Below are 144179 nucleotides of genomic sequence, written 5' to 3'. Positions count from 1 at the left end.
AGCTATTTCCACAGGTCAGTGGGGGAAAGGAAGCATTTAAGTAGTTGTCAGGGAAAACGTGGGAGGGAAATAATGCTAGCAAACACTAGATAGTTTCAGTTTAGGAACATTTAAACTTTTATTCTTACTTTTTTATTGAGGTTTTGGTAAATTACTTATACCAACACCCCAAGATAATTATTTGAATTACCTTCTCGAATTCAAAGTTTTCAAAATCTTGAGTATTTTCCAAATTCATATGCAGATAATCAATTTGCATCTACCTTTTCTAAACACCCGCCCTGTGGATTGTTAGCAACTTTCCTATCCCTTCTGTTTCAATATCAAGATTAGTACATGATACCTACACTGCTAACCCCTAAATGTCCATTCTGAGACTGAGAATGATGAGGCTTCCCTATCAATGCATAAACATTTAGGATGACAGAACTTTGTGTTGTATTGTCCATTATAATATATTCTTAGAAATTAAAAGGTACTCTATAAATTGTACTGATTTTAGTACATAGGTCAAAGTAGAGAAAAACTCAGGAAAAACTAATATTTGAACAATAGCCCTTTTTTTTGAATCAGTTCCTGGGGTTCTGGTAAGTTTCTGAGGCTATATTTAAAATACAAACTTAATGGCATAATTGTTGCCACCAGAGGGTGCAAGGGCCCTGCTCCTCCCTGCCATCAATTATCCCCTCTAGTTAGAATGACTTACCCAATAGACATCAATAACTTTGGCCAGGATCCTAATTCTTATCTCCAACTAAGTGCCTTTATTTCTAAATAAAACTTGTCTTTCCTACTCCAAAAGGCTTCATTTCTGGCCAGTGAATAAACATGTGCCTTTCATTTCTTTGGTATTATCTTTAATCTTTTATCTCTTTCCTTCCAAACCTTGCTTAATTAAATGTTTTCTGTGGTTGAGGTGCCCGGGGTGGCCCAGTCGGTTGAGTGTCTGACTTGAGCTCAGGTCATGATCTCATAGTCCGTGGGTCCAAGCCCCGTGTTGGCCTCTGCGATGACAGCTCAGAGCCTGGAGCCTGCCTCACATTCTGTGTCTCTCTGTCTGCCCCTCTCCCCCTTACGCATGCATGCTCTCTTTCTCTCAAAAATAAATAAACATTTTTAAAAATGTTTTATGTGGTCTATTTAATGCCTCATATTCATTTAACATTCCTGTTACTGCTAAGTCCAAACTTCCAGTAACTTCCACTTAGACTTTTGCAAGAGTTTTCTCATAGATTCCTGCCTCCGTTCTGGCATCAACACCCCCAGGTGTTTCCAAACCATTCTTTACAGAGACCCCAGATGGTCTTAAAATGTTACAACGTTGGAATTCGTAGAAGAGACCATAGCAGTAAGCACCCAGAATCTGCTTTCCCACATAGACAACAACTGCACTGGCAGAATATGTCTGATGTAACTATTTCACAACTTTCAGGGGAAGGCTTGGACAGTAAATTGCTAATTAGTTTTGGTCAATTTCAGCTTCTCCCATAGTAGCAGCTACAATCGCCCACTCTAGTCTGTAGCAGGCAGCTGTGCACTTGATCGTGGAGCAAACTCTATGAAGTTTGTGGGAGCCAAGGTGGGCAAAATGACCCTATCCTCCAAATATCCAGGATCTGTGCTCTGGTGTTTATTGCTACTTCTGATAGCAAAGTTGTTGCACCTGACCCACTTATTACAAATCCCTTACTATCTGGCTGAGAGACATACAAGTGATTTAAAGGGCCAGCACCCCCTTTTTTACTCCTTTTATTTTTCCCTTTTGGGAACCAGACTTCAAAGACGAGGAGATTAAAAAACAAAGAACAACAACAACAACAACAACAACAACAACAACAAAAACCTGCATATACTGGGGAAGTAAGAGTGACAACAGATACCCAGGGGAAGGCTTAGAAAAGACTGTAAGTTTATACCTTAGGCAGATTGTAGGGACAGAGATAGCCTACAACAATCAATCAAAAACAATAAACATAAACAGTAAAAAAAAAAACCAGCAAGCCCTGGGAAAAGAGTAGAATTTGATATCTAGTCCTTCCCTAGTGATGGTTACCAGTGGGGGATGTGCGTGAGACCCAAGAATCTCTTCCTATCAGGCTTATTTTATCCTCGAAAGCCAGTAAAGTAATCTTATCAACCCCACAAGCCCCAGAGGTTCCCAGGAGCTGGCCCTGGCTGGAGAGGTTAGATGCTCTAAACACAAGCAGTCATGTATTTGTAGACCATATATTTAAGAGAACCACAAGAGATGTAAAAAGAAACTTTTTCCTTCTTAGAGTAACTCTTTCAAAGAAACTAAAACATGGGGCACCTGGATGGCTCAGTTGGTTAAGTGTCTGACTTCAGCTCAGGTCATGGTCATGATCTCAAGGCTGGTGAGTTCAAGCCTCCCATCAGGCTCTGTGCTGACAGCTCAGAGCCTGGAGCCTGCTTTGGATTCTGTGTCTCCCTCTCTGTCTCTCTCTGCCCCTCCCCTGCTTGCTCGCTCTCTTTCTCGCTCTCTCTCTCTCTCTCTCTCTCTCTCACAAAAATAAACAAACATTAGAGAAACTAAAACTTAATAAAACAGGCCCAGAAGCACCTAACTCAGTAACTACAATTAATGGGTAGTTTTCTTACCCAAAACATTAGTAGGTTGAACTGGAATAGTTCTTTAGTTTGTGGCGATCAAGGATATCTTTAAGCATCTACGGAAAAGTAGGAGTCCTTTTACCCAGGAAATGATATGTTTCACATATTCATTTAATTTCATACCATTTAAATTCAGGGGGTTTACCAGAATTGGCTTAAAGTTGTCTTTCTTCTCTGACATAAAAAAAAAAAAAAAGAAAATTCTATCCCATTATTAGTGGTGATATTCCAAGGTTTTCCATGATGGCAGGAGTTCTACCCCTGACAATGTAAATTAATTAGGATTTAGAGTTGCTCAGATTGTAAGATGTATCTATAAAAAGCAATGAGGCTCTAGAAAATTGACCAATATGATTCACTCCTCTCCTCAGTGATTCACCAACCATTTCAATGGTAAGTAGAAACAGCAGTTCAAAGTACATGAGGAACTGTGAAGACAATGCCAAAAGAGAAAAACAGAATATAATCTGACTACAAGCTAAGGACGTTAAGGCCATGTTTTCCCAGCAAAATAAATGAGATTTAATGTACACTTATTTAGACAATACACCACCACCAAACAGACCCAAACCCACCAGGCAGTATGAAAGCAAACGTCACTAATGAAGGTCACGAAAAAAAAAAAAAAAAAAAAAGATGAAATTATTCATTTTTTTAAAGTAAATAACAGCTGTTCTTGATGTTATGGAAGATAAAATAAATATACAGGAAGATAGATCCATCACTAATTCTGACAATAAAAGAATGTAAAAAGGACATAAAAATGCAAATGCAATCTACCAACGGAAGATAGCTTATCATAGAGACAAAATCCTAATGCCGGTGGGTGAGATTTTATAGACAATGCCTGCAAACTCAATTAAGGATTCTTGTTACAAAGTAGCTTTAAAGGAATATTGGGCAAAAAAGATATGCTGTTGTTTAAAACAAAAACAAAATGGTAAATGAGTCAGGATATAATATAAGAAGCTCTGAAGAAAGGCAGTGATTGAAAATGATGCTAAGCCCTTGACCACACATTATAAAAGTGTTCTTGGTAATGAGTAAAGATCAGGAAGTCTATTTATAAAGAGCCAAACAGGGGTGCCTGGGTAGTTCAGTCGGTGAAGCATCCAACCTTGGCTCAAGTCATGATCTCACAGTCCATGAGTTGGAGGCACCTATTGGGCTCTGTGCTGACAGCTTGGAGCCTGGAACCTGTTTTGGATTCTGTGACTCCCTCTCTCTCTGCCCTTTCCCCACTTGTGCTCTCTCACTCTCTTTAGCTCAAAAATAAGTAAACACTAAAACACAAAAAAATCCAAAACAACCAATGCAGAACTACGTTTAAATATGACTTCGAAAGGTAAAGGTAAGATATGATAAGGGAAATTTTCAACTTTTCAAAAATGTTTATTTATTTATTTTAAGAGAGAGAGCATGCATGGGGAGAGAGAGAGAGAGAGAGAGAATCCAAAGCTGTCAGCACAGAGCCCAATGGGGGGCTCAAACTCACAAACTGTGAAGATCATGACCTGAACCAAAGTCAAGCGTCCGAAATCGAGTCAGACACTTAACCAACTGAACTATCCCGATGCCCCAGAAATTTTCAACTTTTATGGGCCATGCTCCTGACTCCTAGAGAAGCTATGCTTAAACTTTTACCAAGGTCAGAATGACTTTACCAAACGTCAAAGCATGGCCTCTATTTCTGCCCCGAGCACACATTGTACATCTGCTTCATTAGCAAATAACTGAAAAAAAATATTTCAAAGTAAAGTTGAGGAGTAAAAACCTCCTTAAGTTCCATTCCCATACCTCCAAAGCCTGCAACCTTGCACACACTAAAAGCATAAGATAAAGCTTATAATTTTCTGGAATACCCTTCCTCATGATCATTTGTAACTCTTGATGTAACTGAAAACATATAACCCTATATTAAGCCTTCCCTCTCTAGGACACTCCTTCTTTGTGAAGATTGTGTATCTGGGGCAGCTGTCCTCACCTGGGCTCAAATAAAACTCTCTTCCTTTTTTTTTTTTTAAAGACATTCCTAAAAGATTTGTTCATTTTGCATCAACAGATACACAGTTACTGCTAATGAAACATCATCCATCAATAAATGAATGTTGTAGAATGAATGTAGAATGAAGAAACATCATCAATAAATAAATGAATGTTTGTAGAATGAAGGAACACAAAGAAAGAATTGTTTAGTAAAAAGTAGGAAAATTTTCCTGGTTGTCAACACCATACTACGCAGAGGTATCACGTTAACCTTCTCAGCACAATATCTATGCTTAGTGTACTATTGGGCTTTAATGTGTCCGCAATAATTCAGTGAGTTAATGGTTGACTGAAGGAGCCATACAAGTGGCTATGGGCTGTGCTTTCACAGAGCTCACCTTCTTGGCATTGGAGCATTTAATCCAAAACGTTGATGGATTCATTTGCACAAAGTCATTCCCATTGCTTATCTCTTCCAATACTGTGCTTATTTGGGAATCACAACTCTGAGCAGTTCAGTGGGGCTTTTTACTTTTAAGCTGACAGTGTTTCTATCCAAATATCTCAGAATACTTAGAGCCATACATATTGTATAAGCCTTAGTGAAGAAACATCCATTGTTAAACAGTCTTGCTTCGTGTGTACAATGTGGTCTTAGATGCGGTCTACCCTTGCATCTGGGGATGTGCCCACATTCCAGGCAGAATTAGCACCAATATCAGAGAAACAGTTATCTGAAATATTTTAATTATTAGTTTCCTGAAAACTTTTTTGGTGTGTGATCAACCAATTTACTTGAACAGGGATGCCCTGTTTGTCCATTGTCTTTTGTCCAGAAATAGGACCATCTGTATGATTCTGACACCCATCTTCCCACACTGAAAATCACTGACTTACATAATGGCTAGAATCCCCTTCCATGAAATTTGGGTTAAGAAGGCAGCTATCCTGAAAATCAATTTAACATTGCTTTTCTTAATAACAAAGTTATAAAGGTTCATGAAGTGAATATTAATAAAATTTCAGGGAGGAAAAAGTAACGTTTATATCTAAATGTATTCAAATAATATCTAAATGTTTACATCTAAAACACCTCCGAGAGCATTTAAAAAATATTCTTTTCCAGAAAAAAAAAAGTCCAGTCTTATTCATGGCTGATCATGAATAGCCTTAGAGCCAATAAGATGATGCCAACATTTTTAAAGGTATTGCTAAGATCATCAGATCAGGGAGAACAAAAATAGGAATCAAAGCTCTATCTCCTTATAATGACGTGTAGCACATGAAACTATGTTGTAACCTCTCATTTTCAATGCTTCTCTGGGTTTTGACTTTATTATTATTGTCGTCATCATAATTATTTCCTCTTGCTGACGCAAGTCTCCAATTGTAAAGGGGCATAAGAAGTAGTGGTAGCGTTATAGTCAACAAAAATTTTACTTGTGGTCTTGAGTGATACCATTTTTATAGGTTCTAAATCCTATTCTTTCAGGTAAAAGAAAAAGAAATACATGAGTAACTCATGGTTTTCATCTGGAACCAGTTTGCTGATATGGAAGTGTCATAGTAACAAGGATAAAATGAGATTCTGCTGTTTCAGGAGCCAGCTTTGAGAACTTTTACAGAGCTGGCATTCCTCTGGAATGTTCAGGAAGCCTCCACAGGCTGTCCCCAGGTGATCACCAGCCTCCTGGTTGGCCCATAGTATCTACCATTTTACTTGTTCTGATCCAGATGTTAGCTTTGTGGAAACCTGCCCAACAAGTTGGCACACCTACATTATTCTCACAATCCTTTTCTCTCTGTGGTTCAAAACAAGTCCTGCCAGTCCTCCCTTCTGCATCTTAATTTATTTACTTTTTTGAGGAAGAGCAAATATCATCAACCTCTATTTATAAAAGTAGCTGAGAGAGCCATGTTGGATAGATGACTCCAATCTTATAAAAGTACTAATAATGTGGCTCTTTTAGTCATTTCTGAAGAATCCTCTCCTGAGGACTCCAAATGATTCAGAGAGAGCTTGGTTGGCCAAGTAATCTCATTCACACACAATACTCAATATTCAATATTGGTCCTTCTCTAGGCCAAACCTTGGCCTAAACCATAAGGCAGATAGCATCAACAGAGCTTACAGTTCCCATGCTGGCTCGGAAAAATTTCTTTCCAGAATTCCCTCAAAAAATAAATGATTAGGGGAACAACACTGAAAGCTTGACTGTGGGTATCCCTACACTTACAGTGAGTATGGAATGATCCTTTACTTCAGTGTACTTCGATATATTTGTTTCAACACATTTACCCCTTTTGTCTGCAGTCAAAATGGAAATAACACTTAAATGAGTACATCATCTAGCACTCCTCTAGGTCTTTAGATTATATTCACAGTATAATTCTAGCTACATCAAACCAAATGAATGTATAAAGAGGAAAAACAGAACCCTGGTCCCTTTCTGAATACTGAGCTTCCAAACATAAAAGAATTATAAACAACAAGCCCAATTTCTGAGAAAAATATACCTTTTCATTTCCGACAAACATTAATATGAATAGAATTCAGACGCCTGCAAACCTTTGGATAACTAAGCCATAAATTTGCTAAATAATCCCTGACTTGTATAAAATGGCGTGAGGACAGATACTCCTCTGGAAAGGCCAGGAAACATCCTTTACTTCCAGACAACTTAAGTATCAGAAAACACTGATATCATTTAGCAGTGTGTGATAGGAAGCCTCTAACTGTTTTATCTCTGTAGTGGACTTGACACTTGAGATGTCAGATCTATCATTGGACATCTCCAAATAAAACACACAGTTCTTTAAGTAACAACCTGACAAGAAAAAAAGACAAAACACAGTTTTAAGCTTATGACCCAATTCTTCTCTGCCCTTAAGTGTCCATTATTGTACGAGAACTTCCCTTCACCTGTCATATAAACAGGATCATGTTTCTCGAGACCAAACATTTTAGAAAAGCTGTAGGAGAGCCCTCCTTCCTTCCTATTCTTAACTTTACCCTCCCTCCGGTCCTCTTCCCTTTCCTCCTTTCCATTTTGTCTGTCTTGTATCAGAATGAACACATAAACAAATTATGCCAGGGGCGCCTGGGTGGCTCAGTTGGTTAAGCGCCTGACTCTTGGTTTCTGCTCAGATCAAGCTCCCATGATTCCTGAGTTCAAGCCCCACGCTGGGCTCTTAGCTGACAGCACAGAGCCTCCTGGGGATCTTCTCTTTCCCTCTCTCTGCCCCTCCCCTGCTCATGTGTGCTCTTTCTCTCTCAAAATAAATAAGCAAACCTTAAAAAATTATTTAAAAAATTATGCCAAAGATGACCAGATTGCATAATTGAAATTGCCCAGAAAGAGAAAGAAGGAAAAAATAGATCGGGGCCTGGTTCTGAGTGAGGAGGAAACACACGTTGCTCCTGCCTCTCCAGCTGAATGCTGCTCTGAAACCTGGAGAGAAAGTCGGGAACAGCTATGTGAAGACTGAACAGTGTAAATTCTGGCAGGTGGGTCAGTGAAGAAGAGCAAATTTCTAAGTACAGAACCCCGGGACCAGTGGCATGCTTGCCATTTTTATTTATCTTTCCTCCAGAATCCTGAGGCTTCCACTCCACACAGGCTAAAACCTAACGTGGGCATCAGGATCGAAGGAGAGCCTCAAGAGCAGCACTGCAGTTCTGGCTTAAGGAGCATGAAAGGGATCCCCTGACCCTCAGAGAGCGAGGAGGACTCTTTCATTTGTTCTTTCCCCCACGCTCTGGTGCCCCGGCGCCCAAGCAGCTTTGGCAGCAGAGGCATCAGTGACAGCGGCAGCAACCAGGGCCCCGCAGAAAGAGGAGAGCTCCTGGCTCACGGCAACTGTGGTCCCAGCAGGGTGGGGTAAAACCACATAACTTTCTCTTTTCTGATAAACGCTTACCCCCTCTCCCCCATCATCCATTTTTCCTACCTCTGGAGGAAAAGGCATTTCACACGAGTGAGTTCTGAGTCCAAACACAGCATTGCAAACGGGGTCTTCCAGGGACCCAACGGGGAGGTCAAATAATGATAACTCTGAGAATGAGGCATTGAGCAAGCTGCCTTGCTTTGGTTCTGCTCCTTCCAGTGGCTTCCAGGCTGCTAGTTGTCACCACAGATGTTGGCTATTTGTTTTTGAGGCTACTGAAAACACTGGAACTAAGGATGGAACTAAGCTACTGAAACCACCACCGTGCTCCCTCTTTCAATCCTGATTCAATCATTATTCTTCAATAAATGCTCCCTGGACTGCAGTAAGCCTTTGGCAGACTTCTGAAGTCCCGATAAAGTCGAATCTATGATCATTTTTGCAAGATGTTTTTGTGCTTCTATGGAGAGGAGAATTTCTAGATGTCCGTATTCAACCGTGTTTACTAACATCACATAAAGATTTAGCTCTTCTATGTAACTTAATTTTATTTACTATCATTTAGTCTTTTTCTCCCCTTCCTCCTTCTGCACTTTCCTAACTTCCATTTCATGGATTCAAATCCGTTCTAATAGCTTAACAGTTACACGTGATTTTTTTTTCTTCTAGAGGTTACCCCTAACTTAAGAATCCACCACGAGCTGTATTTTCTGCCCGTTTTCTGAAAGTTTCAAATGTTTCTCACAAAAATGCTACTAACACACATATATTCAGCTATTCTTGACATCTTGCCAGCTGACTGTAGAGTATAACCTTCCCAAGTTGCTCCCTCATACAACAGTTTCCCCCACCCCCAAATTTATCTGTGCGGGATACCTTCCTAGACCCCCCCAGTGGGTGCTTAAAAACATGGAGACTACTGAACACTATATATATTATGTTTTTTCCTATACTTACATACTTAGGATAAAATTTAATTCGTACATTAGGCACAGTAAGAGATTAACAACAATAATTAATAAAATAGAATAATTATAACGATAGGCCGTACTAAAAGTTATGTGAATGGGGTCTTTTCTTTCTTTCTCTCTCTCTCTCTCTCTCTCTCTCTCTCTCTCCTCCTGTCAAAATCTTATTGGACTATACTCACCTTTCTTGTGATGCTGTGAGAAGATAAAATGCCCACGTGATGAGGTGAATGAGGTGGGCACTGTGATGGAGTGTAGGGCTGCTATTGGCCCTCTGACCATGCAACAGAAGGAGGATCCTGTACTTCTAGAGAGCTGTTGACCCTGGGAAACCATGGAAAGAGAAACGGAAGCTGGGGATAAAGGGAGATTACGGTAATAGTGCTCACCTGGTGAGGCTCTACCACTGACCTTTAATCAGGACTGGGTCTGTGTCTACACCTGGGTCTCAAAAGGTTCTGGCCTCTGCAGCCCACCTCTTTATCATTATTTCGCACCACTTTCTTGTTTCACTCATGGCACTGAACCACATTAGTCTTCCAATTTGATGGCCAAGAACACTTAGTTTTTTACTCCCACATGGCCTATGCACTTTTGGTTCCCCTGCTTCAATACCTTCTCCAGTCCCACTGTTACCTCTTTTAAAAAGTTGTTACCTGATTCAGTACTGAGCTCTGACAGTACTCTGCAGATGGAAGGAATTTCCCTACTCATTACACTTAGAAAATAGCACCATTTAAACCATAGATGTTCCTGCAGATGACACTGCTCTCTAGTTTACTCAACTATATCCTGTATGAAATAGCCTATTTCATGGTTACTTGGCTTTGGGGATTATTGTTATCAACTTCAGATTTTCAATAAGATTTTGTTTAAAATTAAAATAATCTCTTTCATTTGTTCTGAGTTACCAAGTTGAATGTCCAGTCATAGACTACATCTGATATTAGCTTCCTGTAATTGAAATGAACATTTTCTCCCTTAGAATTTTGACAAATTGAAGCATGTATCCTATTAGGATACTACTTGCTTTAGAAGTTCAAAGATTATAGCTTCCTTTCTTCTATTCATTTTCTGAATTTGTTTCTGAAGTTAGGGAGGGCGAAAAACACAGCTCCCTGGTATATTTTTTCTCTTGGTCAATGCACACAAACAATAATTAACCTGGACAGGAGATATATAGCCCCATCCAGAGAATATAACTCTTTCTATATATCAGGGGAAATATAAATCCTTCATTATTTAGAGTTGTCTATTTTCCTAACAGCCTGAAAACATTAATTTTAAATGCTAATGGGAATTACTAGAATGCTCCTAGATACAGAACACATTCCAAATTCAATCTTAACAGCTGTAGGCAATCATCACACTGAATTACCTGAAGGGATATGGAAAGAGGGCAGATGCTGGTCAATTATCATAACCTAATTGCAGCAGGGTGCTTGGTATAGATAGGATAGCAAAGTTTTTATTAGGCTGGAAAAGAACTAACATTTAGGGGACTTCAAAGAGTTCTTTCCTACCAAGGGAGAAAACTGAAATTTGCCTTTGGGAAAGACACTTCTGTTCTGAGAGGGCCCTTTTAGTAACAAGTACTTCCTCATTATTTTGAGGAAATCTTCATATACGGTGGAGAAACCCAAATATAGATGCTCCAAAATGAACTTAATACTATGAATTGAAGAGCTTTGACAGAATCAATGCATTACAGATTTGTTTTGATACTTTCCAATTGCCTACAATTTTTTCTTGTTCTTGATAGGTTCTATGAATCTTATCCAAAATAATTACTCACTGGAGATGGGGACTACAGATACTGAAAGAAGTATGTAAAAAGGCATTTTCTTGGCTTGACTCTGAAGATTCTGACTGCAATGCTGTCATCTAAGGCTGAGGAGCCTAGATTTGTAAACGGCATCACAGTGATTATTCTGTCTGGATCATTGGGAACTCACAGGGATGGATGACCAGCTTTGGATTTCTCAGAGAAAGTAAAAGTATTTTTGCTGTCAGTCATTCTCAGAAAAGTTTAATTATGAGGCAGAAAATAAAGTAAACATTGAACAAAGGAAGAAAATAATTCCCTTTTCCCATTGCTGGTTCTCTTAGGTATAGAGACGTGAGAGGCACTCTTGATTGTTAGAATGTGCTTCAGCTGAAGGCAAATCAAGAACAGAAAGGGAGGTGAACTCTTAAAGAACTCCAAGGTCAGGTTTGACCAAGAGGGACTTAACATTCTTCTTAACCTGATTAAACTTCAGACTTCTCCCAGATTCTAGGTCTCTCTCTCTTTTTTTTAGAACATTTACTTTAGAAAACTCATAATTTTATATTCTTTCTCTGCCCCCTTGAGATGTTTCAAAAGCCTCTTAGTTATTTTATGTCCCAGGACTGTCTTTCTCAAGGACCTGAGAACCATCCCTTTGAAATATTGCCAATCAAGAAAAATAGCCCCCTTTTACTCCAGTGTGGTATGTGGGCGGGTAAGGACCTAACCTCTTTGGATGCCTTGCTCCAAGTTTTAAAACTACTTTCTGTCAGAGGCACCTGGCTGTCTCAGTTGGTGAAGCATGCAACTCTTGATCTTGGGGTTGTGAGTTCGAGCCCCATGTTGGGTGTAGAGATTACTTAAAAAAAATAAATATAATCTTTAAAAAAAAAACCCTACCTCTGTCATGAAGATAAGAGAAAGTTTACTTTCCCTTTCAGTAAGGCCAATCAGCAAATGCAGATGTCCTGTGGCACCCCCTCCTCCAGCTCTGAAACTCTCCAACCTTGCTATTTGTTTCTGTAGCGTTGAGCTCAAACTGAGTAAAGTCTTCCTTAACTGCTGAACTATGTCCAGAGCAATTTTGTTTTGACACGTTTGATCCTTTGGAATGCAAGGATGATACTACCTCATAGTGTGTACAATTTACTGTAACGTTTAGTATTTGCTTTTACAGGGACTGGATCTTATTTTAAACCAACAGAGTGGTGACACTGTTGACATTCATTTAGTCTATATGTGTCTCTAAAGTGCTGCTGACACTACAGACTCAGATCCACCTTGCACTCGGTTTTGCTAAAATATTTAGGAATTTTGTATAAAAAGTACCTTGGGCTCTGAAAAGCACTTTCGTGAAACCACTTCTTCAAATGTTTGCTTACCTAGCAAATATAAAATCATAATCTTCTCTCAAAAGTCTTGACCCCAGAATGGAAACTTTTAGGTTGATGGAAATGTTGGGTGTCTTGATAGTATGGTTTCATGGCTGTTTACATTCCTCAAACTCACTGAACTGGACAACTAAGACAGGTGAGTTTTATTGTATGTAAATTAAACTTTGAAGACGTAGAAAACAGAATTTTAAAATAATAAAAAGCTATAAACACAACAACAAAACAATTGGGTCCTATTGTGTTTCTTCAGTTCTCTTTCCTAAGCTATTTTATAGACGCAATCAGAACAAAACCAGTTGTCACTGCTCTCCAAAAATACTTTAGCCAGTTGATAAACAACTAATTTATAAGAATTTCCATTTTTTTATCTATCGCAATTCTGCTTGTGAAATATAAAATAGCCATCAGAGAAGATGATATTTAATTGGAAAATATACATTTCTCATTTTTATTTGGCCCTCTATGATAAGAAACCATGATGATATATAATAATGCTGTTTCATTGGTTTCTCTAGCAAAGCAGTGGTAAATCTGCATCACTTTTTCAGTGTCTTCCTGATTTCATATTTGGTAAATTACACAAATGTTTGAAAAGGCAGGGGATAAAAAAGGTGCTTACTCAGTGCCCAAACCACCTTCTATTCAAAATTAACAAAATGGATATTCCCATTTTTCAGTGTTGTTCTTTCTCTGTCTCAGTTTTAGCAAACACTTTTTCTGTCACTATTTTTACCTCCATTTCTTTGTATCCTTTAATTTATAACTGAGGGAAGTATCTTATTAAAGTCCCTATTTAAGAGCCTTAGTAGAAAAAAGAGAGGGCGGCAAAAAAAAAAAAAAAAAAAATAGGGAAGTCCCTATTTAAGAGCCTTAGTGGAAAAAAGAGAGGGAGTTCTCTTACCTATAGAGAACAAACTGAGGGTTGCTACAAGGGAGGTGGATGGGTTGGGCTAAATTGGTGATAGGTGTTAAAAAGGGTACTTGTTATGATGAGCACTGGGTATTTTATGTAAGTGATGAATCACTAAATTCTACACCTGAACCGATGTTACACTATATGGTGAGTAGAATTTAAATAATTTTTTTAAGAGCCTTAGTGGAGTTTCTGCTTTTTGCTAATTTATATGGCACATGTCTAGGTAAATCATGCCTAAAATTTTCTTAGTTATGTCCTTTACTTTGACCACAATTGTCAATAAAAACCCCAAAACCCAAGCGAAGAAAAGACTCATCCTCCATTTTCTTTCTGCATCTCCCGGATGCTCCATCTGTACCTGCTTTCACTATATCTTCAGTAAACCCTGCTCTCGCTTTCTGCTGTCTCATTTTGATTTCTACTCTGCATGAAGCCAAGGACCTTCTTGACTGGTCCTGCGGGACCCCATCTGGGTCATCGGACCTAGCCTTCTGGCATCAGTAATACCCATGTTTTCCGACATTCACTGGGGGGTCTTGGAGTGTATCCTCTGCAGATAAGGGGTAGAGAGCTAGTCAGTACCCATAGCTTAGCAATGTTTATATTTTTAAGTAGCATAAGTAGATATCAATTCCTATATTAGCTGCTAATTGCACTTGGTGCCCCTAGGGATGACTATTGGTCATATAGAAGCCCAGTAGATTTCAATGTCAGGGTCACTCAAACAAATACTTAAAAATGACCCAGGCTTCCTGCCTCTTCCTCACTCATCTTTCTCGACTCCACTTTCTTCCTTCCCTCCTGTCATTCCATTCTTCCCTTTTCTCTTTTACAATTTCTCTTTAAACAAACATTTCATCCAGAGCATTTCATCTCCAGTTTATTTTCTTCTTCTTTTCCATTCATGGTATCTTTTTTACATTTCCTTATATAATTTTTTTATGCTGGATCTTATTTCCTTCATGCCTTCTTTGAACACTTACTAATACTTTTCAGGTACTTACGGCTACAAAGAAAAATAAAACATGGCTTTTTCTCTTAACAAGGTCACAGTACACTTTCCTTTCTCTATGCTCTTATGGAAAGGAGAATTTATCAAGTTTAGAGTGGGGGAGAAAGGCAAGCCCATGGGCAGCAAGTGTGAGCTGACCTTTTAGTGCATAAAGCAGTAATTAGTCCCAGGAATACCTTATAATGATCACTCTTTTTCAAGAGGTTAAGCATTGTGTATTTCTTCAAAGAAATAAGTTCCATGTTGGAAATACAAGTAAATCAGTGTAGAGTATAACAGATAACTTACTGCCTGCTCTGTTCTTAACTTTTACAAGAGTAGAATAAGATCTCCTTAAGATGACCTGTTTTTCATTAAAATCACTAAGCAAATAAATTGAACTATTTCTACCCTGCACGGAAGAAATAATTAAGTTACTAGATGTAGCCTTGAGCAAAAGGACAAGTGTTAAATTGCCCTGGTTCTCTGGCTATTTTCAGCACAACAGAGGGTACCAGGGTAAATAAAAACCCAGTAGGTGGTTAAAGCTCATCAAGGAGAAATCTTCACTCACAGTAACTTGACTAATTTATCATTTTTCTAGTAATAAAACACTTTGTTAGCCTCTCACATTCAACACTCACTAAGCTCCAATGTATCTTCCTCTCCAATTTCTTATGTTTCTATTCCCTTTCCTTCATTCTTATTAATGTTCTCTCTAAATTCTTTATCTTCATGACCTCAACCCTCTGTACAATCTTTTGCATTACCGTCAAAGCTATAGTCCTAAATATGTTGAAATATTTCATTCTAAACACCAAAACTTAAATGACTAGTTGGTGTATGAAGGTCAAACTCCTTATAATATCTACATACTACTTCCTCAATTCCCCAAATGTTTATTGATTATTTTAATAACTATCACCCATTGTTCCAGGCCAAAGCAATACAATAGCAAGCAAAAATAAACACAATGGCACTTTCAGGCTAATGTAGGAAACACATATGAATCAAATAGTTGAAAAAATTAGGTTCATCTAAGATAAAGTGCTATGGGAGTTTTTAATAGGGAAATCAGGCCTAATCAGGAAGATTGTCCTAAAGCTGTGGTGCTTGATCTGAGAGCTTAAAGAGTATGAGTTACTCAAGGGCAGAAATGAAGAAAGAAATTTCCTGGCTGGAAGAGCCATCAGACTGTAATGCACACTAGACAAAGTCCCCCTTCAGCCCAGCCAGAGCTCTGAAGCAAAGATAGCTTGTTAGAGAAGTCCTGCATTGAGAGTAATGGCCCTCTCACCACCTTCTTGCTCATCATTAGCCAGAGGCTGCCCCAAGAAGAGTGTAACCATGGCCTGGAAGCTAAAGCAGACCAGATGTTAACAGCTGAGGCTCTCATGTTCCTAATCGCTGGGCAGGGAGGTCTTCCCTGAAGAGGGATCTGAGCAATGCTTCCCCCTATCTACTACAATCCCCAATAACATACAATGCCAGAGAGCAGGAACAACATCTTAATAGCGTAATAGGTGCCTGTATAAACAGAAACAAAGGTTTAAACCACTTAAAAAAAAATCCACTGTGTTGGTAACTGACAAGAATTCAAGTCTGAACCTGGATCTACATGATGCCAAAGTCCACCATCTTTTCACTGTTTAAATTCCCATATCATCTGAGCACCTACTTGGTGCCAAGCTCTGTCCTAGACGCCAGCCAGGGGGTGGGAGGTGGTGGATAGAGAATAAAACAGACAAAAATCTTGAGACATGAAGCTAAACATCCAGTCCCTCAAGATACTAAAATAACTTGCAGATACCAACCAACCATTGGCAGACATTCAGAGTCTCTGAAGAATAACAAATAGTGTAAGTAGAAGTTTAAGGTATTAAATATTCCAGTTTTCATGGAGGGGGGGGAATAAATGTAGTTAGGCAGATAAGCGTGACTTCTTTTCATGAAATATTCTAGAATGCATTTTAAAACAGACAGCTAAAAATGCAAAAGATAATAATCATTAAGTAATAATAAGATTTCACCAAGAGTAAATTAGTTCTAGCTTATCTGCTTCCTATTGGTACAGGAAAAAAATAGGCAGTAGGGTCTTCTCTTTAAAAAATGTTAGAAAAGGACAGGTTTCTTAACTTTTGAAGAGTAGAAGTTGAGTATCAGCTGAAAAATAATATAGTGAATTAGGTTTACAGCTGGTGGTACCACTGTTCCCCAAGATATATATATTTAAGAAAAAGTGTCTCTACCTAGCAGAAGACTTCATGTAACAGGCTAAAAAATGTTGTTTCTGATCTTGTTCAATATCCTTATCCAAGTATAGTGAGTATAGAGGCGCCTGTGTAGCTCAGTCGGTTAAGTGTCCAAATCTTGATTTTGGCTCAGGTCATGATCTCATGGTTGTGAGATCGAGCCCCGAGTGAGGTTCCACACTGGGAATGGAGCCTGCTTAAGATTCTCTTTTTCTCCTCTCCTTATCCCCCTCCGTTGCTCACATTCTCTCTCTCTCTCTCTCTCTCTCTCTCTCTCTCTCTCTCAGACACACACAAAAAATTACATATATGTGTGTGTGTGTGTGTGTGTACACACACACACACACACACACACACATATATAATGAGTATAAGTTATGCTCACTACATAAACACCGAGTGGCACAGAGGCGGGAGGAATGACCAACCCATTAGGGAATAAAATAAAACCTCAAAACACTCAATATACTGGAATAATAAGCCCAATTGCAGGGAGTTAAATAAGTTTTCACATGGCTGCAAAAAGGAAATCAGTTTTCTTAATTCAGAATGGATAATGTCTGGTTTGGCAAAATTCTTGTGGAAAAAAAATTGCTTAAAAAATTTAGTTGACCACAAGTATAAGCTGAGGTGAGTCTATATAAGTACTAAGACACCGTGTCCAAAGCTACGTTATTAAAAATACCATTGGCTCTGGGTCAGTGAGACAGGAATATTGAGTGCAAAGGGAAGAGCAAGATGCCTGAAAAGTTAGAATCCTACCCTTTCACAGACAAGGGAGAGAGTGCTCTCCCTAGATGCCTATATTTTAAAGAGATGACACTCAGCTCCCTGAACAACACATTCCTGAGTTGTAAAACTTGCAACATTTTAAAAACAAAGATGTACAATGGGGCGCCTGGGTGGCTCAGTTGGGTAAGCATCCAACTTTGGCTCAGGTCATGATCTCATGGTTCATGGGTTCAAGCTCCACGTTGGGCTCAGTGCTGGCAGCTCAGAGCCTGGAACCTGCTTCAGATTCTGTGTCTCCCTCTTTCTCTGCTCCTACCCCATTTGCACTCTGTCTCTCTCTGTCTCAAAAATAAAGAAACACTAAAAATTTTTTTTTCAAAAAAAAAAGATGTACATATAACTCAAAGAGACAGAGACAAATTTTACAATTACAAATTTACAAAAGAAAATATTCTAAGAAAAGAGAGAAGGAACATCTCTTCCTTTATTCTTAGCAGGAAGAATTAAGCCTCATTTTTTATCTTTATTTATCCTTAAAGTTGGTTGGGAATTTATATATACACTTTCATGTAATTCCTCCCCTTTCATATTGTTCTCCTCTTTTTTTTTTTAATTTCTGTAGGAAAAGTGGTTTATCACTAACTCACCTCTTAAATTCTTTCAAATTTTTTTTCCAATTTTTGTTTGTTTAATGAGGCTAGAGGAAGGCAAGGGCCTTTTTCCATAATATCCTGCTTTGAGGTAAGTAGGGGAACCTCACCTCTCACTCCGCTCACCCATTCCTCTGGGACCTAGAGCATTGCCTCCACAAAGAGTTGTTCTCCTTTGCCTGGGTGGCTACAGGCAGTGCAAAGGTGTGGTGTTCATAAGACTATTTGGTGATGGAGGTGGCAACAATACACTGTTGCAGACCTGGCTCCACGGGTGACATGCTAGCTTGATGCCATTGTTTCCTTCCCCATGACATTCAGTGGGACAGAAGCAGCAACCCAGTGGTGGTGAGTGTGAAAATAGCCATTGCTGGGAGCACCAGACCCTAGGTCTGGGGTAAGTTTGCTGAGAGCTGTGTAGGTTGGATTTCTTTGGGTGGAAAAAAAAAAAAAGCTTCAATGTTGACTCAACATTTACCCTTACTAAATTCAGAGCTTTCTCAGTTGATACAAATAAACTGATTTTTATTTCCTCATCAAGGGAAATTTCAGGGATTTACTTTCCTGCAATGATTAAACAAACAGGGAAGTAACAGAGGTAGGTTGAATATTGGAAAAACAAAAACAAAAACAAAAAACTATGTATTGACATCAACATCTGAATTTTAACAAAAATCTCTTCAAATAACTTCCTTTTTTTGGTTCAAGGAACAGCATAAAAAGACAGTAAAAGTACCGCTTAGAGAATGCTTTCTCTTTATTAAGGATTGTATCTAGGTTTCTTTAAAATATATGATCTCATTAAACCCTTAGAATAACTCTGTGGAAGAAATGTTATTATTTCCCTTTTAAGGGTGAGGAAATTTAACTTTAAAGGACTTGAGCAACATGGCCAAGTACAAACAGTAATTGTGGAGGTCGGAGTCAAACCGAAAATTTTCTGTCTATATTACCTACTATATTAATTACCTTCAGGAAATCTTGCTTTGGATAAAAAACAACCCACAATGGAATGAGTGACAGGTATAAATCATTCAAATGCTTAAAAGGAATTCATACTCCTTTTCTACAATTAAAAAAAAGTGTTCGAATCAACTTTTAATGGTTTATTCTGTTTTCGTGTAGGTCAATTACCTTTTGTGGGCAAAAGCAGCTCCTCTGGAAACCACCCACAGTTAGGTGAAGACTCTGCTTCACTTGTCAGGAGAACAGGTTCCCGCTGTGCTGACATGGGCATGCACATACTGATTACCTCAAATCTCTGTGACTGGCTCTTCGAAAAGTGACGAAAGTAGGCAAGATCTCATTTTTCCGCCCTAGCTGAATCACCTGGAAAGCTTTTACAAAATACTATGCTGGGACCCACTCCAAATCAATAATATCAGAAAATGTGGGTATGGATTGTAGGCATCACTATTTTTAAAAATCTCTTCAGCTTTTGCAGCCAACGTTGAGAATTTTAGATAACATAAATAAATAGCTGCATGATGGATGAGGTCTTTTTTAGTACTCACAATGTGTAATTCCACGAACAGCTCAACTACCTCTTGTACTATTTCATTTGTCAGGATAAATTTACTGAGTGCTTATTATGAACCTGACAGTGTACCAAACAGGGAAGATGTAAAGATCAACTTGCCCTGGTCACCAGGATAACTCACATTCTAGAAGAAATGTATGACTATCTATTAGTATCATAGCAGAGGAAAAAATTTTACTCTACATTTCTGGATTCTTTGGCTATAGTTTAAATTGACCTTAAAAAAAGTCTGTAGTTTAAATTGACCTAAAACAAATTAAAAGAGAAAAACAGGGGCGCCTGGGCGGCTCAGTTGTTAAGCATCTGACTTTGGATCAGGTCACGATCTCACAGTTTATGAGTTCGTGCACTGCATCAGGCTCTGTGCTGACAGCTTGGAGCCTGTAGCCTGCTTCAGATTCTGTGTCTCCCTCTCTCTCTGCCCCTCCCTGCTTGCACTCTCTCTCTCTCTCTTTCTTTCAAAAATAAACATTAAAAAAATCTTTTTAAGAGAAAAACAAATTTAATTACAGACATATGAGGGCCCCATAACACTCTGGGTCCCATAGACAGTCAAGCAATTGAGGCTTATATGCCATCATCCTGAGGTAGAGGTCTGAGACTTCAAAGAGGGGGAAGAAAATTCATAGGATGATGGGAAAAGCAAATGTTTGGTAAACAAATGTTTACCATACCATGGAAAGACAGTGGGACATACAAAAGAATTAGATCTCTTGGCCTTGTGGAGCCCTGGTTTACAACACCTAGCCTATAAACTTTGTAATTATCTCTAGTGATAGTTTCTTCCTGGACCAAGCCCTCTACTTAAATCTTTTTAGGCCTTGAAGGAGGGAGGTAAAAGTTCTTCCTGAGTCTTTTGGGCCTTGGTTGACTTCAGCTCAAAGTAATCCACATGTCAAAGTGGCACATTTTAGGGCCATCTGCCCCGAACCTCATCAGTATGGTTGGCCCTTGAAAAACACGGGAGTTAGTGGTGCCATAACTTTTTGACTCCTCGGACTCAACTACAGGTAGCCTACTGTTGACCAGAAGTCTTACCAATAATATAAACAGTCAGTTAACACATATTTCGTATGTAATGGTGTATTCTTGTAAGAATACCTAATTGTTTTCTTAATTTTTTCACTATTTCTAGGCTATGCAGCTCCTCTGCAAGGTTTTTTTTTCAAGTTGTCACAAATCTCCAAAAAGTTTTCCAGTATATTTATTGGAAAAAAAGTCTGCATATAAGTGGACCCATGTTCAAATATGTGTTGTTCAAGGGTGAACTATATACTGGGTAAATCCTATGATTGCTCATTTTTCACTGGACTGTATCAGATAAGACCCTGGAGGTCCTCACATCTAGATATCCACTTTAAATAATTGTTCTGCTGTCTACAGACAGCATTCTTTCTTCATATCTTTTCACATTGATTTTTTTTAAACTAAATTAAATTTTAAAAAAATTTTTTAATGTTTGTTTATTTTTGACAGAGTGCAAGCAGGGGAGGGGCAGAGAGAGAGGGACACACGGAATCCAAAGCAGGCTCCGGGCTCTGAGCTGTCAACACAGAGCGCAACATGGGGTTTGAACCCCAGAACCAGGAGATCATGACCTAAACCCAAGTTGGATGTTTAACCCACTGAGACACCCAGGTGCCCCTAAACTAAATTAATTTAGCAATTTACTTTTCTGCATTTGGATGAGTGATAAATTAACATTTTTTTAAAAAATAGCGATAATAATGTAAAAAAAATTAACCACAAACTCTGCTTGAATTGGCAGGTATTTAGAGGTCATCTGATCCAGTTTTCCCACCAATGAACACATTAGTAAAGTGATTTGTCCAAGGTCATACTTATGGCTTGTTATTGTTATTGACAGAGCCTAGCTGTTCTGATGTCAGTTCAGTGATCATTCCATTCCATTCATCGTTCAGGACATTCAGGCAGGTAATAGATCTTTTGCTTAACTATCAGAAAATGTGGAATGGTGAGTTATTTTTTTTTATATATATATTTTTTTCAACGTTTTTTATTTATTTTTGGGACAGAGAGAGACAGAGCATGAACGGGGGAGGGGCAGAGAGAGAGGGAGACACAGAATCAGAAACAGGCTCCAGGCTCTGAGCCATCAGCCCAGAGCCTGACGGGGGGCTGGAACTCACCAACCGCGAGATCGTGACCTGGCTGAAGTCGGACGCTTAACCGACTGCGCCACCCAGGCGCCCCTGGAATGGTGAGTTCTATTTGCTTGATGGCAACCATCATACTCTTTGTCTTAATCATAATAAATATAAGACAATTCAGCATTGTTTGAAAAGCCACTTCTTTGCAGACATTCATTTGACCTTGAGTATTCAGTCCCTATAATTTTAAATACAGTAACACTTTAAATAAAGGAGGAAATATTACAGACGATTGTCTTTTCCGATGGGTTTTTTGTTATGCATTTTATCTCACTAAATTGGTAATGAAAATTCTCTTTTTATTCAAAAATATATTGAAGAGTGATTTGTTATTATGAATAAATGTTAAAAATATGAACACTTTTCTTTTGCAAAAATGTCTTTTTTCCAACTTTATTAAGATACAATTGTCATATTACATTGTGTAAGTTTAAAGTGTACAATAGGTTGATTTGATATACTCAATATATTGAGAAATGATTAACATAATAGCATTAATTAACATCTCCATCACCTCATAGAATTACCATTTGTTTTTTGTGGTGGGAACATGTAAGATGTACTCTCTTAGCCACTTTAAAGTGTGCACTACAGTATCGTTAACTATAGCCACCATGTAGGACATTACATCCCCAAGATTTATTTATCTTCTAACTGGAAGCTTATACCTTTTGAGCATCTTCACCCATTAACATTTTTGATATGATAAAATTATAGAAATAGAGAACAGATTAGTTGTTGACAGGGCTAAAGAATGGGGTGGGAGCAAGAGGGAAGTAGATATGTTTATAAAAGGGCAACCTGAGAGATCCTTATGATGGAAATGTTCTGTATCTTAACTGTATCAATGTAATATCCTGGTTGTGATGTTTGAGTATAACTTTGCAAGATATTACCATTGCAGGAAGCTGGGTAAAGTGCCTATCATTTCTTAAAATTCCATGTAAAATTATAATTATTAAATACACACACACACACACACACACACACACACATATATATTTTTGTTTTAAGTGAGAAGTTCCTCTAAGAAAACAAAAATAAAAACTACTTGCACGTTCTCATGTTATCTACACAATTTCTCAAATCACTAATAAAATTCCAGTAAGACATATGCAGCCATAGAAAACTCAGATGAAATACATTGGGACTAAGAGTAGTTAGATGGATAAGCAGGAATGAAGAAGGTGGCAATAGTTCCAAGTTACAAAGCATAGATCAGATAATCCCATCGACATAACCAGTGAACTGTTACGATGACTAGGAGGCCAATACAGCACTCAGTGACCCAGTCCGGATACTGCAACCTTGACTAATGCAAAGCAATGTTCTTTTTTCTTTTGAATCGATTTCTTTTGAAATCACAAATATAAATGATTCTGTTACTCGAAGTTGGCACAAAATAAATTTACACAGTATGAGGAATCAATTGAATTTAGTATTAGCGTTTTGTAAAATTAAGCATATGTAGGAAAACAAATTTTGTGACTATTGTCATGATTTTTGTTTGTTTTATCTGAGTTTATGTTGCTAAAGGCACTTAGGAGAAGTAGGCATGTGGGACTCAATGCTACTCAATTTAGACTAGTGAAGTTTGCAATTAATTTAATTCTAACTAGATAAGTTAGAAGAATTTGACTAGTTAAGTTTGCAATGTTTAAATTCTTAAGAGATTTATCTTTATAAGACATTAGTTTTTTTAACTATATAAGAGTATTAAATATTTAGAGGAATAACTTAATATATACTTTAAGTTAACTACATTAAATATCAAAGCAAACATAAAAATTCAAAAGCCCTTTGGATGGTTAAGATTTCAGAAATATGGCTAAGCCAAGGCCAGCACTCCTACTTGCTAAGGGATCAATTCTAAGATTCTGGGGAACTCCTTTAAGGACTAACGATCTCACACAAAATCAATAATTTGTAATTCTCCAAGTACTAGCAGTTCAGAACCAGCACAGCACCTGGCATGAAGCAACTGCTCAATAAAAGTTGGTAGAGTGACTTAGTTTTTCTGTATTATAGTCATATAATGTAGCTGAACTCCTTATTCTGAACCAGAATTTACAAATGCGATTTCTGGGAAGGGTATCATTGCCATGAATGGCCATGCTAGGACTATTATACATTTGCAATCCCCTAAGTGGTAGTGAGATCAATAGTTACCCTTGTGACAAAAATGTAAAAGAGAAAACAATCAGCTTCATTCCGATATTGCCCAGTTGAACTGCAGTCCTGCAGTATTGTTAATCTAATACGATAATTAACTTTGAGCAGGGCCTCCCATGCTGGTAATTGGGAGTGAGTAAGCTCATCGCACAGCTATGCATGAGTCTAGGCAACTCCTAGAAGCGTTCACTGCACAAACTGCAGAGACAAGAGAGACTGAACCCTCAGCGGGAGGTTGGAGGTAAGAAAAAGGATCCAGAAAAAAAAGTATGAAAATTTTAAAAATGAGTTTAGACCTGAGCCAAATAAAGTAAGTAATGTGAGACTGTAACTGTTTAAGTCCAACGATCAAAAGTTGGATGTGAGATGCCCTCACACTCGTCTAAAACGTAGATGAGCATTGGAAAAGACTCTGAATGTCTGATGGAAAGAGACAAAGATGAAATTATTGTGAATTTGTGCACATCTTCCTCTTAAATTGGAAGTGCTAACTTTTAACATGCTTGGAGTTGTTCTGGGGGCAGAATCCAAGAGTAAAGTCTTCTGAAGCCTTCAACCGCCTCACCCCCTAAATTTATATTTTCTGGCAAAGGACAGCAAAGTTTACATGAAATAAATCTGGAGGAACTGGAAGAGAAGCTTTCTGTCTTCTGGCAGCTAGAAGATAAATTCTAGCTTATTTACCTTGCATTATGAGACAGTTACAGATGTATTACAGCTCTTCTCAATCACTTAGTTACGAGCTTATTAACTTTCCTAACAGCTGTAGTCATATCTCACTATTTGAGAGAGGCGATGTGTTAGTGATTAAATGACTTAATAAACAATCTGTCACTTTTCATGTTTCATAAACCTGAGCACATTTACGAAGGACAAGGAGGTAGATTCCTTAACGCATTTGATATAAAGCTTGTGAGAGTTAGGAAAGGATAATTTCAGGGTATCTCAGATGCCTTTCCTGATTTACATTTAATCTCTGATAAAGCAGAAAAAAATTAGACCCATTTAGAAAATAGGTCCCATATTTGCTATTGAGCAACAAGACAAACAAGAAGTCAGATACATTCATATTCATATCACATATACACACGCATGTGCACATATTATTTAAAGTTCTAGAAGTGCGAAAGCGATCATTTTTAGCCAAGAGGAAACTGGCTAGCCCCAACTGTTCAAATCCCAGCTTTGCCATGTTATTTGCTACCTGTGACCCTGGGCAGGTTACTGTGATTCTGTTTTCTTCTCCACATGATATGGGTGGTAATAGTACTTACCTCTTAGACTTGTTGGGAAGTCATTAAAATTATTTTAAAACACTTGGAAAAGAATACTTAGAACCGGAATTTAGAAAGCACACAAGTAGTAACAAGTTGTTTTCTTTTTTTTTTCTTCTAATCAAAGGTGAGACCAAAATTAACTTTGTTAGGCAAACCAAGCCATAAGTAAATTTACTATTAATTTGTGTCCATTGGGGAGATGATTTATTTGGAGTGTCCTTGGTGCCATTTTGCTATGTCTCTTCAGTGGACGAATTAGGGCAAGAAAGAGAACTGAATCTGCTCTTTCTAATTAGCAGGGAATTAGTAGAGGAGTCTACTTTCCTGCCCCAGAATATCCCGGTGGTATAAAGTTAAGAGGAAAAATGATTTTCTGCTTTCATACTGTTCGTAAATTAAAGTTCCTTACAAATCTGTTGATTTTGCTGCAACATTTTTAACGGTAAAAGGGCGGGGTGGGGAGGGGGAATCTTACTTTGGGAGCAGGAGTTCTCGCTTCCTTCCTTCCACAGCTGAACTTAGTTCATACAGAATAGCTGAAAGAGTAAGTCCTTGAATTATGAGAGCGCCTTGCACTTAAAGGACATTTTCTTTCCTGCAGCATGATAGCAATTTTAAATCTGGCTTCAATGAATACATCATAGAATCTCAAGGGTCTAAATTAAGCTGATTGTTAGTTTGAATATGAAAAAATACAAAAGCATTAATCATACGGACTACTTCCCAAAAACTCTGCAACTGAGTTATGAAAGCTCTACTGGATCTCCTTGTGTTGCTGTCATTTTCCACCCAGTGTGTGGTCAGTACATCACTTGAAGCACAAAATTCTTCACCCTGGTCATTGCAGAGTCTGCGACATGAATGCCAATGTAGGAAAAAGAGAATCTAAATAACACCGCAAAGTGTCACGTTGCACAAAACCTTGAAGAGTGTAAAACTAAATCTTGAGAGTCTGATTATAAGAGAAGATGCCTGTTTTTTAAAGTCAGCTTAAGATCATCATGTTTTTTGCATTCACCTACATTTGGCAGAATTCCTGATAAATCTCTCACTCATTTCTCTATTGCTTACTTGTATGTATGTATGTTTTAGAAAGAGCATGTGAGCAGAGAGAGGCAGAGGGAGGGAGGGAGAGAGAGAGAGAGAGAGACAGAGAGAGAGAGAGAATCTCAAGCAGGCTCCATATCAGTCCCACAACCCTGGGATCATGACCTGAGCGAAAATCAAGTATCAGTCACTCAACCTATTGAGCCATCCAGCGGCCCCACTTAGTTGTTATTTTTAAAGATCCAGGCTATTTTATGAAACACAAATCTTACATACTTCCTCAGACCCCCTCAGTGATGGCAGCCTCCCTGACACTGGCTCACCACTGATGCTGCCATGTTGAATAGAGTATGCTGTGATCCTCTCAGTCCTCCTGGGGCCAACCAGTTCCAAATCAGATGCAACTCCCCATCATAAGAAAGGACTTGATAGTCTGAGTGTCTACAAAAATAGCCAAATGATGTATCACAGAATATACAGGAGTTCCCTGCCACTATGGTTAAACTTTGACTTACAGGAAACAAAAAAGTTAGTGAGGCAACTAAGTTCTTTCTCCTTCCTCCATCCAATAGACACCCAAAGTCATAGTCTTTGTCACTGATAAGATTTCTCCTTGTCATCCTCCAGAGAAGCCCTGTGTCCAGCAATGCTCTTGCTAAGAAGCTGCTATGTCTCTGTGCAGGGGGCCATGAAGTGGTAGCTGGTATGGCCATGCATTCCTGTGGCTTCCCCTCTTTCATTGCCTCACTCATTTTTCCTCACCTATGCTGCACTGGGCTGGGTTTCGCCTTTGACCTTGCTGCATTATTACTTTTATCATTGCCTCAGGCTCTCTTATCTAGGCAATGACAGTTATATTTTTCTTGTATTTCAAGATAGGGAGACTGATCACTTTACTCTTTTTATCTTCCTGCAGAAAATTGTTACTTTGGGGGATTAAGAACCCTAGCATTCTAAATTAAAGTGTGCTGAAATATTGTTATGAGCAATAAGAGCAAATAACTTGATGGCGAAAAAAGGAAAACATAATTAATGTCTACTTTCACCCTATTGGGAGACCAAGATAATTCAGAGCAGAACAATGCACCTGTTTATAAATACTCTTAGCAGGAAAGAAAAATACAATTTCTTTAACAAGGCCCATGACTTTTACTTTTTCCAAGAAACATTAGAAGAGGCTGGCCCCTGGGAGTCAGAAGGATGGTCGTTAAGGCAAGCATAATTAGGCATAGTGCATAGAATCGACTCCGGAAAGGCTGAAATAAAACATGTGGTTCTAAAGGAGAGCAAAGACTTTTTACAAAAGATAATAAACCCAATTTCCTGGTTGAGCTCAGGCTCATAAACCTTCACGAGTTTGTTAGTTTTTTTGTTTATGTGTTTGTTTTTGTTTCTCTCTCGTTTGTTTCTTGGGAAAGGAATGTGATGGGATTTGCAACCCTCCATCTTAGACTCCACTCCTTGGAGCAAGGAGGAGATTCTCTACGTGCTCCTTCACCTCCTACCCCCTCATCTCAACAGAAAGGACCTATCACATGGCAGCCCAACAATTACCTTTTAAAGTATCTCAAATATATTATTTAAAACTTTTTTACTATTTGTTTATTTTTGAGAGAGAGACAGAGAGAGTGAGAGGGGGAAAGGACAGAGAGGAGAGACACAGAATCTGAAGCACGCTCCAGGTTCTGGGCTGTCAGCACAGAGCCTGAACCGTGAGATCATGGCCTGGGCTGAAGTCAGATGCTTAACCGACAGAGCCACTGAGGCGCCTCTAAAATATATTCCTCTAAATAAAATAACTAAGTATACCTTGACCACCAACTCTCATTTTTAACTGCACACAAACTGTAATGAATCCCACAGAAGAGCATGAGGAAAACCCCTCTGATGTTCAGGTCCGCTCTTTTATTTGTATTTATCTAACAGGCAGTGATTCGACTTTAGATAAGAAATGGGCTTGAAGGATGGGAGACTATGCCACCCCAAAATATGCCACTTTGGAATAAGGATTATTTTGAGCTAAAGGCACTTAAAACTCAGCAGATACAAAAAGGCTGTTCTAATTTCCCTCTTCTTCCTAAAAGCAGGAGATTAAAAAGTCCCATGTGAAAGACACCCTCTCCGTACCGAGAGGATAGGAACATTCTTTGATGGTGGGTCAAAGCTGAGAGAATTCTGTACAGATTTTGTTAAAACAATTCATATCTTCCTTTGGCCTCCCCATTTATTTTAGTCTCCTTTTCACAATTGTCTCTCTTTGTTAAACGTAGTATAACAAAGGTGTTCCTACTCCTTTGGGTCCTCATTTCCTTGTGAGGGCACCTGGGTCAGGTAAAATTTACATACATTTGTAAGCTTTTCTCCTGTTAATCTGTCTTATGTCTGTGAATTCCTGGGCTCAGCTGAAACACCCTAAGAAGGGCGGGGTAAAATTGTGCCTCCCCTACAGTCTCCACATCCCTTTACCTTCTCCACAGCATGTTTTGACTCCTCCTCTGCTATTGCTAGGGGCAGAATCAGGGGCAACAGATGCTACTGCGATCAATTGGAGTCCCGGCAGCTGATCTGCATAGAGGAGGAGGTAATCAGCTGACACAGGATGCAGCAATCAACTAAATGTTCTTTTCCAATTCTGCGTGGGCTGTTTAAGACTAAGGATTATTTCATGGTTCCGGACTGACTAGAGAAACAACAGTGATGTAAAAGGAGATAGTTTATGTTTTCACGTAAAAACGAAAAGTGTTTATGACCCCCCTAAATGATAAATACACAGTCTTCATTCTACTGTTGCAGCTGATACTTTTCCTTTTGAAAATTTGTCTTACTGTGGCTTTAGAAAGACTCTTCTCCCCTGTGTGTTTCTCCTTTGTTTGCATTCATTTCACCCAGTAAATACTAATTTTCTCTAGGATTCTAAACTCAACCCTGTTTAAATAATGTAGATGAAGAGCCTGGCATAATGTCTATAGGCCATAAATAAGGTCTTTCCTTCCTTTCTCTTCAGACTCCCCCTCTCACCCTTTGTGGCCTTATTCACCATCAGCAATTCAATGCCCATCTCCAGCAGGAGCCTGCAAATCTGTCTCCAATCCTGAAACCTCTACAAAGGCCCAGGTCCATGTAGATAAATGTTTTCAGTCACTTCCTCAAATTTTTCAGTCATTTCAAAGTCAACTTCCACCGAACTGAAAATTTTTATCACCACTCTCTAAAAATGGTTCCCTCTCCTATGCTTCCTATGGCTGTCTAAATTATCATAATTATTTGCCACTAACACTGAAAATATTTTTATCCTCTTAGAGTTTCTCATTTCATCTTTCTTCTATTTTCCCTGCTCGTAGTCTATTCTACTCCCCATAATTTCTCACTAGGACAATGGCATCTAACACTTGTCCCTGCTTCCTGTGTCCTTCAACACCAGTATATCCATCCCTGTGCATCAGAATTATATTTTTATAATCCTTTCCATATCATTGTACACATCTTCTCTGAAGTCATCTACAGCTCTAGCTCATTGCCAGTTGCACCAGATCTCTATTTACTGTTCTTGATATATCCATGTTGCAGCACCATTGTTGATACAATTCCTTCTGCCTGAAATTCTACCCTTCTGACTTGATAAAATCCATATCACCCTTTAAACCTTAACTCAAATTTCTTCTTTTCACTGAAATTCACTTTGCTCAGACATGTTTCACCCCTGCTTTCTCTATATTCCTGTAGGAATTCATCAAACTTTTTAAAGATTTTAACAAATGTGTATGATTAATGAGTGTACTTCAGTCTTTCTTCAATTCATCAACAGCTTGAGGTTTGCGATTACAACCTTTACTATACCATATCATTGGCCTATTTATGTATACAAATCTCCCTTTCCTGTATATGTCTGCTTCTTGAGAAAAGGGGTGAAATCCTTGACACCTTCTTATACTCTGTGTCTACCACCAGTATCTTGCTTATAGAAAGTCCTAAAAATATTGTTTCTTAATAAGCTTCATTGCACAAGAATTCAAATTAGGTAGTTTGAACTTTTGTGTGAGTATCTCACTTATTTTTTGATAATTCCTCTTTATTGCTTAATTGCATATCCGTCACTACTGACACTTGGGAAAAAGACCCAGCCTTTCCAGTTCACATGAGATACAACTGAAAATGATGAATATTGGGGGAAAAGAGGAGTTAAGATGGCAGAGCAGCATGGAGACCCTCAGCTTGTCTCATCCCTGAAACGCAGCTAGATCAGCACCAAAACATTTTTCACACCTAGGAGATTGCTATGAGGATGAATACAACGATCTGCATAACTTGAGCCACAGAACTCAGCAGGGACACAGTGTGGAGGGGTGAACTGGGGGAGAGAGAAGCTGTGGAGGGTAGGAACCTGTTTTTGTGGAGAGGACAAAGAAAGGGGGAGAGTGCAGTGCATTGGGAGAGTGCAGGAGAAACATTCCCCCAAAAGTAGCTGGAAAGAAAGAGGAAGAAAGAATGAAAACACTGGCAGGGAAATGAACAAGAAATCTGTTTCTCAAAACCACTGACAGGAAGAAAAGTATCCTTCAACACCAGCAGGATTAATACAAACAGTGGATTGCAGAGTCTGAAGTTTTGGAGCTCAAGTGCCTGGTGCTGGTGAGGAAGCAGAGTGAATCCCCAGAAGCAGGCAGCAGGGTCTGAGGGGTCCGTGTGCCACATGGAAGAAGCGGTTCCCTTGTTTGGCAGTGGTTCCCCTGCTTGGAGAACATTTGGTAGAGCCCATATGGCCTCCCAACAGGCAAAAGTCCCAGCAGATCCCAGAGACCAGCCTCGGATGCTGATATTGGGACCAAGACGCCAGAATGTGGTGAAACCTGGCCTTGGCTGTGTGTTGTGATTCACCATGATCTCTGAAGCTCTGCCACTGCATGGTCACATGAACGTTTTCCAGGGCAAGTTCAGCGAGACTCTCCTCCAGAGAGTCAGCATGGGTCTGAGCCATACGGGTCTCTGAAGCTTGAGGTTTTGAAACACAGCTCCATCTGAGGTAAAACTCTGGAGGGAGGTGCTGCCAGGCAGGCCGATGGCTTGGACACCGACAGGGTAGAGGTGGGGAGTGGATGGAGGCCTGAGACAAAGGAGGGGTGCTTGATTGCAAGTTGGTCAGAGCACAAAATACCTGTGCCAGAGATTAGGGAACTGGGTGAAGCCATTACCACTGCTTCCCCACAGGCTCAGGTGTACCACATTGATCCACCCCTGTAACCTAAGCAGTGCCACAAGGTGGACAATGGAGCCATTACATCAAGCCCCACCCAACTGCACCCTCCAAGCACATCCCCTAGAAGACCAACATGAGTCCCTCCACCTGCTTAGTAGACAGACTATAGAGTGCTTCCTAGTTTGAGTTCTAGGTGAAAGTGGTTATAACTTCATCCAGCTTTCTTTCTGTTTGCTGGTTCATCTATTCTTTTTGTTTGTCTTTCTTTTCTTTTTCTTACATAAAGAAAGAGAAAATTTTATTTTTATTTTCTTTTTTTAAATATTTTATTTTTTTCATTATTTTTTACTTTACTTTTAAAATGTTTTTATTCGACTTCATTTTCTTTATTCTATTTTATTGTATATTTTTTAATTTTTTAACCTTTTTTCTTTATTTTCTTTCCCTTTTTTCTCCATTCCATCAAGCTTCTTTCAACAAGAAGACCAAAACACAACTAGGATCCAGCTTCCTTTATTTGATTTTTGCTTTTTTAAAAAATTGAATAGGAAGAAATGACAGCCAGGGCTTAATCAACACAAATATAAGCAAGATGTCTGAACTAAACTTTAGAACCATGATAATAAGAATACTTGCCAGAATTGAAAAAAGCATAAAATCTCTTTGTGCAGAATAAAAAAAAAAGAAGTAAAATCTAGTCAGGATGAGATTAAAAATGTTATAACTGAGATGCAATCTCGAATGGATGCCATGACAGCAAGACAGTGAATCAGCAATGTAGAAGACAAAATTATGGGGAATAATGAAGCAGAAAAAAAGAGGGAAACAAATGCAAAAGAGCATGATACAAGACTTAGAAAACTCAGTGACTTATTAAAAAGGAATAACATCCGAATCATAAAAGTCCCAGGAGATGAAGAGAGAGAAAAAGGGCAGAGGGTCTATATGAGCAAATTATAAGAGAAAACTTTCTGGGGAAGGACACAGACATCAAAATCCAAGAATCATAGATAACTCCAATCAGATCCAACAAAAAGTGGCCATCAGCAAGGCATATCATAGTCAATTCACAAAATACACAGGCAAGAATTATGAAAGTAGCAAAGGAAAAAAGGCCCTTAACCTATAAGGAACACAGAAGAGGTTCTCAGCTGATCTATCCATAGAAACTTGGCAGGCCAGAAAGCAGTGGCAGCATGTATTCAACGTGCTGAATCAGAAAAATATACAGCCAAAAATTCTTTATCCAGCAAGTCTGTCATTGAAAATAGAAGGAGAGGTGAAGAGTTTCCTAGACAAAAACCAAAGGAGTTCATGGCCACTAAACCAGCCCTACAAGAAATTCTAAGGGAGACCCTTTGAGTGGAGAAAAGACAAAATGAAACAAAAAAGACCAAAAGCAACAACAACTAGAAAGGACCAGAGAACATCACCAGAAACACCAGCTCAACAGGCAACACAATGGTGCTAAATTCATATCTTTTAGTATTCACTCTAAATGTCAATGTACTAAACACTCCAATCAAAAGACGCAGGGTATCAGAATGCAAAAGAAAACATACCCATCTATATGCTGCTTACCAGCGACCCATTTTAGACCTAAAGACACACGCAGATTGAAAGTAAAGGGATGGAGAATCATCTATCATGCTAATGGATGGCAAAAGAAAGCTGGAGTTGCTATACTCATATTAGACAAACTAGATTTTAAAATAAAGACTGGAACAAGAGATGAAGAAGGGCATAATATCATAATTAAGAGATCTATCCACCAGGAAGATCTAACAATTGGAAATATTTATGTCCCCAACATGAAACGCCCAAATATATGAATCAATTAATCACAAACATAAAAAAACTCATTGATAATAACATAATAGTAGATGATTTCAACACCCCACTTACAACAATGAACAGATCATCTGAACAGAAGATCAACAAGGAAACAATTACTCTGAATGACACACTGGACTGGATGGACCTAACGGATATATTTAGAACATTTCATCCTAAAGTAGCAGAATACACATTCTTCCCAAGTGCACATGGAACATTCTCCAGAACAGATCATATACTAGGGCATAAATCAGCCTTCAACAAGTACAAAAAGCTCAAGATCATACCATACATATTTTCAGACCACAACACCATGAAACTCAAAATCAACCACAAGAAAAAAAATGGGAAAGACAATGAATACTTGGAGAGAGTAAAGAGCATGCTAGCAAAGAATGAATGGGAGGGCACCTGGGTGGCTCAGTCTGTTAAGCATCTGACTCCAGCTTAGCTCATGATCTCATGGATCATGGATTCAAGTTCCAGATGGGGCTCTGTGCTGACAGCTCAAAGCCTGGAGCCTGCTTCGGATTCTGTGTCTCCCTCTCTTTCTGCCCCTCCCTTGCTCGTGCTCTGTCTATCTCTATCTCTCAACATTAAATAATTGTTATTTTTTTTAAAGAATTAATGCGTTAACCAAGAAATTAAAGAGGAATATTGATGGAAAATACTGATAAAATTAATTAAATAATTATTTTCTCTTAATTAGAAGATAGGGTAAAAATGCTTTCTTGAGATGATTTCCTCTTTTATTTTTTTATTTGATGAACTAGAGTAAAACCTCACAGTTAAAATGTTATCTATTTGCTTACTTACTTGATTTTATTAATTTCTTTTAATATGCCAAATACAACACATAGTGTTTCTTATTGGCGGGTTATAGCATGCAAAGTGAAATAAGACATTGCCTCTACCCCCAAGATATTTATAGGCTAGTGCAGACTAGACATGTAAATAATTAACAACAAAAGCCAAATTAATCAAGTGATAAATAGAGGTATAGACAGTGCTGTGAAAGAACAAAATAGGAAAAATTAGTTTATACTGAGACCAAGAGTGATGTCACCAAGATAGTGGCATAGGTTGTTTCTGACCTAACTCTCCCTCACAAGAACAACTAACAGCTACTCAAGAACAAACCACCCTGAGAGAATCCTAGAATATAGGGGTGAGGCTGAAGTATCCCTGTACCACAGAGAAGAAAACACCATTAGAAGGGTAAGAGAAGTGGCTATAAATTGACCTCATTGCCCCTCTCCCCAGCCAGCAGAGTACCACGTGGAGAGGTCTCCACTGAGCCTTTGGTTCCTCCAGTGGGAAAAGAAAACCCTGAGTGGACAACCAGAATCCCCACCACCACCAGCATTTTGTATTGCTTTGCAAGAACCCATACTCTGATCCCACACCTTTGAAATTTCAGGGGAATCTGTGGGGCTCAGCCACAGGGAATCTGACTGTGATGGAGAAGGGGAAAGGGCTTGAAGACTGACTTCATACCAGCAATACTCAGGTAGTAATACCAACCATCAGCTTTGCTCCTAACAAAGTTAGGAGCACACATTGACCAAGGAACACAGGTGGGTACAGATCTGCCTGATACAAATCCTCAAATAAGTAGTTTTTCTGGCAATAGAGCCTGGGTTTTCATGCCTGAGCAAGGAACTGAATCACAGCCCCACCTGTTCTGTAGAGTATCTTCTGGCCACATCTGACCAGAAGGGTTAGAGACAAATCTTGGAAGCTGTGAGGCCCAGGGGCACTTGAGCCAAGAGGTGGGCAAGAAAGACTGATCACCTGCAGAGCAAAGCCAGAATCAGGTACAGAGTGTTCCCATGCTATGCACAGGCCAGGGATGATGTATAGCCAAGGCTGAGGGTAGCTTCCAACTCCTCCTAACTGGAGACACTGCTTGGGAATATGAGAGTAGCCAGAAGTGACTTTCCTCCCCCTGCACAGGCAAAAGAGCTAAGATAATAGCCTCAACCACTGTGGAGAGTGTGTTCTGGCCCCATCTGACTAGAAGAGCTGGTAAAAACACCTGGAAGCTGAGCTGCTGATACGTGAGCTAAGAGGGGATAGAGCTAACCACTTCCAGAGCAAAGCCCGTGGCCCTGTTTGGTGAGGGAACTTGGAGGGCAAGTCAGCTTGAGTTAAGACAACAAAGAGCTTTACCAGCTCTAAAGCTGCTTCTGCCGAACCAAAGTAGGGAATTTAATTCATAGTCCCACTCATTGTTGAATACAGCCTTCAGCCTGATCAACCAGGAAACCTAACCAGAGCATGTGAGAAGCTGCATAGCCCTTTCAACAACCCTAAGTAAAGTAGCACATGAACAGAGAGCACAGCCCATTGCTTCCTCCTTCTATGGAGCAAAACTAGTGGCCTCACCTGACCAGGTAATTTACCATTCTGATTTGGGTCCTCAAACAACAAACAGTATAGGTTCTGGGTCCCATCCAGCTGCCCTGCCAGGGCAGGGATACTAAGTCACAGCCCCATCTACTACTGAATATAGTACCTAATCCCAACCACGTAGCAAACCTGACCAGAGAATCCAGGCAACTGTGAAGCCCATCCTTCAGCCTCCTTGAGTAGGGAACCAAGCTAGCAGTCCCATCCAACTTTTTCAGCCAGTGCCACACTCTCTCATCCCCTACCCTCAGAGCTTGAACAGTTGCCTCACCCCAAATCGGACCATAATGGCAGGCCCCACCTACCCAAGGACATTATCAGTAGACACATCCAGAAACTAATAGATGACTGGTGAAAAGCTATCTCTGCCAAAGGAAATCTGTAAAGTCTGGAACAGGAGCCCAATTATTCAAATATGCAGGTACAAATGTAAGGATTATGAAAATCAGGTAAATATGACACCAAAAGTATAATAATATGTTATTAGGTACACAATATTTTTTTAAGTTTTTTAATTTATTTATTTTAGAAAGAGAGAGAAAGTGTGTGCAAGCAGGGGAGTGGCAAAGACAGAGGGCAACAGAGGAGGATCTGAAGCAACTCTGTGAGGAGAGCTGAGAACCCAATGTGGGCCTCAAACTCATGAATCATGAGATCATGACCTGAGCCAAAGGCAGATGCTTAACTAAGTGAGCCACCCAGGTGCCCCCACAATCTTTTTTAAGTCATGTAAATTTTAATAGTAATAACATAGAATATGAGTGAGAAGAAATACAAGTGCAAATTTTATGAATTCTATTGAACTTAAGTTGTTATCAGTTTAAATAAGATATTATAAATTTAAGACATTTTGTGTAAGCCTCATGGTAAACACAAGGGGAAAATCCTGTAGTTATTACACAAAAGAACATGATAAAGAAGTCAAAGCATGCTAATGCGAAAAAACATCAACACACAAAAAAAGACAGCAGGGTAAGAAACAATGAACAATGGATCTACAAAACAGCCAGAAAACAATTAATAATATAGCAATAATAAGTCCTTAACCTATCAGTAAGTACTTTAAAAATAAAAGTATTAAATTATTCAGTTGAAAGAGAATAGCTGAATGGATTAAAGAAAAAAAACAAAACAAAACGCCAAGATCCAATAATATGCTGACTACAAGAGATTTAGTTAGTCCTTAAAGATACACATAGGCTGAGAGCTAAGGAATGAAAAAAGATATTTTAAGCAAATGGTAACCAAAAGAAGCAGGAGTAGCTATACTTACATCGGACAAAATAGACTTTAAATAAAAAATGGTAAAAGGATACAAAGGTCACCATATAATAATAACTGGGTCAATACATAAAGAAGATATAACAATTGTAAATATTTATGTCCTCAACATTGAGGCACCTAAATATATAAATCAAAACTTAATAGCGCTAAAAGGAGAAATAAACAGTAATAAAATAAAAGTTGAGGTCTTTACTCATTCTCAATAACAGATAGATCATGCAGACAGAGAATCAATAATGAAACAGTGGTTTTGAACAACACTTTAGACCAAAGGGACCTAACAGACATATATAGAACATCCTATCCAACAACAGCAGAATACATATTCTTCTCAAGCATATATGGAACAATTTTTTTTAGGATAAACTATGCCTTAGGCCACAAAACAAGCCTTAGCAAATTCAAGAAGATTTAAATCATATCAAATATCTTTTCTAACCACAATGACATGAAACTATTAAAACAAGAGGAAAGTTGGAAAATTCATGAAATGAAACACATGGAAATGAAACAACACTCTTCTAAACAATTAATGGATCAAAGAAGAAATTAAATTTGGGGGTAAATTTCTGGAAAGTTTTTAATGAAAATGGAAACACAACATACCAGAACTTGTAGGATGCAGCAAAATCAGTTCTAAGATGGGAGTTCATAGTGATAAACACCTACATAAAAATCAAGATCTCAAATAAACAACCTAAGTCTACACCTTAAGGAACTAGGAGGAAAAAAAAAGACACAGAGAGAACAAACTGAGCCCAAAGTTAGCAGGAGAAAGGAAATACAGAAAAACAATAGAAAAGATGAACCAAACTATGATTTGGTTCTTTGAAAAAATAAGTGACAAATCTTCATTAGAAAACTCAAGGAAACAAGATAAAGAACCCAAATCAACAAAATTATAAATGAAAAAGTTGATATTAGAACTAGTAACACAAAAATTCAAAGGATTGTAAGAGACCTATGAACAATTTTATGCCAACAAACTGAACAACCTGGAAAAAAATTTCTTTTTAATCTTAAAAACAAACAATTTACTAAAACTGAATCAGGAAGAAATAGAAAATCTCAATAGACCACTTACTAGTAAAAAGATTGAATCAGTAATAAAAAATCTCCCAGGGGCACCTGGGTGACTCAGTCAGTTAGGCATCTGACTTCAGCTCAGGTCATGATCTTGCAATCTGTTAGTTTGAACCCTGCATCCAGCTCTGTGCTGACAGCTCAGAGCCTGGAGCCTGCTTCGGATTCTGTGTCTCCCTCTCTCTCTGCCCCTCCCCTACTCATGTTCTGTCTTTCTCCCTCAGAAATAAATAAAAACATTTTTTAAAAATCTCCCGAAGAAGGAAAGCTCAGGGCCAGATGGCTTCACAGGTGAATTTTACCAAAAATGTAAAGAAGAATTAACACCAATCTTTCTCAAAGTCTTACCAAAAAATGAAGAGGAAGAAATGCTACCAAACTCATTTTAGGAAGTCAATATTATCCTGATCCCCAAACCAGAAATGGACACTACCAAAAACAAAAATAAAAACAAAAAACAAACAAACAAAAAACTATAGACCAATATCCTGATGAATATAGGTGTAAAAATTCTCAACAAAATACTAACAAATTGAATTCAACAGCACATTAAAAAATTATTCATCATGATCAGGTGGAATTTATCCCTGGGATGCAAGAATGGTTCAACATTTGCAAATCAATCAATGTAATATATTACATTAATAGAATGAGAGAAGAAAATCATTTAATCATCACAATAAATATAGAAAAAAAAACATTTGGCTAAATTCAACATCTGTTCACAGTTTTAAAAAAAAATTTAAGAAATTAGGCATAGAATAAATATACCTCAACATAATAGATGCCATATACGGAAAACCCACAATTAACATCACACTCAATGGTGAAAGGTTGAAAGCTTTTCATATAAGATCAGGAACAAGATAGGGATCTCCATTCTCATTATGTGTGTTCAATATAGTAGTAGTAGTAGAAGAAGTAGTAGTAGTAGAAGTCCCAGCCAAAGCAATCAGGCAAGAAAAATAAATAAAAGATATCAGAATTGTAAAGGAAGAAATAAAATTGTCTCTATTTGCAAATGACATAATTTTATATATAGAAAATCCTGAAGACTCAACCAAAAAACTGTATATCTAATCAATAAAGTCAGCAAAGTTGCAGGATAAAAAATTAACATACAAAATCAGTAGCATTTCTATACACTAACAAGAAATTTTCTAAAAGAAATAATGAAATTGATCCCATTTATAAGAGTATAAAAAACAATAAAATACTTAGAAATAAATCTAAGGAGACATTGATGAAAGAAATCAAAGAAGACACAAGTAAATCAAAGAAGGTATCCTATGTTCCTGGATTAGAAGAATTGCTGTTTTTAAAATAATAATATAACAGCCATCTACAGATTTAATAAAATTCCTATAAGGATTCCAGTTATATTTTTTACAGATTTAAAACACTTCTACAATTTATATGGATCCACAAAAGACCCTGAAAAATCAAACAAATCCTGAGAAAGAAGAACAAAGTAGGAGGCATCACACTTCTTTATTCCAAGGTATACCATAAGGCCATAGTCAGAAAAACAGTATGGTACTGGCATAAAAACAGATAAATATATCAATGAACAGGATTGAGAGCCCAGAAATAAATCCAAGCATATACAGTTAACCAATATCTGACAAGGGAGACACAAATATTTAATGGAGGAAGGTCACTTCAATAAATGGTGCTGGCATAATTGGATCACATGTAGAAGAATGAAACGGACCCATATCCTACTCCACTCAAAAAAATTAATTCCAAATGGATTAAAATGTACTCCAAATGGATTATAAAATTAACTCCAAATGGATTAAAATATAAGACAAGAAACCATAACTAGAAGAAAACATAAGAATAAAGCATGGTAATTGCTTTTTAGATATGACCCCTAAAGTACAAGCAACAAAATAAAAATCAATGAGACCAGGGGTGCCTGGGTGGCTCAGTCGGTTAAGTGTCTGATTTTGGCTCAGGTCATGATCTCACAGTTCGTGGGTTCAAACCCTGTGTCAGGCTCTGTGTTGACAGCTGAGAGCCTGGAGCCTACTGAGATTCTGTGTCTCCCTCTCTCTCTGCCCCTCCCCAGCTCGCTCTCTCTCTCTCTCTCTCTCAAAAATAAACACTAAAAAAAAATTAAATAAACAAATGGGACCATATTGAACTAAAAATCTTCACAGCAAAAGAAACAATCAACAAAGCATAAAGACAACCTATTGAATAGGAAAAAAAATATTTGCAAACCATATATCTGGTAATGGATTAACATCAAAACAATATAAACAATTCACATGACTCAATAACAAAGAAACAAATACTCCAATTTAAAAAATGGGCAAAAAACCTGAAGATATTTCTCCAAAGAAGATATATGAAAGGCAAAGAAGTACATGAAAAGATGCTCAACATCATTTGTCATGAGGGAACTGCAAATTAAAACCACAGTGAGATATAACCTCTCATCTGTAAAATGGCCATCATCAAAAAGACAGGAAATAACAAATAGTGTTATGTGTGAATGTAGAAAAAAGGAAACCTCATACATTGTTGGTAGAACTGTAAATTGGTACAGCCACCATGGGAAACAGTATAGAGGATCCTCAAAAAATTTAAAAAAGATCTACCATATGATCCAACAGTTCCGTTTCTGGGAATATATCCAAAGAAAACGACAACACCAATTCAGGAAGATATCTGTGGCCCCATATGCATAGCACAATTATTTACAATAGCCAAGACATGTAAACAACCCAAGTGTCCATAGATGGATGACTGGATAAAGAAGTGTGGTATATATATACAATGGAATACAATTCAGTCACAAAATAATAGGAAATATTACTGTTTGTGACAACATGGATCAACTTAAAGGCATTATGCTAAGTGAAATGAGTCAGACAAAGACAAACACTGTGTGGTTTCATTTATATGTAGAATCCAAAAAGAAAAAAAGAAAAAAAAAAAAAAGAAGAAGAAGCAAACAAACAAACTCATAGAAAAAGAGATCAGACTTGTGGTTGCCAGAGATGGGGAGGGGCAATTGGAGGCAGGTGGTTCAAAGATACAAACTCCCAGTCATGAGATCTACAAACACTTTAGATGTACTGTACCACATGATGACTACAGCTAACACCGCTGTATGATATACAGGAAAGTTCCTAAGAGAATAAACCTTGGGGCACCTGGATGGTTCAATCAGTTAAGCATCTGACTCTTGATTTCAGCTTAGGTCATGATCTCATGGTTTGTGGGTTTGAGCCCTGAGTTGGGCTCTGTGCTGACAGCACAGAGCCTGTTTGGGATTCTGCCTCTCTCTCTCTCTCTCTCTCTCTCTCTCTCTCTTCCTCTCTCTTTCTCAAAATAAACTTAAAAAAAAGAGAGAGAGTATAAATCCTAAGAGTTCTCATCAAAAGGAGAAAACTTTTTTCCATTTTTTTTTCTTTCTTTTCTTTTTATTGTATCTGTATGAGAAAATAACGAAACTATTGTGGTAATCATTTCACAATATATGTAAATCAAACCATCGTGCTATATACCTTAAACTTATACAGTATTGTATGTCAATTATTTCTCAATAAAACTGGAAGAAAAAAAAAGAATATATTTCATGGAGGAGTTGGCCATTTAAAGGACATTTAGCAAATTCAGCCTTGATTCTTGGCCCATTTGTAACAATGATTAACTCACCTTGGATACCCTTATTGCAATTGCCTCAAACAGTAACTTGTTTATTTCTGTTCCATCTATTCTGTTTTGTCATAGAATAATAGAACCTTGCACATTATGTTTACTTGTTATTTGCTGTTTAACCATTACAGAGTTAGGTACTATAACTGCGACTTAACAGAATGTGTAGAACTTTCAAGTTAATTACCTGTAACAATGCTATTAATCTAGCATTTCTGAACTCAGGATCATTTGCAATAGCTGATTAGATAATTTCAAAAAGTACTACGGACTTCACTGATTATTTTTTTATGAAAAAAATGTCATTTTTCTTAATGAATCTCTTCGAGACTAAAAAGGATAGTTGTTTTAGGGTGCCTGGATGGCTCAGTTGAGCATCCGACTTCAGCTCAGGACATGATCTCCTGGTTCTTGAGTTCAAGCCCCGAATCAGGCTCTGTGTTGACAACTCAGAGTCTGAAGCCTGCTTCAGAATCTGTGACTCCCTCTCTCTCTGTCCCTCTCCTGCTCACGCTCTGTCTCTGTCTCTCAAAAAATAAATAAATGTTAAAAAACAATTTTTAGAAAAGATAGTTGTTTTGAGGTACTTAAATTTACCTTAAGTAAATATTACATTTTATCAATCTATAAGTAAAAATTAGTTTGCATAAACAGCTATTCATTTATTGATTATAATTGGAATATTAATTAATCTACCTCTTTGTAAACTACTAAAAATTGTTATCCTTAAAAAAAAGGCAGTGGAAAAAAAGAACTTCTCTAATACTGACTTCTAAGGCAAAAAAAAAAACTAGCCAAATTACTTTATTTTGTATTTTATGTTATCAGTATAAGCATAATAGAAAGTTTTAAAATGTCTCAAATTATTTGCAACCTTTTTTCTGCATTCCTGACCCTGTTCCAATTTCCACAATATAATTTACAATCCTTTTTCCTACAACAATGGACATAAGGAATCTCATTCCTAGAATAAATTTATTCTTAGGATAAATTAAAATCTAGGAATGTATCAATCCGAAGCAGACTCCTACAAACTGGAAAGAGTAATCATTTTTGTGGAATAGTGGGGAGAATAATAAAAATATGTGCTGCTCTTTAAGTGTGTTCAGTTATAAATTCCTTTCCTAAGCCTTTGAAATTTTACAGACATTCTATGCATCATTAAGGTATTTATGTCAAGGAAAGGTAAATGATTAAAGAAACATCCTAGACAACATCCTCCACAAGGAATATCAAACAGACATAACGATTATTAAAGTATTAACTACTCATTAGTGGCAGTGCTGATTAATGGAACGGTTATTTGAATCTTAATAATTCTGTGTTGTTGAACAAGATATGCTAAGTCTCTGCCTCATGCTTTATGTTTTCTTAAGCATAAGTCACGCACACAATGCCTCCAAGAAAGCTTCAAAGAACATAGCACTTTGTACAGGCTTTCTAGAAGAGAGCTGTGACTAATTAGTGATCATGCCATTGAATAATAACAATTTTTATAATTTTTTTTGCTTCTACATACACTATGTATTATTTAATCCACTTTATAAGCTTTCAACAGCCTGGGATAGAAAAGAAGAAAAGGCACAGCTTATGAATCATTTCCTATACCTTAGATTAGTCCTTTATACTGCTATTCACCCTACTGAGAGCTACTGTTAGCTGAAGGAGAAGACATTAGAACAAAAGTGCTCTCTGTTTTTCCTCTTACTTTTTTTCATGGACAAGCAAGAATCAGGGAATATAGGGAATTTTATACTGCTTTCAAAAGAAGGAAGGTAAAATCTGCAGTTTCGCTGTTAATAAGAAAACTTCTTGGTAACTTCTATTGGACCTGTTTCTACGTCACTGAGACAAGTATGTCTGGGTCTGATGATGATGGCCAACATTTATTCAATGTTAACACTATGTAGACATTGTGCTATATGCTTATACATGCACTCTTATTTGCCCCTCATAAGTTCCACATAAAGTAGACACCATTATTACTCTCATTTTAACCTATTTCACTGAAGGCATAATATCCAAATTATAGCCAAGAAAGAAGGGTAAAAGGACATAGGGAAAACAGGTTTCATGGGAGGTTTTTGTTTGATTTTTGACAGGCTTTGGATTTTACTCAGAAAGGATGCCTTCTCCAGGGACTTTTGCCAATAGTCCAGCCAAAGTCATATGGCCCCCAAACTGTAAAGGAGCCTGAGATATCAAATATTAGCTTCTATCCTTGATAACAGAGAAATGCCAGGAAACAGGATTTGTGGCATTGTTAGAGAATAAGCCAACCCACAGAATCTGACACATTTAAAAAAGAAAGTAAGGGCACCCGGGTGGCTCAGTCAGTTGAGTATCCGACTTCATCTCAGGTCACGATCTCGCAGCCCGTGGGTTTGAGCCCTGCATTCTGTGCTGACAGCTTGGAGCCTGGAGCCTGCTTTGGCTTCTGTGTCTCCTTCTCTCTCTGCCCCTCACCAGCTCACACTCTGTCTCTCTCTCTCAAAAATAAACATTAAAAAAAAAAAGAAAGTAAACTTCAGGTACATTAAATAACTGAATTTAAATTTAAATAAGATAAAATTTGTAAAAAAAGTTAAGAAGAATATACATCTATCAGGACCAGGGGAGACATTCTTATACAAGACTGGAAAATTATACATAACAGAATAAAAAAAAAACTTATTTAATAATATAATTTTAGTTAACAAAAAAACCCCACAAACAGAGTTAATAAACACAACATTCAGAAAATGACCGTGATATAGCGGGCAAACACAGACACATATACAAACACATGCACCCAACACACATACTCAACACAAATAGTCCTTACAAATACACAAGAGAGATATAAAGTGCAAATGAGTAAATGGGCAAAGATATTGTTGGCATAATTCATAGGAGTAAATTGAAAGAGAAAAATAACATAAAAGAATCTTCAACCTCCCCAGTCATAAGTAAAATGCAAATTAGATTAATAAGAAAATATCACTTCTTATTTATTAGAACTGCAAACATTTTCTAAAAAGAGAGAGAGATATGTCCTATGGTGAGAAGCCCAGCAAAAGGATATTCTTTTCCCAGTGGTGGAAATGTCAAGTTTTATATCCTTTTCAGAAACCAATCTGGCCGCATCTTTTAAAATCTGAAATACACACTTGACCTTAGAAATGGCATTCCTAGGAACCTAATAAAAATAAAAGCATTACTATGTAAGGATATAACTAAAGATTATTAATTGCAAGATTATTTATAATGCCAAGAACTGGGGAAAAAGTTTAATATCAATCAATAGGAACAGGGTTGGCTAAATTATGTTATATTTATGTTTTAGAATACTATGTAGCCCACTATAAAAAATTTAAATTTTACCAATTGACTTAAAGCATTTTCATAACTTTCTGAGTGAAAAAAAATGTGCAGAAAAAAACATACATGATCATGCCATTTGGGACAATAATAACATATTTCTGCATAGATAGACTTTTGTATGTGTGCACATATATATGCTTATATACAATTACATAAACGTGAAGAAAATATGTAAGAAGAAATGCTGGTGTAAACATATGTTACAGGGTTGGAGAGTGATTTAGGTGAAGCATGGGAGAAGATAGAGAACTTAACCAAGTAAAAAAGAAAGAGAAAAATACCACTAATAATAACTATATAACAGCAGATATGATCTGCTGCTAAGTGTGCATTCATGTAAAATTATATTTATTTAAATACACATATATATGAATACATTTATGTTAAAAAATTAAAATAGTAACATGATATAGAATAAGGGTTGTGACCATGCCTATAATGTCATATGTGGTTCTAGGCAAATATAGAAGACATTAAGAAAAGAAGAGTTTTGTAAAAAATATTTAATGTAATTAAAATATACACAAACTTAAAATAGAAAAGTCAAAACAATGTGGAAGCAAGAATCTTCTACATACATTACCTCACTAGCAAGATAGTGTTTTGTTTTTTTTTTTAATTTACCATATTACAACAAATGGCCTGTTGCTATTGTATATTCTGTATATGGCATGGTTATGTCTACAAATATGAAACATCTGGAACAAATCTGAGAAATCCAAACATCAAAAGTGTTTTCAAGTGCTTATATAGACATCATCACGTTGATAAGACAGCCAGATGATGACCAAATTTTTCAAACTTTATCAAGGTATTTATTGTTTTATAGATACAACATTTGTTCTATTTATTAAAATTATAAGTCTATGTCAAAGTGTGTGTAAATTAGTAATGGAAACCATTATTTTTTTCTAAAAATCCTAAATCCTAAATCCTTTTCCTAAAAAAAAGAAAGAAAAGAAAAAAAGATAAGAAAAAAGAAAAGAAGAGAATCATGAAACAAAAATGACAACTGAAATCATCAAGGGGTATTTGTTGTTTTATAGATACAATATTTGTTCTATTTATTAAAATTATAAGCCTATGTTAAAGTGTGTGTAAATTAATAATGGAAACCATGATTTTTTTCCTACACCTCAAATAAATAAATTAATTAATTAATTAAAAAAGATAAGAAAAAAGAAAAGAAAAGCAGAGAATCGTGAAACAAAAATGACAACTGAAATCATTAGGGAGTGCAGGACCTTCAATTCTTCTAGGATTTTAGGAAAATGAGGATTAAGATGGACTAGTTTCCTCCTTTTCTGCTCAACAAATTCTACCCTCCTTTTCCCTCATCTTTAACAGGTGGTTTTCCCACCCACGTCAGAGAGAAAATACTAATTCGTGGACTGAAACTCCTCAACTTCCTATTTCTGTGCATATAAACTTAAACCCATTTCCATGCCTTCCCCCTTTCCTCCCTCTACAGCTAAGCCTTCACCCCAAACTCTGGGATTCCACGCACATCCCTCCTTCTCGGGAAATGCCTTCTATGCATCGTCCCTCCTTGTCCTTTGGCATCTTCAACTTACCCCTCTTTAGGCTGTTTGTTGTTTTTTTAAATTAGGCCTTACCTATATATCATTTTTTTTTAATGTTTATTTTTGAGAAAGCACCAGCGGGGTTGGGGAGGCGGGGAGGCGCAGAGGATGTGAAGAGTGTTCTGCGTTGCACTGATAGCAGAGCCGGATGTGGAGCTCAAACCCATGAACCATGAGATCATGACCTGAGTGGAAGTAGGACGCTCAACAGACTGAGTGCCCTAAGTCTTTTTTTTTTTTTAATCAAAGTCTGGGTTAGAAAATGTAGCAAATGAGTCTGCCACATTTTACATATCTGAAGACAAGAAAATTATCAAAAACTACTGAGGACTTGTCAAAATGACTCACCAATTTTAAGAGGTTTGCAGGGTCCAAACGTGGTATACTTTAAGCATCAGTGAGAATAATAGCTACGGTGGGTGGAAACTTGTGAAGCCATTTAAAATTCTTGCATTCATAATAACCGTTTTTGAAAAAAATTAAAAATGCCCAGGTATTCTTTGAAGGATGTCAGATAATTAACTCAGAATTTTGAAACTGGTCAATAAACGAAACTAATCACTGTCCATACAAATTATACCTCAGAGTAACCAAATAGTTAATGAGGAAAAGTCTCATTTACAGACTTATTCCAGCTAATGAATGACAAGGTAATATCACATTTTGCAACTCTTAATAAATTAATAGACCCAGGCAAAGGTTCTCAAAGGCTGCTGATTTCACAATAAAAAACACAACGGGACATTTTGTGCCTCCAGATGAAAGAACAAACTGCAACATGTGAAGCAGTCTTCAAAAAATAATTGAACTACAAGAGGATCAAGACTCCAGTTCTAAGTACCAATTTAAAGAAAATGTGGAGCATAGAAAACATATTATATAGCACAGTTCAGCAACTAGCAACATCCAAACCATGAAACATTCTGCAGGACAAATGGTCCATTTGCTCAAAAAAATCAATAAGAAGAAGGGGTGCGGGAGAAGAAGCCAATAGTTTAAAAGAGATATGGGAGGATTCCTCTCTGTGCTCCAAAGGAGGACACATCCTCTTTCCAATTGGAAGTCTCCTGCCCATTGGTGGTGGGTCTGCAGGGCTGGCCAAAGTATAGACGCTGGCCTGGTTCTGGTCCATGATGGCAATGGAAGGAGACCTCACCTCCTCCACAGACACAACAAATCCACACCTATTTATACAGCAATTCCTCCTGAAGAGGAACTGAGGGCTGACTTAATAGCTTCTGTATAACAAAAGATAAAGAGACCACGTAGAGGGGTGCCTGGGTGATTCAGTGTGTTAAGCGTCTGACTCTTGATTTCCCAGGGTTGTGGGATCAAGCCCCACATCGGGCTCTGCGCTGAGGGTGGAGCCTGCTTAGGAATCTCTCTCCCATTGCCCCTCTCCCCTGCTTGTGCTTGCTCTCTCTCTCTCCAAAATTAAAAAAAAAAAACAATAAAAAATTTTTAAAAAGAGACCACATAGAGAATGACGAGCAAGACAAAGACATGATAATGAAAAGAATCCTCACCTCTGATCCTGTGAACTGCAGTGGGGAGGGATAGTACTAAGGGGCTATGAGCAGATTCATCTGTCCTAAGGCAGAGAAAAAAACCCCTGTGATTTACAAGGGCAACTAGTGGGGTGCCTAGGTGGCTCAGTTGTTTAAGTGTGAGACTTTGGCTCGGGTCATGATCTCTTGTTTTGTGAGTTTGAGTCCTGCATCAGGCTCTGTGCTGACAGCTCAGAGCCTGGAGCCTGCTTTGGATTCTGTGTCTCCCTCTCTCTCTGCCCCTCCCCCACTCACACACTGTCTCCCCCTCAAAAAAAAAAAATAAACATTAAAAAAATTTTAAAAAACAAAGACAATCCTAAATACTCCACCCAAGAACTATTAGAACTGATAAATAAATTCAGTAAGGTTGCAGGATACAAAATTAGTACCCAGAAATCAGTTGCATTTCTATATACTAATAACAAAGTAACAGAAAGAGAAATTAAGAAACCAATTCCATTTATAAGTCACCAAAAAGAATAGAATAACTAGGAATAAAATTAACAAGGAGGTGAAAGACATGTACTCTGAAAACTCTAAAACATTGATAAAATTAATTGAAGACAACACAAACAAATGGAAAGGTATTCTATATTCATGGACTAGAGTCACTGACATTGTTAAAATGTTCATACTACCCAAAGCAATCTACAGATTCAATGCAATCTCTATCAAAATGCCACCAGCATTTTTCTCATAGCTGGAACAAATAATACTAGAATTTGTATGGAACCACAAAAGACCGTGAATAGCCAAAGACATCCTTAGAAAGAAGAACAAAACTGGAGGTATCACAATCCCATATTCAAGATATACTATAAACCTATAGTAATCAAAACAGTATGGCACTGTCACACAAATTAACACAGAAATAAATGAAACAAAATAGAAAGCCCAGGTATAAACCCACATTTGTATGATCACTTAATCTACAACAAAAGAGGCAAGAATATACTATAGGAAAAGGCAGTCTCTTTTGTAAGATGTAAATATTTTTACTTTTTATTTTCTTAATTTTTTATTTAAATTCCAGTTAGTTAACATAAAGGGTAATATTAATTCCAGGTGTGCAATAAGTGATTCATCACTTCCATATACCACCTGGTGCTCATCACAAGTGTACTCCTTTATCCCCATCACCTATTTCACCCCTCCCCCTTGCTCACCTCCCTCCTGGTAAACATCAGTTTCTTCCCTTTAGTTAAGAGTCTGTTTCTTGGTTTGCCTGTCTCTCTTTTTTTTGTTTGCCCTTTGCTCATTTGTTATTTTTTCTTAAATTCCCCCATATGAATGAAATAATATGGTATTTGTTTTTCTCTGACTGACTTGTTTTGCTTAGGATAATACTCTGTAGCTCCATCCATGTCATTGCAAATGGCAAGATCTTATTCCTTTTGATGGCTGAATAAAATTCTATAGTATATATAACCACATCTTTCTTATCTATTCATTAGTCAGCTACTTCCATAATTTGGATATTGTAGATAACACTGCTATAAACATTGGGGTGCATGTATCCTTTTAAATGAGTATTTTTGTATCCTTGGGTAAATACCTGGTAGTACAATTGCTGAATAGTGGGGTACTCTTATTTTTAACTTTTTGAGGAACTTCCATACTGTTTTCCAGAGTGGCTGCAACGGTCTTTTCAAAGTGTCCTCAGAAAACTGGACAGCTACATGCAAAAAAGTGGAACTGGAAAACTTTCCTACACTGTACACACACACACACACACACACACACACACACACACACACACACACTACAAGAAAAGATAGCCAGTGGTTTCTTTGACAATGGGCATAAAGCACCATTTTCCTACATAAGTCTTCTGGGTCAAGGGAAACAAAAACAAAACTAAACTACTGGGACTACACCAAAATAAAAAGCTTTTACAGCGTGAAGGAAACCATCAACAAAACAAAAAGGCAACCTGCTGAATGGGAGAAGATATTTGAAAATGATATATCTGATAAACTCAACACCAAAAATAACTCAACACCAAAAAATAAAATAAAATAAAAATAAACTGATTAAAAAATGGGCAGAGGCACTGAATAGACATCTCTCTAAAGAAGACATTCAGATGGCCAACAGACACATGAAAAGATACTCAACATCACTAATCATCTGGGAAATGCAAATCAAAACCACAATGAGATATCACCTAACACCTGTCAGAATAGCTAGAACAAAAAGACAAATAAAAAGTGTTGGTGAGGGTGTGGAGAAAAAAGAACCCTGTTGGTGGGAATGCAAATTGGTGCAACCACCGTGGAAAACAGTATGGAGCTTCCCCCCAAAATTAAAAATAGAAATACCATATGATCCAGTAATTCCTCTACTGGGTATTTATTCCAAGAAAACAAAAACATTAATTCAAAATGACATATACACCCCTATGTTTATTGCGGCATTATTTACAATAGCCAATATATGGAAGCAGTCTAAGTGCCCATGGATAGACTAAATGGCCAAAGAAGATGTGGCACACACACACACACACACACACACACACACACACACAGTGGAATATTACTCAGCCATAAGAAGGATGAGATCTTGCAATCTGTGACAGACCTAGAGGGTATTATACCAAGTGAAATAGTCAGAAAGAGAAAGACAAATACCATACGATTTCACTTATATGTGAAACCAAAAAAAATAATAATAAACCTATAAACAGAACACACTAATGGTTGCCAGAGGGAGGGCAGGTGGATGAATGGACAAAATTGGTGGAGGAGAGTGGGAGACACAGTCTTCTAGTTATGGAATAAATAAGTCATGGGGATAAAAGTTACAGCATAGGCAAATAGTCAATTGGACTATAATAACACTGCGTGGTAACTACACTTGCAGTGAGCATAGCGTAATGACTTGTCAAGTCACTATGTGGTACACCTGAAACTAATGTAACATTCCTTGTCAATTATGCTTTAATAGTAAATAAATACATAAATACGTAAATAAATACGTCAGACAAAAGACATTATTAAAGGGTGATTCCGGGACTTAGCTCCACTCTGTGTATGGGAAGTTCCTTCACACCAACAATTCTCCACGACACCAGCTGGATGTCCTACAATTTATCTCAATCCTGACACTGTCTGGAGGTGGTGTCAAACTCCACAGGTTAAGGGGTAGTCCCACAAGACTGCCTCCACGCCTCTCCCCGCAGCCACCACTTGAGACACCAGTCGCAAGCCCAGGTTATCCTGTGCTTCTGACCAACTAGCTATACATTGGAGGTTTCAGGGGCTCCCTTCTTGGGTTTCATTAATTTGCGAGAGTGACTCATAGAACTCAGGGAAACACCTAAATTTACCAGTTTATTAAAGAATATGACAGAGGATACAGATGAAAACAGCCAAATGAAGAGATTCACAGGATAAGATATGTGGGAAGGGGTGGAGAGTTTCCATGGCTTCTCTCAGTTCCTTGTTCTCCTGTGTCCCATTATGAAACTACAAATCATCTGTGGTAGAAACCCCTCTGTCACCACATTCTTCAGGCTTTGGTTACTTTCATATGTGCCGATTTAAACCTCAGATTTATAAAAGTTACCAGGTTACCACCCAGATGCACAGTATCAGCATTCATGATGTAAGAATAGCTCTAGGATATATCGTGATCAGATAATCATTCAGTTACTGAATTGTAAATAATTCTTGGGATGGCTTCTTGACTTTAAGTCCACTGAATAAAACTATAAAATTGTACTCTGTGTTACCAGGCACTAGGATAGGGTACTGAAAATTGTGCATGCAGACACATGACACGAGCCCCTTTGCACACAATTCATAGTTACGCAGTCTCCGTAAACACTTATGTTCACATGCACTATGTGTATGGCAATAGATCGTCTGTGTTCAGACAAAAGTAAAAGAACAGTTTTCTCAAGTTGTTTTTTGGAGAAATTTATGAAAATCCGGCTGTATATATTTGACATAAAAAATTTCCATTTAGAGCCAAAATAATAAGAAAAATTAATCTGTATATTCCTCAGTTCCATTGAGTATACCTCTCCTTTATTTGTACCTCTGCATTTCCTTCTGAGCTTCTCTGCTTGTTAAAATGCAGCTTCGTTGTAAAATAAAAGACCATTTTGTGATTCTAAACAACACTCAGTAAATACCACCAGTGTAGCATTGGGAATCTCCATACTTCTACTTGTTCACTAACTAGAAGCTTCCTGAATCCTCTATTATTGGCATTTTATGGAAGCTTCCTCACATAACCATGATCAAGTATTAACTTCATTTTGAGCCCCTTTCCCCTCTCTGGAGGATGGAAGGGTAGGCTGAAAATTCCAAGCTTCTAATCATGGTTTGGTCTTTCTGGTGACAAACCCTCATCCAGGAGCCATTCAGGAGCTCACCCAGTCACCTCAATAGAACAAAAGGTGATTCTAGTATTTCCTTATCACTTAGGAAATTATAAGGGCTTTAGGAGCCCTGTGCTAGGAAACAGAGACAGGACAAACTCATAGTTTGTATTATCTCACAATAATCAATGACAATGTAAAGGCTCTCTTTCAATCCAAAATTAAATAAATAAATGGTAAAATGAATTACAGAATAATTGAAGCAATTTGAACACTGAATGGATATTTAGCAATACTAAGTAATTACTATCAATTTTTAGGTAGTACAATCATATTGTGATTAATTTAAACAGCAGATAACTTTTGAGGGACATAGACTACATTACATGTTAATGAAATTACACAGTGTTTAGATTTGCTTGAAAATACTGCACATGAGGGGTGCCTTGGTGGTGCAGTCGGTTAAATGTCTGACTCCTGATCTAGGCTCAGGTCATGATCTCACAGTGTGTGAGTTTGAGCCCCGCATCAGGATCTGCAATGATGGCGTAGAGCCTGCTTGGGACTCTGTCTCTCCTCTCTGCCCCTCCCCCACTTGTGCTTGCTCTCTCTCTCTCTCTCTCTCTTTCTCTCAAAATAAATAAATAAATAAACTTTTAAAAAAAATTAAAAAGATAATTCAGACAAAGGGCACCTGGGTGGCTCAGTTAGTTCAACTCTTGATTTCAGCCTCTGTGCTGACAGTGTGGAGCCTGCCCCACCCCCATTCACACCCACTCTGTCTCTCAAAATAAATAAGTAAACTTAAAAAAAATAATGCAGATGAAGGAGCAATTGGTTTAAGTATAATTGAAGCAATATCAGAAAATGATATTGTTTAAGCTGAGTGATGATTACATGGGAGTTCGATATTTATGTACTTTTGTATATAATTGAAATTTTCCATATTATCTTTTTAAAAAAATCTTACTTTGATTTTCCCTAACATCTTCCACGAATAGCTTCTATCTCACATTTCTGTCACAACAAAATGACTAAGTTATCCAGACTAATACTACTACTCCCCTAACTTCATTCCGTCTCCTTTCAACTTTTCATCCCCTGGCTTTCACTCTTACTACCACACTTGATCTGTACTTTCTAATCTTAGAAAAGACCTGCATACACTTAATTTCATTGGCTCCCTTTTAGTCCTTATTATGTTTAACTTTTTATCTCATCTACTCCTTTTATTCCTTCCTTTCTTTGCCGACATTTTCCAATCTTGGCTCTGTAACATTTTATTCTCTTGGCTTTTTGCTTATAGTTCAGGCTGTTTTCGCCACATCTATCTGTGGACTCCTGGCCTAGATGGGGCCACCTCTCTGTACTCTGTATGAACAATGGAGAGTTTTTAAGTCATATACTTTACCACTTCCGATCAGTCTTTGAAATCAGAATCTCACCCCCAGGCATTATAATACATCATTCTCTGTTATTAAAACGTTTTCCTAATCCTCCCCACTCATCCCTCTTTTCTTAAGGGCTCCAGCATACTGTACAGGTCTTACTTATTTTTCAAGACTTTCTTTCTGCAGGGACTCTCCCCTTCTCTAAACTAAATGAAGCCTTTATGCTCTCTGCATATAAGAGAATAGAGTTCCTCTAATTATTATTAGACTCATCAGACACTGTTTGCTTGCTTATTAAATTATCTTTTTCTCTAAAAGATTAAGTTCTCTAAAAGCAGAAATCTTCCACCTCTTATTTGTTGTGGTATTCTGAGCTCCTAGCAGTACCTGGCTCAGAATAGAACCCCCAAATATGTGTTAAATAACAGGTTTGATTCACTACTTGTTGGCCTGAAATGACTTTCACTGTGTGTGTATTTCACTCTTTGTTCCAGTACCCATGGAAAATTATTTGTACTTGCACCCAAAACTCCTGGATCAAACACAGTAAGAGCTTCAAAGAAAAATCACAAATTTATTTTAAAAATAAATTCAGTCAGTGTTTCAAATTGCAAGCATCCTTCTATACATTAGTGGATATTGAAGTCAATTTAGAATATTTTTAATGAAATAGAAAAGAAAATATCAAGGTGTGTTGCAGAGTAAGTATTTATTGTTATTTTTTATTTTAAAAAATTTAATGTTTATTTACATTCTGAGAGAGAGAGAGAGAGAGAGAGAGAGAGAGAGAGAGAGAGAGAGAGAGAACGATCCGGGGAGAGGCAGAAAGTGAGGGAGACACAGAATCTGAAGCAGCTTCAGGTTCTGAGCTGTCAGCACAGAGCTCGAACCCACAAACCATGAGATCATGACCTGAGACGAAGTTGGACCCTCAACCCACTGAGCCACCCAGGCACCCCTATTGTTATTTTTAAAAATTAAATATATACATATATGAATATGTGTGTGTTACCTGCATGTGTGTGTACACTGAGTTAAGATGTAAAGTGTATCTTTTGTTTTCTGCAAGTCTCAAAACAGTGTGAAAGCCATCCACTTAGGATACATGCAACAAGAACAATAACGTAAGAATGATTTCTTAGCCAGCAGGCTTACTCCCAATGATTACAAGTAACCTCTGCAGAAGCAGGCAATCCCTTCTGGATATGGAGTTTAATAAGAGCAATAGTGTCAAAAGTAACCTAATGGAAATGGGTGGCACCCGTGGTTAAGACTCACCAAGGAGGATTTAGCACGCAATTTCCTTAAAAGCACTTTGACGCTAAAGAGATGCATCTCTTACTTCAGGCCAAATTAACCATAGAGGAGACCCATTCACTAGACTCTGTCAAAATGCTAGAGAGGATTTCTATCTTGGACACATTTTTCAGAACTTTTCCAGGAAGGAATTTATGTACTGCTAAGATTTCCAAGTGTGTCAAATTTATCTTCCCCATTTATTACCACATCTTAGTCCCATTTTCCTGTAATTCAACCCTCATTTCTTCCCCTCCAAAGCTCTACTTCTATCTACAGACTTATTGATCCATTACCCTTTCTCTTTCCCAGTCCCATAATTCTTTGTTACTATGACTTTCAATTCTGACATCATTCTCTCACTGTTGTATATAATTATTTTAGAGTCCTCTTTCTGGGGTACCAGTCAAACATTAAGTGACACTGAAGGACAGGTGGAGAGAAGAAAGGACACAAAATTAAGTGCCTTGACCATAGTAACTTTTTACTAAGGTTGTCTCTTAATTATTTTTAAGAATGCAAAATGGCGGGGGAGTGGATGAAATGGCTGAAGAGGATTAAGAGGTACAAACTTTCAGTTATAAAATAAATGTCACAGAGATGAGAAGTGCAGAATAGGGAATAAAGTTAATAATATCATAATAACTTTGTAAAATGACAAATGGTAACTACACTTATCATGGTGGCACCAAGTAATGAATATGAATGTCCAATCACTTTGTTGTACACCTGAAACTAATATAACATTGTATGTCAACTATGCTTCGGTGATAATTTTTTTAAAAGAATACAAAAGAATTACAAGTGGTACTTAATTGCAAAGTACTCGTATAGTTACAAAGGTGTGGCAGGGTAGGGGGAGACTGGCTGAGTGGGGAGACGGGTGAGAGAATGTAGGTTCAAGTTTTTCTTTAGGTTGCATTTATTAAGCCTATGTGTCTTCCCTACCTGGTCCATTCAAACAAGCATTTTGTTGAAAAGAGAAAATGATGATTGATAAAGACATACTTTGATGGTAACTGTCCAAGGAAAAAAACGTGTAGCACATCTTGTAACTTGAGAAAGTAGCTGGCAATGACCTGTTTAGAATGCCTCCTTGTTACTTCCTTGAGGCTCCGTTTCAGACCTTTACTTGACATCATTTGAACACCTTCCAATGGCCAGGAGAGGCTGAGCTGAATTCTTTTTTTGAGTTTTTTTTCGGTAAGCTGAATATAGAAAATAATTTAACCTCAGCTTATTCACACATTTAATAATTTAGTACAGAAACCAAATTGTCAATGTTTGGAGAACTTCTAATTCAGAAATCAAAGTCAGAATACCACATTTTATAACCAGAAGTTATAAAACCCGTGATATAGGTAAGAATTGCTTTTAGGTAAACTAATTAAAAAGAAATGAGAGTAGCCCTCATTCTATAGGTTTTCATAGTATGGATTTTCATGACATATACTTGAAATCTATCAGTGAAGTAAACATATTAGAAACACACTTATGATGAAATCACCATTTTGTTTTGCAAAAAGAAGTAATTTCCTTGCCATCACATGCTATTTATAAATAGTTTTTCTTTATGCACCCAGTCATTAAATGCTTTTGCTTTGCTGGCTTCTGACCCTGAAAATGTTTCTGGTATTAAAACAAATTGACAGTTTCGTTTTGTTAGTGAAATGAGTTTTTACTAGAGTGCCCTTTCTCTTTCAAGTTTCTGCTTGTCAAAGTCTCAATTTCCTTGGAGCTTAGCAGACATTCTTCTGATATTATATATTGATTCCTAGCCAAAGAAATTACAAGAGAGTAAAATCACAAAGGATGGATGCCACAAAGAATTAGTTCAGCATTTCAAGAAACAGAAACACATATGACATACTGTGTAATCACTGCCAGTGAGAGTGCTAAATAATCTTTATTTTGTATCCTTAATGACATCCTTGATTTATACTTTTGATTTTGATTAATAATTAATAATTTCTACTGCAGACATTATCATCTTTTAAAATTAATTATATAAAAGTTATCATTAGTATTTTAATTAATATCTAATAAAGAATGCATTTATATATGTAACATGGTATAAGGCTTCCTTGTGGAACTTTTGGTCTCTAAAATTTCCAAGCATTCCAGACACATATATTACAATCAGAAACAAGGGTTATATGTCAATTTATGGGATGAAAAGTATCTTCTTTGCCCTTCATGACACACAGAAGCAATAGTGTTGACTCTTGTGGATGGATGCTCATTGCAAAAGTTCTAACGGAGTGTCTAGAATGAGGATCGAGAAAGCATCACTCTAATCTTAGCTTTGCTGCTAAATGGCTCTGGGCCTTCAGGCAAAACATACCTGGATGTTGATTTACTCATCTGTGAATAGTGAGAATTGGGCTCCTTGACTTATAAGGTTTCTTCCAGCTCTGAAAGCTGTGATTCTGAGTCAAATGTTTTTTTTTTCCCTCATTAGCAGTTTAAAAAAATGTGTATTGCCTTTCTTTTTCACTATAGTCAATGGTAAAACAAAGGTATTTATTTTACAATTGACTGAAGAGGACATAGCATAGAGCCTTACCAAAATAACTGTAGAATTCTTATGAAAATTAGAGAAGAAAAAGACCATTTTTGACATTTTGTACATGATTATTTTTTCTATTCTTTTATCCACATGCAGAATTTACAATGTGGAATTTGACTTGGATATGTTTTGTTGTGCTTTGATGCCCCAGACTATCTACATGAAGCATATGACTTGAATATAAGGCTCAGACATTGTACTGGTCACTCTCTGCACTGAAACAAATAATATACTTCCTGAACAAACATACTCTACTGCCTTATATGTTAAAAGTTCCTAAAGGGGTTCCCAGGTGGCTAAGTTGGTTAAGCGTCCCACTTTGGCTCAGGTCATGATCTCACAGTTCATGGGTTTGAGCCCCCCATTGGGCTCTGTAGTTACAGCTCAGAGCCTAGAGAGGAGCCTCCTTCAGATTCTGTGTCTCCCTCTCTCTCTCTGCCCCTTCCCCACTCATGCTCTCTCTCTCTCTCTCAAAATTAAACATTAAAACTTAAAAAAAAAAAGAAAAATAAAGTTTTTTCTTAGAGTCTTTATAGTAACAATGCAATCAAGAATGACTGGTTTTTTTCAACATATAGAATGATGAGCTCTTTTGATAAGATTGAACTTAAAATTTCCAATTTAAGTTTTATCTGACATGTTAATGAAAATGATGTCTGGATTTTTCTGTATTAATTGGAAAAATGATAGATGATATTTCAACAATATAAAATATTTTCAACTTAAGTAGGTACTTAATAGGTAGGTACTATTAATGTGTAAAGCATTGTCAAATAGTGAAAACTTTACATACTCCTGCTCTATTTCCACGTTTTTCAGGGTACACAACTTTGTGATTTAATAAGAAATCATAGAATGATTTTTTAAAAACATTTTAAATGTCAAACTCAATAACTTGTATACAAAATCCAATTTTTTCACTTCAGTGATGACAACACGAATACAAATTGACTAAATATGTGCATGCACTGACTGATAACCTTGATACAACAGCATTTGGCTGATGGTAACTGTTAGATATATCCTGATCTTAGAAATGTTCGAATATCATCATCATCTTAATTTTTTTTAATTTATTCATTTTTGAGAAACAGAGAAAGACAGCACAGAGCCTGACATGGGACTCAAACTCACGAACCGTGAGATCATGACCTGAGCTGAAATCGGACGCTCAACCCACTGAGCCACCCAGGCTCCCCTCAAATATCACCATCTTAGAATCAATGAATTGTGGTCTATATTTATAAAATATTCCTGCATAATACTAATTTGAATAAAAGAAAAGCCACTAATTCACTATCCATCAATTGTAGCATAGTATTAATGTTGCATATGCACTTTCAAATTTTGTCAAAAGCAAAAATTCTATCCTGCACTCTAGATAAATTTTTTTATATATACAGTTGGATATACCTACTCAGAACTTATTCAAGCACCTCAAATTGAAAGTGGCCCATACTGAACTTCCTTCCTTTCACATCACCTCTCTTCATGTATCTTACAACTTGGTTAGTAATAGTACCATTTGCACAGGTGCTTCTGTTAGAAACTTTGGAAACAACTGTTTACAACCTTTCACCTTTATTCTCAACATTTGAAGACTTGAGTACCAAGATTTAAATATTCTATTACCAAATAAATCTTTGTGGCTCCACCTTTCCGCCTATCCTCAAAGTCATTGCATTAATTCATTTTATGTGAAGGCTTATGGGATTTGTTTTTTTTTTGTTTAATGTTTATTTTATTTTTTAGAGAGAGAGCAAAAGCAGGGGAGGGGCAGAGAGAGAAGGGTACAGAGGATCTGAAGCAGGCTCTATGCTGACAGCTGAGGAGCCCAATGCGGGGCTCAAACTCCCAAACCCCAAGATCATGACCTGAGCCAACCAAAGTCAGGAGCTTAACCAACTGAGCCATCATGGCACCCTTGGGATTATCCAGTTTTAAGACATATTTGTATTTGTATTATCCAGTTTTAAGACATATTTTCCACACATTGATGCGTTTAAAATGTGTGCATGTAATGCAGTTTTCTCCCCTTCATCCAGGAAGCTGTAATTAAAATAGTAATGCATTTTACAATAAGTCTTAGAACCAAATAAACATGATTGTGATGGTTGATCTTATGTGTCAACTTGACTGGGCTAAGTGATGCTCAGAATACTGATAAAACATTATCCCTATAGTGTCTGTGAAGGTGTTTCCAGAGAGATAAGCATTTGCATCAGTGAATGGAATAAAGCAGGTGGCCCTCTCCAGGTTGTGTAGGCTTTGTCCAATCCACTGAGGGTAAGAATAGAAAAACAAGGCAAAGGAAGAGTGAATTTACTCCCTCTTTGTTCGAGCTGAGGCATCCATCTTCTGCTTTCAGAAACATGATAAAAGGCAAAACTGAAGAAAATAAAGGTTTAACTTCAGTAAGTATGTATGTGCTAAATGAAATCACATCTAATGACCTAACATAAACACCACTAATTTTTTTTTCAGTTTTACCTCTTATCCTTGCACAATAATTTTTATCTCATTTAATAGCCTTAAACTTAAATTCTATCATTTATGATTACTTATACCATCATTCCTGATTTTTTATTCTTTATCTGGACTGGGTATCCCCTTATCCATCCTGTTAGTTTTAACATTTAAAACTAAAGGCACTTTGTTTTCAATGTGTGTGTGTGTGTGTGTGTGTGTGCGCGCGCGTGTGCTAAGTTGTTTGAACAGCTTAGATTAGTGCTTTTCTTTTTAACCCAATATAAAAACCCCTTTTTCACATTGGTTGTAATAATACCCATATGTGATGTATTCTTTCCATTTTTATTATTTTCTATTTCACTTATATAACTTTCTAATCAGAAACTGATGGCTTTAATATTTTATAAACAAGATACCTACTGTTTTCCATATTTAGAATCACTGTTTTCTCCACAAAGGTACAGATTATCCCCAGCCTTGTTTTTTTTCCCAATAAGATTATATTTTTAGAATATTTTATTCGACTTTCTCTCTTCCTTTGCCCCAGTCCCAGCTAAGACTTATGGAACACTTTACTTCCCACCCACATCCCTCACATTCCCAAGTCTTTCTGAGACAATTTAGTACTTACTAGAAATTTTCTCATGTATTTAAACAGATCTTAATTGGCATTCATATTACAGACCCCAGGTAAGTTTATTATTATCTGCAAATTACTTATGTCACCAGGCTCATTTCCCAAGATTATTTACTTTTTCTTTATCTCCCCCTACTTCGCTACCTCTATTTATTCACTTATTTATGTAGTCATTTCACAGGTGTTCTCTGTACATGGAAAATGCAAATAATACAGTCTCAGATTCCTTGAACATCTTTAATGTTTGTCTTTCTTCTAGAATGGGTGAATGATATTTTTGCCAAGTTAAGGACTTCTGTCCTTTTGTTTCAGCAATCTGCTGGTTTGTTCCAGTATTTTAGGTTCTGGCAGTGCAAATAAGGTGTGCAGTACCATCAGATATTTTTCTCTACACAAAAGTTTGTAATTTTTTTATCTTGAAATGTATGAATTTTCTCTTCATTATAGGAATTCATGCTCAGATGTACAATTCATGTGTCAGGCTATGTTCAGATTCACATATTATTTTTTATCGTCCAGAATGGAAATTGGTAAAACTTTAATTTTACACTCAGATCTTTTTGCAGTTAGGGAAGTTTCTTTCCCTCTAATTGTTTAATTATTGTCCCTCCTTTATTCTTTTTCCTTTTTTGGCTTTTCAATCTGGATCACTTATTTTACTCATATTGAGTCTCCTAAAGTGATCTCTCAAGTACTTTATCTTTTTATTTATGATTTCTTTCCCTTTCTCTTTCAATGCTCTGTTTGGAGTTCTTTGTTGCACATGAACTTCTCACAAGTGGTTATCTCCTATGATTTGCTGAATGTTATATTTTAAAAATCATGATTTTGGAACCCCAAACTCTCTTATTTTACATTATACTTGGTTCTTCTTGTGTGATCTTATTTTTCTTTTTACTTTCATTCCTCCTTCCTAGGACAGATTTTATTTGACTGTTCTTATATTCCAATCATTTCTCTTTTTGAAAGACGAATCAGTTTTGATGGGTGACTGTTTTCTCTGTGTGCCAGTTGGGTTTATATCTGATAGCTGGGATATCATTAATAAAAAGAATCCTGCAGTGGAGAAAGACAATACACTGTCTAATTTTGTGCACTATTACTCTACCTGCAGCCTGTCTGCTTTTAAGTGTCCCACACTCCTCAGACTTGTCAGGAAAGACTCATCCAACTTGCTCAGTTTCTCACTAGCTATTTGTGCCTCAGGGCAATGGACACTCATGTCTAGGTCATTATCAAACAACTTCCCTTCCTTTTCTCCCCCACTACATAGATTCAAATCACAAGAACTTCCTATGATTAAACTTGCTGGTCTGTGCCTTTAGACTTTGTATCTGTCTCCAATCAATTTTTCAGCACACAGGAGCTGTTCGACAGAGAAAAGGAAACCCATCTAAAAAATAGAAGCCAGACGTTCCCTCTAGCTCCTGGGCTCACGAGAGGCAAGGTGCTTGGCATTGAAGGTAGAAGGAAAGGGTTCCTGTTCAGATTGCTATTCCAGTTATTAATCACTGGAAATTAAAAAACCCAAAGCCCAACGTAATAGGATTCTTTCGAAAACATTGTAGGCCTCTTATGTATCAAATTGTCATTCATACCATTAGGCAAAAATCACATCCCCATTTCTTTCTAAGACATGTTCTTCTATATCTAGGCTGTATGTGTGGCCATTGTGAGGAAATGCCCCTAACATTCTTCAGAAGCACAATAAGGCATGCCCTAAATACAATTAGTGGCTCTATTATTTACCTGGAGGTGCAAACTTACACATTTCTGAGGACCTAGCAAAAAATATTATAGGTATACTTCATATTTTGATCTCTGCCCTGAGGCCATTTCTTTTTGAGAACATTTGCTGTTTGAAAAAAAAAAACTGTTCTGGGACTTCTCTATTTCCTCTAGGTTCTATTTGAAAACTAAATATTTCTTTTTTAATCCATCTGGCTCATCTCATATTCTCTCCTAGACAGTTGGCACTTTTAGCATCCTATCTGGAAAGCTCTTCAGCAAGAGCCTGAGATCATTAAATAATATTTTCTATTTCCCATGGTACTGCAGGCAAGAGTTTCACTGTTTTGCCAGAATGCAAATTTTCTCCAGCCTAAAATAATAGTTTTCTCACTGTCCTTCAAATTTTCACCAACCTTCTCAACTCCCTTCTAGCTTTCTCTAATCATCACCTTGTGGCTTTTCCAGATTTTTCTGTCACTGGTCCCCAAACCAATGCCACGCGTTAGTTTTGGGTTAGAGCAGCATTCCACTTTATGGCAGCATCCCAAATTCTGTTCCAGTTATCTATGCTTTATAACAAATTATTCCAAACTTAGCTGCTTAAATCAGAAGCAAATCTTTTTTTTAATCTCACAAATCTTTGATTTGGCGGAACTCAGTTGAGGAGGATTTGTCTACACTGCCTCTAATATGGCCAGGCTGACTGCAAATGGCGGGGGGCTAGAACAACTTGGTGCTTCCTGGGAATCTCTCTGATCATGTGGTCTCATGGCCTCTCCATGGGGTCTCTCTACATGCTCTTTCTATTCTGCCACTTAGAGTGGTTTAACTCCCTCCATGGCTGCTCAGAGCCCTAAGAACAGCTATTTCAAGGGACCAAGCAGAATGCTACAAGTCCTTTTAGGAAGTACGCTTTGTGACCCATGGCCAGCACTAATTCAATGAGAAAATGGGACTCCACAGGGGCATAAACACCAAGATACAGGATTATTGGGAGAGAGGGTCAACCTACAGGCTAACCACCACAATCAGCTTCCTGCTCTTACACCCCACCCACAAGTCTTTAATTTAACAGTTATTACATAGTATTGTAAACATCCACTACTTTATTTCTTCTTTTATGCCAATAAGCTTTAGAGAGACTGTGCCTTTTTTTTAAGTACCTTTAGGTGATCATAGTCACAGTTTACATTTATTATTCAGGTATAATTATTTAGGGCCATTTTCAAGGGTCTCATTTTGGTGAGGAAATATTTGGTCACCCATCTTGTTGTTATTATATCTCTAGCATCTCAAACAGTATCTGGGACATACTTGGTAAAAAAAAAAAATAGATGTCTGTTGAAATACTTATATACTTGTATCTGACACTTGAAATAATAAGTAGTATGTTATAATTGCAGCTTTAAAGCAAGAGGTATTATGCTTTTTTGTGAAAGAATTACTCTAATGTCCTATTTGAGGATACTAATTGCTCACTCTTAAAAGTCACATCAATCTGCATATCTGATGAGTAGGGTCACAATGTACTAAAATAGTTAGCTTTTCACTTATAGCATTCAAAAAGCGTTGACTTTAAAGTTTCTTAAATGCACATGGACATTTTCTATTTTTCAAGACACTTCCTCAAGTCACTTACTTTTTTTTTCTATTGACCTTTGTTAGCTCATCCTTGCATCTTCCCCTAATTTAGAGAATACAGGATCAAACACGAGAGTCAAGAATTTCTAATGACATATTCTCAATTGCCCTTTAATACACCCATAACAAATGATCTTTTTAGAAATAAGTGCTTCACAAATAGAACAGAAATGGTCTGATCTATTTTTGATGACATTTCCATTTTCTTATGCATTCCTTAAAGAAAAAGGGGAAGGAGGTAAACTTCAAAGAGCAAAAAGAGAAACAAGGTCACCTTTAAGATTCTGTCCCATATATGTCTCCAACGGCAGGAGTTCCTAGTTTGTATCTGGCTTCCAAGTACACACTGGTATACAAATTTTAATGTATTTCCTGGTTATCATCCCTGCCATGGTGTCTTGGATGTAGTCACCAGTCAATGAGTATTTATTAAATAATTGTCTAATCTCATCTGCCATCATATTACCAAGACTCTAAAATAAATGTTGCTTGTAAAGTTCTCACATTCTCACTGTGCCCTAATTATTCATCCACACCAGCAATGGTATTTATTTGTAATAGTTTTGCCCTTCCTGACAGTGCTATGAAGCACAGACAAGAATCCAAACAGCTAGAGTTTATAAGGCAAACAATGCAACAAGGTCTACCTGCTTTATTAATGTTTAATGTGGGTAGACTTAAGGACAATTTAACAAATTAAAACCACTATCTTGCCTAATACAATGCCTCTACAGCAGTATTTTTTTTTCAAATGTTTCCCCGTACGTTGTTCTGCCATGGTTCACTGTTTTTTTTTTTATTTTTTTAATGTTTATTTATTTTTGACAGAGAGAGAAACAGAGCATGAGCAGGGGAGGGGCAGAGAGAGAGGGAGACGCAGAATCTGAAGAAGGCTCCAGGCTCTGAACTGACAGCACAGAGCTGGATCCGGGGCTCGAACTCACAGACCGTGAGATCATGACCTGAGCCAAAGTCGGATGCTCAGCTGACTGAGCCACCCAGGTGCCCCCCCATGGTTCACTGTTAATAAGACTTCACTGCTGACCATACCACTTCCCCAAGTACAGAAGTAATGCAACAAAAGCAGTGATTCAAACTTCAGATTAAAGAAATAAGTGTTTCAATTCCAGTTAGAATACAGAAAGTTGCCAAATAGCATTGCTCTTACCATAAAAACCAGAAACATCATGAAATCTTTTTAAAACGTGATTTTTATTAAAGTCATTGATGAGAATGGTAAGCAGAGAAGAGATGAACTTTTGTTTCTGGAGTTAATTCCTTGTCTGGATATTAGCATTTAAGAAGGTTAGAAGACTTTACTGGAACACAGAAAAATGAGCTGATTTTTTTTTAATGTGATAGAGCTAGAGACTAGTACACTAAGTAAAATAAGCCAGTCAGAGAGAGACAAATACCATATAATTTCACTTATATGTGGAATTTAAGAAACAAATGATCACAGGGGAAAAAAGAAAGAGAAAAGCAAACCAAAAATAGACTCTTAACTCTAGAGAACAAACTGATGGTTACCAGGGAGAAATAGTTGATGGGGATTAAAAAGGGCACTTGTGATGAGCACCAGGTGTCGTATGTAAGTGTTGAAATACTATATTTTGTACCTGAAACTAATATTACACTGTATTAAATAACTGGAATTTAAATAAAAACTTAAAAACAGTGTGGATTGACATAATAATTAAAGTTGAAGAAGCCCTAAACACAAGGCTTATTCTCCTCAATCAACAATCCCTGCCCCCCATAGGATTTTTTTTTTTTTGAGAGGTCAGGATCATGGGAAACAGAACTGGACTCAAAAACAGACAATTTTTTTTTCCCTACAATGCTAAGGATCCAAAGCATTGCTGGGAGAAGGGTCCCAATCTCATCCTAAAGACTTTCAATGTTAGAGGTGAACCAAACTAAGTAAGGGTGTAACCCAAGTCCAACACAGTTCAATCCCAATTTGCTCAAAGAGATCACCCTTTATCCTGGGATATCTGACATTTAAAACAGTGAGTACTTTCTGGAAAAAAGCAATATGCATTTCTATCTCTAATGATACCTTATCTACAATATTTGGCATAAAGTCTAAAAAAATACAAAATATATGAAGCAAAATATGTTCCCTATCTTCAGGACTAAAACCATCAAGGGAAGCAGACAAACAAATGACCCAAGTGTCCAAAACAGCAGATAAGGACTTTAAAATCTTTTGTATGTTAAAAGATTTAGAAAAAGACAAAATGCAGAAGGAGTGGGAGTATTTATAAAAATAAATATAAACTCTAACAAGGAACCAAATGGAAATTGTAGAACTGAGAAATATATAATATTTGAAATTAAGAATTTATTGGATAGACTTTATGGTAGAATGCCCATAGACGAAAAAAGGATCACTGAATCAGACCCCTGTTTGAAATTATCAATATCTAGTAATCAGAATCCAGAGAGAAAGAAGAAATGGCCACAGGAGATAATGGCTGCAAGTTTTTACAAAATTCATGACAGTCATCAACCATGTGTTCCAGAATCAAGCAGGATGAATACAAAGATAATGAGAGCGAGGTATAATCATAGTTAAGCTGCTGAAAATAAAATAAAATTGGAAACCTTAAACGTAACCAGGAAAACCAGGCATATTATATTCATGAGAAAAAAAATTAGATGTCTATTTCTCATCACACATAATTGACATAAGAAGCTAGTTGATTGACAGCTCTGGAAAGTGGGGGATAAACAAAACAAAACCCTGCAACCTATAATTCTATGTCCACTAAAACTGTCTTTCACAAATAACTGTGAAATAGTCACTTTCAAACAAACGAAAGCTCAGACCTGAACTGCAAGAAATTAGCAGCAGACCTGCACTACAAGAAATATTAATATATATTGTAAGTAAATTATATTCCAATAGAATAAAGGTATTTGGGGCAATGATCGGAATTATAGGATTTTAAGATTCTTATATAGTTAATGAAATGATATAATGGTAATTAAGTTAGTCTGTCATAAATTAAGTCTACATATTGTTATCTATAGTTTAACCACTACAAAAAAAAAACACAGAGGCATAGCTAAAAAACCAATAAAAAATAAAAAGAAACACTAATAATATTTTACAAGTTTTTTAAAAGGCAAGAGAGACAAAACAAACAACATTTAAATAGAGAACAAGCAGCAAGAAGGTATACTTTTTTCAAACAAAAAAATTTAATGTTCATACATTTTGGGGGAGAGAGAGAAAGAAAGACAAAGCACAAGTTGGGGAGGAGCAGAGAGAGACACAGAATCTGAGCAGGCTCCAGGCTCTGAGCTGTCAGCACAGAGCCCTGTGTGGGGCTTGAACCCACAAACTGCAAAATCATGACCTGAGGCTAAGTCCAACCCTTAACCAACTGAGCCACCCAGATGCCCCCAAGAAGGTATATTTAATATTGAAACAAAATTAGATGTTGGCCCTTTGATAACTTGGTACTCAGCTAAATATTTCCATCAAACCCTTGCAAAACAGACAATGATACTTTAGAAATATGATTTCAACACAAGTGATTGGAACTGATTGTAGGCAGTGACTAAAGTAACACTGAACATATAGCTATCTGATTCAACTTCTTGTTCAGTACTTATATAATCTGCAGGATGAGAAAGAAACACAGATGCTTTCCACTCCTTAACCTAAGAATAATAAACAAATCACACAATAATATATAATACCTATACAACATATATACAACATGTAATCACTTTAAATACAAGATAGATGATAGATAGATAGATAGATAGATAGATAGATAGATAGATATGTACACACATATCTGTACTTTGGTGGAATATATTTCAGTGTGTCTGATAAGGACTGATGCTATGTGCTGTAAAAATAATTCTTTTGATTTCTATAGGAGGTTATATTTCTTGGATTTTTTAAGTTTATAGAGCTATGTCTTTACTATGAATCTTGAATTTGTCCACATTAACAATGATAATTATTTTACTTCAGTAGGTAATCAATGATCCACTAACTCTGGAAGTAAAAGAAAAAGACTATGAAGAAATTGATATAGGGAAGTAGATATTTTCATTTCAAACCAGTTATAGCCTCTAAAATTGAAGTTTTAGTGCTTATTTGCCTCATGGATGAGGTTATTTATTCATAGAAAGTCATTATATCATTAATTCTAACCCAGCAGAAGCCCACTGACAGTTCACTACTGATAACTTCGTCCTTCTATTTAAAATCCACCTATTTTTTTAGCCCATGTCTAGTAAGTTTCCTATTCCTTGAATTTAAATCAATCCTTTTTCTTCTATATTTAATCATCTCATACCCACAAAAATGATTCTTCATAGAAGTGGTATACTAAAAGAGTTTTCCATTATAATAGAATTTATTTTTTTCCTTTTCATAAACATGTTCCAGAGGGAGTCTTCTAAGCAGTCTGATCTCTTCTATGGAAATGAGAAATAAATTTGAATTATGAAGAGCAATCAATAAAAAAGGTTTTTAAAAAGTATAACATGATATGCTAAAAAAGAGAAATGAAATTGTATATAATGCTCAATTAAAGTCACAAGAGGAAGAAAAAGAGCAGAAGACAAAAACAGGCAAAAAGAACAAGAGCAATAAAAAGAACAAAGGTAACAGAAAACAGTAACAAATATGGTAGATATTAATCCAACCATATCAATAATCTCTTTGAATGTCAATGGTCTAAATGCACTAATTAAAAGACAGATTGTCAGATTGCATCAGAAAACACCACCAGCCATATATGTCTATGAGAAAACCATTCTGAATATAAAGACACATATACATTAAAAGTAAATGGATGAAGAAAATATACCATGCTAACACTAATCAAAATAAAGCAGGAGTAGATATATGAATTTCAGACACAGACGACTTCAAAGTAAAGAAATTATCAGGGATAAGGGAGATATTTAAATAATCAAGGAGCAAATTCTGGAAGAAGACATAACAATTCTTAATATGTATGTATCTAACAATACAGCATCAAATTACATAAGACAAAAACTAATAGAACTAAATTCCATTATGTCAGCAAGATAAAAAAAGAAAAAAATCACGATTGTATCAATAGATGCAGAAAATGTATTTGACAAAATCCAACACTTATTCACAAAGAAACTCTTAGTAAGCTAGGACTAACGGGTACTTTTCTCAACTTGATAAAGACTATGCAGAGAAAATCTACAGCTAACCTTATACTTAACGATGAGAAATTCAAAGCTTTCCTGCTAAGATCAGGTAAAAGGTAAGGCTGTCCCTCTTACCTGCCTTTTTCAACATCAAACTGGAAGTCCTTTCTTAAGCAATAATTCAAGGAAGAAAATAATATATATACAGATTGAGGAAGAATATATAAAATTGTCTTTGTTCACAGATGACGTAATTTTCTATATAGCAAATCTGAAAGAATTGACAAAAGAACTCCTGAAACTAAGAAGCATTACAGCAAAATTGCAGGATACAAGGTTATTGCACAAAAGTATATTGCTTTCCTTGGCACAAAAACAGACACTCAGATCAATGGAACTGAATAGAGGACCCAGAAATGGACCCAATTAATCTTTGACAAAGCAGGAAAAAACATCCAATGGAATAAAGACAGTCTCTTCAGCAAGTGGTGCTGGGAAAACTGGACAGCGACATGCAGAAGAATGAACCTAGACCACTTTCTTACACCACACACAAAAGTAAACTCAAAATGGATAAAAGACCTAAATGTAAGACAGGAAGCCATCAAAGTCTTCGAGGAGAAGCAGGTAAAAACCTCTTTGATCTTGGCCGCAGCAACTTCTTACTCAATATGTCTCCAGAGGCAAGGGAAACAAAAACAAAAATGAACTACTGGGACCTCATCAAAATAAAAAGCTTCTGCACAGCAAAGGAAACAGTCATTAAAACTAAAAGTCAACTGACAGAATGGGAGAAAATATTTGAAAACAACACATCAGATAAAGGGTTAGTATCCAAAATCTATAAAGAACTTCTCAAACTCAACACACACACAAAAAACTAATCCAGTGAAGAAATGGGCAAAAGACATATATAGACACTTCTCCAAAGAAGATATCCAGATGGCCAACCGACACATGAAAAAATGCTCGACATCACTCATCATCAGGGAAATACAAATCAAAACCACAATGAGATACCACCTCACACCTATCAGAATGGCAAACATTAACAACTCAGGCAACAACAGATGTTGGCGAGGATGTGGAGAAAGAAGATATATCTTGCATTGCTGGTGGGAATGCAAGCTAGTGCAGCCACTCTGGAAAACAGTATGGAGGTTTCTCAAAAAATTAAAAATAGAAGTACCCTATGACCCAGCAATTGCGCTACTAGGTATTTATCCAAGGGATATAGGTATACTGTTTCAAAGGGACACATGCACCCCAATGTTTACAGCAGCACTATCAACAATAGCCAAAGTATGGAAAGAGCCCAAATGTCCATCGATGGATGAATGGATAAAGAAGATGTGGTATATATATACAATGAGTATTATTCGGCAATCAAAAAGAATGAAATTTTGCCATTTGCAACTACGTGGGTGGAACTGGAGGGTATTATGCTAAGCGAAGTTAGTCAGTCAGAGAAAGACAAATATCATACAACTTCACTCATATGAGGACTTTAAGATACAGAACAGATGAACACAAGGGAAGGGAAGCAAAAATAATATAAAAACAGTGGGGCAAAACATAAGAGACTCTTAAATATGGAGAACAAACAGAGGTTTTTGTGAGAGGAGGGATGGGCTAAATGGGTAAGGGGCATTAAGGAATCTACTCTGAAATCATTGTTGCACTATATGCTAACTAATTTGGATGTAAATTTAAAAATAAATAAATAAATAATTTTTTTAAAAAAAGAAATAAAAAAGGGCTTATCTGATCCCATGGACATTAAAGAATAAAAAAAAAAAAAAAACTATATTGCTTTCCTATAGACCAATAAGAAACAAGTGGAACCTGCAATTAAAAACACAATGTCATACACATTAGCACCTCAAAAATGAAATACTTAGTTATAAATCTAACAAAATATGTATAAGTCCTATCAGAGGAAAAACTACAAAACTCAATGAATGAAATCAAAGAATAAAATAAACGGAGGTGCGCCTGGGTGGCTCAGTTTGTTGAATGTCCGACTTCGGCTCAGGTCATGATCTCATGGCTCATCAGTTTGAGCTCCATGTTGAGTTCTGTGCTGACACCGCAGAGCCTGGAGCCTGCTTCAGATTCTGTGTCTCCATCTCTCTCTCTGCCCCTCCCCTTCTCATGCTCTCTCTCTCTCTCTCTCTCAAAAATAAACATTAAAAAAATGTTTTAAATAAATGGAGAAATATTCTACATGTATGGATAAGGAAGACTCAATATTGTCAAGATGTCAGTTTTTCCTAACTTGATCTATAAATTCTGTGAAATCCCAGGTCCCAGCAATTAGCTGATGGATATAGACAAACTGACTCTAAAGATTATATTGGATAAGCAAAAGACTCAGATGGCCAACGCAATACTAAAGGAGAAGGACAGAGGACTGCCACTACCTGTATTCACGACTTAATATAAAGCTACATTAATCAAGAGAAGGTGGTATTAGTGAAAGAATAGACAAATAGATCAATGATAAAGAATATAAAGCCCAGAAATAGACCACCATAAATATAACCAACTGATCTTGACAAAGGAGCAAAGGCAGTACACTGCAGCAAAGATCATCTTTTCAAAAAATGATACTGGAACAACTGGACATCCACATGCAAAAAAATGAATCTAGGCACAGACCTTATACTCTTCATATAAAGAAACTCAAAATGAACTGGAGAGCTAAAGTTAAAATGCAAACTATAAAAATCCTGGCAGATAACATACAAGAAAACCTAGATGACCTTGGAGTTTTTAAGTAAAACATCTAAAAATATGATCCACGAAAGAAATAATTGATAAGCTAGACTTTATTAAAATTAAAAACTTCTCTGTGAAAGACAATACCAGGAGAACTAGAAGACAAGCCATAGAGTAGGAGAAAATGTTCCAAAAGACACACCTGATAAAGTCTTGTCATCCAAAATATACAAAGAACTCTCAAACTCAACAATAAGAAAACATGCAACCCAATTACAAAATGGGCCAAAGATCTTAACAGACATCTCACCCAAGAAGATATACAGATGGAAAAAAGCATTTAAAAAGATACACAACATCATATATCATCAATGAAAGTCAAATTAAAACAATAATAAAATACCACTACACACCTATTAGAATAGCCAAAATCCAGAACACTGGCAACACCAAATGCAGGTGAGGATGTGGAGGAACAGGAACTGTCATTCTTTGCTAGTGGGAATGCAAAATGTCGCAGACACTTTGGAAGACAGTTTGGCAGTTTCTTACAAAACTAAACATAATCTTATCATATTACCCTTCAATTGTGCTTCTTGTTAGTTACTCAAAACATTTGAAAATCCATCTACACAAAAACCCATACATGGTTATACACAGCAGCTTTATTTGTAATTGCCAAAACTTGGAGAAAAAAAAGATGTCCTTATAAGTAGGCAAATAGATAAACTATGGTGTATTCAGATAATGGAATATTATTCAGTGCTAAGAAATGAGCTATCAAGCCCTGAAAAGACATGGATGAAACTTAACTGCATATTACTAGGTGAAAGAAGTCAATCTGAAAAGACTACATCTTGTATGGTCCATATTATATAAAATTCTTGAAAGAGAAAAACTGAAAACAGTAAAAAAGATCAGTGATTTCCAGGGGTGTGGTAGGAAGGGGGGGGGCAGGGATAAATAGGCAAGGCACAGAGGATTGTTAAGGCAGTGAAAATACTCTGTATAGTACTATAATGATGGGTATAAATCATTATACTGTTGTCCAAAGGCAGCGAATGTACAACACCAAGAATGAACCCTAAGGTAAACCTATGGGCTTTGGGCAATTATGTTTCAATATGTTCATCTTTAGTTTAAAGAAAGAAACAAATAACCACCATTTTGATGAGTGATTTTGATAATAGGGGAGATGATGCATGCATAGGGCAGTGGATATATATGGGAAATCTCTGTGCCTGCCTCTCAATTTTGTTGCAAATCCAAAACTGCCCTAAAAATAGTCTATTAAAAATTAAATTATGAAAAATTAATAACAAGCAATTTTAATCATATCTTTGAAATATTTTGTTTTAAAAGTCTTTCAAGATTTCAGATCTAAATTAATGTTTAGTTGACAATTTCAAGCAGTGGTGAATGTTCTAAAAAAGAGAGAGTTAGAAAAAGGGCAGAGAGGCTAAATACCATAGTGCAGTCTCTGTGAACACACAATATGTCTTAATTTTCATCATTTGTTTCTGCTCATTCTTTGTCCTGCTGTAGATAATATGTTTTTGCATTTTAACAGGTTATTCTCATGATGTTGTCATATAAATGCAAATTTCTTTATTTTTGCTAAAAATGATGTCATCCTTGGGGCAATGTTAACTTAAACCTTTATTTTTGACTGTGGATTGATTGCTCCAGCTGGTATCCAGCTGAAATAGGTAAACTGATAGCCCTGGAGACTCCAGAAAGAAATAGACAAGTACAAAGAAGATTGTAGAAGGAAAAAAGATAAGAAAACAGATAAAAGGCATAAAGATAAGTCAGAAATTAATATAATTAGCTAACTTACAGAATATAGGTGGTAATATGGTAGAAAAATCAGTGCAACTAAAATGGGGTAGAAAGAATGGCTCTGAGGTTGCCTCTGGGTATAATTCTGACTTTTAGTGCCACGGTAAAGTTTGATATATACATGATATACACACATTTTGTAAATAATTAAAATTATCCAGAATGTGGGAAAGCACAAAATGAGGTACAAGCAGTAATAAGGCAAACTTACTGTATTACAAATGCCTAACAAAACCACACAAAACTGTGTGGGGAAGAAAAGAACTAATCTGTTAACTCAGTAAAATATCATTTGCATTATTCGACTGTAAGCTAACAGGCTAAGACAAAATGAACTACATACAAATATTCTACTCTATACTCACAAGAGTATAATTAGTAATTATAAAATTAGGATTTTTGTAATTATGAAATTAGGGTTATTCACCTTCAAATGAATGTGAATAATGAGATGCAGTTTTCTTATTGTAGGAGAAAGGAATTATAAATATGAATTGAGGAAGGCTAGAATGAACCCTTGGGTGTTGGACTTAACCAGATGAATCAGTATGTACTAACAATTCTTAACAAACACATAGAAAAATACATAGAAATCAATATAGATATTGGTATAGATGTCCATGTGTACCCACTAAGAAGACCTAGAACAGTAACACTACAGTAGCAATGAGCATAACTAGTGCCCATATTTTGTTTTCTGAACGCCATTCTTCAATAAAAATGAAAGGACTCCGAGAAAATGGCTGATTTCAGGAAAAGTACTAGATTAGAAGGGAATACTTCATGTTGCCTGAAAGTATGCGAATGCTTAAAACAAATTATTGGAGATATAGAAAGGAATAAATTTGAAGGGATTCTCATGACCAAATCTGGGATAATTTGAGCAAAAGTAAATAATAATAATGAACTATGAATCATAGAATAAAATATCCAGGAGTCAATGCCAATATAAATATACCATTGAATAAATAAAGGGGAAAATGGGCTGTTCTTCCTTTTAGTAAAATTCCAATTAATAAATGTAGAAGGGATGATGGAAATAAAAGTCACTATTTGGCAACATCACAGTAAAAATTGTCACAGCAAGATTCATCCATGAATGCTAAAATTAGTAGGCAAAAGCTTAATAAGAAACAGGATATTAGCATAACTTAACAGTATCTTCCCACAAGATAATTATTATTTACAAAGAGAGAAAATAATAGCATTACAATGGAGAAACTTTTTAGGTACCACCTGAACCAGGTTGTCTAGCATTTCCCTTAATAACATCTATAAACATTGCGTGCCTCCTACTATGATATACTGAGAAAGACATGGTATTACTTTTCCGGCACTCTTACAAAGAATGCATAATCTGAATTTAATCATCAGGAAACATCGGACAAATCCAAATTGGGAGACATTCTACAAAACAATTGGCCATTTCTCCTTAAACGTGGGATCATGAAACACACAAAAAAGACTGACATGATAACTAAATGCAATATGGGATCCTGGCTTGGACAATTTGGACAACTGGCAATTAAACAGGGTCTATAGATTAGGTAATAGTATTGCATCAGTGTTAATTTTTATTTTGATCCTTGTACTTGAGTTAAAGAAACTATTAATTTTTGTGCAAGAATTTTCAGTTCTATTTCAGTTCTCTCTTTGTGTATGTCCAAAATTATCTCACAATAAAAGGTTAAAAATATACAAAAAGCAAATCATTTTTACAATCAAGTAAAGCTCTTTTTAGTTAAAATGCAATTACAAAAGAGTGAGACATCTTTTAATCATAAGCACGCCATAAATTACATATCAAATTATGCTTCGTATTTCAGAAAAGTATCTTCCTTGGGAACTATTTCAGAAATAATTCTTTAAAAAATGCCTCACAAATACTTTTTCTGGAAATAATTTTGCCACAAAAGTAGATCATGTGCCACTGAGAATATTAGTTATTTTATTTTAAAAGTTGGGATTTTTTCACTATTACCCAGATAGGATAGATAGGTGATAGATAGATAAATAGATGATAGATAGATAGATAGATAGATAGATAGATAGATAGATGCATAATAGATAAATGATAGAGGGATATATAGACAAATATATAGAAACATATACATATATATTCATATATTCATTCTTCTGTCTTGCCTCCAAAACAATTACATCTATTTTTAGATATTATGATCCTCCACATAGAGTTTCTGCCCTTGAGAATACGTAAAATAGTCCATTGCAATAATTCTTAAAGTCACTAATTAATCTTGAAGAATGATAGATGTGTTGGAATTGATGCACAAACTTCTAAAGTGACAGCTTAAAATGTAGTAGCACCCCTAATTTCTGCTATGTTTATAAAATTGGTTTCATTCAAGGTTTGATGAGAGACACTTTAAAGACTCAAGGGTACATTTGAAAGCTGTAATTCAACAGCATCAGGCTAAAAGGGCTTGACTGACTTCTCAAATAGGACTTGCCCTGCTATAATTGCTGTGATTATGTCATAAATCAGCACAACTGAAAACAATGTACATTTGTTGGCTACATTTTTAAAAGACAGAAGAGTTATGGATAACAGCAGTAACTCTGAATGTTCCTATAAAAATCTACATTATGGCTTCCCCTACCCAATAAAATGGGAATGACTAGCTTTTGCATTTTAATTATTGCACAAAAGCATTCTTAGGGTATTAACAACCAGCTGGTAATGGCCTTTTCCATTTCATGGCATAACATTGTTTAACTGTAAAATAATAGTCATGTTTTATGTCACTTTTTGCCATTAGTTTTTCCTTCTTGCCCTCATCAATCTTGGTAATTTTTATGTGAAAATCAACTTGTAAGTTTTTTAATGGCTAGTTTTATGAAACATCAATTTAGTATTATTTACATGCTGGAGAACACAAATATAATTATGAATTAATTGGATTAATTTTATCAATCCAACATAGCTGCATATTAGGAAAATGTCATTCTTTCTTTCTTGTATTGAGTTTGTTCTATATAAAATCTGCAATAATTATATTATTCCAAACACCACAATTAGCTTGAGATGTCATTCATTATCGTTCAAAATAAATTTACTCAGCATTCTTTATACTATACTTTTGAATATTCTCTTAAAGAGATGTGTTTTTAAACACAAAAAGAAATGAGAAAACTCTATATTGGTTTGAAATAACACTAAGTTAAAAATTCATTATGTCTTCCTTCATTTAATATTTGGCTTCACATTTCAAGATTATTGTAGAATTTAGGACCTAAAAACACAGTCCACAATTTTTAGCTTTACATGTAATTGAAAATATTTGAGTCAGATAGCTAATGAAGATCACAGCTCATACTTTAAAAGTGCTTTATGGCTTAGAAAGAATGTATTATTGTGTCCTTAAAAGATAAGAAAGCTAAGTCTCAGAAAGGTCCAGGCTATGCAAGTATAAAGTGAAAGAACAAAGGCTATAAATTCAACTCTCCTGATTTCATTGTTTTCCCAAACATAACACAGCTGCCTTTATAATAAGGCAATCTGATAACTCTTCCAGCTTCTCCTGGCTGAGGAAAAAAAGCAGTCAAAGAGCAATTTGGCTAAAGGAAGTACTTTCCTAAACAAAAAGCATTCTATAGCTAACATAGCCAAGTTATAGGTGTTATACTCCAGGTATACATATATGTAAGGATCCTCACTCCCACATTTCATTTATAATATTTCTATGAAATAATTTAACAACTCCATTCACATTAATTGTTTTTGTTTTTTTTTTTTTTTGAGGACTTAGTGTAGTTTTGGACAGTAGTGATCTACTTCATTGCTATCTAATTTTACCATGATTAATCATTTTCTCTCCCCCAGTGGATTGTAAATCTTATGAGCCTAATGTCCAATACTGGCAGTACTGTGTTGAATACATGATAGTTCATACCATGATTATACATACATAATAGCAGTAAAATAAACATTGTTGATTTATTGATTAACTTATTCAGGGTAATGAGTGCTACATATTTATATTATTTGCAGATTAGTCACACAGTATGTAACACATGTATATTTTATTACTGGATGCAGTTATTTTATATCTCAGTCAATAGAAGGGATTACCTTCATGGCACGTAATAAAAGGAACTGGTATGGGCTACGAATATACATTGAGTGTAGATAAAATGACTGAAAAAAGCATGAGAATTATGATTTTCTAAGCATAAGACAATGTAAAAGGATAAGGATATGGGCTAGTTTGGGAACCAGGAAACATAATCTAACATATGGCCAGTCCCAAAAGACAGCCAGAGCATAGTGACAAGAACTACAGCAACGGAAGACGTGAGGAAGGTGAAAACACCCAGCTGAAGCACAAATATCAATTTTGTAAAGGGAAGATGGCAACTCTGGCAAGCCATCAATCAAGGCACAGACAGAGGAGTGTGTTGCCACCTCCTAACCAAGAGAAGTTGGGAGAGTTCTAGGAAGGATTTTGCAGAATCTAGACATTGTAGTTAGCTGTTTTGTTTTTTTTTTTTAATAAAAAATATTGAATAATACAGAAATAAAGGAAGACATAAATAAATCCTGAAGCTTTGTCATTGGGCACAAATCTTTCTGGTTACAGTGTCTTCCTATTGAATTAACTCCTGTATCATTTATGAAGTGTCCCTTGCTATTTCTGTTAATGCATGCAATTTTGAAATCTATTTCATCTGATATTATCTGAGAGCAAGCCTTCATATTTTTACTTTGCATTGTATATATTTTTGTCTATTTACTTTCAACCTATCATTATATTTAAAGAACATTTCTTTTAGATAGCAAATAGTTGGATTTTGTTTCAATTTTTATCCATTATAACAATTTCTGGACTAAATTAGCATGATTAGTCCATTAACATCTAATACAATTATCAACTGTGTCCCTGAAAGCTCATGGGTAGGATTCTTGATGGAGTCTGTTGTGTTACTAGTAGAATCTGCATCCCTTTAAAGCCCTCTGAGAGTCTCATTGGCTGTTCTGCTGCCTCTTTCCACCCACCCTCCCCAAGTCATGCAACTCATGATGCAGTATTCTGAATGAAGCAAGAAACAAATGGGCTCTTTGGCAGCACAATGCACAGATAAGGAAACAGGCACCCATTCATACGCTCTTACTTTCCCCCATAGGAGAAATCAGGAGCCAAGAACTCTTTGCACTAGGCTGTGCCACATGGTGGAAGAGGTGATGCAAGTAAAGTCAAATGTTCCTCTTACCCTCTCTAATGCATCCAAACTCACATTTTTTTCTTCCAACAGTGTGCAAGAGTTTCTCCACTAGATGGATGGATGACAAATTGTTATAGTTGAGTGTGGGATATGACTGATGAATCAGCCATATGCTGATGTCATTCTAGAAATTCTCAACTTGGGTTTTAAAAATTAACTCAGCCATATATATTTATGAAATACACCTCAAACACATATATACTGAAAGCTGGAAAATAAAGAAAAAATATTTTAATTAATGAAAACTAGAATCTTATGTTTGTATCAGAAAAAATAGACTTTATATAAAAATATTAGGTAATATTCAATGTCAGTCTATATTGAAAAATGATTCCTCATATTTGCTAAATATCTTTAATGTTTACATTACATATTTCATATATATATTTCATATAAATTTCATATATGTATTACAAATACATATATTTCATATACATATATTTCAATTATATTACTTCATATACATATATGTAATACATATATTTTTCATACATATATTTCATACATAAATTTCATATATATTTCATATATGTATTTCATATATATAGTTCATAATATATTTCATATATATGTGTGTATATAGTGTATACAAAATATATACATATGAACTATATATATGAACTATATATACATGAAATACATATATATGCAATACATATATGCCATATATATAAATAAGCAATACATATATGGCATATATATAAATCGCATATATATATGAAATATATACATATGCAATATATATGAAATATATGTGTATTTCATATATAAATAAGTAATGTATATAGATATGCATATATATTGCTTATATGTATATTGCATATATATTGCTTATATATATATTGCATATATATTGCAATATATATATGCAATATATATTATTTATATACATATTTCATATTTATATGCTATATGCATATAAAATATATATATGAAAAATATGTTATATGAAAAATATCTATATGAAATATAAATATAAATAAGCAATATATATGCTATATATATGTTGTGTATATATATTGGATATATATGCTATTTATATGAAATATACATATGCAATATATATTTATAAATAAGCAACATATATATATTGCATATATATATACACTATGTATATACTATATATACAAAAATATGTATACGAAACATACAATGATATATATGTTATATCATTGTAACATATTATGATATATATATAATATATAATATATTATGATATATAATATATATGAAATATATATAATACATATATACAAAATATATATGTGAAATATGTAAAAATAAGCAATATATATGCAATGTATATATTACAAAGTATATACACGTTATATATATGAAATATATGTATAAATAAACCATACAGATGCATATACATTACTTATATATATATATACTATATATATAATACATATATAAGAAATACATACACGAAATGTATACATGAAATATATATATGCAATATATATATGCAATATATATAACTTACATATATTTCATATATACATTGCATACATATGTATATGTATATATACTTATGAATATTTATACATGTATATATAAATACATATATATACATTTATATATATTTATTGCCTATATATATTCCATATATATATATTTCAGCCTGACTGGAGGCAAGACACTGGTCCCCCGACTTTCCTGGCCAGGCCTTGTTTCCTTGTGCCTGCAAATGCCTCTGACTATTGTATGGAACCTTCAAAGAAATTGGAGCTTAATTTCATTCTCACCCAGATGAATGCCAGCCTGAGCCTGAGGCTTTGCAAGGCTAACACCAGGGAGGTGGGCGTGCAGGTGAGCCTGCGGATGGACAAGTCTGTATCGCTGGGTTCTCACACTGTTCTCCCTCTGGGGCAGCACAAGCCACAAGGTACCCCTGCTGGCCTGGGGAGTTTATTCACCAGGGATAGGTTATAGGAGCTTTATCCAGCTGCAGAAGGAGGGGGAAGACCAGGAGAGGAAGGTACTTTGGGGTCCTGCAGAGGACAGCCAGCAGCACCAGAAACCACCAACTCCAAGTTCTGAAGAGTGCAAAAAGGAGTAGCTTTGCCAGTATGAGCTGGGGGGAGGAAGATGCCTCAAGCCCTCAGGAACGGAAGTGCAAGCAGACGGGAAGTCAGCAGAACAGATTTGCTCAGAAAACCCAACTTCCAGTTTTTGGAACCAAAATATGGCTATTTTCACTGCAAAGATTTTAAGACCAGGTGGGAGAGTGCTTATGTGTGGTGCGTTTCTGGAACTAATAAGGTTAATTTCAAACAACTGTGTTGCAAATGCCAAAAGAGTTTTAAGGCTTATCAAGTAGAAGCATTCCAATGTCAGACCTGTTCAAAGTCTCGTTGTTCCTGTCCTCAAAAGAAAAGACACATTGATATAAGGAGCCTGCATAGATAGGAACAGTATAACTTGTACAGGACACCCAAACTTTCCTTGTAACTTATGGTACTGCTCCTTTTTTGCAACTTAGCTCTCACCTGGTATTGGAAAATGGACTAGGCTTTTGTACTTTTTGCAGGTTGTTTAACAATTGTACAATGTGAGTAGAATAACATAAATGCATGTAAAAAAATATATCTATGAAATGCATACATATGAAATATATTATGTAAACATTAAAGTTATATATATATATTTCATATATAAATATTTCTATTTTTCTATTTTATCTATCTGTTGCCAAGATAATTGAGTTATGAAATTTCTACTATTGTTACATGATTTATGAATAATAAATAGTAAATAGTGATTTATGTAGTTCTAACAATGATTGTCCATTTGGTCTGATTGTAACATAGTAGTGATTATTATGGTAATGTTTTAGTATAAAATTTTCCATCTTTTTATTGTAGCATATTGTTTCCTTAAATTTATGTGTGTCTCTTTCCAGAACATATACTTGAATATTGATTTTCTATTCAGCCTACTAATCCCTACCTTATACTTAAAGTTTTATTCCAATTATATTTAATGTAATTACCTATATGGTTGGATTTAATAATTCCATTTTGCTTTCTATTTCCCTTTGTCTAACTTTTCATCTGTGTTCCTCCATTCTTCCCTTCTTTCAGAATAATCAAATGGTCCCTTGTATTCTGTTTTGATTCATCTTTGGTTTTTAGCAATTCATCTTATTTTATTAGTGCTTGTTCCGGGAATTAAAATATGCATTTCTAAACTATTATAATTCAGTTAATGTTAACATTGTATTGTTATATGTAAATATTGAAAATCTGAAATAATGTAGCTTACTTATTATTTTCCGTCCTTTATGTTTTCCTTTTATATGCAAGTATACATATTACAGACCCTATAATGCAATGTTAAAGCCTTTTGCTTTAAACATTCATATGCCTTTTGGTGGGAGTTAACATGGCAGAGGAGTAGGGAGACCTTAGGGCTGCTTCGTCCCTCAAACACAACTAGATAAATATCAAATCATTCTGAACACCCAAGAAATAGATCTGAGGACTGAAAGAGCAAAAATGCACAAATAGAGGTGAGGGGCACCTGAGTGGCTCAGGCTGTTAAGTATCCAACTTTAGCTCAGGTAATGATGTTGCTATTCATGAGTTTGAGCTCCTGCTGACAGCTCGGAGACTGGAGCCTGCTTCAGATTCTGTGTTTCCCTCTCTCTCTCTGCTCCTCCCTCATTTATGCTCACTCTCTCTCAAAAAATAAATAAATAAACTTAAGAAAAAAACAAATAGAGATGAAAAAACCACAGTGGTAGGGTCCCCTCCCTAAGGAAAGAAAAAAAAAAAAACCTTAAGGCAACTTTGCTATTCAAGTACTTGACAACATCCCTTGTGACCTTGTAACATGAGACCACTTAATCAGACTGCATGTTTGTGTGTTTACCATATATGGGAGACAAAGAAGTAAAAAATATAATATAAAAAAAAAACTACGTCACGTGGCATTCGGGGCTCAGTTCTTTGGGTACGAACCCAACTGAATGGTGCCAACAGGAATACAGTTGTTTCCTGGAAAGACAAACCTCGGTGTCATGACTCTCTATGCAAGAATCCTGCTACACCACCACATCATGGAAGGTAGGAGCAGCAGAGAGTTGATGTGAGGGGAAGAAGAGTTGATGGTGCTGCGATGGGAAGGGAGCCCTGATAGTGGAGGGAGGAGAAGAGAGAAAAAAAGAGAAAGAGTAAAAGTGCGTGTGTGGGGAATTTCAGAAGAAAAACTCTTCCCCAAAAACATTGACTGGGAAAAAGAGAGGGGCTGAATATGGCAAGTTTTGATAGCCAGCAGAGCACCAAATCTGAAGTTTCAAAGGTCCATGCCATCATCAGGGTCACACCTGGTAGGCCTACTGGTCCTCCAGTGGGGGTGGAGGATGGGAACACAGGAGTGGGAAGTGTAGACTACAGATCCCTTGGTTCCCACAGGAGCAGAGTTCCCCTGCTTGGAGTGCATCTGGGAGAAGGGACACAGCCTGTCCAGGAGCAAAAGACCTGGCAGGCACCACTGAGCTGCTCTGTTCACTAACATAGGAACAGGGATACTGACTGAGGGCAATAAGCCCTGGTGATAGCTTTCTGCTGCACTCTACTATTAATTCTGAACAACTACACAATTGTGCATTCAATTTCTGGGACAAGCCTGCACTGGCCAGAGTGCAGCAAGACCTTCTCCTACAGGATCAGCTTAGGTCCATGCCACATGATCTCTAAAATTGGGAGTTTTGAAACCCAGCCAAGTGCTTGAGATAAAACATAATGGTACTATACTGCAGGCAGGCTCACAGCTCAGACATAGGAGGGTGAAGGCAGGGATCTGGTGGAAGCAGGGGACATAAGGCAGGTGGTTGTTTTCTCTTCTGTGGGGGCTTCCTGAAGAGGGACAATTGGAGCTCTCTGCTCTGGGGATGACAGAGCAGAATGATGCATTTTCACCCCACCCCATCAGCACAAAGGACTTCAGTGAGCAAAACAGTGCCACCAAGTGGAGGCCAGAGCAGCTTACACCAAACCCCACTCTTCTGTGCCCTGCAGGTACATTTCCAATAGGGCAAGTCCACCTGACAATCAGCACAGCAGGCCTCACTCCCAGAAGACTAGCACAAAACACTCACATGCACCAAGTCTACTGACCATAGAGTGCTGCAATGCTTTATTTGTAGGGGAAGTAGGATATAGCTTCCTTTGTTTGTTTTGTGGGTTTTTTTTACCTTGACAATATGACAACATGGAGGGATTCACCCCAAAAGAAAGAACAGGAAGAAAGGACAGCCAGGAATTTAATCAATACAGATATAAATAAGATGTCTGAACTATAATTTAAAACAACAATTATAAGGATACCAGCTGCATTAGAAAAAAAAAAGCATAAACAACACTAGAGAATCCCTTACTGCAGAGATAAAAGAGCTAAAAACGAGTCAGGCCAAAATTTAAAATGCTATAACTGACATGCAAATCCAAATGGATGTCAGGACAACGAGGATGAATGAAGCAGAAGAAGGATTTCAGTGATATAGAATAACAAATTATGGAAAACAATTATGCAAAAAGAAGAGGGAAACAAAGGTATTGGACCATGAATATAGATTCAGGGAACTCAACAATTCCCTAGAATGTAATAACATTCATACCATAGTAGTCCCAGAAGATGAAGAAAGACAAAAAGAGGTAGAAGGTTTATTTGAGCAAATTATAGCAGAAAGTTTCACTAGCCTGGGGAAGGAAACAGACATCAAAATCCAAGAAGCACAGAGAACTCCAAATTCAAAAAACACCAGACATCACCAAGACACTTCATAGTCAAATAACAAGATATACATACAAGGAAAGAATCCTGAAAGCAGCAAAAAAAAAAATTCCATAAGCTACAAGGGAAGACAGATCAGGTTCACAGCAGATCTATTCACAGAAATTTGGCAGGCCAGAAAGGAGTGGCATGATATATTCAGCATGCCAAACAGGATAAAGATGCAGCCAAGAATACTTTATCCAACAAGGCTGCCACTCAGAATAGAAGGAGAGATAAAGAGTTGCCCAGATGAACAAAAAATAAAAGAGTTTGTGACCACTAAACAAGCCCAGCAAGAAATATTAAAGGGGACTCCGGGGGGGGGGGGGGTGAGAAAAAACACTATAAAAAGCAAAAAAAAAAAAAAAGACTAGGAAGGAACAGAGAACATCACCAGGAATACTAACTTTACAGGTAACACAAAGGCACTAAATTCATATCTATCAGTAATCACTCTAAATATAAATGGGCTAAATGCTCTAATCAAAAGACATAAAGTATCAGAATGAATTAAAAAAAAAGACCTATCTATATGCTGCCTACAAGACACTCATTTTAGACCTAAAGGTACCTGCAGATTGAAAGTGAAGGGATGGAGAACTATCTATCATGCTAATGGACGTCAAAAGACTACAGTAGCTATACTTCTATCAGACAACCTATATTTTAAAACAAAGACTGTAACAAGAGATGAAAAAGGGCATATTAACATAATTAAGGGGTCTATCCATCAAGAAGATCTACCAATTATATTTATGTCCCCATATTGTCAGCACCCAAATATATAAATGAATTACTAACATGTGTAAAGAAACTCATTGATAAGAAAACAAAAATAGTAGGGGATTTAACACTCCACTTACAATGGACAGCTCATCTAAGCAGAAAATCAACAAGGAAACCATGGCTTTGGATGAAACACTAGACCAAATGGACTTAACAGATATATTCTGAACATTTCACCCTAAGGCAGAAGAATACACATTCTTTTCAAGTGCACATGAAATATTCTCCAGAATAGATCACATACTGGGTCACAAATCAGTTCTCAACAAGTAAAAAAAGACTGAGATCATACCAGCATAACTTCAGACCACAACACTATGATACTTGAGGGAAATCAGAAGAAAAAATTTGGAAAGACCACAAATACATGAAGGTTAAAGAAAATCCTACTAAGGAATGAATGGATTAATCAATAAATTAAAGAAGAAATTAAAAATACATGGAGGCAAATAAAAATGAAAACATGACAGTCCAAAACTGCACTAAAGGCAGTCTTAAGAGGAAAGTATATTGCAATACAGGTCTACATCAAGAAGCAAGAAGAGTCTAAAATAAAAAACCTACCCTTACACCCAAAGGAGCTAGAAAGGAAACAACAAATACAACCTAAAGCTAGCTGAAGAAGGGAAATTATAAAGATGAGTAGAAATAAATAATATACAAACAATAACAACAACAACAACAAGAAAAAAAACCAACAATAGAACATCTTGAACAAAACTAAGACCCAAAACTGATAAACCCCTACCCAGACTTATCAAAAAGAAATGAGAAAGGACCCAAATAAATAAAATCATGAATGAAAGAGGAGAAATCACAACCAACACCATAGTAATACAATTATAAGAGCATATTATGAAAAATTATATGACAACAAACTGGACAATCTGTATGAAATGGAAAAATTCCTTGAAACATACAAACTACCAAAACTGAAACAGAAAGAAATAGAAAATTTAACCAGACCCATAATCAACAAAGAAATTGAATCAGTAATCAAAAATCTCCCAAAAACAAAAGTCCAGGACCAGATGGCTCCCCATGGGAATTCTACCAGACATTTAAAGAAGAATTAATACTTATTCCCAAACTGTTTCAAAAAATAGAAATGGAAGGAAAACTTTCAAACTCATTCTATGAGGCCAGAATTACCTCAATTTCAAAAACAGACCAAATTAAAAAAAAAAAAAAACACAACCATTGAAAAGGAGAATTACAGGCCAACATCCCTGATAAACATGGATGCAAAAATTCTCAACAAAATACTAGCAAATTGAACAACAGTACATTAAAAGAATTATTCACCATGATCAAGTAGGAATTATTGCTTGGTTGCAGGCCTAGTTCAATATTCGCAAATCAATCAATGTGATACCCCACGTTAATAAAAGAAAGGATAAGAACCACATGATCCTCTCAATAAATGCAGAAAGCATTTGACAAAACACATCATCCTCTTGATGAAAACCCTCAAGAAAGTAGAGATAGAAGGGACATACCTCAACATCGTAAAGGCCATATATGAAAGACCCACTAAAAACATCAGTGGGGGAAAACTGAGAGCTTTCTCCCTAAGGTCAGGAAAACAACAAAGATGTCCACTCTTACCACTATTGTTCAACATACTACTGAAAGTCCTAGCCTCAGCAATCACACAACAAAAAGAAATAAAAGGCACCAAAATCGGCAAGGAAGAAATCAAACTTTCACTTTTTGCATATGACATGATACTCTATGTGGAAAACCCAAAAGATTCCACCAAAAAATTGCTACAATTAATACATGAACACAGCAAAGTTGCAGAATATAAAATCAATGACAGAAATTGGTTGCTTTTCTATACACCAGTAATTAAGGAGCAGTAAAAGAAATCAAGGAATCTATCCCATCTGCAACCACACCAAAAACAATAAAAAACCTAGTAATAACCCTAATCAAAGAAGTAAAATATCTGTATGCTGTAAAGTATAGAACACTTATGAAAGAAATTGAAGAGGACAAAAATAAATAGAAAAATATTCCATGCTCATGGATTAGAAGAATAAATATGGTTAAAATGTCTATACTACCCAAAGCAACCTATGCATTTAATGCAATCCCTATCAAAATACCATCAGCATTTTTCACAGAGCTATAACAAACAATCCTAAAATTTGTATGGAGCCACAAAAAAACCTAAATATCCAAAGTAATCCTGAAAAAGAAAAGCAAAGCTGGAGGCATCACAATTCCAGACTTCAAACTACACTACAAAGCTGTAGTGGTCAAAAGAGTATGGTACTGGCACAAAAATAGACACATAGATCAATGGAACAAAATAGATTACCCAGAAATGAACCCACAACTATATGATCAACTAATCTTCAACAAAGCTGGAAAGAATATCCAATGGAAGAAAAACAGTCTCTTCGACAAATGGTGTTGGGAAAACTGGACAGCAACATGTAGAAGAATGAAACTGGACCCTTTCTTAAATGAAGTAAGTAAGTAAGACAAATATCACATGATTTCACTCATATGTGGAATTTAAGAAACAAAACAAATGAGCATAGAGAGAAAAAGAGGCAAACAAAGAAACAGATTCTTAACTATAAAGAACAAACTGATGGTTACCAGAGAGGAAGTGGGTAGGGGATGGGTGAAAGGTAATGGGGATTAAGGAGTGTAATTGTCATGATGAGCACTAGGTAACATATGGAATTATTGAATCACTATACTGTACACCTGAAATGAATATTATACTGTATGTTAACTAACTGGAATTCAAATATAAACGTTTAAAAATATCTATTTCAGATTGCTTGTTAATGTCTTACAGGTTTTTTGCCTCTGTTCATTTTTTTTCAGGTTTTACTAATATTTCAGGTTGGATTCAAGTTCACTGACTCTCTCTTCTGCTAGCTCCAGCTGATTATTAAACCCATTCAGTGAATTTTTCATTAAATCTATTGTACTTTGTAGCTCTAGAATTTTCATTTGGGTCACTATTATAATTTTTACTTATTTGCTGACTTCTACCCATCTGTTCGTTCATTAAGGAAGTTTTCCTATAAACCTTGAACTTATTTATATGCCCGATTTAAATAATTGTAACATCTTAGTTATCTCAGGGTTGGCCTTTATTGACTACTTCATTCTTAGATATGGTTCATATTTTTTTCTCTTTTTTCATATGTCTATAACTTTTGGATGAATAAAGAAGACTACTCTATAGTCTCTGAATAGTGATTTTGATTCTGGTACATTTAACCCAGATAAACTAAAACTCTAAAGCTTTTCTTCTTTATAGTGGGCAACAGTTGACATTTCTGCTCAGGTTTTTGTTTGTTTGTTTGTTTAGCTTCTTGATGCTACTTTTTCATGGGCCCCTTGGTGTCTATGTATAATAATATAATTTTTTTTTCATTTTGAATTGTGTGTAATTTAAGAGTTAGCTAATTATTTGGGCAGATTTGGGGACTCAGCTTCCCTCTGATCCCCTCTCTTTCAGAATATTTTATTTAAACTTCTTAGTTCTCTAGCCCTTAACTCTATCTTTTGACACCTCAAGCTTATACACTTGTGATTTTCTGAATTTTAAGTTTATTTGTGAATCAGGGTGTTCTCTCAGGCAGAGGTTCACAAAGTCACAAAACTTTCACATTCCAATTACTCTTTCAAGGATAAATTATACAGTTTCTGTTAGCTTCTTATGGCTCTCCAGTGCCCAGAAATAGTTGGGTTTTATAATTGTTATCTCTAGGAAAATTAGAAAGTACCAAGCTACTCTGCCATTATAAGCAGCTGCAACTCCAATATGTTTTTTTTTCTTTTTTTCCAATGTTTATTTGCATGTGTATTTTTTCCTTAACTTTGTATATGAATTCCAGTTGGTTAACAGACAGTGTAATATTAGTTTCAGGTGTACAATATAGTGATTCAACACTTCCATACATCACCAGGTGCTCATGGTCACATGTGCCCTCCTTAGTCCGCATCACCTACTTCACCCATCTTCCCACCCACCTCTCCTCTGGTAACCATCAGTTTGTTCTCTATGGTTAAGGGTCTGTTTCTTGGTTTGCCTCTCTCTATCTCTTTTTATTCCCTTTGCTCATTTCTTTTCTCTCAAATTCCAAGTATGTGAAATTCCAATGTTTAAATCTAGAGAAAGTTTCATATAAAAAAAATCAAGATCACAAAATAACCCTTATCTTTTTTTTTCAAAAATTTTGTTAGCCAAGATGCTGTACTTAAATCTTAAATCTATCTTAAATCTCTCAAGTTGTTCTTCTAGTTCTCACAGCTATTTCATGGTCCACCAGTTTCAGTCTTTTTAACATATAGAATGTTCAAAGCATAAAATCATATTTGCTAGCATATAGGAAAATCACATTTATTAATGTCCAATCTGTGACAAGCACTGTACTAAGTATTTTGCACACTATTTCTTTTAACATATGTCTTGTGCCAAAGCCCATGCTTGACTTGAAATACTTAACACTCCAATTTATTTCCTATTGGATGTGAATGATAATAATAATGGTGACAACAATTACTCATGGATCTGATATCTGCCAAATTGCTGAGACTCCTATCCTTGACACGACAATCACAGTATGGTTCATAAATTCTCATTTGTATTTTTTAATATTTGCCCCTGATGCAACTAGTCTCTTACACCATTTCACCCCCTAATGACTTTAGACACTACTCTCCTGGTATTTTTTTTTAATTATATGAACTAACCTTGGAGTGACTTTGGTTTTGGCTACATCGACATCATGCCTTCTGTTTTTATATTTTACAAACACAAAAGCTACTTGCTCTTTGAGAGCATTGTTTCTCCCCAGCGGTGCTGAAGTTATTTTAAATTTCAAACACAATGACTTGCACCATTGATGTTGGTCACTATATGTTTAGGTTGCCTCCGAATGGTTCTGAAGCCAGTCCAACAAGAATGGATTCCAAGGCATCTGCCTCTTCACACTCGTTTCCTTTCTTTTTTTCTATTTTTTTAATATTTATTTATTTTGGAGAGAGAGAGAGAGAGAGAGAGAGAGAGAGAGCGAGCACAAGTGGGGGAGGGGCAGAAAGAGAGGTAGACACAGACTCTGAAACAGGCGCCAGGCTCTAAGCTGTCAGCACAGAAACCAATGCAGGGCTTGAATTGACAAACCGCGAGATCATGACCTGAGCTGAAGTCAGATGCCTAACCCACTGAGCCACCAGGTGCCCCTTCACACTTATTTCTGAAGCTAAGTCTCACACGACTATGTTTAATGGCTATCCGCTAGGCTGTACATATTTATGCCCTAGCTGCTAAGGAAGCAGGGAATGTGTTTCTGACTCCCATCACAAGTGACTTATGAAATTCCCCAGATTCTTAAAGGTACTATTCAGCCAAAAGCCTAGCACATTTTTCCTAGATGGTCGTCAGCATATGGGTGAAAATTGGGCCATGGATTTAGGTGCTATGAACCAGGAAAGGTAGATGATATAGCTATTCACCTTACTTATTTCTTTCGTTATCCCTAAAAAAGAATTTGTGTACTGTCCTATTTTTAGGGCAAAACAGAGTCCATAGAAATATGTGGAGAAGACTTAGATATAAAGATAGATTATCAATAGAGTTGCAGCCCATGCAGAAAGCAGGGCAAACGTGTATTTTACAAAAAAGTTTGCTGGCCTCTATATTCCTAAGATCATCCTTATAAAATGAAACAATTTAGGAGTGCCTGGGTGGTTCAGTCGGTTAAGTGTCCAACTTCCGCTCAGGTTTGTGAGTTCTCAGGGTTTGTGAGTTTGAGCCCTGCATTGGGCTCTGTGCTGACAGCTCAGAACCTGGAGTCTGCTTCAGTTTCTGGGTTCCCCTGTCTCTGCCTCACCCTGCTTGTGCTGTCTCTCTGTCTTTCAAAACTGAATAAACATTAAAAAATTTTTTTAATGAAACAACTTAGAAGACACAGAGAGGGACCTCATTTCTGGAAACACCGGGAGCTAGAAGAGAAATTTTAACGGAGATTTATACTTATATAACTATTGGATATATTTTACATATTATAATATTATCTAATTATTGGATATATTTTACATATTATAGTATATATTAAATAATTACATATTATTTAATATACATTATATATTATAAATATATTTACATATTATATAATATATTGTTATATATGGTTATGTTATATTATATTATATATTAATGTAGTGTTTAGTGGTAATGCCTCTTTCCTGAATTGTTATTCTCTTCCTCAGACAAGTTTCATGTTTTTACAGAGATTGAGTTTTTCACAAGCAATATAGAAAGTCTAAACACAAATAGTAACAAGTCACAGAGTGAGAAAAAAACAGCAACAATAAAATTAGCTTATTTTGTGACAAGTTGAAGCAGTGATGTCTCAGATATGCTTGATTAGAGTTGAAGGAATAGGATACTTTTTGCAGAGTTTTAAATTTTATAAATCTTGAAGACAAAGCTGCAGTGAGAATTTGGCACATTTACTTCTGTTACGGACAATAGGAAAAATCCAAGATCTCCAAATAAAGGAATTCCCAACTTTCCCAAGACCCTCCCCTAGAGATTCCTTTAAACAGATTTGTTCTCTAAGAAAAAAAAAAAAAAGCATTTATATATAATAGGAGACAAAATCAAAAGCTCCTAGAACTTTTTTTATGATTCTCTTTTAAATCTTTCATAGAGAATTCTGTAAAATAATTAAGAGTCAAAATCTGACATGTAGAGTTTATTTGTTTAATGTTGGTGACTTTTTTAAAAATTATTTTGCTTTGTTTGTGGTGTTTAGATTATTGCAATGAACTCCGAGTTTTGTTATCTCACAGATTTCTTCTTTCAGTAGATAGCTGAAATAGTATCTCATGATGGGCCTGGTATATTTCTTCTAGGGATCTTTGAATCTATAAAACCATATCATCAGATATACCCTTGATCTTTATTCACATCCCATAATGTAACAGATTTCTTACAATACATCCTAAATGTAGAAAATGTATGGTAGATTCAGATCCAAAAATAGGCAAACACTGAAGTGGAAACACAGATTCAGTTAAAATGCAGAGCAGAAGGGCAAGTGAGGAAAGAAGTACAGCCATAGATATTTACTTGGATCTATTCATCTCTCTTAGGAAACATAGAGTAGGGTCCCTGATTCCATGATGTCATCACCATACGAAATGTTCTTCCACTCAGCAATGTCCACGGATCACTAAAGATCACAACATTGCCTAGCAACCCTGCACATTTTCCTGGTATGCTTGATTTTCCACTGTCCAAAAAGACCATTTCAAACTCTTCTGTTGACAGGTTGGCCACACATTTCCCCCTCCCCTGCCCCAGCGGATGGCTTTGTCTCTCTTTTCATTAGAAAAAGAGAAGCACCACAGCTAGTAATCACACACCTAGGAGCCCCATCTGTCTGTCTTTTCATCTGTAACAGTTCTGCTTCCACACCAAAGAGATCAGTGCAGTGCCTGCTCCCCCCCGAAAGGCTCACACATCTTCTCTGATTAGAATTCTATTCCTCTGGCAGGGAGCTTCTATCAATTTCCTTCTTATATTCTACCATACCAATTTCTATGTCGCTAGTGCATCCTTCTCCATCACTGCATAGTACTTACTACCTTAAAGAAAAACAAACAAAAAAATACAAAAAAAAAAGTCATTCTTTTCATATCACATTCAGCTTCCCTCTCAATTCTTCAAAATAGCTAGCGAATGAACATGACTGAAAAATACTTTTTATGGCAGACTTACGACCATCTCTGCTGGTTTTCATGCTACCTATTTTGACTCCTTTTCTACCCTTCCCTTCCCTCTACTTGACATATTAATATTGGGATGTGTCCAAAGCTGTCCCGGGTCTCTTTCTCTTCTCTCTATATATTACCCATCCAAGGAAGCTTATCTATTTCTCTGATTTTAAGTTCTAGCTACACATCAATGAACCCTAAATTATTCTCTCTAGCATAAATGTTTCACTATGTTATAATCTTTATAAAACTTCCTATTTCCAGCTTAGAAAGAGAACTATCCTCCATCACCAACAACTAATCTATCCTTCTCAATAAATACTATTGCCTTACATGCAATATTTTAAGCCAGATATGCAGAAATTATTCTTGTTTTGTTTTTTGTTTTGTTTTGTTTTTCATGCAACTTAATTGTCCTGTAGGGACCTGGCTAATTGGACTAGACTGTATAAGGGTTCATAGACAGTTTTTGACCAAACTAGCAGCAGGAATTAGCTTAGATAAAAATCAGGCTAATTTATTGGGTCTCTTTTCCAGGCCAGTCCTCCAATATAAACCTTCTCAATACTGCTACCATGACATAATTAAGATTCAATAAATGAGGATTTCAAGGAATATCACATGAAGTGGAGAAAGAAAGTCCATTTGTCCCATCATAGGCTTATTCACTGTAATATCTATTGTTGATACTTCAATATGTTAGTGATGCTTCAAATAAAGCTTTATCTAAGAATATGCAGGCCAGATGGCCATGGCCACTCTGCTTATTCTGGAACATAGAATGAAGGAGAGGGTCTGAGTTCACACCAGAGAATACTGCATGCCACTCATTTTAAAACTCTCCAAATATATCAACACACATATCTCTTTATTTTATTCTATTCACTATTTAATGGGTATTCACTTTGTTTCCAGGTTGTTTGGGGTGTTGTCAGGTGATAGGAGGGGTGGTGGTGTTGCTGCAACAGTGATACATTAAATACAAAATTATAATTTGTTGGTTTGGGTTTTTCTAAGTTCTAAAGTGTGCTTACTTTATGGATGCTTTTCATTCTTTTCTTCAAGTTCAAAATTATAGAGCTGTCAACTCTGATTTATAAGATACAATGTGCATGCAAAGTCTGTATCTATCTCAGAGTAAGGGGATGGAAAACACAATGGAAGTCACAAAGTTTATTTCTGCCCTTGTGTAGCAACAGCTGCTGGATCGAATGCAATTGTGTTTCCGTGTCTCAGTTTTATCACCTCTGTCAAACTTTCACAGGGATAATGTGAACATAAAAAGAATACATAAGTAAAATGTGCCCCCATAAAGATTTGCATTAAGATTGCCATGGGAAAGGGCAACATTTGCTTCCCCATCTTCCCTGACTCTAGAAAGCCTAGACCTGGCCTAATTATTCATAACAGGGTTTCTACTTATATTTTAATAATGATACTGAATAAAATTATACATGTGCACACACGCATCGTTGACATAAGCCATTCTAAAACATTTTCTTTAATGAGTGGAAGTTCTAAGAAAGTGACACAATATTATATTTATGGCCAAGGTGTTTTTGATGAACAGAAAATGTATTGTGTGACTAGTTTAGAGACTGAGACTCTCTATTTGTTCTCCATTCATTTCCCTACACAGGGCTCTCAACATAGGCACTGTTGACATTTTGGGCAGGATATATCTCTGTTATTGGAGATTGCCCTGTGCCATATAGAAGATTTAGCACCTTTCTGTCCTCTGCCCACCAGATACCAATAGCACACCTACACCCCCAATTTTCACAACCAAAAATCTCTTCAGATACTGCCAAATGTCTTCTGAGGGAGAAGTGTGTGCAAAATCAGCCTTGATTGAGAACCACTGTTGTAACAGAATTAGAAATTACCTTCCTTGGAGATGACTTTCCTGGGAATTAAGAAATAAATTATGTTTTATTACTATTTTTTTTAATTTTTTTAAATGTTTTTATTTTATTTTTGAGACAAAGAGACAGAGCATGAGCAGGGGAGGGGCAGAGAGAGAGGGAGACACAGAATTCGAAGCAGGCTCCAGTCTCTGAGCTGTCAGCACAGAGCCCAACGCGGGGCTTGAACTCACAGACTGTGATATCATGACCTGAGCCGAAGTCGGATGCTTAACCGACCGAGCCACCCAGGCGACCCTGTTTTATTACTATTTACATGCGCACGATGAGGTTAATTTGGGGGACCTATTTCCAAAGCAGAATGGAGAAGAGAGTGAAAAGCAGAGAATGTAAGTATCAGTCCATATATATGTGTCCTATTCACCATCATATTGAAAAACATATCAAAAACTTTCTGTTGGATATTGATTATGAACTTAGAAAATGCTTAAGATCGGTGCCTGGGGCAAGAAGGAAAGAACTACATGTATTGATTGAAAATCTGTGGTCCAGTATGAATCTGTGGTATTCGTATATTGTTTTTCCATTAAATCCAGTGGGTAAAAACAAGGATTCTGCAGAAGACAAGCCTGAATTTGTTCCATTTTAGTCAATTTGTGGTTGTGCAACGTTGTACACGTTATTTAACCTCTCTTGAGCTACAACTTCCTCCTTGGTACATACGGTTAATAACAGTCTCTACCTTGCAGGATTACTGTGAGATTTAAATGTGGCAGTGCATGAGCAAAGTCACCAAGTCTCGAGATGTAAATAGGCTCAGATGTGAAATAAAGTAAAATAAAGTAGAGCAATTTACAGGTCGTTTAAATGTCACGCCCTTGAAATAAAATTTCAATGATTTCTTCTCCTTATCTATTTTTTTTTGCATACATTGCAGTTCTTCAAGTTTGTTTTTTCTTTTTTTTAACTGCAAGAGATTAATGCTGTATTGCAAATTCTGTCAGATTAAAAGTAATAATATCTTTTGGCTTATTTGCACAGTAACAACTACTGAGCTATTCTGAGACCCAGTGTCATCTGTAAAAACAAAACCCTGAATATTCAACAGTGAATGTATTTGTAATGCAGTCTATGCATAATAATAATGGATTATAAACTGACAATATGTCAAAGAAGGGAGAGTAGAAATCTCACCATTCCCTTCCTGATATTGTTTATCTTTGATATCATCATTTTTATATAATTATTAAAAAGCAGAATTTTAAACACTATGTTTCATTTTATGAGTATAATAGTCACTTGAAATGCTCAGTTTTTGTCAATTTTGATATCATAGTGACACAGAAATGAGTGCTGACCTAGTAATTGTACAGATAACTACTTGATTCTTATTTTCTCTGTCTCTAAGAAAGCTAAATTAGATTAGAAAGTAAGTATAATATCATTAAGTTATCTCTTCAGATAGATGATTCTTGGATTACTAATTTTGGTAGGAATTCTAGCAGATGAATTTTGAAGGGATCTAAATCATAGACTATTGAGGGGCAACTGAACAAATTATATGATTCCACTCAGTACTTGTTGTATTTCAATGAGAAAAGCCCAATGATAAAATTCCTACTCTAGGGGCACCTGGGTGGCTCAGTCCGTTAAGCACCAGACTTCGGCTCAGGCTCAGGTCATGATCTCATGGTTCATGAGTACCAGCCCTGTGTTGGGCTCTGTGCTAACAGCTCAGACCCTGGAGCCTGCTTTGAATTCTGTGTCTCCCCCTCTCTCTGCCCTCCCCTGCTCACACTCTGTCTCTCTCTCAAAAACAAATAAACATTTAAAACAAATTTTTAAATTCTTACTCTAGACTTAAATGTCATTTAGGCTTATACATTTTAATATCAAATGTTAAAGATTTACAAACATTATACATATTAAATATCAATTTATGACCAGATCTACAGAACTACAAACTTTCATTTACATTAGGATAGTATACAATTCCTACAGAATCCTTACAGGAAAAAAAAAATGTGCCTTTATTAAAAAAAAAGTGCTTGAAAAAGTGAATCACTACATCAGGAAAGTATAGATAATTTTCAAACATTGCATCAACTGCAACCATAGTAGTTAACTATCTCCCACATATAAAGAAATTATTTCATAATGGGAAATGGTTGCGATACATGTTACAGGGTGTTAACTAAAAGGCTGAGCTTAGACTCCTGTATAATTTCTCCTATCAGTCTGTGAGACCCTTTCAGAAATATCTTCCATTCTATGGCTGGTGCCCTCTCACTGCAAATAAACAAAAGAGTTGGCTCATTCTCCAAGTGAACATTTATAGTGCCTCCTTCAGCCCCGGATTCTTGGTGGCTCATTTCTGCACAGACACTGCATCAGGACCTCACTGCCCCCCAAGGCAGCCCTCCTGTACAAACTTCTTTAAAATGGCTCCAGGGCTGCCTTAATGCTCGGATCTCTTTAACCACACTGTTTTGTACTCTCCCAAAGAAACTTCCAACCTTGCTCTTAAGCCACTTCCTTGGTAGATAAGTTTAAGTAGTTTTGCACCTTGCTTTGAATGTGAGAATTTTTGACATCTGTTGTGACGTTCTTGGTATGTGGGGTCTTAGCTGAAATTACACAGTCCCAAATAAGCCTCCTTTTTCAAGGACAATAAAGATTGCATTCATACATACATACATCCAACTTAATTTATTGAAGGTCTGCTACTGTTTGGGATCCAGAGCAGAGGAAGAGGAGTTAGCCATGGTTAAGAAGAGGGATTCTTCCTCCCACCTAATAATAAGAAAAGATGATTACAGATGGAGGTAGTTTGTAAGTTTGGTGACAGTTTAGGCTTACTTTTCACTTCTATCCAAATGTTTTCTCTTCCAACTGCATATGAAATAGGAGATTAAAATATTGTGTACACATGATGAAATCTTGGCAGAAAAGTTTCAGGAAATAGAAACAAAGCTATCATAACAATGTTGATGAAAGATTAAGTGTTCTTCCTTTAACATTGGATGGAATCAAATATATTATAAACTTATAAGCACAATCATTAACCAAGCCTTTTTATTTCTGCGGTACAAAAATAAATTAAATTGGAAAAAATTAAAGGCTACCATTTCCTGTGTTTGCTGAAAAGCCGGCATACCAGGTGCTATTAATTTATTATCCTCAACAAAGAGCTTTCAGAGAGCAAACTGATTGTTTTAAGATAGGCTCCAATTTTTATTAAAACCCTCTGAGGAACAATTAAGATAAAACATGTGTAATATACAATTGATGTCTTTGTTGTGCATTGTAGAATTAGAACAGGGAGAGCCATTAATTAGCCATCACCATCTACAATGTATAACTCTCTATGCCTTGGTATCCTTTATTTTTGTTTGGCTAAATACGTGAAGAATAAACTTTACTGCATTTCATATGCTGCAGAAAGGAATATTGAAATCTGTCAGAGAATCCTGTGGTTATGCAGATGCATGAGATATTCTAGGAAGAAAAAAAAAAACCATTATGTCTCTGGCATGTGAATGACAAAGGGAAAATTGCTTCCTACTTCAAAGGGAAAGATCATAGAACTACAGAATTTAAAACCTTAAGATATCATTATAACCGTTTTCTTGTCAGAAAGTGTCTAAGACATCAGATTTTAGGAAAACAATCATTTAGAATTATTCATCTCATAGTGAGGCCTCAAACCCCAACTTCAACAGACAGGTATGACTAAATATTCCAAGGTCTGTTGTGACTCATTCCTTTTTGATAAATCATAGTACCCATTTTTCCTATCTTTCAGAGGCAGAAATGCAGTGGAAAACACAGACATGGGAACAGAATCCCTGGAATTACATTCTGGCTCTAGAAACTCTCATCTATAAAATCGTGAATTTAACCTTTCTCTTCCTGAGTTCCTTTATAATGTTAAATAAATATAATAATTAATTTATCTCAGAGGGTCCTGAGGATTAAATTGGAATAGTGACTAATGCATAGCAACTGCTTTTTATAAAATTTAACCATTAGTATTAACCACAGTTCATTTCTCCGTGCCAATTTTTGCATTTTCCTATACTGACAATGTTTATATGAAATCATTCCTTTCATTCTGAAGTCAGATATTGCTTTTTAACCCCATCAAGCTCAATGCATATAGTGAGTGCTCAGCAAAGCTTTTTCTAATAAATGTAGCTGTATTTAAAAGTCTGTCTGTCTTAGTCAAAAGTGGGAGAGAAAACATTTTGTACAAGGAGATGGGTTCATTGTCAAATAGACTGTAAAGCATTACAATGATGTGGTTTAAACCAGTAAGAGGATAAATAGCACTTCAAATGGCAAGAGCTAAAGGAAGCAGATCACAGAACAGAGAAACCTGAGGGTGAGAATTTTACTGGACTTACAATGTGAAAATGTACCAGTACCAGGATATTTTCTTTTAACTTTCTACTTAGTCCCAGGTTCAGGAAAAGGGAACTTGAAGCAGAAAGCAGACCCTTTACCCTAACAAATTTCTTTTTTTTTTTTAATGTTTATTTATGTTTGAAAGAGAGAGAGGGAGTATGCGCAAGCAGGGGAGGGGCAGAAAGGGAGACACAGAATCTGAACAGGCTCCAGGCCTCCAGGCTGTCAGCACAGAGCCCAACATGGGGCTGGAACTCACGAACCAGGAGATCATGACCTGAGCCGAAGCTGGATGCTTAAGTCAGCCAGGGGCCCCTTCAAAGAACTTTTGAAGAAAATTTCCCTGTATCTCTGAAAATCATTATGGTTGTAAACAAATATGAATATATTTGCTCTTCAAGTTAAAAGATTTAGAGTCACTTTTGGAGCATCTGGCTGGCTTACTCAGAGGAGTGTGCCAACTCTTGATCTTGGAGTTGTGAGTTTAAGCCCCACCTGGGGAGTAGAGATTACTTAAAAATAAAATCTTAAAAAAAAAAAAAAGGGTTAGAGCCATTTTAGTAGGAGGGTCATAGGATTACCTGCAGCTTTGTTGTATAACAAACATGTTCTTTTTCTCTTACATATAATCTTGGAGTCACCCCTGAATCTTCTCTTTTTCACACCTAGTGAATCTAATACACAGAAAATCTTGTTGGCTCTATTTTAAAAATATATCCTGTTTGCAACATTTCTTCCAGCCAACCATTCCTACTCTGGCCCATGCCTCTTACACCTCTGCCTGGATAAGTGCAGTAGTCTCCTAACTGATTTTGCTGTTCTTTCTGCCTTTGTTTCTTTAGATTCTTTTCCATGAGGAAAAGAGAGAGAGAGAGCAGGAAAAAGAAATGTTTTGTAAAGAATGTTCATTAATATTCTTATTGAAAATTTCTCTTTTCTGTGACATCAGACTGACAATTTACAAAAATGGAAGTCTGCTTTAAAACATTTTTCTCATTTTAGAAAGTAGGTCTGTGACTTTAGAAAGTACTCCTTTTACAAAACGCCTGTTAAAAAATTGAGAGAACTAGGGGGCGCCTGGGTAGCTCAGTCGGTTGAGCATCCAACTTCGGCTCAGGTCATGATCTCGCAGTCCGTGCGTTTGAGAATCACGTTGGGCTCTGTGCTGACAGCTCAGAGTCTGGATCCTGCTTCCGATTCTGTGTCTCCCTCTCCCTCTGCCCCTCAGCCATTGGGCTCTGTCTGTCTCTCTCAAAAACTAAATAAACATAAAAAAATTTTTTTAATACAAAAAATTGAGAGAACTGTATTCTGAGCAGAAGTTGAGATACTTTGAACACCTTCCTCATGAAACTAACTAAAAGTGCAAATAATGAATATGGAGTCCAGAGGGTTAGAAAACAAGCAAGCTGGAGCTTCTCTTTTGATAGTCACATATGTCACGGAAAACCATATATAAAACCTGTGTGTGTCCAATATGGTGAGACCCAATTGGAAATCCATAAATTAAGTTGCTATTTTTTTAAGTTTATTTATTTATTTTGAGGTGGGGGAGGAGCAGAGAAAGAGGGAGAGATGGAGAGATTTTCCAAGGAGGCTTCTCACTATCAGCGTGAAACCCGACATTGGGCTCAAACTCACAACCTGAGATCATGACCTGAACCGGAACCAAGAGCCAGCTGCTTAACCTACTGAGCCACCCAGGTGTCTCAAATTATGTTTAAATTTTGCCAGCATTGAGTAGTAAGAGATAGGTTCTCCCTTGAGCCTATGCATATTTGTGGCCAAAAGTTATTTATACTACTTGTGTAGTCCTATGAACCTCAGTCAGAATTTATCATAAAGTAGCTCAGAATGGTAGTGCTGCTTTGCTCCCTCAAGCCCTCCACAACCCCCCCCCCACCAAAAGCCATAATTTTTGTTCATCTGAAGGGATGCTGAATTGAAGTACTTATAGGCACATACCAAAAAGAATCAATGTCCTCTAAAGGAATTCACCTTCAAAAAAGCTTCAAAAATTATCCCGATAAAATTCTAAGGATCCAAAAATTTAAAAAAAATCATAAAACATAAGGAGGCAGGATATCATGAAAAAGAACTTCTGAAAATAACAGACAACAGAATTAGATCTGCAAATTTTCAGATAGTCACATTACCACCAAACATAAGATAAATGTGTCAAATATATTTAAAGAAACAAAAGAGAGAACTATAAATATAAGTGAGAAATACAAACTGTAAAAATTACCAAACATATTCAAAAAGAAACAAATATAATTACTAAAAATTAATACTGAACTTGAAAACACAATGGATAAATTCCAGTTGGGAGAAAAAATGGAAAGGTATTAACGAATAGGAAGTTAGACCTACGAGATGATCAAACATGAGGCACAGAAAAAGGCAAGGGGCATATATGAGAAGCTATGAAACAGGGAAATAACATAAAATGTTCCAATATATGTGAAATGGGAGTATCAGAAGGTAACAATAGTGAAATGTGGAGATGCAGAATCTGACCAGATAGTAGCTGGCAATTAAAGCACAGATTTTTGAAGCTATTAAATTGCAAGTCAGATAGGGGTGCCTGGGTGGCTCAGTCGGCTAAGCATCCAACTTTGGCTCCTATCATGATCTCATGATTGGTGAGTTCGAGCCCCTGAGACAGGCTCTGTGCTGACAGCTCAGCCTGGAGCCTGCTTCAGACTCAGTCTCTCTCTCAGCCCCTCCCCTACTCATGCTCTCTCTCTCTCTCTCTCTCTCTCTCTCTGGCTCTCTCTCTCTCTCTCTCTCTCTCTCTCCGTCTCTCTCTCTCTCAAAAATAAATAAATATTTTAAAAAATTACAAGTCGGATACATTTTTAAAATCTGATCTATAATTCTATATCCAGAAAAAGTATTCTTTAAGAATTAGGATGAAGTAAAACTTTGTGGAGAGAAAAAAGGCTTTGGCAAGCTAAAAGGACAATGACATTCTGCAGACTGGAGGAAAGTGATACAATCTGCACTCTCAAATTCCAGAATGAATGTTGAGCAAAAAACCTGAAGCTTCTCATTTCTGGTTCGATATGTATAAAGATCGGAAGTTGCCACTCTTGCCTCACGACCAGCAAAAATCTGAACGGACTGAAAGTCAACCGTTCATAGATCTATCAGAGAATCAAGGTCACAGGGCAAACTGCTACCTGAAGAGCACAGGCAGAAAGAGAATCCCAGTTTATCAGGAAAAGGGAACAGAAACTTCTACTGGAGCCAGCAATCGGTAGGAACACTTTAAGGATCACTGACTAATTGCTGGAGGGACAGTGTGGATGAACTTCAAAGATAAAAGCTCCTGAGCTCCCAACCTTAGGGGCCCCACACTTTTCTGAGTTTTACCTCTAGTGGCCCCACCACATTCTCAGGGTAAAGATCAAAGAACAATCTGTCTTCATGCCTTAACAAAGGCCTGCTCTCAAAGGGAGACTATTTTACCAGAGCCTAGCTGAACTAGAATTTCATTAGAGCCTAACTAACCAACCAGGAGGAAGAGAAATGCCCAACCCATGTTGATCTAGTCCTCTGGTCTCAACTGAGAGGGAAAAAAAATAATCTAAGAAGCTCTTGTGAAGGTTACAGTCCAGAAGCCCAGGCCCACCACAAAACTGAGACCTAATCATGGGATTATATAACACTTCCTTTCTCCACACACCTTCTCATCATTGTATTATTCAAGCTCATATATATATATATATATATATATATATATATATATATATATATATATATATATAAAACAGAGAATTACAGCGAAAAGAAGTACAAGGCTCAGACCCATTTTTTTTAAACCTGTAGAGAAACCCAAAGAAAATGGGAGATATAAAAAGAAAGACACTAGAGGAAATTTTAGCCTCTGATATCTACAGCTAGAGCAAACAGTAAGCACAGCCTCACTGCTAGCCAGATGAACATAAAACCTTACACTAAAGTCCTATTTACCTCAATTCCCTATACCTGATATACCATATACAGTTTTCAACAAAAACCTTTTTAAGGCATGATAAAAGGCAAAAATACAGTATGAACAGACAAATCAAGCATCAGAGCCTGACTCAGATATGGCAGAGACTCTGAACTATCAAACCCGAATATAAAATAACTATGATTAATGTGCTAAGGACTCCAATAGACAAGTGGACAGCATGCAAGAATAGACAGGTAATGTAGAGATAATGAAAAGCAGAGAAATGAAAATTTTAGGAAGAAATTAAAGTGAAATGCTACAAATAAAAATAACATTGTAAGTAAAATGAAGAACAACTTTGATGGGCTCATCAGTAGACACTGATAAATAAAATTAAAGCAATGTTAGTATCTATATTCATTTTATATGACTGTGTAACAAAGTACTACAAACATGGTCTTCAAACAACATACATTTATTATCACACAGTTTCTATGAGTCATAAAGTAGTCACAGAAGTGACATCTCATTATCTTTGTCATATTCTATTGACTAAAAGTGGGACACTGGTCCCACCCACACTCAAGGGAAGGGGATTATACAAAGGCATAGATACCAAATCAGGGACCATTCCAGGGTCTGTCTGCTACAGTGTCCAGCTCATGATGCTAAAGATGCAGAATTGAAAGATAAGAGTGGTATATGCATTGGCACTGGGATAATTGTAATTAAATTGTCCTATACTTTTATTGTTGGGGATGAAGGTAAATACACTGATTAATGTTTATACTTTGTAAAGTTGAGTGTGTATGTTAAATTCATAGAAACTATTAAAAGAATGGAAACAGAGAAGGAAAAAAATAGAACAGATGAAGGAAGGAAGGAAGGAAGGAAGGAAGGAAGGAAGGAAGGAAGGAAGGGAAGGGAAGGGAAGGGAAGGGGAAGGAAGGGAAGGGAAGGGGAAGGAAGGGAAGGGAAGGGGAAGGAAGGGAAGGGAAGGGGAAGGAAGGGAAGGGAAGGGAAGGAAGGAGGAAGGGAGGGAAAAGGGAGAAAGGGAGGAGGGCAGATGGGTGGGTCAAATAGAAGTACAATAGTTGTAACAAATCCAAATACATCAGTAACCTGATGAAAATAAATGGGCTAAAACTCTATAGTTAATAGAAAAAGATAACCAGAGCAAGTTTCTAAAAACCCCAATAATATATAGATTATAAGAAACATACCTAAAACATACCTAAAATATAAAGAAAGAAAAAATTTGACACTGAAAATATAGAAAATGAGATCAGACAAATCTGATTGAAAGAAAATATATTAGGACCAAACAAAGGGAACTTTAAAGTAAAAGAAAAAAAAAGTTAAACATTATGAAGTTTCCACAATGAAAAAAAGGTTTAATTCAACATAATGATATAATAATCTAAAGGTCTATTCCCCTGTAACATAACTCCTAAACATATAAAGGAAAAACAGGAAAAAAACCTCATAAGAATAAATTCGCAATTTACAATCCATTGGAGGATTTTTAAAATACGTATCAGCAATTGATACAGTCATCATTTAAAAAAAACAGAAATAATATCAAAGAATTGAACAGCAAAAATTAGAAAACCTTGAAGCAACTGATATGAATATGTTGCTATTAAACATATAAGCATCACGCCCAAATATAATAGAATATACATTTATATCAAGCAAACATAAAATGACCACATAATAACATATAATAATGCAAATGTAAGCTGTGGAAGTGAATAGACTCATCCAATTTATAGAGAGATAGAAAGAAAAAAAGAAAGAAAGAAAGTTTTAGGCAGAATCCTGAGTAGGAGACTAAATGTAAGGGCAAATATTTGATTACTTCTTCTTTTTTTTTTTTTTTTTTTTTTTTTGACAGAGAGAGACAGAATGCAAGCAGGGGAGGGGCAGAGAGAGAGGGAGACTCAGAATCCAAGCTGTCAACACAGAGCCCAACCTGAGGCTAGAACTCACGGACCGTGAGATCATGACCTGAGCCAAAGTTGGATGCTTAATCGACTGAGCCACCCAAGCGCCCCGATACTTGATACTTCTAAATCTATTTCCCTAGGTTTAATTATTTTTTCTTCAGCTCCAACTAAAAACATCCATCTGGATTTCTGTAGGTGCATCAAGGAAATTATTTCCCAAACTTAATTAATTTTCTTATGTACCAAATGAATCACCTTCCTACATGCTCTATTTCAGAGGCTTAAACCTCTACAGACTACATTACAATGGCTTTCTTGCCTCTGACTTCCTGTTGGGTTTAATGTCGGGGAGTCTCTGAAAGATCAAAGTGGGAAAAGGAAGAAGTGGGGTTGGAATATTTACTGACCCCAATCCCATCACACCTCCAGCTTAATTCTGGCACTGGGGTTGTAGCTCTAACTGCTTCCTGCCTTAGAATTCTAACAGACTCTGCTCCTGGTAGTGTCTGGCTGCCTTATGAACCATTGTAGGTTCCCATCACTCGGAATACACCTTTGTAAAAAGCTTTGTATTAAATTATTTTTAGGTAATTGAGTGTACCATCTGTTTTCTGTTGGAGGCCTGAATGATCCATCACCTGTAAATTCCAAACTTAATTCTTAGACAAATGCAAATGCAATCGTGTACCCCCCTAATAAACTGAGGCTGGCAGCCAATCTTCAAAAATACAAAGATAATGTGTGTTGAAAGGCAGGGGTTTTACTAACAGAGAAGCATAAATAATTCAGAAATTATCATCCATTCCTGAATACGCAAGTACTCAGCTGCATACCGTGATTGATATTCTTTTGACTTTTCATACAAGCTTCAATAGCATAGTGTTTCTTAACCTCTTTTATTTGAAGTCTATTTAACTAAAAGATAAAATAGTAAAATAGTCTCCTGATGTTTACAGTACTCTCATTTTATCTCTGAAAGATGAGTATGTTTGCATAGCAACTGTGGACACCAAAGCTATTTTCTGTGGGGTTTTATTTCTTCTAGGCAACTCCCTCAATTTTTTATTCTTTAGGTTGTTCATTTCTCTTTCTCAGGAAATCTTCAGTGTCATTTCTTTTTGAGAAATAATTTATCTCTAGTCTGCTGTCAGGACCCTTATCATCTGTGGATTGAAATCCATCCCTCCCATAAATCAACCTGATTTAAACTTCCCCTCTGTCTCCCTCTGCTTCTTCCCTCATTCCTTCTCTAATCTTACTCTCCCCATTGTCTTATCTCCTTTTGACTATTAATGGGACAAGTATTTAGTCTGTCCATAAAGTTATGTGTTAGGGACAATTTTTCTGGGCTAATTTATCTTAGCCATCCAGTGTTCTAACAAGGCAGCACCTCAAAGCCTTGTTCACTAGGTAGATAGTAGCCCTATCAATAGAATCCTAATAAAACAATTGCATACAATCCTTACTACCCTGGAATGATTAGTTTCTGTTCCTTTGGGAGGTGAGGATAATCAGCCGTTTTTGGAGACACAGGCAGGTTGACTCTGATCATAACCCGTCAGTAGGAAAATGTTGAAAGACCAGAATTAGGTTAGTCCAATGCACTGACCTCTGCTCCCAGAAAAACAGGAGAAACCTGGAGAAAGACTGGGAGCATTTAGAGACATCATCTTTTCCTCTAAGGAGAAAGACTTTTTTATATATTACTGGGCACTATCCATAATGTGCATGCACGAGGGTCACACAACTGAGAATGTAACATCAAACGAATGAGCATTCTACCAAAAGTCAAAATTCTGTCAATTTAATATTCCAGGAAGACAGAATGGGTTTGCTTTTACTGCCTGGGCATTTTACAGTAATGCAGTATATGATCAAAACAAATTCTAGTGCTTTAGAGTTCAAGCCTTTGCTGAAATGATTACTCTGTTAAAACCATGGAAGATAAATATACTCCAGAGGATATCATCTTACATACCAGACTATTTGTAACAAAAGGCTTTGCTATACCCTCAACCTTAATCATTGACTCTGTTTAAAAAAAAAAATTGATTTTTACTTCTAAGTGATTTTTATCCTGAGATTTCAAAGGAAACTTTTTTTAAATAATAAATGAAATAGAGACTCAACTAAAGGAAGTCATATTCATAGCATTTAACTAATGCTCTCATGCTGCTTCCTATTTTCTGAGTATAATTTATAATCCTCTCATCTAACCCAACTCGACTGTTTTATGTCTTTCTAATTTCTCCTTCAACCTTGGAGAATACAACCCAAACTGTATGGATCTTATTAAAATTACTTTGAGATTTTGGACACCCACTAGACAAATTAATAGAAGCAAGGTTTTCTTCATTTCATGCTGCTGCAAAAGCCCCCCTACTCCTGGCAGCATATCAAGCTGATTAATCTAATCTAGTTGAACACTAAAATCTTTCACTTTGCGACATAGAGTGACATCCTCTACCTACATCCCTATACCCTGAGCCCTGTTTCTCTGTGATGGCTCTAGTATGGTGGAACTGGCATTGGCACACTTTTGGTCTATGTAGTAACTTACCCAAGGTATTCATGTTATCTCTTCAATGTCTTTACCTTGCCATATGCCATTCTCCCCCTTGCCATGTACTTTATTCTAGCTGAGCTGTCTTGATAATATAATGGATTTATCTGAAAGTTCACAAAATGGTCTCTCAGTTCTTGAAGTGATACAGGTACCATTTTTTTTTTTTTACTCACTCTTCTAGTTTCCAAAAAGAAACTCCAGTTCCCAGATCTACAAGAGTTGGGGCAAAGAATAAATCACAATATCTCACTCAAAGGCATCATTTTCGACTTATAATCAGCAAGTCATTCTGGGCAGAACTCTTCTCTATTACATAGCCTTGTGATGATTAACTAGGAAAAAAAAATAAAGCACTTGGAACCTAACACATAGTAAATGTATAATAAATATTATTGATGTTATTATATTTTATTACACTCGTTGTGAACAGTCAGCCTATCATAAGGACAAGAACATGGATTTCAATCAAGATTTTAACTCTACTCCCTGTGAAATGATATACAGGTCACTGAACCTCAGTTTGGTCACCCTGACTCCAGTCAAACTTCACCTGCATGAGCACTTTAATAGCACTCCCCTTCCAGCACAATGAAGTTCAAATTCCTACACAAGGTGTATAAGGCCCTTAACAGCATAAACCTTGACTTTCTACTTTCTTATCACTGTGACATACCACCAACAACCCATCTCACACTCTAAACTGTAAAATATTTGCTGTTTCATATTTGTTACCCTTCACATGCCATCCACATGCCCTTTTCAAAATAAATTCTTACTTTTAAAGACTCAGTTAAAATATTCTGTGAATCTCTCTCAGAATTTCCTAATCAGTTACTACTTCTAATATGTTCATATAGAGTCCATACTTACTTATATTTTATAAGTACATGATTCCAGAATTGCTTATTTATTGTTTATATCCCTACCACAGTTAAAGTTTTCACTCAAGGGCAGGTATTTTACTTCTAATCTCAGCAACTGGTGCTGCTTTCAGCAGATAATCAGTCCCAATCATTAGTAGAAAAATAAGTGAATGAACAAAATGCATTACTGTAGATCTCAAAACTTGCATTTATAAAATTAGAAAATTATGGATAACGATCATTTAGAAAACTCTATGACATCACTATCCATAAATAATTTTTATTTAAAGAGATAAATGTTTCAATTTGATCAAAATCTATGTTTTATTCAACCTAAAGAAATTTATTACACTATATATTAATTTTATTCCACATCCACAGTGTTATTGCTGCAGAATAGATAATATTGAGAACAATTTTTATAAGGGTGTCAGTTTAAATAATATGATTTGGAAAGGCACCTGGGTGGCTCGGCTGGTTTAGCACACAATTCTTGATTTTGGCTCAGGTCATGGTCTCAAGGTTCGAGAGTTTGAGCCTTACATGGGGCTCTGCACTGACAGTATGAAGCCTGCTTTGGATTCTCTCTCTCTCTCTCTCTCTCCCTCTCTCTCTGCCCCTCCTGTACTCTCTCCCCCCCAAAAAAATAATTAAATAGACCTAAAAAATAATATAGTATGATTTGGAGAATTTCCATTTCAAAGTGAGATTGAGTAGTTTGTAACAAACCATCACTCCTGCCAAGGACAACTAAAAATTCCAGATAGAACTTAAAGAAGTCATCAGTTTCAAGGCACCATGGATCTGCAAAAGTGATGAGGAACAGAGGAGCTAACATTACAAAAAATAAGAACCTCAGAGCAACTATCAAATGGACAACCACCTTTTCCCTGTGAGCAATTTCCAGTTCTGAAAATGGGCTAGCATCTGAAAACTCAGACTTCCCTTGGGAACTGGACTGCCTCTAAGGGACATAAAAACCAATAAAATGTTGATGATCTTGTGAAGTCAGAATGACATAACTGTAGAATTGAGAGATCTTAACATGTGGCAGCCTTCTCAAGAAAGTTGCTGAATTACTCAGCTATGCAAAACAAGGGTTTAAAGAAATGAGTTCAAACAGGAAAAACTCTGAAAAGCAGAATGGAATTTTCCACAATCTCATGGTACTAAGATAAAAACCTCCTAGGGAAATGGGCACTTACAGATTATCAGTTGGAGCTCCTGGGGAGCTATGCCCTGGCAGCAGGGAATGGAAGAGAGGTGTTGGAAGCATACCGAAAGGCAAGAAAAAGCACAGTCTGAAAAACAAGCAAACAAACAAACAAAAAACAAACATCAGAATCAAATCAAATATGAGATATGTTAGGGAATTATCGGATAGGGACTTTATAATCACTATGACTCATATGTTAGGTCTCTCATGGAAAAAGTAAACAACACCCAAGAACAGCTGAATAATAGAGCAGAGAGATAGAAACTTTATGAAAGGACAGAAGGGAATGCTAGAAATCAAAGACACTAACAGAAACGAAGAATGCCTTGATTCACTCATCAGTAGATTGGACACAGCAAAGGAAAGAATCAGAGAGCTGAAAGATAGTTAGTAGGAACTTCCCAGACTGCTTATGACAGAGATTGCATATCCATAACCAGCTACACCAGTCCATAGGCCCAGACAAAGTACTGGAGACAAATTAAGTGATGGGAAGAAAAGAAGGAAAAATGAAATTGGTAATAGAGCGAATAATGTTAAAACTTAAAAAAAATAAAATTAAATCAGATAGGTGGAAGTGGTACATTTTTTAAATGTTTATTTGCTTTTTGAGAGAGAGAGCGGGGGAGGGGCAGAGAGAGAGGGAGACACGGAATCCGAAGCAGAATCCAGGCTCCAAGCTGTCAGCACAGAGCATGACATGGGGCTCAAACCCATGAACTGTGAGATTATGACCTGAGCTGAATTCAGATGCGTAACCAACTGAGCCACCCAGGTGCCCTGTACATGTTTAATTTATAATAAAAATCAAATTCACCAGTTTATTATACAACATATTACTTCTCTTCCTCCTTGGAGAAATGAGCCTAAACTAATCTTTCTTAGATAATAAAGACAATTTCACTTTAGCCCATTGAATTACTATGAAACATTTTAAAATTTAATTCTGTGACATGTCTGTCTCTCTGTATATCTGTCTTTCTCTCTCCATCTTCCTACCACCAGAGGGATCAAGGATTCTTCTTCACAGATCATATCCTTTCCTCCTCCAGAAAGGTCCTTTTCTCCTCCTATATTTAACATTTGTTGATATTTCAAATACTCAAAAGCCCTATTCCTAGTTCTTCATAGCAACCAATAAAATCTCCATTATGCGAATGAAGATATTAAGGAGCAAAGGGGTAAAAATGACCTCTCCTAAGTTCATACAACCAGTAAATTAAAAAGCTAGGACTTGATGCTAGTAACCTTAATCCAAAATCTGTGTGATTTTCATCTTAAATACGTTGCATTTCATACCTCTTGTGGAGTTCCTACTCTTACTATGTCATTCTCAGCACCATATACTAAATCTGGATTTTAAAATGCATGATTAGTAAACATGAATTCTTAGTTTTACCTTATGAAATGCCAATCAACCTGTATGGGATAGCTTTGAGAGTCGAGAGTATCTCGGCCATTTTGGAAAAAAGTTATTGAAACCTTACCAAACATATTTGGTTTTACCAATCCTTCATGCACACCAGGAGGGCCTAGATGACTTCTTCCCAATATAAAGGGTTAGACATGTTTAATATTACTAGGACAACTCTATTTGGGGCTTAGAAGAAGCTAGCAGGACACTGACCTTGTGCCATCCACTTTCCAAACACACTCAGCTACCTCCTATAGATAGAAACATAGTTCTAATTGTGACCACATCTTTTTTTTCTCCTGAGGCTGAATGGAAGAGCCCTGTATCTGAAACACATTTTTACAACCCTTAGTTGGATTCAATTCTTCACCCTTCTAATATTAATACTATATATTTTAATTATTTACTACTTATAGGCAATTTTTCTCAGTGTATCTTGACCCAGGATCATAACAAATTCATCATTATTTTATAAGTCACTTAATATGGTCTATATATTGTATACAGTATGGTAGATAAAATATAAACAGAGCTCAGTCCTTGCTCAGAGGGTTCAAAAGCTACTGGAGAAAATAGACATATGCATAGATAAAATGCCAATGCTGGATTACAAATTTTGTTTATTTATTTTGAGAGAGAGAGAGAGAGAGAGAGAGAGAGAGAGGGAGAGAGAAAGAGAGAGAGAGAGAGAGAGAGAGAGCACGCAAGCAGGGAAGGGGCAGAGAGAGAAGGGGAGAGAGAGAATCCCAAGCAGGCTCTGCACCATCAGCACAGAGCCCAACGCTGGACTCGAACCCATGAACTGTGAAATCATGATCTGAGCCGAAATCAAGAGTTGGATGCTTAACCAACTGAACCACCAGGCACCCCTAGATTACAAATTTCTTAAGAGAAATAGGCCAAGAACCCAGGGTTTATTTTCTACATATTTTATTATTTCCTTTTTTTTCAATATTCACTACACTTGATGGCACCAAACTTAATTTTACATTTAAATTTCCTTGGTTATTTCAGCATCAAAATTGGCATAAAATGATCATAAACAAAAACCAAGTAGCATTTTCATTATTTTACTTCTTAACCAGACTAATCTTTGTCCACATAAAGATAGTATAGAGAGGGAGAACAGTTGTCCCATATATACAACACTTTTAAGCTTCAGGAACAATTATAATTAAAGGAATGCTGTTATCTCCTAAGCACAGCCATTTAATTGTACCAGAGAATCTTGGCATTGTTTTGCTTAATAAATGCAGTTCCTAAAAGATGTACAAATTAATTGAGTGAATTTAGTTCATACATATGTTGTAACAATAAGACTTCAGAGTGATAAATACAATTAACAAGAGAATATCAACAAGGCATAGAATATCCTGTAATTTCTGCCCACTTGCTATTATTACCCATAAAAAAGCACCTCAAAGTTTATTATCTCAAATTTTCAAGAAACTAAGTGATTATAATTAAGAGCTCAATGGCTCCTCCATTTGTCCATTAAATAAAATCTCTTGGGCCTCACTGAAGGAGGCATGCTTTGAGAATTGCTTCCTTGGGAAAAATAACAGGCTGAGCAGATATTTATATCAAAATTTGCCAGAAAATGCACTCAATCATGCACAAAAGATAATAAAACACAATGAAAAATTTAAATACAATCTTTTTCTTATTTTAACTTCATTAACTATTAATTGCCACTTATAACTAGGATGTTCTGCCCTTTGGTAAATATGAGGACTATTTTCAAAAGAAATCTAAACTCCGAAAAACATGTGCAATGAGTAACACTTGAGTTAATGAACAACATTTATACACCTGGATAACTTACAAATATCTGAGGCTGAAACTCAGCTATAGGACAAAGGCCTTATTGAAGATTCATGACTACTCCTTGGAAATGTACGCAGTTTTCCCTCGTAACTCATTTTAGGTTTCAAATGCCTTATGTTTCTAAGTGTTGGTTGTCCTGTTCCCTACTCAGATGCTGCCACTGTTGCCATAATGTAACTGTTATTAGGCCAAGGACAAAAGAGTCAAAGAAGGGTTGGCAAAGACTGGTAGGCAAATGCTTTAGAAAGTACATAGCTAGAATTCATAGCTGAGAAGGAAGGAAAGAGGTAAAAATGACCTCTTTAAGGGCATACATACAAAAAAACATATATATAACTAATAAATGGAAACTTAAAAACTAATCATCTTAATCCAACACCTACGCAGTAACCTCCTCCAAGATGGACCCAAATAATGCCTGCCTCCTTATATCCATATCTTTGTATAAGCCCTGTCCACATTGTCCCATTGCTGTTCTGTATGATCAATAGCATATGGAAAAAGTGATGATATGCCACTTCTGATATTAGGTTATAGAAGATATTATGGCTTCCATCTAAGTTCTTCTATAGCCTGGATCATTTGCTCTGGAGGAAGCAAGATTTCATGTCATGAAGAGCCCAATGGAGAGGCCCATGTTGTAAAGAACTGTAAGTGATCTTAAAAGAAGATCCTCCAAAAGCTATTTATAAAAGCACTCAAAACGTAAGTAGGTAAAAACCTAACAATATATTTGAAGGTTCTCTATGCTGAAAAATTATAAAACACTAAAGAAAGAAATCAAAGTAGATCTAAATAAATAAAGATATAATATTCATTGATTGGAAATATCAATATTCTTATGATGTTAAGTATTGCCAAATTGCTCTATAGTTCAATATAATCTCAATCAATACCCTAATAGGATTCTACAAAATATCTCTAAGCTGATTCTAAAATATGGACAAACAAAGGAACTAGAAAGCCAAAACAATTCTTTTAGAGAAGAATGCAGTTGGAAGACTTATCCTACCTGATTTCAATACGTACTATATAGCTGCAGTGATTGAGACAGTGTGGTATTGTGGAAAGGCAGACATAAGCAAATGGAACCAAATGGACAGTCCAGAAATAGACCATATGATTTTACTTCTGACAGAGTTACAAAAGCAATTCAATAGAGAAAGGATAATCTTTTCAACAAATGATATGGAAACAATGGACATCCTTAAGCATAAAAAGAAAAAAGAAAAAGACCTCAGCTTATACCTGGTAGGCAAATGCTTACCAGTACAAAATTAACTTTAACTAGTTAACTAGTACAAATTTAGTACAAAATTAAACTAGTACAAAAATTAACTTTAATCATAGGCTTACGTATAAAATATAGAAATACAGAACTTTTATTTTTTTAATTCTTAAAAATTTTTTTCCAAGTTTATTTAATTTTGAGAGAGAGACAGACAGAGCTTGAGTGGGGGAGGAGCAGAAAAAGAGGGAGACACAGAATCCAAAGCAGGCTCCAGGCTCCAAGCTGTCAGCACAGAACCCGAGGTGGGGCTCGAACTCATGAACGGTGAGGCCATGCCCTGAGCCAAAGTCAGACACTCAACTGACTGAGCCACCCAGGCACCCATTTTTTTTTTATTTTTTTTCAAAGTTTATTTAATTTTGAGAGAGAAAAATATAACTCTTAGAAAAAAAATATAAAAATTTCTTATGACCTTTGGTTAAGCAAGGTATTCTAAAATATAAAAATTCACAATCCACAAAAGAAAAATTGCTAAGTCCAAGTTAGTAAAAAAATAAAAACCTTTTGTTCTATGAAAAATCCTGTCAAGAGCAGGAAAAGACAAACTATAGATTGGTAGAGAAATACATACAGATCATTTATCTGACAAAGCACTTGTATCCAGAAAACATAAAGAACTTTCAAAACTCAAGAAAAAAATCCATTTTTTAAGTGAACAATAGCAAAAAGTCACTTCAAAAAGGAAGATATATTGAATGTCAATAAGCACATAAAAAGATGTCTAATGAAATGGAAATTAAAATCAAAATGAGATACTGCTATACATATATTAGAATGCCTAAAATTAAACAGAAGAATAATACATAATACCAAGTTCTGGCAAAAATGAAGGGTAACTGGAACTCTCAGACATGGCTGGTAGGAGTAATAAAGAATGGAACATCCACTTTGAAAAACAGTTGGCAGTTTCTTATGAAGTTAAACACGGAAGTTTAGAATTTCTTACCTACATGAGTCGTGAAAGAGAAAAAAAAGGAAAATATAAGGAAAACTGAGAAACTAAAAACTCACAAATACTCAGTCACAAGTCATTATTAAGATGTATAGGGGCGCCCGGGTGGCTCAGTCCATTAAGCATCTGATTTCGGCTCAGGTCATGATGTCTGAGTTGGTGAGTTAGAACCCCGTGCTGGGCTCTGTGCTGACAGCTCAGAGCCTGGAGCCTGCTTCAGATTCTGTGTCTCCCTCTCTCTCTGCCCCTCCCCCACTCGCACTCTGTCTCTCTCTCTCTCTCTCTCTCTCTCTCAAAAAAAAAAAAAATTAAATAAATGTTAAAAAAAAATGTAGCAAGACATGATGGAGTGAATATGAACTCCTATTCTGGAGTCCCCCTTTTGCCAATTTCTGTGCATGGTCATGCTGTCTACGCCCAAGGTTTATGTCTGCAAAATCGATCTAAAACTATAAGCAATCCAAGAATGTTATAAGATCCAAATCATTTAGTAAATTTTAAATACATTTGTAGGTTTTTAGAATCAAATGTAGATTTAGGATACTTATATGGTCATATTGAAGAAGTTGAAACTGACTTTCCTATAATGTAAAGAGAGTCAGTCTGTACTCTACTGTAAGAAAACGATGTATTTAAAAATGTACCAATATGCTGAATGGATATGGGCTTTGTTTTCTCTAAAAATGTTACCGGGGCGCCTGGGTGGCTCAGTCGGTTGAGCGTCCGACTTCAGCTCAGGTCATGATCTCGCGGTCCTTGAGTTCGAGCCCTGCGATGGGCTCTGTGCTGACCGCTCAGAGCCTGGAGCCTGTTTTGGATTCTGTGTCTCCCTCTCTCTCTGACCCTCCCCCATTCATGCTTTGTCTCTCTCTGTCTCAAAAATAAATAATTGTTAAAAAAAAAAACTTTAAGAAAAAAAATGTTACCTAATATCCATTTTAGCAGAGAAAATGGACTTCTTCAGAGGAAGAAAAATTAAAATGGCCTCCAAAAAGGGCATAATCGTATTGAAATGGGTTGAATGGAATAATCATTATGTATGAAATTACTATAGAATAAGGAGGAGAAAAGCATACATTCACTCCCTAATAATTCTGGATAAAATCATTCCTGCTATTATACTTTAGTTTTTATCCCTTTTTATGGACATTAATGTTTACAGAGTTAAAACTAAGAAAAAAATATAAAGCTATGTGTTATAAAGAACTTCACTGAGATAGTACAGGGACGAACATTATTTTTCACATCATGTAATTACTTAACTGTATTCAATCCCATAGTGTGTTTTTATCTGCTAACTTTTGTTAGTTTTGTTAGCTTGGTGCATGTTTCTGTGTGTGTGTGTGTGTGTGTGTGTGTGTGTGTGTGTGTATTTAAAGGCACCTTTAGTCATGGCACTGCTGCTGAAAAAAGCAACTGGACAATCTGCATGATGTAAAACTGGGAAATGGGATGTCTTATACCTTCAATCTACTGATTGTGATAAAACAGATATGTTATATTTAGGCTGTAGAATTTTTATAGAAATGCAGTGCATAAAGTGGAGGAAAAGAAAGAAATGTAGTTCATATAGATTATGACAGTGGTAAAGGAGAAGGGAAATGAAAACAAGGCAGACAGTTGATAAGTCAAAAGAAACAGATATAGACAAATAACATAGCTATGAAAGGAAATTATCATATAAAATTAGCAAAGAGAAAACAACTAAATCTTAATAGCTCTCTAACAAAACTTATGAATAAGTAATATACTATGTAGAGAATTCTAAATGTTATAATAGTTAGAAAACATAAAAATAGATTGGGCAATAATTGGAGATAAATCATGAAGATAAATCTTACCTTCAATTTCCAGATTTCTGATCCTTCTCTTCAGCTAGTAAAACTAAGCTACAAACTTTCTTTATCAATAGTTAAATTAACATATGTTCTTTTTCTTAGCTTTAACATAAAATGCCTTTTGTCAATTTTTTTTAGCTAACAGAGTGACTTCTCAGATAAAATTAATGTTTTGTTTCTCATTTCATATTAAGAAATAGCTATTTCTTATGGTTACATTGGTTTCTTGATTTCAAGAATGTTCTCATTTATTTAAATCCTAAAATAGTTCAAAATTAATCTGCAATAAAATGCAAATAAGATGAGTTCTAATTAAAAAGCAAATTTAACAAGTTCTCCAACACTAATTTTTCATCACAATCCCCAGGCCAGATTTCACACCTTATAATACTATCAATGGTCTGATTCATGACAGTAAAGTAAAACCATATTTCAGTGTACAAAAAAAAAAAAAGTGGGGCAATAATAACCCTACTTAATAATAGCAAATATCAGAACTTCAAAGTATTTGGGCCCTAAGTAAAAGCTCCGATTATTTTAACCCATAAACATTTAATTAAGGTCCATGTTCTGTTTTTAATCTTCCCATCCAAGTCCCTCAATTTTGTATTCTTTTAACATGTGCTATGTGTGTTTTCAGGGTTATAAGCAAAGTATAGGATATAAAGAAATAATATGTTTGATTGCCACACTAAAGGGGTTTACAATCTGTTTGTGGGCTGAGACCTGCATGTGACAATCAAATATCAAAAGTAGAATTAGCATTTGAAAAGTAGGAAAGGTAGTCTTTAATTGCCAAATAAATGGCATAGAAACAAACACATTTGAGTTCAAGGGAGGAGACCCATCTGAGCTACAGTGTTACAGAAGCATCTGAGTGGTGCCAAGCATTGCACTCTACGCTAGGAATACAAGAAGAATACATGTTCCTATCTTCCAGAAGCTTCCACTCCAGCCCATGGACCCGCAAAATGTAACCAAAAACAACGAGAGCTGAGTCTAAAAGTAGATGTGAGATTTAAATATATACACAAAAGAGAGCAGAGCATTGCAAGTGCAAAGTACAGTTTGGTGGATAGTAGTTTGTTGTGCATCATCTATGGGTTAGGCACTTTGCATACATTACTTTACCCCCAAACCATACTACAAAATCATTGTTACTATTATTATCCTCATTTTATAATGCGGGCGCAAATTTTTAAAAGTTAAAGAACTTGCTCGAATTCATTTGGCTAGTAAATGGCAGATTTATCATTTGAGCCAGTCAGGCCACTAGTTCTCCATCACAGGTGCAAATGTTAAGAAAGGAGTCCTCCTTTACAGGTTTTATGTGAGCATCAAGTGTGTGCTCACCTCTCATTTGGGTATACATCTACAATCAAATAAAATCCTAAACCTCATATATTACATCTATATGAGGTTTTTTCTTTGTTTGTTTGTCAGGACATATAACACATTACCACAAAATAAGCAGCTTTAAACATACATTTATTATCTCATAGTTTCTGTGAGCCGGGACCTGGGGAATGGCTTAACTATGTGTCTTCTGCTGAAGGTCTCATCAGCTGCAATCAAGGTGTCAGCCAGAGCCTTATTTTCATTGAGGTGAGGGGTCCTCTTCCAAGCACATGAAGTTGTTGGCAGAATTCAGTTCCTTATGATTATAATACTGAGGCCCTCAGCTCCTGGAGGGCAACTTTCAGTTCCCCTCCATATGGCCCTGGCACTTCACATCTTAGCTGCATGCTTCTTCAAGAGCAGAGGAGAGATTGTTACTCAGAGAAGTCCCAGTCTTTTTTCAAGGGCTTTCACTTGATTTTACCTGATAATCTCCCTGCTGATTATTTCAAAGTCCCTGATTTAGGACCTTAATCACAATGCATGTTCTGCACCTTTGTCACAGAACATAATTGAATCAAGGGATAGCATTCCTCCATTTTTGCCATATTTTATGGATTAGCAGAAAGTCTCACTTCCTGCCCACAGATTATAAAAGGACATGCATACTAGAAAGCAGTGGTAATGCAGGGTCACCTTAAGGTCTGTCTGCCACACCTGTCTGCAAAACATTGGGTGTGTTTCTTTTTAGATTAAATACAGGAAGAAGAGCAATTAAGGGTAATTTGGGGGTGCATAAGCCCTGCCTATGAACCTCTAGCTAGAGAGTAGGTATGAGAGAGGGAAGCATTTGAGGTGTCAAATTTTGAAGGCATAGCCTTTGTCAAGTTAGTGTAAACTTTGAGTCCATAACCCTTCCTTTGTGAACCTCTAGCTTGAGAGTAGGAATGACAGAAAAGGAATATTTGTTAACAGCAGATGTCAGGTGATAACTGTGTGTGTGTGTGTGTGTGTGTGTGTGTGTGTGTGTGTGTGTGTGTGTGTGTTTTAAGCAGGCTTCGCACCCAGCACAGAGCCCAATGCGGGATTTGAACTCACAGTTCTGAGATTAAGATCTGAACTGCGATCAAGTCAGACACTTAACTGACATCCCACAGGTGATAACTGTGTTTTAATTTTTAAACATGAGACTTGGGCACTAAGGAGATACCAGACACCATTTTATGAAGCTCTGGTCATGCTACTGTAGTAGCATATTAATCGAGCATCGTTAGAAACACCAGTAGTTAAAATGCAAGGTGGAATGCAGAAACAGTAATGGTAGAAATCAGTCTGAACTCCCTACATCTACTAGGAGAGATAACAAGTGAGCCATTCTCTAAGTATCTTGTTTTAGTAGGGGCCTATGGGAGAGAAGTTTGTAAAGATTGCTTGATTCAGGGGAAAAATGCATGTAATGGACAATTGAGTCATATGAAGCTCATCTGCTTTGTCCAATACTTAAATCTCTGGTTTGACTAATGAGGAAGCCTAGAGGGGATTTTCCAACATTCACTGGCTCAGTGCATGTTTATCACTACAGCTTAAGGGAAGCCAAACAAACCAATGAGCCACTATACTCAAAATCTGAAAGTGTTGTTTCATGGTAACCCATGGACTTTCATTCTAAAATGCACAGCAAAGATTCATGGGAGCCCAAGGCTGGCTGCATCCCCAGACCAAACAAAATTGGGTCGATGACTATGTGACACATCCAGCTTAGGCCTGATCCTTATTTTAGATGTAAGGACACTCATTTGTTCCATATGCATATTTTTTCTTTGCTCTGACATATATCTCTGATTCACACAGCAGAGGTGCTGTTGACATTCACTTTCAACAACTCAGATGGTTTTATTTACTCTGCAAGTATAGCAAGAGTTGGCATTAATCAGGATCAGACATGTTACTTAGGAAGCCAAATGTATCAGGGGATTCCAAGTCTTCCACATGGAGTACATAAGCTAAAGGTGTTACTGCAATAACTCTAAACTACCTATTGGACTGCAACACATCCATAAACTTCAACTCCTCTCTCCAGTGTTGCAATGACTTCTACACTTAGGAGAGACTAATCTCTACACAGATATTCTTAAGGCCACAAACATTAAGTTTGCTGTGTTCACAGAATACTGGACTCAATTTCCCTCTAGGCTTTGTTAAACCTAATTTAAAATCCTAAAATTACATCTTATTCAGCACTTGCCCCTTTGGGCCTTCTAGATATACCTAATCCCCTGTCCGGTAGAATCCTCTTACTGAAGAATTTATCAGGCTCATAAGCCTTTGAAAGAAATTTTGCCATAGGGAGTCATACTGCTATCATGGAGTTGTCCTAAAATATGCTGTCTTTATGTATTTCACCATTCCTGAAATACTCTTGTTGTAAATCTCACTGAACATCACTGGCTTTTATTAGGGAACTGAAATGTACTGCTAACCTCTAGGCATAATAGAAAATAAGCACCTTTTCCATCTAAAATCCTACAACAAATCAATCCAAGATATAAAAATCTGGAAGCCATTCTTTTTGTATTATGCCACAATCATACACTGAATTTTAGGGTGAATTTTCTCTCCAAATCCTCTCCAATTCCTGAAATTTGTTTATCATAGGTACATAACTCGAAGGCTTTAAGCATGGTAAAATGCAAATATCCCTAGGAGAAGAAACACTTTATTCTAATACTTTATTTATTTATTTATTTATTTATTTATTTATTTATTTATTTATTGGTTTTGTCTTGTAGGAGCAGAGAGAAGATTCTGAAAGTCAATGCAAGAAGAAAATATGAGGATATAGGGTATAGGAAAAGAAAGCTATTTTCATAAAAGTTGTTATTTCTTAAATATATTTAGGGATGGATGTGACAAATTTCAGAAAGCTTATATTAACCATAGTCATTGATATTTACATTACATTAAGTATATTCCTTAAGTGCTTAGAATCAGGCACTATCCAAGCACTGGGAATGAATTCTAATCTAGTGGGGAGTATATCCATGTAATAAAATGAATATCTGAAGTCAAGTCAGTTTGACTTTGCTTTGTCTTAAGTGTTTACAGAATTTCCTAGAAAAATATGACAGAGAGAGAAGGAAAAAGAGACAGAAATATTAGATATAGAGATAGAGCTGATGAGTCCTTAATTTACTAAGGTACTATAACTGGAGGTTAACATTCTAGAGCAGTTCCCTAGAATCATATCTATGTCACATCAGAAACCACCAATTTTATTTTTTTAATTAATCAAAACTTCTATAACAAGCAAGTATGATATCAGTGCTAAAAACAAATCTCCAAATGGAGAACATGTATAAAGCTATATAAAACATTAAAAACAGTCTACCTTTTCTCAATGCATGGCTGAGTTTACCTTAAAATAAGGAATATCCTCAGGTGAGAAACAGCAAGGTAAAAGTTGAATCCAGAGAGCTATGATAAACTGTTAGAGGCTAGTCATCAAGAGGACATGACACTGGTTGAACCATGAGCTGGACACTGGTAATCTGTGGCTTCTCACCCCTGCCCCTATCATTGGAATGTGTATTTTATTTGCCTTCCCAGTACCCAGAAGCTGCTCTGAGGACACAGACTTGAAATAATGTTGTGGTGTTACCACCATGGGTACACATGACTAAATCCAGTTGCAGCCTCTGTAAAAACTGTTAAGGTACTGGTGGGCAGTGTCAAGATCTACTTATCTTGTGGCCACCCAAGGCAAGACTTGTGTGTAAGTTCCCTTGCTTATAAAACCTACCACCTACCAGTCTGAGTGCCCTGCTTTTTCTTCATGTACCAGCTTTCTTCATGAAGGCTGGTTTCAGATTGCACCCGGGAAGCTCCCCAGGATGTTGTAAGCAAACAGCCGGTGAGGCAGCCAGGAGACTAAAAGAAATGGGTCTTAGGGTCTTAGGGTCATCTTTAGGAAAGTCCATTTAGCCAGTAACCTTTGTGTGGAGAGGGATGGCCCATATTCTCTATGTTTATGGACCACTCCATGAGTAAGGGGGCACCTCAGAAATGCTAGCTGCAGCTATGTGCTTCTTTACAAAACTGTGCATAGTGCACTATGACTAAAAGAATCCTTGGAAAATTGAGGAGAGCAAAGAGGAGGCTGTTGTGGTGACTGTCCATGAAATGGACAAAACACTCTGACATCCAATCCCCAATGCAAAGGAGAGCAAAAGCACAGCACAGTGAGTTCGGGTCCAAGATGGTGATGTAGGAATACCCTGAACTCACCCACTGCCTGGAATGTACCAAATTACAACTATTAATAATAAAATCCCTCCTGAAGAAGCACTGAGGGCTGACTGAACAATTGATGAACAACCAAAAATAGAGAGAATGGCAAGACAACAGCAGAAGTGCTGAAGACACAGTAATAAAAGGAACCCCAACCCCCTATGCTGCAAATGGCAATGGGGAGGGATACTACCAAGGGACCAGGAACAAATTCTTCTGTCCTTGGGTATAGAAAAAAAGCCACAGTTTAAGAGAACAACTAGCATATAAAAAAGAAAACACTAGAACTCCGCCAAGTGGCAGAACTCTGCCAGAGCTGCAAGAATACTCTCCAGGTCAGAGGGACAGTTAATATTCCCACTCCACCTTAAAAGCACAGACCGGAGCAGAGTCTGGGCACCATAACAGGCTGGTCTGGATGCCATAACTGGCAGGTATGGTTATCACAGGAGACTTGTGACCTCAGCAAACCTAGGGTCTGTGACAAAGAAATAAAAAGCATCCAGATTAACAAGGAAGAAGTCAAACTTTCACTATTTCCAGATGACATGATACTCCATATGGAAAACCTAAAAGACTCCACTAAAAATTGTTGGAACGAATACACGAATTCAGCAAAATTGCAGGATATAAAATCAATGTGTAGAAATACATTGCATTCTATACACCAATAATGAAGAAGCAGGAAAATAAATCAAGGCATAAATCCCATTTGCAATTGCACCAGAAACAATAAGAGACCTAAAGAGTTGGATCTATACTCTGAAAACTATAGAACACTTGAAATAAATTGAAGAGGACACAAAGAAATGGAAAAGCATTCCATGCTCATAGATTGGGCTAAAATGTCTATACTACTCAAAGCAATCTATGCATTTAATGCAATCCCTATCAAAATAACACCAGCATTTTTCACAGAGCCAGACTAAATAATTCTAAAATTTATATGGAACCACAAAAACCCCAAACAGCCAAAGCAATCCTGAAAAAGAAAAATAAAACTGGAGGCATCACAATTCTAAAATCAAGCTATATTAAAAAGCTGTGATCATAAAGATAGGATGGTACAGGCATGAAAACAGATACATAGATTAATGGAACAGAATAGAAAACCCAGAAATGGACCCACAACTATGTGATCAACTCATCTTCAACAAAGCAGGAAAGAATATCAAACTGAAAAAAAGAAAGTCTTTTCAACAAATGGTGTTGGGAAAACAGGATGGCAACATGCAGAAGAAAGAAACTGGACCACTTGCTTACACCATACACAAAAATAAATTAAAAATAGATGAAAGGTCTAAATGTGAGACAGGAACCCATCAAAACCCTAGAGGAGATCACAGTAACCTCTTTAACCTCAGCTGGAGCATCTTCTTATTAGACACATCACCAAAGGCAAGTGAAACAAAAGCAGAAATGAACTATTGGATTTTATCAAGATAAAAAGCTTCTGCACAGCAAAAGAAACAATCAACAAAAGTAAAAGACAGCTTACAGAATGGGAGAAGATATTTGAAAAACAACATATGTGATAAAGGCTTAGTATCCAAAATGTAAAGAACTCATCAAACAATACCAAAGAGCAAATAACCCAGTTAAGAAATGGGCAGAAAACATGAATAGACACATTTCTAAAGAATACAACCCAATGGCTAACAGACACATGAAAAGATGCTCAATATCACTCATCATCAGGGAAATACATTTCAAAAGCACAAGGAGATACCACCTCACACATTTCAGAATGGCTAAAACTAAAAACACAAGAAACAACAGCTGTTGGCAAGGATGCAGAGAAAGAAGAACCCTCTCCCACTGTTGGTGGGAATGCAAACTGGTGCAGCCACTCTGGAGAACAATGTGGAGGTCCTCAAAAAATTAAAAGTAGAACTATTCTATGATCCATCAATTGCATTATTACATATTTACTCAAAGGATACAAAAATACAGATTCAAAGGGTATCCTAATGTTTATAGCAGCATTATCAACAATAGCCAAACTATGGAGAGAGCCCAAATGTCCATCAACTGATGAATTGATAAAGACATGGTATATTACTCAGCCATCACAAAGAATAAAATCTTACCATTTCCAATGACATGGATGGAGCTAAAATGCATTATGCTAGGCAAACTAAGTCAATCAGAGAAAGACAAAGAGCATATGATTTCACTCATATGTAGAATTTAACAAAAAAGGAAGTGAACATATGGAAAGGAGGAGAAAATAGAAGAGAAGGAAACAAACCACAAGAGACTCTTAGTGATAGAGAACAAACTATGGGTTGATGGAGGGAGGTGGGTGGGAGATATATTAGATGGGTGATGGATACTAAGGAGTGCAGTTGTGTTGAGCACTGGGTATTGTATGTAAGTGATGAATCACTGAATTCCCCTCCTGAAGCCAATTTGCACTGTATTTTAACTAAAGTTTAAATTTTAAAAAAGGAAACAAAAATAAATTAAAAATGCAAATGGCCTAAATGTTCCAATCAAATAACATAGGGTGGCAGAAAGGACAGAAAAGTAAGATCCATCTATAAGTTGCCTACAAGAGACTCACCTCAGACATAAGACACACACAGATGGATAGTGAAGGGATGGGAAAATATTCACCATGCAAATGGAGGCAAAAAAAAATACTGAAGTAGCCATACTTATATCAGACAAAATAGATTTTAAAACAAAATTGAAACAAGAGACAAAGAAGGACATCACATAACAATAAAAGGATCAATCCAATAAGAGAATATAATAATTGGAAATATCTATGCACCCAACACTGGAACACCTTAATACATAGAGCAAACTTAGCAGACATAAAGAGAGAAATTTATGGTAATAATAGTAAGGGACTTTAATACCCCCACTTACAACAGTAGATAGATCATCCATACTGAAAATCTATAAGTAAACCTATCTTTCAATGACATATTAGACCAGATGGACACAACAGATATATACAGAACATCCCACTCAAAAACAACAGAATACACATTCGTTTCAAGTGCACATGGAACATTGTCCAGAATAGATCATGTAGTAGACCTTAAAACAAGCTTCAGTAAATTTAAGAAAATTAAAATCATACCATGCATCTTTCCAATCACAATGGTGTGAAACTAGAAATACATCACAAGGAAAAAAATGGAAAAAAACACAAAACATGGAGACTAAACAACATGGTACTAAAGAACCAAAGGATCAACAAAGCAATCAAAGAACAAATAAATAGATACATGGAGACAAGTGAAAATTAAAACACAATTGTCCAAAATCTTTGGAACATAGCAAAAGCAGTTCAAAAAGGGATACAGCAATATATGGTTACCTCAAGAACAAGTAAAAGCCCAAGTAAACAATCTAACTTACACCTAAAGGAACAATCAAAAGAAAGCCCAAGAAGAGTAGAAGAAAGGAAATAATAAAGATCAGAGCAGACATAAATGACATAAAAACTAAAGACAGAGATGGAGAATGAATCAATAAAATGAAGAGCTTTATTTTAAAGATAAAAATATTTTTTTAAAAACAAGCTCTTCATTTCATTGATTCATTCTCTCTTTCATTAAAAAAATCTTTTTTTTAAAGATTTTTAAAAAATTGACAAACCCTTAACAGACTCATCAAGGAAAAAAGAGAAAGGACCCAAATAAGTAAAGTCAGAAATGAGAGAGAAGTAAAAGCGGAAACTACAAAAATACAAAGATTTATGAGAATGTTATCAAAAATTATATGCCAACAAACTGGACAACCTAGAAGAAATAGAAAAATTCCTGGATACATGAAACCTTCCAAAACTGAACCAAGGAAGAAATAGAAAATCTGAACAGACCAATACAAGTAATGGAATTGAATTGGTAATCAAAAAATAAAAGTCCTTACCAGATGGGGGCACCTGTGTGGTTCACTCAGTTAAGTGTCCATCTGTTGATTTCAGCTCAGGTCATGATCTCACAGTTCATGAGATCAAGCCCCGTGTAAGGCTTCCTGATGACAGCACGGAGCGTCCTTGGAATTCTCTCTCTTCCGCTCTCTCTCTGCCCATCACACACAAGCCTTCTCTCTCTCTCTCTCTCTCTCTCTCTCTCTCTCGATAAATAAATAAACATTAAAAAAAGATACAGTTGTGATTAAATATTTTTTAAAAAGTACTTACCAAATGGATTCACAGAGGAATTCTCCCAGACATTTAAAAAGTTAGTACCTATTCTCCTCAAGCTATTCCAGAACATAGAAGAGGAAGGAAAGCTTCCAAATACATTCTGTGAGGTCAGCATTACCCTGATACCAAAACAAGACCAAGACACCAAACAAAACAAAACACTCCATGCCAATATCCCTGATGCACATAAATGCAAAAATTCTCAACAAAATATTAGCAAACCACATAGAACAATATATTAAAAAGATCATTCACAATGGTCACATGGTATTTATTCCAAGGATGCAAGGATAGTTCAATATTCACAAATCACTCCACATCATACACCACATCAACAACAAAAAAAGGATAAAAATTATATGATCATCTCAGTAGATTCATAAAAAGCATTTGGCAAGATGCAATATCCATTTATGATAAAAATCCTCAACAAAGTGGGGTTAAGGTACATAACTCAACATAATAAAGGTCATATATGAAAAATCCACAACTAACATCATACACATTGGTGAAAAACTGAACTTTCCGTTTAATATCAGGAATAAGACAAGATGTCTACTCTTGCTACCTTTATTCAATATAGCATTGGAAGTTGTAGACAATCAGACAAGAAAAAGAAATAAGATGCATCCACATTGGTAAAGAAGTTAAAACTATCACTATTTGCAAATGCCATGATACTATATATAGAAAATCTTAAAGACTCCATCAAAAACTTAGAAGTAGGGGCACCTGGATGTCTCAGCTGGTGAAGCATCTGACTCTTGATCTTGGCTCAGGTCATGATTTCATGGTTCATTAAATCAAGCCCTACATTGGACTCTGTGCTGAGAGTGCAGAGCCTGATTAGGATTCTCTCTCCCCCCACTCTCTCTGCCCCTCCCCTGCTCTCTCTCTCTCTCTCTCTCTCAAAATAAATAAATTAACTTTAAAAGAAAAACTACTAGAAGTAATAAACAAAGTCAGTAAAGTGGCAGGATACAAAATTTATACACAGAAATTGGTAGCATTTTTTATGCGTTAATAACAAAGTAGCTGAAAGAGAAATTAAAAAACAAAACAACACCACGTAAAATTGCACCAAAAAGAATAAAATACCTAGGAATAAATTTGATCAAAGAGGAGAAAGATCTATACTTTGAAAACTATAAAACACTGATGAAAGAGATTGAAGATAACACAAACTAATAGAAATATATTCCATGCTCATGGGGGCACCTGGGTGGTTCCATCAGTTAAGTGTCAGACTCTTGATCTCGGCTCAGGGTCATGATCCCATGGTTCATGGGTTCAAGTCCCACATCGGGCTCTGCACTGATGGCTTGGAGCCTGGTTAGGATTTTGTCTCTCCTTCTTTCTGTCCTTCCCCCACTTGTTCTCTCTCTTTCTCTCTCTCTCTCTCTCTCTCTCTCTCTCTCTCTCTCTCTCTCTCAAAATAAATAGATAGACTATAAATATACATACATATATAGGCCTGTGGATTGGAAGACTTAATATTGTTAAAGTATCCATGCTATTCAAAGTAATCTACATATTCAATGTAATCCCTATCAAAATACCAAGAGCAGTTTTTACAAAACTAGAACAAATGATACTAAAATTTATATGGAATCACAATATACCCTGAATAGCCAAAGCAATCTTGAGAAAGGAAAACAAAGCTGGAGATATCACAATCCTACATTTCAAGATGTGCTACAAAGCTGCATAATTGAAACAGCACAATACTGGCACAAAAATAGAAATGTAAATCAATATAATAGAATAGAGACCCTAGAAATAAACACACAATTATGTGTTCAATAATCTTTGGCAAAGGAGGAAAGAATATACAACAGGGAAGACAGTCTTTTCAATAAATGATGCTGAGAAAATCAGACAGCTACTTGTGAAGGAATGAAATAGGATCACTCTCTACCATCACATGCAAAAATAAACTGAAAATCAATTAAAGACCTAATTGTGAGACCTGATACCATAAAAATCCTAGAAGAGATTACAGGCAGTATAAAAATAGTAATACTATATGCTCCAATAATTCCACTACTAATATTTACCCAAAGAAAACAAAAACACTAATTCAAAAAGATAAATGCACCACTATGTTTATTACAGCATTATTTACACTAAGACATGGAAGTGACCTAAGTGTCCATCATAGACAAATAGATAAAGAAAATGTTATATATATAATACTATATATATACATATAATATATATATATATATATGTTGTACATATAATGCAATATTACGCAGGATAAGGGTAATATGGTGCCATTTGAGACAACATGGATAGACCTAGAGGGTATTATGCTAAGTGAAATAACTCAGACTGAGAAAGACAAGTATTTTATGATTCCACTCATAACAGGAATCTAAAAAAATGAACACACAAACATAAAGTAGAATCAGATCTATAAATACAGAGAACAAACTGATGGCTGTCAGAGGGGAGAGGTGGGGGGTTGGGAAAAATGGGTGAAGGGATGAGGGAAATACAGGCTTCCAGTTATGGAATAAATAAGTCACAGAAATAAAAGGCACAGCATGAGGAATACAGTCAATGATATTGTAATAGCAATGTAAGGGGCGAGATGATAGCTACCTACACTTGTGTTAAACATAAAATAATGTATAAACTTGTCAAATCACTGAGTTGTACACCTGAAACTAATATAACATTATATGTCAACTATACTCAAGTAAAAAATAATAATAATAATAAATAATAATAAAAATACTAAGAAAAGCAAAAAACAAAGCACAACAATAGCAACCTTAACCAGTGGGGTAGTCTCTAGCTCAGAAAATGTAAATGATGAGAGACTATACTCCCACTGAGCTTATTGATGTAACTGCCAAGCTCTAACAGAAGGCCAGAAAAAGCATCCAGATTAATGTGGCCATGGGACACAGGGGGTGATGCCATTTCCCTGACTGAGCAAGGGCAAGAGGCAGAGTAGTACCTGCATGTTGCTCAGAAATAGGGGATCAGTTCAAGTACTCATTCTCTTATATACTGAAACATTCTAGCTTTCAATGAGAGAGAACTTTCTCAACACGTGGAACCCTTAAAATCTACAGAAAAGTAAAGACAAATTATTAGGGAATTGGAATTGAGACAGAATCTATGCCCCTGTCTTTAAAGTTCCTGATCAGGCCACATTCACTGCAGAAATGAAAGCAAGATATTCCAGTGTGCCCTCACTCTGGGTATGGGACTCTGAGATCCATGCTGAGCCCAATGGTGAGACAAGATATTTATGTGTTGGGCAAGTCATTGATTATATGGGAGAAACTGACAAATCCCAGGGGCAGGGACAGGCTGTCGGAAAGACCTGAGAGAGGAACTTGGAGAGCAAAAATGGTATCGCAAAAGGCTATAAAGTGTCCAGTAAATGTAACCTGGAAGTAAAGGTAATTTGACTTCATTGCTGTGAGAACCACATCTAAACAGATAGATTGACAACCTAAGCCTATGTGGGTCAACATGTGGAAAAACAAAACTTGAACAACAGTTCAGACCTGCCCCATTTGGTCCTACCATCCCTGATGGCCCATCTTCTTCAACAGAGGCCTCAGGGATACAGTCTTATTTCTGGTGGGTACTTTCCACACCCCAGGTATAGGATACAAGCCAATACTGCTTCCAGATGAGGGCCATTGAAGGTAATTAGAGACATCAGGTCAAGATCACTATTCACTGATCCTCCAGAAATAAATAAGAGATGACAGCTCTGGTGGATGCTGGAGCTAAACGTACTCTAAAAATGGTAACTCCCAGAAGTTTTCTGCCCACCCCACCCCCAGCACCATTGATGATAATGGTGGGTAAGCAGTTATAGACAGGAAGGTCTTTTTGACACAGCAAATTGGGCATTCTGCCTCCAAGAATATGAAGTTTTTATCTCTCCAACACCAGAGAACATATTGGACACTGATATTCTATAAAGTCAAACTCTGCAAGCCTCTATCAGAAAATTCCTCCTCTAGGTTAGAGTAATCAAATAGTGCTGAGTGGAAACACCAACTGGGAATTGATAAGCCTGCCACCCCTTGAAAATTGGTAAGTCTCAGGTGCCTGGGTTGCTCAGTTGTTTAAGCCTATGACTCTTGATTTTGGCTCAGATCATGGTCTCATGGTTCTTGAGATCAAGCCCCATGTCAGGCTCTGTGCTGATAGCACAGAGCCTGCTAAGGATTCTCTCTCACTCTTTCTCTCTTCTCCACCCCTATGCTCTCTTTCTCTCAAAATAAATAAATAAACTTAAAAAAAGTGGTAACTGTCAAAAACATAAATTTCTTGGGGAATATAAGGAGATAAGGGAAACTATCCAAGAACTCCACCAAGTGGGTATTATACTCCCTGGCCATAATGCTTTCAGTATAACCAGCAAAAAAGCCAGATGGCATATGGCAAATAATGATGGACTACCAAAAGTTGAAGAAAACACTGCCTCCATTTATACAGCTGTGCCCAATATTGTCACCATCTTAGATACCTTAGCCACAATCCTAGGAGTGTACCATGCTGTGCTGGACTTAGCAAATGCTTTTTTCACTATACCCCTGACTACTGAGTCAAAAGAGCAATTTTCTTTCACATGGAAGGGTCAACAATGGACCTTCCACGTGCTTCCCCAAGGTTACCTGCACAGCCCCACTATGTTGTGGGATGGTAGCCCAAGCTCTGTCTCTGTTCTTCTCCACATCAGTAAAATGGGTTCATAACACTGATAATTATACTGTTAACATGTGACTTGCCCCTGCTGCAGGACATTCTGCAGGCTTTGCTGGAACATCTGCATGGAAAGAGGATAGGTGCTGAGCCCACAGAAAATTCAAGGCACAGGCACCACCAAAAGTTTTGGGGAGTCATTTGGTTGAGTAAGACACATATTGCCCCCAAAGCTGTGATTGATAACAGAGAAGCTTATTCAACATCTAATAGTCTAAAAGAAGTGCAAGCCTTTGTAGGGATATAGGGTTTGGGGAGGACTTGGCATGTGCTTCTGTCCATTATGTCTCCTGGTAAAGAAAGGGCATATGTAGAATTGGGGATCAGAGTAGTGAGGCATCTTGGGAAGGCAAAAATACTAGTGAATCAGATTAAAATTCTGAGCATCTTCCAAGCAGGCTACCATTTGAGTTAGATGTGCCTGTGACTCCGGAAGATATGGGTCAGGCACTGTGGCAAAGACAACAAAAAAAGATAACTCTGGAAGGAGAAAGAGACTCCATATACCCTCATGGAGAAACAGCTTCCAGCAGTATAGACAGCACTCCTCCAGGTAGAGCCTCTCAGGAAGGAGTAAACCACAGCAGCCAGTGGGCTGAATTCAGATTGCTCATAATCACTCATGAGCAGTTAAACCTTTGCAATGACAGGCCATTCTAAAGAGATTAAGCCTATGGCTTGAATAATGGGAAGCCAAAGGGTAGATGAACATGAATGAACATTAATGAAGCCCTTGTGGGGTCAGGATATGTGGGGTCAAAGATTTTTGGGTCTACCCACAAGAGTCTGAAGCAGTCTCCACTATTTGCCACATCCAAACTCATAAAGCACTGACACCCCTCAGTCAGGAAGCTGATGCCCTCGCTTAGGTATAAATCTAACAATTGATCCTTCAATAAACACAATAGAGTGGGTGAATAGAAAAAACAGCCACTGTTTATCCCAGGTGGGATGACAAATTACCAAGGATGTGGATTGCCCTTGAAATATAATGACTTGGTTAATGCAAAAATAGGTCTTACGTGTTCTAAACCACACCCAAGGAAACTTCAAAAGGAGTATAGAGCGATCCACTGGAGTTTCCAACCAGTTAGGGAACATCAAACTGACTCTAAGTGACTGTTCTAAATATGCCTTGTTTTATATGGACACCAGTTTTGGCCTAACCCAAGATTTATTCTGCCAATGTGCAAACCAGGCTGCCGACATTATGGAATTGGAGAAGTTGAGTGGCATGTGCCCTCACTGACTAGACAGTAAATAGAGGTCACATTTCAAAGGCCATGGTCTGTAATACTGGGCAAAAGAACATGATATTGAATGGAGGCTCCATGTCATCTATAACCTGCAAGCAGCAGCATTGATAGAAAGGAAAAACAGAATATTAAAACCGCAGATTAATTTATGAACAGGTAAAACCACCTTGGCCAAGTGGATTAAAGTACTATGCATTGTTTTAATACATTTGAATGACCATCCAGTAGGGCTTGTTGCCCTAAATGCCAGACCAGGAAACCTTGCCAAGTCACCCAGTACTCTAATGTGCTTTGCCCCCAACTCTCACTATGAATCAATGTGCTATGCTGCTGAGAACACAAGCCATCAGGCTTGAGAAGGCAATTATCTACTGGAATTTGCAATGGGATGTTCCATGGGAGTGGGTGAGTTACATCACCCCCCCCCCCGGGTGAGGGGGAACTACTCAATCTCCCCTGGGATCCCACTGTCCTCCTGCAAGCTGGACTTGTTGAAACACACTATGCCTGGAATAGAACACATACCCCTGAAAGAGGGGAGAAGGTGGGGGTCCCTGTCTGGCATAGCCCACCACCAGCTCATCTCCTTATGCCAGTTGGGGCTGCCTCTTCCAGACGATATGTATCGTATGCATAACTAGGTCAAGTTCCCATAACTGCCAACCTCCCTCTCCCCAAGGCCAGGTGGGCATGTTCTGTTTTCCACTGGTATGATCATTTGGCCACCATATTTGTTCCCTCTGTTGGCCTAGAGAACATCATAGCACACATAGAAGCCCTTACTAAATTCACAAAGCAGGCTTTAAACAATAGTCAACACAGCCTGCCCTTACTGAACACTAATGTCTCTAATGAGAAAAGCAATCCTCCAAAATAGGATGTCCTTGAACATTATTATTACTCCCTCTCAAAAAGGCACCTATGCGATTATCCAAACAGAATGTTTTATATTCATACCTGATAAACCTGCTAATGATTATTTTCATTAGATCACATAAGGACACAGTTTAATGCCTTGAATGAATTTACCACCAGCCTAGAGGGCTTAGTAAATCAATGGTTTGAATAATGGGGCTCTTGGTTGAAAAAAATTGTCACTGACTTTGGGAACCATTGTCTTAATCTGTTTTCTCTTGTATGTATTGTGACTGTGGCATCTGCCTCCAAGGCAGCCAAAAAGCCACCAAAGGAGCTACCTCCATGCCAGTGAAACCCCCTGCTGACTGCTCAGGGAACAGTGTAGAACAGGGGTGTGTGTGAAATTATAAGAGCTGGTCAGGAGGAGTGGATTGTTAGGGGAAGTCATCAAGAAGATGTCACTCCTTGTTGACCTGTGAGCTGGATCTTGGACAATCAGAGGCTCCTCATCCCCTCCCTTGTTTGTTAATGTGCATTCTGCTTCTCTTACCCACTCTTAGAAGCTGTCCCAAGGACATAGCCTTGACACAGTAGTGTGTTGAGATCATTTGGCTGGTGTATGTGACTGAGTCCAGTTAAGACCTCTGTATAAACTTTTAACATTCTGGTAGGCAGGTGCTGAGGTCTACTCATCTTGCTGCCATCCAAGATTACCCTCATAAGTTCCCTTGTTTATTAAACCTGCCACCTACCAATCTGGAATGGCCTGCCTATTTCTTTAGTCTCTCCCTACCCTCCACATATGGAAAGTTTTAGATTACACTCAGGAAGCTCCCAAGAAGGTTTCAACCCAACAAGAGCATTGAAGCAACCATTTTCCCTGTGTTTAAGTACAGAGGCAAGAGACAAAGCCTAGAGACAAAGCAGGGCAAAAGATCATAGTGAATTCCTCCACATAAAAGAAAGATCCCTTAAAGTCCTCATAAGTGAAGTCATATGATTTTGTCTTTGGATGTAAATTTTAAAAAATAAAATAGAGGTGAAAAAAAAAGAAAGAAAGATCCCTGAAGGGAAGGGCAAAACTTCCACAAGGTCTGCTGGCTAAAAATTGGCCCATGGAAGAAGAAGGTAAATGTAGTTGCCTGTCTAGACCTTCATTCTGGGGAGAGCTGGAAAAATGAGTTTAGCCTGTAGGTTCTAATTCTGGATAAGGAGGAGTAGGCACACTGTATCCCATCTTCCCCACTGAGTGCTTGGACAGAATGCATGGTGTCTGAAGAATAAATAATTAGCAGGTGGACTGGAAAAGAAGACCAGAATTTGAAATGCCACAAAATTGGTGATGAGTTTCTTCTTTTTGTCCTAAGGTATCATCCAACCTTGACGCAAGGCAGCCCAACACACCAAAGGACAGGCACACAGGAGAAACAGATAGTTCAAGAAACCCTCAAGTTCTGTCTTGAAGAATGGGAAAAGAGTCTCCTAATACTCAGAGAAAGTTGGGGAGGGGGAACTCTCCCATTCTCTGTTCACTCATGTCCCAGCCCCTAAGCTGGGTATAAACCTTGCATTGGGATAAACAAGAGTGCCATTGGCAACAGCCAGGGCCCATGCATGGGTGCCTAAAATGTGAAGAATGGGAACTTTTCTCTCCTTTAGAAGGAGTGGTGATGGTCCTAAGATGATAGAGCAGGCAAGCCTCCTTGCTTTTCTCCTTTCTCTGCCTTCCCTATAATACTTGGCCCCAGACATAGGCACAGTGACCAGAAGAGGCAACAGAGAAGGATAAATAAACCCCTAGCTCTAGGCCAGAAGGCAGAAAAGTACTAGAGGCCTTTTAGGAAACTAAGGGAACTTCCTTAACTTGAGAAAGGGAATCTATGTTTAAAAAGAAAAAGTAGTTACAGCAAGTATCATAGAAAATTATGAAACATTAAAGGCATTAATGTTTAAAATTCAGGTTTATGGATATCGTCATGTGCCTTTTTTAAGCTTAATAAGTACATTGGTGTTTGCCTTATTATTATTATTACTAATAATGTATTCATTATATTTTGAACACTTTTATGCTTATATTTTAGCTTAAAAAGTAAATAAATACTTTAAAGCAAATAAAAATGAGTATTCATTAAATGTATTTATAAAGTTCATGTTGTACCTAGGGAAATGGTTTACGTAGGAAATTTGAAATCAAGGTTTCTAGCCACTACTGTCATTAACTGCAGGACCTGTATGAGTAACTTAACATTTCAGAGTCTCAATTTACTTTTTAATAAGTTAACTGAGTTAGATTCAACATCCTTTAATATACAGTTACACACTCTATGATTCTTTTAAACCAACTGATGATTGTGCTCTGGGTTTTCATTACTTAACTTGAATACCTTCATGTATTTTTTTAAATTTTTTAATGTTTATTTATTTTTGGGAGAGAAAGACAGAGACAGAGACAGAGAGACAGTGCGAGCAGGGGAGGGGCAGAGAGAGAGAGAGAGAGAGGGAGACACAGAATCTGAAGCAGCCTCCAGGCTCTGAACTGTCAGCACAGAACCGGAGGCGGGGCTCAAACTCACAAACTGCAAGATCATGACCTGAGCCAAAGTCAGATACTTAAGGGACTGAGCCACCCAGGCACCCTTGTCCATGTATTTAGGGTATAATTTTGCATTCCTGACAAAAGTCACAAGATAAAAATTACATGAAATCAAACTTCAATGTCCACAAACAAATTTTTATTGAAGCACAGCCATGCTCACTATGCATTATCTATGGCTCCCTTTGTACTATAACAGCAGAGCTGAGTGGATGCAACAGAGAGTATATGGGGTACTTGTGTTACTTTTCACTGCAGTTCAGTGCACAAATCACAATAATATAGTTATAACTTGGCAGCTTTTTATATGTCATATATCACCATGTTGGAACTTTTATTTCGTAATCACCACTGCATATTCTTCCTGTAAAAACAAAACAAAAGTTGGGTTTGCACTTTTAAAGCACAGATCAAGTGTGCAGTGCTTCAGATCATCAAGAATTGTATTTATTATGCAATGGCACTGTAGCTGTGCTAAAAGAACAATATGTGTTGAAATAATCAAGCTAATTACTTACACAATATTGATTGCAGCAGAAGAAATGTGTCAAGAGAAAATAAACTTCTTTGTGACTATTAGCCTTTTGGTAAGAACAGTAGTTCAAAGAGTGAAAGACGTTAGGAGAAGAATCAAATAGTCAATTTCTTAAAAAGGAGACATGTTGCCAATATTACTCAGTTGTTTAAGATGTCAATGCTGAGTTTGAAGTGGCTGAAAAATAATAGCTTCTGTGAATAAACAGAGTGGAACAACAGCCAAAGAGAATATTTTAAAAGAAGTTGAGAAAACACTAACTCGGGACAAACTGAAATGGCATCTGCTAAGATGTGTTGCAATTGGTGGTAGTAAAAATATGTTTGGAGCCAAAAACAAAAGTGTTTAGTTGGACAAATGTACAAAGCCTGTAAAAATGCAGTGTTTAAAATCTATAATTATTCATTGTATTACTTATCAGCAAGTACTTTGCAGAAAACATCTGGATTAGTCATGTTACTGAACCAATAAGTCAACAGTAAACTTTACTCACTTTCGTGAACCTAACGGTCATCAGTTCTATAAATTTTTATCAGAAATACAAGCTGAATATCCTAACCTCCACCCATTATACAGTAATTTGATGGCCTAAAGTTTATTGCAATTTTTTTAAAAATTCAGGCCAAGATTAATCTCTTTCCTAAATGGGAACTACCCTCAACCATTATTATTGAACACTGATAGATTTGGAAATTCGCTTTTGCTAATTTTTGGCTAATCTTTTTCTTCATGAATTCAACCTAAAATTACAAGGCCAGCAATATTTATATGCAAAACTTATGCTATGATAAAATTATTATAATGACAGCTAATGTTTTGGAAACATATAGTGTCAAGTTGTTTTAGACACTTCCCATGCTGTCAAAATTTAAAACAACAAGTAAGATATCCATCTCCATACAAAGTTATGGTTAGTTTATTTTATAAAATCACAGTACAGTTGAGCAAATCAAAACCACAATAAATGTCACCTTATACCTGCCATAATGGCTAGAATAAAAAAAGAGAAGAAATTACAAATGTTGTCAAGGATGTGGAGAAAAGACAAGGCTTGTGCACTATTGATGGGAATGGAAATTGATGAGTCCAGTGTGGAAAACAGTATGGAAGTTTCTTTAAAAATTAAAAATAGAGGGGCGCCTGTGTGGCGCAGTCGGTTAAGCGTCCGACTTCAGCCAGGTCACGATCTCGCGGTCCGTGAGTTCGAGCCCCGCGTCAGGCTCTGGGCTGATGGCTCAGAGCCTGGAGCCTGTTTCCGATTCTGTGTCTCTCTCTCTCTCTCTGCCCCTCCCCCGTTCATGCTCTGTCTCTCTCTGTCCCAAAAATAAATAAACGTTGAAAAAAAATTAAAAATAGAGATACTATATGATACAGTATAAATATAGTACAGTATAAAATACTACTACAGTATAAATACTATTGAGTATTTATCCAAAGAAGATGAAAACACTAATTCAAAAACATATATGCACCCCTACGTTTATTGCACCAGTATTTGCAATAGCCAGGATATGGAAGCAACATAAATGTCCATCAATTGGAATGGATAAAGAAGATACTGTATATATAGAAAAAGGAATATTGTTCAGTCATAAAGAAAGAATGAGATCTTGATATTTGCAACAACATGGATGGACCTAGAAGGTATTATGCTAAGTGAAATAAGTCAGAGAAAGACAAATGCTATATGATTTCACTTATATGTGGAATCTGAAAAATAAAACAAATAAAAAACATAACCTGAAACAGACCCATAAATACAGAGAACAAACTACTGATCACCAGAGGGAGAGGCATGTGGGGATGAGCAAAACAGATGAAGGAGACTAAGAGGCACAAACTTCCAGTTATAAAATAAATAAGTCATGGAGATGAAAAGTACATCATAGGGAATATAGTCAATAACGTTGTATGGTGACAGATGGTAATTACACTTACCATAATGAATATTACATAATGTATGGAACTGTCAAATCTCTATGCTGTATACCTGAAATTAATATTGTATGTCAACTATACTTCAATACTTTAAAAAATTTATTAATAAATAAATTCTAAAAAAAACTGTACTTAATTATTATTATATTTTAATTTGACCAATTGAGATAATATGGAAGTCTATCTTCTCTCTTATTTTATAAGTACGTATCTAATACTCTTGATTTGGTCTCGTCCTAAAAAGCCTAAAATATTTTACTATCTGGTCCTTTATAAAGAAACATTGCCAAAACTTAGAACAAATTATAAAATTAACCATACCCAACATAGCCTACATAGAGTTTACTCACATCTCCTTTTACATATTTATTTCATTGAGGCACCTGGGTGGCTCAGTCAGTTAAGCATCTGACTTTGGCCCAGGTCATGATCTCATGGTTTGTGGGTTTGAGCCCACACTGACAGCTCAGAGCCTGGAGCCTGCTTTGGATTCTGTGCCTCCTTCTCTCTCTCTCTCTCTCTCTCTCTGCCTCCCCTCCACACCTCTCTCTCTCTCTCTCTCTCAAAAATAAATAAACAAACATTTACATTTTTATTTCATCAATTCATCTTGCTATATCCTCCTCATCAGGGAACGATCAATACAATATCATCAATATAATTAATCATATAGCAGAGAGCTGGAAAGTTGTTTTAACTTTAAGGCAAAATGAAGACATACTTCTATGTCAATAAGGTGAAAGTAAACTGCTTATTCACTTAGATTTTTTTTTTAAAAATGTTTCCACCAGATCAAGTCACATAGCCACCACTGGTTATATTGATTTGCCTCACTAAACACATAACATGTGGACTAGCTAGCATCCGCAATTGCATTCACCCCTTGATGATCTGCTCTCCTACAGGATCTGTCTTCTGTAAAGTCCAAGTTGTCAATGTAAATAGGTGTATAAAAAGATCCTCATCCTTGTATTCATCTTTTAAGACTATGATGGTGTCACTAACTTAATTCCCCCAGGGATCAGCTAGTGACTTTGTTTTAATATTTTGGTAATAGTGGGAAATTTCTAGACCTCCCACATCATCTTCTTTACCATAAGTGCCTTCACTAGTTAGTGAGGTGATTCTGTAAGTTGCTGAATATACTCATTCCTATTATTAAATCAGAAACTGATGAAATAGCCACAGAAAGTTTTCCCAGACACTAGGCCCACCATGAGGTATGGATTTGGGTCAAAACTCCATTTACTTGACTGCCTTAATTTCCCTGCTCTGACTGGTAGTACTCAATAGAATTCTGAATCTGTTACTTTGGAGAAAAATGTTTTTAAAAATCTGTAAAGGTCTGAGTATATCACCTTATCAAGTCCAATACTGCTTTAGTAAATGGCTACAGGTCTGTGAGAATACAAAAGGAAGATTTGAAATATGTATATAGAATGGGCCCTCCCCAAATGTACCTGGCCACTCTCCCATTAAACAGTGGAGGGAGTGAACTGGCTCTCATTTTAGTTTGAGGAGAGACCATAATTCAAGTTAGCTTTTTTTTTTTTTTAAACAGACCAAGAAGGGTGCCCAGGTGGCTCAGTTAAGCATCCAACTATTGATTTTGGCTCAGATCATGATCTTGTGTCTCATGAGTTTGAGCCCCACGTAGGACCCTGCACGGACAGCGTGGAACCTGCTTGGGATTCTATCTCCCTCAGTAAATAAATTAATTAGTTAGTTAATTAATTAATTAAATGAATAAATAAAAATAAACTTTTAAAACAGACCAAGAGAGGAATTTTGTGCACGGTCCCTCTTTTTCAGTCCTCAATACTGCAGAAGTCGGTAAAATTCAAGCCATTCTGATTCTCAGATTATGCCCTATTTGGATAACTATGCCCACCTAGTCAGTAGAAATGAAGGGTTCTTTAAATCAGGTGACTTTTTTTTATTGGCAGCATCTCCTACCTTTTTTCCTCTTCCCAGGTCCAAGACAACCACAACAGAACTCGTCAGGCAAGATGGTGTCCTCCTTATCAATGTAGTTCTTGATGTTTTGGTAAAGAAAAAGTCTTCTGAGCCTTCCCTTCCTAAACATTTGGATTCCTTCCTCTACATTATATTAGTAATTTCTGGCATCTCAGGCTTCATTAAATTGAGGCTTCCCTTTAGTCTAGTTTTAGTTAACAAACCAAACTTCTCTCAGCTGCTCAAACTAGGGCAGTCTCTTTTAAGACCCTCAGATGAATAAATCCAGCCCTTACTTAAAATCATATTTCCCTCTCAGCATCTATTGCAACACAAATCCCCAAGATTTTAAAAGCTTTAAAACTCTTTCCGTGTGTAAACCTTTACTCTGGGGTCTGAATCTACAATTGACCCTGTTCACTATAGGGATTGTTGGAGGTCATCAAGAGGATATGATTGCCCATTAGCCCTCAAGCTGGACCCAGGAAATTGGAAGCTCCTGTCAACCCTTCCCTTGGTCCTTGGAATATATGCTCTGCCTACTGTTCCCACAGCTGGAGCTATTTTCAAGGACACAGACTGGAGAAAGCAATGTGGTGCTGAGATCATCTGGATGTTATACATGACCAAGCCCTATTAAGACCTCTTTATAAAGTTTTAAGATTCTGGCAGGCAGGTGTGGAGATTTACTCATCTTGTGGCTACCAAGACAAGCCATGTTTGTTAAGTTCCTTGCTTATTAAAACTGCCATCTACCAATCTGGAGTGGCTTACCGCTTTCTTCAGTCTCTCCTTTGCCCTCTGTGTAAGGGGTGTGCGGGGGGCGGGGCGGGGGGAGTTTGCAAACCAATGGGCATTAAGACTCTAGTTACAGGAGAAGTCAATAAGCAGTTGACAAAGACTGGAAATGTCAATTGGCATCCACTTGCCAGATAATAAACCTCATGATCCTCCAACAGATGAAGAACAGCTTCTACTGATATGGAAGGTTCTGTGAAATTTTGGAGTTTGAGGTACTCAGGTGTATCTGAATCCTCCAAAATACCTCTTTCCATATCTCAATGTTCCCTCCTAATAAATTTTAAGTTCCACAAAAGATATTTTGAGACTGCAAAACTAATCTATGTTTATTTAGGAAATGACAACATCAGATTCTGTACCTGATAATTATCTACCTAAACCCTGCAGCTCTGATGAAAGATATTTTTTAGTGGTTCTATTTTCTCTGGTTCTTTGATACTACTGCCTTGAGTGTGGAATTGAAAGCCCTGATTCTATTGTTTTTTCTCTAGCAGAGTTTGAAGAAATTGCCTCACTCCATAGTCCTTGGAGATTTTACACTTACCATAACATGCTGTGGCAATCACTACTTGGTCTGTCTTTAAATTTTTAATGATTGATGTCATGAATGAATATGTCATCCTCTAATGATAACCTACTCCTGACCGCCTTCAAATCTAACTGGGTCAAACAACAAATTTCTATTTCTATTATTTGAGGTCTGTTGCTTATAAGTCCTTGGGTATCAGGTACTATATTGGTTCACTGTAACAGAAAGCATTCTGGGTATTTTAAACAGCATGGAGTTTTATATAGGGAATTAGATGTTTACAAAATTATTGTGAGGGTTAGAGGAATTCTCTGTGGTACACTTTTAGAAATTACTTTCAGGAAAATAATGCTGAACTGGCTAATGAGTAGACTTCTACTCTGCCACCAGGCTGTCTCGGACACAACTTCTACTTCAAGATTTCACAATCTCGCTGTGATCAAAGATCAGGAAGCTACTCCCACAATCATTTATTCAGTGAATATTTATGAAGTCTGCTAGGAAGAGATTCTTCGGTGGGGATTATTGGATAGCTAGCAGGCAGAAGAAGATATGAAGCTGTGGCATAATGGGACTCCCAAAAAAAGAATTTGGGGTGTAAATTTAGGAAAGAAAATTATGAGAAAAGCACTGAACACAAACTTTACACAATGTGTAATTTGGGCAGGGGAAGTTCTTATTCTGATTACCTGGTTTACATGGGAGAAAAATGAGTGATAAACCATTAAGTGGGAATGCTTATATCTCTTAAATGAATCTAATCACATCAATTTATTTCATAGTGACATTTTACTTTTTCATAGATATTGCTAGACAAATTATGAGATTAGACAAAATAGTAAATAGAAAAAAATGGTGGAGATTTTTCATTTTTACTTCTTCCTAGGCATTTACCCAAGCTCTCAATTTATTTTATCACTTGTTTGTAGAAAATAAATATAAACAAATATTGCACGTAAAAGCTGGGGCTCTAAAACCAAAATGAAGAATTAATTAACTGGATAATTTCAGCAAAAATAAATCATAGCAGTCAGAAAGAAGTTTAAAAACTCACAATATTCTTTTCTGTAAAAGCCAAGTAATTGAGATTAAATGGCATGCTATATCTTAAGAGCAGTTTTGCCACATGCAGACCCTGCAGCAAGAATTTAACAGTAGGTAGTTTATTTGTGATGTTATCTTCAGAAGCACCAGCATAGGAGAAGGCAAATGAAATCAAGAATGGAAGGAATAAAGGGTGTACTAATGAACCAGTTACTGCTCTTGATAGCTTGGCCTTGATTATCTTGGGGAAACTCTGGGAGAATGTGTAAACTGAATTATCACGTGCAAGGAAGCT

General features: G+C 36.6%; 1 pseudogene; it reads left to right on the top strand.

The window, feature by feature from the left end:
* Positions 1 to 79329: 79329 nt before the first annotated feature.
* LOC106973940 (ZAR1-like protein) lies at positions 79330 to 81877 on the top strand (annotated as a pseudogene).
* The last annotated feature ends 62302 nt before the right edge of the window (positions 81878 to 144179 follow it).

This window comes from Acinonyx jubatus, chromosome B2, assembly GCF_027475565.1.
Source record: "Acinonyx jubatus isolate Ajub_Pintada_27869175 chromosome B2, VMU_Ajub_asm_v1.0, whole genome shotgun sequence".
NCBI lineage: Eukaryota > Metazoa > Chordata > Mammalia > Carnivora > Felidae > Acinonyx > Acinonyx jubatus.
Note: the sequence above shows the minus strand (reverse complement) of the source record. Positions and strands in the feature narration are given on the sequence as shown.